At 40.1% G+C, this 144,179-nt stretch overlaps 1 protein-coding gene across 2 annotated transcripts; it reads left to right on the top strand.

Annotated features, from left to right (window-relative positions):
- The first annotated feature begins 42,853 nt into the window (after positions 1–42,853).
- SNCAIP (synuclein alpha interacting protein) lies at positions 42,854–101,073 on the top strand. 2 transcript variants are annotated; one of them, XM_074166024.1, is made up of 11 exons: positions 42,860–42,956; positions 52,403–52,475; positions 70,205–71,067; positions 72,752–72,931; positions 76,029–76,142; positions 81,254–81,379; positions 85,336–85,505; positions 91,612–91,704; positions 94,189–95,251; positions 97,011–97,081; positions 100,507–101,065. In XM_074166024.1, exons 1-11 carry the CDS (start codon positions 42,900–42,902, stop codon positions 100,589–100,591), a joined length of 2,895 nt encoding a protein of 964 aa, XP_074022125.1. In that variant the 5' UTR covers positions 42,860–42,899; the 3' UTR covers positions 100,592–101,065. The 2 variants fall into 2 exon arrangements, with proteins under 2 accessions (XP_074022126.1, XP_074022125.1); XM_074166025.1 differs by lacking the exon at positions 97,011–97,081 and having other exon boundaries at positions 42,854–42,956; positions 100,507–101,073.
- The last annotated feature ends 43,106 nt before the right edge of the window (positions 101,074–144,179 follow it).

Raw genomic sequence — 144,179 nt, 5'->3', positions numbered from 1 at the left:
TAGTGTTGTTAGGAGTGATCAGGATAAGATCACTTTCTGAAAAATATTCTCTAGTTCAACCAGGAATTATGGGGCTTTATGCCAGAAATTAGAATAGCTGATTATGGTAATTGTCCCTGACCTTTTGATCCAGTAATGCCATCTACTAGCTTTCCAAACATACATATTATGTTCAGTTCTTCTGCATAGTTGTGCTGAATGTGTGAGCAGGAACTTGGATGCCACATTGTGAAATTCTGTGTGATTCACCCAACAGAATAGATCAAATCAATAAGCATTTAATAAAGTCCAGGCTTGAGACTCCTCTCCTGTCATGCCAGTTGCCAAGTAAATGGCAGAAAATACCTTCCTGCATAATCCCAGAGACAAAGCTGTGTGCACTGAAAGATGTTTTTGAACTAATCGTTCAAGTTTTTGCAATCCTCTCTTCTTATGGATGAGGATCCAATCTGCATTCTTTTCAAAGCAATCTCTTGCTTTCTCAAATTAATTGACAGCAGATTTCCCCATTGTGGGCTAATGGATCAGGTTCAGACATTATAAACACTGAAAACAGTACAAAAAACACAGCGGAAAAACACTTCATTTTTTATTGCAGTCCCAGGTACACAGTCTCACGGTTCTTTCAGATGTAGCAATTTTATGAATCTAAGATCTAGTTAGAATCTAATCTAACTTATTTGTCAGCACGTGTGTTGTACTGTTTGTTATAATCAAAGAGAAACAGTAAGCCACTACTTCTAAGAGCCTAAGCAATTTTGTTGTCACTCTCTCAGACTAACAGAATTATGCCTATACCTATATTTGCTATATTTTTACATGCTTTTCTGAATGAAAATGTTTTTCCAAATTGAGCAAAATATTTGACCTATTGTAGGGCAAACTGAAGGTGGGAAAAACTAAGAACAACGCTTTTTGAAAGTTAGATGCCAGGTTGACTTGATCGGTGTCCCATTTATCTCCACTCAGAACCTGAAGGTGAAGACAGGAGCAATGGAGCTGGTTTGGGTTAACTTTTGAAATAAGTACATAAATTCTGGTAGTTATTCTTACTGATCCTCAAAGTTGAATGGGATTATATTTTTTTAAAAGAGAACATGTAAGCACACCGATGACTGCTTTGAATGACTGTGAGTCATCATGGATCATCACATGACTGAGTTAAATCTTGCTCTTTGTTATTTCAGGAGATACACTTACTCTGTAATTGCTAGGTTTTGCTTAGTATGATACTATTGGTGGTGTTCCTTGGTGGATATACCACACATCAGCAGTCCTAGGTCACCATCTGGAAGTCCACAGGCTGCCTTCATATATAAAGTACTTTAAAAACCCTACACTATTATCAATTGTTTAAGTTACCTGTACAGCAGAACACTGATTCCCAACTTTGCTGCTCTGAAAAAATGGCAGCGTACTGGATTTATCATTTCCAGAGCCCTGCTGTTTCCTTTCTGTTCCTGCTCACCTTTTCCATTATTGGACTGCTGCGCATTTCCAGGAACAAGTATAGAGGCACCAGAGCTGGTCCTGCACAGGAATAGAAAAGCTCCTGCAGGACAATATGTCCATGGGCTTCGTGCCGTAACTAAAATGTGGTCATGTCTTCATGAGCAGTATTATCAAGCACCACACTTTTAAATTTGTCTCAAGGTCATTTCTTAGAGGAGTTTCAAAAGTAATGGAGGGTTTTCTCTTGGGTTCATCAACATTGATGGATGTGACCACTGATGGATGCTGTGATTGCTGCTGACGGCCATGGGCCCTTGAGTGGGCCACAGAATTCAGTTTTACGAGTGCTGCTAGCTCACAGAAGATGTGTCTTTTCTCAAGTGCATCCAAGCATACACTGTGCAGTTCTGATGCAAATACCAGCCTTGGCTTCACCAGTAGGAATACTGAGGTTCAACAAACCATTAAATGATCCTGGAGAAACATACTAGAAAAACAATGTGCAACACATTTTCAAACCACTTTGCTCCATTGGGAACAGGATTACCAATGAGAAGTTTTTTCTATTTCAGGAAGATTTTGTATCTGCACAGACAGCAAGAAAAGAGAGCTTGTGATCTGTGACTTTCTTTTACACAAAAAATAATGATGGTGCAGTGTAACTGGCAGTAAAAATTCATCCTGAAATTCTTACAAGAACTGAACTTGTATATCACAATGTAGTTTTTGTACAGTCATACAGCCTAATCAGCACTTATTATTCAAACAATATTTCCAGCAATGAGTTCAGAAGTAGATATATAAACAGGGTTATCAACTCTAATTGAGATACCATCATATATAACACATACAAAGACACTTGGCAAGCTTTTATCTTACAAGTTGCATTTGCACATGGATGGTATTTATAGCATCTAAATTAAAATAAGATTTTTTTTGGTTTTGGTTTTTCATCAACGTTGTTCATCAAGCAGACCATACTCCTATATGACATTGTGTTCTGGAGCTGACCTGCATTCCTTTCAAACCATTTAATCACACACAGCTGACCAACATTCCTGTATAAAACCACCTAATCAAATGCATTACAAATACCCCAAATGGTTACTTAATCTCCATATATGTACAAGTGTGAAACATGCAGTGTCCAAATATGCCCTTTCATAAAAGCGGATGACATAAAAGCAAAAGACATTTCCAAAGTAAACCTTCCCCCTCCCCCCCCCCCTCAGTCAGCACAGACATTTTTAAGGTGGTTAAGATATTATCGCTCCACGTACTTGACCTTGCACGGGAAGATTGGTATTCACTGTCATTCATATTCAAGCTTGTTTTCTACACATCTTTAAAATGCAATTTAAGAAGAAATATAACAGCTTTCCACTCCTGGGCAAGTATGTCAAATGAGCTGCAAAATATTTGAAAACACGTGATGCTGCAGCACCTAGATAGCTCAAGGAACATACCACAGAGAACTACATTTCCTTTCATCTCCGAGTCACTGCGTTCAGACGAAAAGCTTCTCAAGGGTATTACTATCTGATGACTATGTCTCAGGATTAAGCGGAATGAGTTATTTTTTTATGTCCAGTAGCCACGCTTTGATTAGTACTTTCACTAGAAACCCCTATAGGAAGGACAGAGACCCAGTGAGCTGGAGACTGAACTGGTTTCCCTGTTTCCAGAGATACTTATCCAGAGCTGTGCTACGTGCTGACTGATGTGGGCATACTTGCGGTACTGCTGAGTGTGCTCTATGTGTTCTGTGGGCAATAGTTTCCCAAAATGCCAAACTAGCATTTTATTCACTTTAATTTCCTACATGCATCTTTAGAGCTTTAGCCGTGTTTGCTCATCGGAGAAAATGAAATCTAAGAAGTTCTGTGTTTCAAACGTAAAAGCACACAAAAGCAGGGGATGATGGAAAGGTATATAAAGGGATACATTTAAGAGACACGATGGAGAATGTGCCAAAGCATAGTATGGGGGGAAAAAAAATAATAATCCCTGTTAATGCTGTGAAAGCCTGGCACAGAACAGTCTAACTCACAAAGAAGAAAACCAGCCAAAGGTTCACTTTTCTGCTCTTCTGCTGTTGCCATCAGATGCCCCGGTGGCAGGGTGTCACTCGGGCTCTCCCATTAGGCAGACTCCTTTCTCCGGCCAGCCCCTGAGGAGCAGCCGGCGGGTCTCTGGCTGGATTAGCAAATGCTCGGAGCGGCGGGGGGCAAGAGCGCTCTTTGCATCTCCGCTGACCCCTCCGCTCTGGAAGAGGCTATGGCAGGTGAGACCCGCTCAGTGGGGAGGTGTTCGAGGGTGCCACCGGCTCCATCCACGTGAACCGGAGGGAAGCAGTGACGCTTTCCATGTTTTATAGCAGACAAAAAAAAAAAAAAACCAAAAAAAAACAAACAAACAAACAAACAAACAAAAAAACCCCCCAAAAAAACCCAAACCCACCACCCACCCCCAAACCCACCAAGATTTTATTTTAAACAGATGTGAGCGGATTGAACTCGGTATTTTCAGGTATTTTTAGCGCAGCACCGTGCCACGCGCTTAGGGTTTGACGACGACGGGACATCGCTTTACACGTGCGTAAAACCCGCGGGGCGGGAGGAGGCACCCACCGCCGGCTGCCGCGGGGCGGGCGGTCCCCCCGGGGCTCCCGGCGTGGCAGGGCTACCCCCGCGGCCACCAGGGCCTCCGCGGGGTCCTCTCCCCCCGCCCCGGGGTGGGGGTCCGCCTCCGGTACCGCCCGCCCCCCCTCCGCCGCCGGTCACGTGGCAGCGCCCCCCGCGCCCCGAGACCGGCATTGTGACGCAGCAGGCCTCCGCCGCGGCGGCGGCGGGAGGAGGCGCGGGCGCGGCTGGGCGGGTGAGTGCCGCCCCCGGGAGCGCGCCCGCCGGGCCGGGCCGGGCCGGGAGCCGAGTGTCCGGCGGGACCGGACCCCTCCCCTCCGTCCCGGTCGCTGGCCGGTGGAAGGGCAGGGGCGGAGGGCGGGGCGGCGGGAGCCGGGCCGCTGCTTGCAGCGGCGGGGAGTGGCGGGGGGCGGCAGCCGAGAGGCGGCACCTGGGTCCTTCCCCCGTCTCCATCACCCCGCGGCTGCCGTGAAACGGCCGCGGCCGAGCGGAGCGGAGGGGTGAGGTGAGGCGAGGGGAGCGGAGGGGACCGGGCTGGGGAGGCTTTGTTGCTGCCGACAGTGCCGTCCCCCGGGGCTGCGGGAGGGGGGCGCGGAGCCGGGCCCGGGGTCCTCCGCGGGGGATGCGGGTAGCGCTGGAGGCGCCCGGTACGGCTGCGGGCCGTCCCCGGGGGGTGCGGGAACGGCGGTGCCCGGGCGGCGGGGAGAGGCGGCCGGGGGGCGGGAGCGGAGTAGCGCGGGGGGGGGGGGGGGACGAGCCCCGGCCCCCGCCATCCCGCCCCGGGGAAGTGCTTTCCGAATGAAATCAGGGCTGAACGCGGGGGCTTTTATTGGGGCTGAGCACATACGTGATGTCAGCTCCGCGAAGTGCCGCCGCAAAACCCCGCGTAGCGCAGTGAAACCCGCTGACACCCGAAGCCGGCGCAAATCTGCCTCTGCTCTGCCCCGGAGCCGGACGTCCCTGGTGGGGGCGCAGCCCTCAGCACCTTCCTGTCCCACCGGGGCAGGCCGTAATCTGGAAGAAAATTAAGTAGGAGTTGCATGTTTGTAACAGTGGGAAGGCAAATGCAAAGTTGTCTGGTAGGAAATACTGCACCTTGGTTACACTTTGGTCAGTCCAAGATTGTGTTTTTGCAGCACCGGGGATCAGACCTTTTTCATACCCATATCAGGGAGCGTTTTTATGTGAGCAAATGTAATTTATACGAAGAAGAACTCAGGGATCATGTCAGGATGGTACTGGATACAAACAAGCTCCTAAATAGTCTCAGTCTTCATTGTCATTGTTATCACCTCATGGCACTTTCAATGCTTGGCTTAAAGCCACAGCTCTTAGATACTAATCTGTCACAACTGCTGCTCAAAAAGCTCCCCTACCCCAAACCACCAAAAAACTGCTAGTACCTATGGTGCCATAGAAAATCTTGGAAGCCCGGCCCCTTCGTACACCTCAGCGATCCAAAAGCAAAAGGTAGCTAAAATAGTTTTAAAAAAATTATTCTAAAGCAAATCACTTGATTGTTGGACCCTTCTGTGATACTTAAATAACTGAAGAAAGGGATAAAATTGTAGCATAGGAAAACCAAAATTACTTCATATCTTGTGCAAACAACTCTGATCGTGCAGCCAGGAATTATGTTGAATGATGTGCATGTATTTAAGCTTTGTGCAGTGTGCTGCAGCAGGCTTTCGTACTGTCCTGCCCTTACTGAATTTAGTATGTGTATGTACTGTAGGTACTCCCGATGAGCCATAAATAATATGACCCATTGCCTTACTACCACCCATAAACGTGAGCTTCTTCACCCTGAAGTCCTCTGCAACTTGCTTGTGGGCTGACCAGTGAACATGGTAGACCACTTCTCTCTTTGTACCGCTAAACCTGCAAGCATGCCTGGTGCCATATTGGAGCTGTATTTTGAAGATTTTGTGCCTAAGGTGGAAACCTGGTCATGAGATCAGGCTTGAGGGGTCACTTAAGAGAGAGTTAAAACATAGTGAGAAGGGGTTTTCATGTGAATAAAACCATTATAATTTGATCTGTCCAATTTTCAAGATGAAACTTGCCTCACCACTATAGTTATAGTTCGAAAATCGAATAGTAACTTTTGCTTTAGGCATTCCTTCCGTTTTCACAGAGGCATAGTGCCGTTGCCTGGTGTGAAAAGGCTCCCTTTGTAAGGTGTGGTATGTTTCATTTTCGCATGTTTTCCTTTGTCAAAACTGACTTATGCAAACTGACTGTTCCACTTCACTCAGTCACTAATGATATCTTAAACCAGCAGTTCATTCATTTTTCAGATCTTTGTGGTTTCTGATCTGTGTCATTGACTCAATGTGCTGTAGAAAGCAAATGTGGCTTGTAGCTTGTTGAAAAAGTGCTTAAAATAGAATTATATCAGAGGAAGAGGCCAATGAAGAGATATCTTCAAATCTTAGCAGCCTGTAAGAGGCAAACCTGTTAAAACAACTTCCTTGTTTGAGTGAGTAGTCCAGTGTGGGCTACTCAAAATACTTGAAGTGACATTTTGGCATAAGGAGGTGGACAGTCTTTCAGGTAAGGAAGTCTTATAGAAGATACTAAATTAGATAGAATTTGCTCCTCCTTTTAATGTTTTGCTTCTAAGAACAGCAACATGGTAAGTAAGTATGATGTGATGTCTTTGGGGCAGCTTCTGAGTTTACAAAGAACTGTATGTAAAAGGTAGACTGGTTGGACAAGGTGACTAAGCGGTACCTTTGGAGATGCAGTCCCTCCCCTGAATATTGTGAGTAAATGATAGGTCACTTCGCTTTAGTTTTTTCATGACTGGAAAACCATAATCCCAAACATCTACAAATTTTGTAACCTCTTTTTGACGAGGCATCAGCAGAGCTTCAGGAAACTAGAAGGGCTTCTTATTGCTGCTTTGCTTCCGAGTTGTCCGGTCTTGCTGGGAGCCCATGTGAACTCCATCAGTGCAAGAAGTCTTCTTCCCATACATCCCTGAGGTGGGATACCATCTGCGCTGGTACAGCTCTCCTCCTCGCACAGCCCTCTTCCAGGATGTCCCAGGCCCCTGTTCTCTCTACACCTGCAGCAGCTCTGTCCTGCTTGGACACTTGCCTGATTAGAACCAGGAAGGGGAAAGCATGACAGCCCTGCTGCAGCCGCTCTAGTTTCTGTCCTCTGAAATGGAGACATGCAGGTAGCACTGCCTCCACGCTATGATGAAACTCCAGCAAGAAAGAGAAGCTCACAGCCAGAGGCAGCCCAGTGGTGGGACTTGACTGTCATGGACAGCAGCACAGAAGTCGCGTTGGCAATAGTGCAGGGACGCTGCTACTTGTGGCTGTGGCATCGTTTGGTGTCATGTGTGCAGGGAGTGGTGATGCTGCACCTCGCAAACACAAAAACCAGTACTTCAGGCAGCCTTTGTAGGATGCAGCATGTTATCTCTCCTCACCCAGTTTTTAAATGTTTCAGCTGACTAGATGGGATCTGCAGCAGAGCCTTATTTCCACTTTGTCTGTCTCTGATTACCTGCATGGAGCTCCAAAAGCAACCCATGAATCAGGAGCGTGGTTACAGGATCAAGGAGGGAAAGAGAAGGGAAAAATTACCATTTTTATTTCATTTTTATTAGAATGAACCTACATCTATTTCAGGTTACAGTTGAAGGTAAAATGCCAGAAGAAGAATATTCTCATTGTTCCTTGTGCAGCCATGTTAATTAATGCTAAGTAAAATAAAGTTCACATTTTTCAAATGAAAGCCTTTGTAAGGAACCCATTTGCTAATGCTTTATTGTATATTGCTTAGAAAACAGTGATTTTTGTCCAGTTGAAATATGTATGTTCAATGTCAAGATGAAAAATATGTTAAAAAAAGTTGAGAAGTATTAGAGTTTGGAAGGGAAAGTAGTTCAACTGTTGTCAGAATAGGTCCATAACTAAACTGAAGGAATTAATGCTTAGATAATTGGCAAGAGGACTTGGAGGAGTGTTGTGTCTGTGCTCTCTCTTTCTCTGGCAGATCGGTTTCTCGAAGGAGGCAGAGAAGATAGGCTTACATGGAGCAGGTGCATAGTAAACACAAGGGAATTTCTCTTTAAATGCAAATGTGGTTGTAGGATAGATTTATATGCACAGCAGAACCATTGGAAACAAGAAAATAGAACATATGCATCAGATACCTTATTGATTTAAGGTCTAAAGAGAGTTTGCAACTGAGGGGAAAACAGTGATTAATTAATTAATTAATTAATATGGTAAAAATATAGCCTGCTTATTACCTGTCTAAGGCAGAACTGCAGTTCCATCTTTCAAGATAAATCTCCAAGTGATTCAGAGATCTGCGGACATTAGAGGTATCAAAAGAGAAGTACAATTCCTCTGTCATAGTTTGACAGTTGGGGCAACCCTTCACTAGGTATATTCTATGTTAGGGAGCCATTTACAAAAGCTTATTTTGAATATAAATGTGGTTGATTTGCACTTTATAAAGAATTATTGAGTAATGCTGGAAAATTATTTTTTTCTGGTTATAATTGTAGCATTAAGTTTGGAAGGTTTGCTGTAAGCATTTCCTTTTCAGTTCCGTTTCCTCCCCAGTTCTTGTTTGCAGTTGAACTGCTGGCATTATTTTTCTTTGTTTATACTGGAGAAAAAGGCATTGTCTCACTTATCTTTTAAGCTCAATGCAGTGTGTTACATGACCTCTCCTTGTGTATAAATCCTCCCCCTTCTCCCCCCCATCTGTTTTATTGTTGCTGTATCAATCTGGAACTTACCATTTAAAATTAAATGCTAATCAGGAACTTAACACTTCCCTTCAACCCCCCCATTTTAGCAAACTTGTTTACATCTGAGTGAAAATCAGGCTGTGCTGCATAGCTTTCTCACATGTGCACGACAGGGGTATGCACATGATTATGATTTGAAGCCATACTGCTCTGCTGGTTGTTCATCCGTGTAGTTTTTCTGCAGGATCTGGCCATACTGGCTGGCATTTTTCTTAAGAATCAGGAAATACATTTAACTGTCCAGACTAAGAACATATAACTGCTGGCGTGTTTATACATGCATGTACATATAATGTTCTCTTTTATTAAAATACAACTGTAAATGTTCTGCCTTTTGTATGCTGTGCTGTCAGTTCCAGTTGAGTCACAGTAGTAAATTTATGAAGAGCCTAAGAATTGCTTTTGAATTGGCTCAAGATTTTAAATATTGAAGTTGTCAGCATGAGGAGAGATTTATTTGAATATTTGTAAATGCTGTGTCCAAGACGTTTTTACAACCAAAAAAACAACCAACCAACCAAAATAAATCAGGGAGATACAGTTCACACAGAAACAGAAGGGTACTAGCATGGTAAATAAGCTGCATGTCACATTCACTGACCCACACTTCTATTGTGCTCAGTCTAAATACACTCATTTCTCCTCTTGTATATTCAGAGAATCTTAAGGTATGTGTCCTAATTATGTTAAATACTGGGATATTATAATTTTGCAAACTTATATGTTGAGCACTGGATAAAGCACAATATTTGTGCTTGTTGCTAGGACATGGGCGAAAACTTACGTTGAGTTACAGAATGGAATCACCAGGAAATTGAGTTGTACTTACATCATTAATTATTTGCTTTTCATTAACCTAAACCAGATTTTAAATTAGAGGTAAAGGAATTTATGGTGGCTAAATGTAAGCAACTTCGAAGAAATACTGTAATCTTGAACTCTGCCAATGCTTTTCACTTCATATCTTCAGAATTGTAGTTACCTGGGCCCCTTGACTAACATTGTTCCTGTTTAAGTTAATGGGCATCCTTGTGGTAGACGTGGATGAAGTGAGGGGGTTTACCCATGGAACAAGCAACAGGTTAGAAAAAGGAGGATTCAGCTTTTCACTGTCCTTTTGAATACGGTACATTCTACAACATCTTGATGTGAAACTTGCTTAAAGCAATTTTCTGGCATAAATTTTAGGAGTTTGTAATCCTCCATGTACATCTTTGTATTAGTTTTTTGCATATGGCATTTTAAGTTTTCCATAGGAAAAGGAGAACTACGTTTTAAAGTCTGATGATGCTAACAGTAGTTGCTGTTATGATTGAACGGGCCAGATCTTGGGAAAAGTGCTGTCAAAGCAATTAGTTGCAAGTTAAAAGAGAACTACATTTGTGATACAGTGTTACAGAGCACAGGGTGCAGTTCCAAACATTAATGGTTGGAGGTTTTGCATTTAGTTCCACAGGTTTCTGTTAATGTTCATTTGTGTTAGTGTACCGTGTTGTATTTTTGATAAATAGTAAAGATACTGCTTTTAGTGATATGTTGACTCTTAATTATAGATTCAGGAAGCCTCAATACAACATTTATTGGAACAGAGTTTTGGGAGAACCAATATCTGAGGGATTAGTGTAAAAGCATTACTTATTTTTCAGTCTTACGGATCTGCTACTGGTATATATGACACAAATTTAGCAATTATCTCAGCTGCTCAGTAGTGCTTTCAAAAATATTGATAATGTCAATCTAATGGGTAGGTTTTTCACACCATACTTGGCAACTTCAGCCTGTCGTTCTCCGAGACTGAACAGAGAGCAATTAAACTTTCACCCACTTCTTTAGAGTTGTTCTTGAGGGTCACAGATGAAGCACATTGGCAAACAGCGTAATGGAAATTGTGTTTCTGCTCTTTAATGTGATGCTCCCTGTGTGGAGGAGTTAACTGTTGCCTCTCTGCAGTTCCTAGTGAAGTGTTTCATGGATCAGATCTGAGATGAAATAGCTGGGACAGCACTGCCCGATGACTGGAGGTGTTTAGCTGTGATTGAGTGCTGAGATGCCCAGGGCCAGACAGCTAAGTGGAGTATGACTGTGCACGTGCTCAGGGTTTCCACAAGGAGACAGGCAGCAACACAGGATTTTTATCCCTGCGCCCAGAATTTTCTGTACTTCACTAGCTTGCTTCTTCCCATGGTAAATTAGCCCGTATGTAATCCCTGCTGCTGTGAACTGATTCCTACCAGAACTTTAATTGTCTGAGTCAACACTAGCTGGTGTGTCTTTATGCTCTTCTCATAAGGCAGCTAAGCGTGCTGAAGAGCTGCATTCCTTCTTAACTTGTCTTCTGGTTGTGATTTAGCAAAATGCACACAGAATCTCCCTGGAGTGAATCATTCGTTACGCAGTCAGTTTAAGAACATGCGTAAATCCCTTTGGTCACTTGCTGGACAAATGGTAGTAAGCCATCCCTGAGAGGATGTAGTGTCTGTAGTAGTCTGTAGCTAGTAGAGGATGTCACGTTGCAGCTGTACAGCACACCACTGTTTGAGGGAAGGAGGTCCTGAATTTGAAGGACTTTATCAGCTCCTGGGTTTCTGCATCACAGTAAGTTCTGCCCCTGGTATCAGCAGCAGTGGACAAAGGTATTATTAGTGTCTTGATGTTCTTCTGAAATAACTGCCCTTGAAACAGATAACTAATGTGCATTAGGTTAGGGCTTCGGCATCCAACATTAGTACTTTATGAGGAGGAATGACTGCTGTTTACGCTAACACAGTTGCCTCCAGCTGCCTGTAGAGTGTAACAGTCTCTTCATTAGACAGTGAAGCTGTGTCAGTCGCTGTACCTGAAGGATCAGGTTGATCTGGCCTGACTGTGAATCCCCACAGAAAAGGCCAACCAGCACGTTACTGTGTCCTCCAGGAGTACAAGGGAAGCAGGTTGTGTAGGGGGAGGAAGTAGGTCTGCTAATACAATTTAGCAAAATGGACACTCTCCCCAGCATGTGTTCCTCATCAGGTCCCATATGCTTTATGGTATGTTCCCAGGCTTTGTTTTTTGCAAATGCAGTTTTTAGATGAAAGAATACAGTAGCACTATTTCTGGATGTGTCTACACTGCAATCGAATAGTGTGATTGCAGGACATGCAGACAGATCTGTACTAGCTTTGATCTGTATGTGATGTGAAGACATGCCAGACTAGACTTAAGAGAGGGCTGTCCAGGCCTTCTGGACAGATTGTTAAGCCATGCTGAAGTCTGCTTTCATCTGTCTTCACTGCTATTTTTAGCTGTGCTATCTAGATTAACACTACTGTGGATACTCCTACACATGCTGACATAAATTCACAAGTGCGTGCCCACTGATTCCCTACAATGTTGTCGGTGGATGCTCTGCATCTAGGTGTGTGTCCGTTATTCTTTGTACTGAAGCAGTCTAGTTTTCTTTTCCACTGAGTTTAGTTGTTTGTTTCATAATTTAATTCTCCTCTGTAAGGAATTATAGAAAGAGCAACAGAGTGTAGGAGAGACTTCTGGCAATCTTCCACTCCAAAAATTCATTTTATAGTCTCTACTCCAAGTTTGTTTGTTAAGCTCAGCTTTACAGAACCTCCAGATTCAGGCCACACGTTTTTGCAAGTGTTAAAATCCAGATGAGAGACCAGATTGACAGAGCAATGTTAGAAAGTTCTAACTTTCACATGTTCTTTATGAAAACATTAATCCTAGATCACAATTATGTGAAAAAAAAATCTGTGAACTTATGTGAAAAATGTTAGCAATGACTGTAAGGTCATTATCTGTATACAACACAGTCTGACTTTATTAAAAGGATTTTGATGTATTTTTAAGAGAATTAATGTGTATGGGTTTTGAACATTTCAAGGATGAGACCTGCACTGCTAGGAGTTACTTGTTGTTTTGTTTTGGTTTTTTGTTTTGGTTTGTTTTTTAATGGACATAAAGAGGGTTATTTTTGTTTTGTCAGTCAGATTAATCATTAAGTTACTCCACAGTCTTGACAAGTAAGTGCACTTCTAATTACGGTACCATGTTTTAAGAGTAAAGTTTGACAACAGCAAGTATACTTGCATATCAGATTTTAGTATTTTTTATTCAGAAATAGACTTTTACTTCCTCATTAGAAACCAACTAACCAACCAACCAAGTCTGCTTAAAACAGCAAAACTGATATATGTCTAAGGATATAGTCTAAAAAGATCTGTCAAGTGCCCAATTCTTTTACTGTGCAATTTTCATGCTATTTAACAAAGAAGAGGGAGAAAACATGGCTTGAAAACTGAAGTTAGGACATAAAAAGATGAATTCACACAATTTTTTTTTGTGCCACAAAAGTATTTCACATAAAAGTGAGTATTGTCAAACTTAGAGGAATACAAAGTAGACTCTAACAAGGCATATGTTTCTGAGACGTGAGACACACTGTAGAGGAGTAAGGTGAGGCTGAGCTTTTCAGCCTGGTGGAATGTTGCAGCTTACTTATCTGCCAAGAAAATATTTTGTTTCTAGATATATGGTTGAAATGAAATAAATAAAATATTCTCTCTTCTTTCCTTAAACAGTTGTTTTAAAAAGTTATTTCTTTTGCCTGTCCTCGACACCTTTCTGAGGAAGAAGAACAGCCTTGGCTCACCAGGTGGAGCATAAGTATGCAAGCACATACCAGCTAAGCCTGGTTCTAGCACAGTGTGGTCTTCAATAAATTTTCTAACTCTTTTCACTTATCCACCTATAAAATGAGCAGAAAATATATTAGGGAACTGCAGTAACAGAATTGTCAATAGCAACATCTTTTTGTAATATGGAGATCTAACAATGCCTAATTTTTTTCATTATGAAAAAGATTCATCTTTTTCCTAAACAACTCCATCACCTTCACAGTTTGAAGGTGCTAGAGGCTGAGTGCATCTCCCATGGTGTACTTAGTCTTTCTCAGTCCCCTCAGTGGTCCTGCATAGTGCTAGGAGAGTCCTCTCACAGGACTGTGCTCTACACAGATAGCTCATCATGTGCTGGAAGTGGAGGTCTCAGTGTCTTCTTTGGATTGAAGCTCCTTGAAAGAAAAAAGCCATCATTGGAAATTACATGAACAGTTAAAAGATTTGTGATGGTTACGAAGTCAGGTACTTTTAAATTAAAAAATGGGAGAGCCACTTCATGCTGTCCTCACTTTTTGCCCTTTTGGCAGGTTGCATTGTGGTCAGGGATGTTTAGCCAATATCCTTGGCTCATTTGCTAATGGAGGTGGAAGGAACATAGACAATGGGGTAAAGGAACGGTACAGGGAACGTGGTTACATAGGACCTGGAAAAGGTGGAAGTACTGAATGCCTTCTCTGCCTCAGTCTTTACTAGCAAGACTGGCCTTCAGTGGGGAAAGGTTGGAGCAAGGAAAATGTACCCTTGGTGGAAGAGGATCAGAACAAGGAATACTTTGGCAAACTGGACATACGTAAATCTGTGGACCCTGATCGGATGCCCCCACGAGTGCTGAGAGACCTGGCAGTTGTCATTGTGAGGCCACTCTCAATAGTCTTTGATCAGTCATGGTGACTGGGTACCTGAAGATTGGAGGAAAGCAAATATCACCCCCATCTTCAAGAAGTGCATGAAGGAGGACCCAAGGAACTATAAGCCAGTCAGCCTTAGTTCAATCCCTTGAAGATACTTGAGCAGCTAATCCTGAAATCCATTTCTGAGCACATGAAGGACAAGAAAATTGTCAGTAGTAGTCAGGACAGGGGGGAAGTCATACTTGACCAACTCGGTAGACTTCTATGATGAAATGTCTAGCCTGGTAGATGAGGGGAGAGCGGTGAATAGTGTCTATGTAGGCTTCAGTGAGACCTTTGACACTGCCTCCCATAAGATCCTGACAGGGAAGCTGTTGATGTATGGGTTGTATGAGCAGGCAGTGAGGTGGATCAAAAACTGGCTGTATGGCCAGGTCTAGAGGCTCATGACCAGTGGAACAAAGTCTAGTTGGAGAACAGTGACTAGCAGTGTACCCCAGGCGTCAACTATGAGTCTACTCCTGTTTAACATCATCATTAATGATCTGAATGATGGGGCAGAGTGCACCCTCAGCAAGTTTGCAGGTGACACAAAACCGTGTGGAGTGGCTGATATGCCAGAGGGTTATGCTGCAACCAAAGGAACCTCAACAGGCTGGAGAAGTGGGCTGACGGTAACCTCAAGTTACTGCACTGAAGTTCAAAGCCCTCTACCTGGGAAGGAACAACCCCATGCACCAATATATGCTGGGGGCTACCCAGCTGGAAAGAAGCTTGGCAGAAAAGGACCTGGAGGTCTTGGTGGACACCAGTTTGAACGTGAGACAGAAGTGTGCTCTTCTGGCAAAGGCAATGAGTGGTACTCTGGGCTGCATGTATGTCCAGCAGGTTGAGGGAGGTGAGCCTTCCCCGCTACTCCACACTGGGCTGCTCACTATGAGAGAGATGTGGACATGCTGGAGAGAATCCACCAAAGGGCCACAAAAATGAGTATGAGATTGGAGCATTCAATATGAGAAAAGTCTGAGAGATCTGGGACTGTTCACCCTGGAGAAGGAAGGCTCAGGGGGAGACCTCATCAAGATATATAAATACTATCAGGGGCAGTGCAAGGAGGATGGAGCCAGGCTCTTTTCAGTGGTGCGCAGGGGTAGGAAAAAGGAGAACAGGCACACACTGAAACACAGGAGGTTCCTTCTGAACATTGAGAAGCACTTTTTTGCTGTGAGGGTGACCAAGCACTGGCACAGGTTGCCCAGAAAGGTGGTGGAATCTCAATCCTTGGAGATACTCAAAAGCTGCTTGGACGTAGCCCTGGGCATCTGGCTCAGCAGCTGGGCAAGCTGATGCTGCTTCAGCATGGGACTTGGACCAGGTGACCTCCAGAGGTCCTTTCCAACCCTAACTATTCTGTGATTCTGTGAAACACTGAAAAAAAAAAAAAAAAAAAAGACATTATAATTTATACAGACAAGGCCACACTGACCAGCCTGTGTGTCTGCCTCTGTGGTGGTGGCCTTGTATGGTGCTAGCTATGAAACCCAAGTCATTACATAGCAGGTAGCCATGAAAACTGTATGTTTTCGCATTTAGGTTGTCTACATCGAGCCTTTTGGCATCTGGTGTGTAGAAGAAATGAACTGCAGTGGGAGCTGTCTTCCACTTCTGGCAGCAATCAATACAGTCTGGAAATATGGACCGATACGCAGGTACTCCCATGTGCTGTTTCTGATCCTGGCCCTTCTGGTGTGTTATTCTGTGGCTTCCCGTAAGTCCCTTTGTCTCTGTTTCCCGTTTCTGGATGGGGATAATAATGCTTTCTCATCTTGTAATCGAGGTTGTGAATGAATTAATGGATGTTCGTGAAACATTTAGACAATACTGATGAGCATCCTTGAAAAGGCAGTAGAGGTATAAATGATCTTCCATTCACTACAGGGCTTAGACTAAAATAAATAGGACTAGCTAAATGCTGGATGGGCGAAAATATGAAATGGAAATAGCCACCTGATATTTCTAAATAGTTCTGGTTGTGCCCTGCATGAGGTAGATACCCTGTTGTGAAACAATAAAATGTGTATCATATCATTACAAACAAATAAATGTCCCATGCATCAGTTTTGTAACATTGTAGTTTTTGATGTAGTGAGGTTTATTCCTTTAACAGAGTTTCAAAAATGTAATTAAATTTTTGTAGAGGGTTTTAGGAATTTCTGAAAGAAGACACTACAAAATTACAGCTTAAAATAATATTTCTACTTCCCTAGTTGGCATTTCTGCATTATCTCATCCCATGCTTTTGTTAGAGCACTAATATCTGTACAACTGAGTGCTAATATTGGGCCGTATCTTCAGCCCATGTCATTTAAAACAAGTAGTATTGGACAGCAGTACTGTACATAGGATAGCATTGTATAGCTGTGGAAGTGCAGTTGCAGTCTATTTCTGATTTCTCAAATGGAAAAATAATGACAGTTTCAGAACACTCCATTCTGATCTCAGGGGCATGGATGTCTCTCAAGAATAATGTAGCTGTTCTTCATTGAATTTTCCAGTTTCCACTAAATTTTAACTGAAATGAAAAGTTGTTGTTTAGCAATGCTTAAATTTACAGTACATTACACTGTTTAACTTCGAAGAATTTTTGCAAACAATGTCATAGGCTATGTCTAGTGAATAAGGTATTGTCAGGTCTTTGTCCTTTCTTCATTTTAGTTTTATGAAAATAAAGATAATTTCATATATGTTAATGATCAAGTGCTATTGCTAATTATGAGAAAAGTTAACTATTGCAGTAAAATTGTTAAGTGCTTTTTAATAGTATTTGTTTGCTTTAAAAGTAAATACCTGGATACATTTGACTGTATGCATGGATATATGTATATGGTAAAATTTGCGTGATTCATCAAGTAGTCTCAAATGAAACTGGTCTCGTCTGAGTGACAAGGAGAGTGAGTGCTTGTGAGTGAGTTTTTTAGTTCAAGGTTTGGGGTTTTGGCCCATGGCCACCATATGTGCAGATAAAAGCTCTGTGTGATGTGCCCTGCCTAAGGCTGACTTGTGTACCAAGTGGAACTGTAATGCTCGTCACCCACTGCTGCCCAGATCCTGACCGTGAGTAAAACCCGCTTTGTATCAATGGGAAGTTTCTCTTTGAAATTTGGAGTATTACAGTTAGTTAGAGTTTAGCCATTGAATGGCCTAGTGAATTTCAGTGTGCAAATGATGGGACAGTACAGTTAATTGTGCAAAAGATAAAAAAGGGCAAAAAAAAGAAATTGCAGGTGAAGGACAGAATAGGGAAGTGGTTTGGCCCTTCTTGCAGAGAAAACGGGACTTCCACACGTGAGCAGGGCAGTGCATAGACTTCACACAAATGGTGGATACGCTTGACATACCGTGACCCTCGCAGGGAATGTTTCTTACATAGGAGTTTTCCCTTGAATTTATAATTAAAGCTCACATGAAGCAAAAAATCATCATGGGACTACATGCAGGATATATATTTTGGCAGGCAGATGTAAATGAGGCAAGTTCTAAATTTCTAACTTCAAATGCAGCATTTGAATGTTACAAACTTAAGAGAGTACTGTTTGGCATTAGTTCTTTCCCAGGATATTTCTAAAAGCAATTGAACAGACCAGTATGGGACCACAAGGTGTTGAAATTCTAATGGATGATTATTGAATCTGGGTTGAGGAATTTAAATGAGAAAATGAAAGATGCAGGGAAGTGTTTGAAAAATGCCTTTTTCTCAGCCTTAAAATAATAATTAAAAAACCCAAAACCCAACATGACCTAACAGTTGCTTTCAGAATTTAGAATATATTGAGCAAAGATATCTCAGATTACTTGGTTTATTGAAACAACAGTTTTAAATGAAATGTGTTCTTCAATGAAAAAAACAGTTTAGGAGGATTTATGGGCATGGTATACTGATTAAATTAATTCCACATTTTTCTATGATCAGTGCCACTGCAGAAGATGAGGTGAATAAGGGTGTGGCATGGCATTAAGAAGACAAACCAAAGCCAGGATTTGAGCACTACATCACAAAACTGCAGTGTCAGATAGTGTGATTTAATTGAACTGATTATGCTGAGAGCACAAACTTACAAAGGATCACTGCCCCAGTGCTACTGCCCCCAGTGCTGCTGCCATTGATGCAGTGGAAAAAGGAGAGACCTCAGTTTCTGATTTTAAATGAGAGTGCAATGAGTCACATCTGCTTTATTAAAGATGTTGACACAGAATTCCCCACCTCCCCCCAAACCAATGCATGGTTTGGAAGGACTGAGCTCTGCTATGCTTGATTTCATCCTAACATAAGTGCTGGAGCCTGCATTAGCGGTAGTAGTTGCCATAAGCCCTTTGCTGCTCTGTCTTACTTCAGGGCCAAGTATCTGGTTCTTTGTGGATGCTGTTACTAGGGTGTATTATTTTTGGATTTTTACAGAAGAACTAGGCTACCAAAAGAAGGCATCTTTTTTTATTTCTGTAGTTCATGAACTTGCAACAGCCCCTGCAGATGTTGAATATTCATTACCTTTGCCAAAAGACTTCAGAAGTTGTGAATGCTTTTACGGCACAGTACTTTTCAAATTGTACCTGGAGTAAACTGTTGTTAAAGCAAAATATCATGCATATTTGTATGTATTACTTCGTTCTCAAGTTGATTTTGAATCATAAGTAAGTATTAATTTCCTGAATGTTATGTTTAATTCTCCTGAAAATGCATGTCTCTGAAGTCTTGCTCAAGTAAAGACAAGGACAGTGTGTAGACTCACACATGCTTTCCCATGTGGTGTTTCTTTAGTTTGGTAAAGTTTTACATTACTGTGGAGAGATTTTAGGTGTCACATGGGCTTACACTTTCAGCCACCGTTTAGGATATAATGGTTAAATAATTCGTTTTTCAATGGTTGAATATTCATTTTTCTGTGTATTTTCCATACAGGGCAAGTCATGGTTGTTATCTTGCCTAATGGCTTATGGTACGTTACAAGGCTTGATAAGGGATTTAGTAATGCAAAGCAAGCCATCGTTAGTATTCAAATAGTTAATTCCTTCTTATTTGACAATGTTACTGAATAGCTGCACAAGGCTCTGCTCTTTCTTTGCTTACATTAGCAGTGTACTGATTGTGTCAAATAATTTAGGAGTCCCATCAGCTGATCTCCCAATTGTCATTTAGTAGTTGCCTCCTGAATTAAAGAGAAGGAATAAGCACTGGCTTTACTGTTGAGTGCACTGTACTTCAGTCGCTTGTATTCTTTGAAATAATGAAGTGAACTGCAGATAATCTTGACATGAAATAGCGCAGCGTTTTATGTCTCTCTTTCAGTGTTCCAAGCAACCACGACTTGATCCATATAAGTCTTTGGTTCAGTCTCAAATCTAAGTTTAATGGAGGATTTACAGAAATGTTGAACAGCACTAGTACTCGTACATGATTGATGCAGTGTTCTATATATATTTTACAGTTCTGCATTATAAATTATTTGGTGTTTCAGTATTAAAAACAGATGACAACCTATAGGTTTAGTATTAGGTATGCATAGAAGATGGATATATACCCATACATACTCTCTGTATTTGTGATTTTTGAATCGCTATACTATATTAAAATGTATTATTCATTTCTGCCAACAATCATGAGTCAGTGGAAAATAATGGGCGCGATCATTTGAAAAATGCGCATTCACAATTTACTTGTATTCATCTCAAAGTTCAGACTGCAGATGTGTAACCATTCATTTTACTGTTCTCAGCGATGCATGTAAGCCTCCTGAGGATTCACATTTATGAACTTCCTGCATTGCCGTTGGTATTTAAAGTAGAGCAAATAGGTAACATGAAATAAAATTTATTTCTGCCACAGAATTTACTGATATAAGAGGTAGTTTTTAAAAAAATCAACACAACCTGATTTTGTTAGTTCAGCTGCTGTATTTTCACTTGTAAAGTCATAAATTCAATTTGCAGTGGGCTTTTCCTAGTAATTGCAAATACTGTATCTGCGTTTTCTCCAAGGAGTCACACTTTGGAGTAGAAGCAGCTTTTTTTCCTAAAATTTGCAGGAAGTTGAGAAAAAAGATTAGTATCTTTTAAGTGTACTTTGTTAAGCAAGCTTTTCTGGTCAGATTTCACGTTTCTAAAATGACTGAAGAACAGAATTGTTAATTCCTGATGTTTCTGCTCAATCATAATTTTCCGTGGAAAGTTATGTCATACATAATCTCCTGATCTGTATGGGAATGTATTATTTTAACCTGGGTTTAGTGTTAGCGCTAAATTACCAACATTCAAAACAAATATATTTGAAGACTTCTTTTGGTAGCTCTACTAAAGAAAATATTTTTAAAGCACAGAGGAGGTACAATGAACTAGTTACTAGCTGCGCAATTTAAACTTGAGCCTTTGTGTATTTGGGGCTCCAAAATGTATCAGTGGCAGATTTCCCACTGTTGTGCATGTTCTGTTTTATTACTGATTGTTCCAGATTGTGCTTCTGGTCTAATTTAATCTTATTCATAGCTTGATAGGGTATGTATTTCTTTTCCTTTGGTTAAGTTTTTTGTTTTGTTTTAGTCCCTTTATTGATATTATATCCTTTATATTTTTCACGATTTCAAAAAACAAAGGAAAAAGCCCTTTCACAGACCTTCTTAACAGAGCTGCTTTTTACATATTGCTGAGATCTTGCATTTTCAGAGTTTTTTTTTTTTATTTATGGGGATAGTGCAGTGTGATTAATCATAAATTCAATCTTATTAGAACCTCCATAAGAAAATATTGCAGTATCAATCCATTGCTGTAATTTTGGCTCTTGGAACAGTTTGGAATCCAGATTAAGACAAACATTTTAAAAACATGTTAGGATTGATTGCTGTGATGGGGGAGACAGTGAAAATGATGTTTTAACTACAGGTATAGTGTAATATAATGTTCCCTAAGTGTATTTTAGATCTCCAACTGCAACATGAAAAATGCAAGTTTCAGTAGGATCAACAGACACAAAAATTCTTTTCCCGTAAATGGAGTGGTTTAAACCAAACAGGTTGATTGAAAAATTACAGCACTTACAAAATAATTTTAAAATATTTGCAGATTGCAGTTTTTTTAGACATGGGCCTCCAGGATGGCAATATAATAAATAACCTGCTTTGAGGGAGATTGCTTCCATAAAATTGAAAAAGTGAAAAAATCACCAAAGCTGTATTTACATCCCCATAATTCTACAGGGTGAAGGAAGTAATTCTCTTTCATGCTTTGAAAACTAAATTTAGCATATATTAAGAAAGAGATAGTATTTTTTTTTTAATATTTTTTTTTTTGCATCCCTCACTCACACCCTATGGAGTACTCTAAGTCGTCCTGTCCTGGCTGAGAGAGGTGGTGATTTGGAGCCAGCGCAGCAGATGCCAGAACTGTTAGTTACATCATTCATTGGTGAAAGCAGGAGAATAATCATTGGTTGCTCTTTTCTAGACTCAAAAGAAGCTTTTTAGATTTCTGAACTGGAAAGTGCACATTTGTCATGACTTCTGGGGGCTAAAGTGCCTTCCCCCGAGTTCAGTTTTGGAGACTGGCTGATTCAGCAACTCCAGTTTTCAGGTGGGTGTGTGAGTCACAGTTATGTTACCAGCAAATTCTGTCTGGTTGTTCAGTGTAAATCTGAATTTTAGGTTCTGTAGTATATTAGATAGAGTGTGATACATTGTAGAGTCATTTGTTATGTGCGCTCTTTTTTTCCATATATACACAAGTACCCAACAGTATATTTTCTGTCCTAGTGAGACTGCCAGCTGATTCTGAAAGATCTTACTTAGATCTGACTTAGATCCACTTTCCTTAGCATGGGAACAACTGCTTAAAAGGTCCTGTTACATTTTTAGGTAACTTGTACAAGCCTTAACTGACTGGCAGGCAGATGGAAAGTTGAGTTATCTTGCAGGGAAGAGTGTGGCTTCGTAAGTATTTTGGTGAGGCACTCTTTAAGTCTATCAGTTACAGGAGAGGTTATTGTCATTGCCACTTGCAGTTCTACAGATGTGCCTAATATCTTGTCGAAACTCTCCCATAAGCTGCTTAGTAGTTTCTTTGCGTGACTCTCCAGCACTTCTTATGGCTCTGCGTGCATTTCTGCAAATCCACAAAGAATGGTACTTCTACAAAACTCAGTTGCTCATCTGCACTTGTGACTGTGTTGGACCTTTGAGTGTTTGAACAGCCGAAGTGGGTGAAATTCTTCATAAATAGTCAGAACTTTGAGAACTCGGCTATGAGGCCTGCAGACTCCGTCAGATCCAGGATTTCAGGCAGATTCAGAATTCACTTGCCCCTATTATTCTGCCTTCTCTAAACTCAATACTGTTTTTAAGGCAGTAAAGTTGTAAAATTTATATGTCTGAATAACTGCCTGTTAAGTGCAGTATCTGTACTGTAGTTCACATAAGGTTTTACTATGATAGTGCAACTATTCACAGAAAAGAACTGATGATGATGACATAAAGGACATTCATATTTTACGTGAGCCTGAATCACCAGTTCACAGAGGACTCTTGACAGCTGCAGACAGTGCACTCTTTTCTTTGCCCAGCCAGGGTTCTTCTGGAATTGTAAGACATCATCTCTCATCTCCTAAGAGTATTTGTGAGAGTTACAATTGACTTTTGAATAGGAGGAATATACTATCTTGGAAGATAGATTTGCTAGATAACAAGCAACCTAAGATCATATTCGTCAGTAGCAGCTAAGTGCTGAACTGACATTGCAATCCAGAGTTCCTGCTCAGACTATACGGCTATGATAAAGATCAGTGAATCATCTGTATAATTGAAACACCATATGAACATCCTGGACCACATAAGGTTCCCAACTTTGACAGTATTCCACAATGCAAATTCTGGGATTGGCAACGCTTTCTTCTGTGTAGTAGGATATATGAACCAGGAAATCCTTGTTCCTCCCTGCTCACCAGATGTCGTGCCCCTTTACCTTGCACCAAGTGAATGGAAAAGATTGAAGCTGGTTTAAAAGGAATAATCTCTTAAACAGTTGCAACTGGCACTGATTTGTTCTGAACAGTATTAAAGCTGTTTTCTCTTCCTGAAGCTGGGACAAATCCTACCTGGAGTGTTGTTGCTTGTTTCAGTGTATGCGTGTGTGGGAAAAACAGGCAGTAAAAGCAATATTCCTTTGTTGGAAAAATGGAATAAGAGTCTTACAACACTGCCTAGCCAACTGCATTTATTCCCAGTAAAGTGACTACACTTGTACCTTGGTCTCATGCCAAGACTGATGATGTGCTTTATAGATGCAGAAAATTATGTTAATAAAACTACAAATTATAGTGCTACTATCCACAAGCACCAGTTTTCCTATGACAATATTGTTTACTTCAAAACTAAACATTATAACATTGATGCTAAATTACTTGCACAGATATTAAACCAAATCTAGCCAATCAGTGTTTCTGCTTACTTGTCAGTTGCGGATAACTAAATATTTGCTTGTGAAGCTAAGCTGCTGTCTGCCAAATGTTCTCAGGGATTTTTTTCCTCAGTAAATAGATGTATTCCCAGTTTCTAATTTTATTCTTTTACACCCTCCTAGAATTAGGAGTAGAAATGTTGGTTGTTACGATTTTTAGTCAAAAAGCAGAGATTGTGGTATTTAGCCATACATTCTTTCAATAATCCCTGTCAACAGATTGTTCTAAATGTAACAGCTGTTCCTGGAGGGCCCAATAGTCATTACTAGAGAAGAGTTCAAGAGTGCAGTACAGGCTATCTCATTGGAGGTGGAGGAGTTGTGGGGACTGGAAGTAAAGATGGTAGCTCAATGGTGAGAGATCAGTTCTTCTCTTTGTATGATAGATGTCTCAGGCATACAGTTTCTTTATCTTAAATTACAGTCCCTTTCAGAGGTCATCCTAAGAGATATGGTTGCATAATTTCACTTGTGAAGGCTAGCGGCTAGGAATCAGAATTGTACATTAGTTAATAGTTACCAGAGACTAGAACCATCTGGTTTTGGCATGCTTTCTTGTCACCTTCAACAGAAATGTAGTTGGTGCAGAGCAAAAATGAAGCTACTGCTGAGTAAAAAGCTTGGTTACAAATCAATCAATATATAAGTGTGTCCCTGTTGTCCAATTCTGGTTTATCACCAGGCTCTATCTGATCATTTTTAGCTATTAAACTTCTTAGTTCTCACTGTCTAGCTCATGACACAGTTTGATAGCTTTATGAAAGACTTCTTGTTCAGTAAAGTTTGAGTAGAATATATAAAAATAAAATAAAATGTGTTGTTAACAGTTTCGATGGGCTCATCCTTGTTAATATTTTTGTTTTTCCATTACCTTCTAAACTTAGTCATCATTGCCCCAATTTTTCACTCATTTGATGCTGATTTTTGAGTCTTTCCCTTTCTTCATATGCTTGAACACGAGACACTAGGCTGTTTCCTTCAGCTGCAAACGTTTCCTGTTATCCAGCTCTGATTTTTCCTACTGTTGTCACCCATGTCCGTGTATTCTGGTGTTTTTCCAGACAACAAGGCTGCTTTTTGGCTCCTTCATTTCCTTTCCATGTGTCCTTAATTAACAGTGACACCCACAGAAGTAGCTAGAGTCCTTTAGGCAGAGCACTTAAAATCTTGGGCTTTGAGAGAGTCACATGTAATGGAGCAGGGGAGTCTGAATAGTTGTCTGGAGAGTAGAGTCCTGGATGGAAAGTAACAGAAGTGCAAATGAAAAGTTTTCTGTTTGTTTTAGTAATTTATAGTGTGGAGGCAAACCCAAGAGATAGATTTAAACTTTAGCGGTAGGACATCTGTGGTCTGGTTTCCAACTGTAGTAGCAAGTCATTGTGGCCAACTTACATCCAGAAAGTTAAAAATACTATTGCAATATTTTTGCATGTGGTAAAGGAAAGCACAGTGTTTTAAAAACTAATCTTACCATCTGTGATACTTCAACATGGAGGGCATCGGTTACAAATTTCTGTATATTCATTATAGGTCTGATTTTTTTCTTTCTCTCTCCTGCATTTTCTGCAGCTATTTCTACCACTACAGAGTAATTGCAAGTGAGAGTAAAATACTGGTACATCAGAATGGAGGAGTTCTAAATCCACTTTTTACAAATGTAGTAAATTATACAGGGCAGAAGTGCACCCACCCCCTTTTCTTATCTGTGCTATCTTTCAAACACATAATTTTAGCTCGCATAAATTGTAAAGGTCAGTATTGCTCCAGTGAGTGGAAGACAATGAGGCATGCATGTTCATCTGTCTGGTAAACAATTCTGGAAAAAAATAGCAGTTGAGAGAGAAGATAATGCATGCTTTCAGAGACAACATACACAGTAGTCCTGGCAGTGTTCTGACTGCTACTGGTTCTGGTTTTACTAAAAATAGATAATTACAATAGGTGATACTGGATTACAGAACTCTTCAGGAAGAGTAATTGCTAGGTGTCTGATTTGGAATATAAAAGAACTATATTTAGAATAAAAATTTCAAGATATTTCTTTCATTTTTCTCTGGTTGTATTCAGAGTGTTTCCATGTCTAGTGTGATCTCGTTTTCATTAACTGAATCGCCTTGTTTGATTCAAGAGGGTGAAAACTCAGAAAAGAAGTGAAGAAAAAAAAGCTGAAGGAAACATGCTGTCTGTTTTGGATTGTAAAGAGTGATCTACATTTTTCAAGGGGTGAGGTTTTTTAAAATTTTCATCACTGATAGTGTTCCCAGTCCAGGAATCTGTGACTTTTGTATGTCCCTAATGGCTTATAGATATTTAGCTGAATGACAATTAGTAAGTGGGCTCTGTTGATCTGTTTGTGTTCTTTTTGACATATCAGTCAGTAGTAATAAAAAAACTCTAAGGTCAATTTCAAAACCTCTTAGCAGCCACATAAAAAATAACAACTGTATTGATTTCTCTGATAATTGTCCTGGAAGAATGGTAGGAGCTTAATAGTACGAATGTAATGAAATGCATTTATCAATAGACTGTGTGGTGGATATACTGCATTAGAAGTCTACATTAAATGCTGTCAGTGGGGGGTCTAGATGTAAACTTTCATGGCCTCTTTGATGGACTGATGAAAGTGTAAAAATCATGAAAATAGGAGGTAAAACAAATTTTGCAGAATACCTGTATCAAAAGGCAGACATTTGAAAGGAAATGCAAGAGTAATGTCCTCTTCATTACGCTAGCAAGTTCCTTAAAAGGACGTGAAACATGGTCTGTCATACATATGTTCTAGATTTTATAGAAGAGACTTTGTGAGAAATATTTTCAGACCCTGCTGGGATATAGTCAAGATTATGGCAATTTCCCATAAGAACATGTGTTTACCAGCTCCAGCTTCCTTTTGAAACACTCTAAAGAATTGCTTTCATCAATAGGTTGGGGTTTTTTTCTGTTTGAACAGTCAGAGCAAACAGGATATCTTGGTCATAATGAGCAACATAATGAAATGATAAGTACATCCTAATTGCCGTTTGTTTATATCATGATTATGCAAACAATTATTTTGATAGGTGTTTCTGCTTCTGCACATCCTAAAAAGTCCTTAAACAGTTTTGTCTCTTTTTTGTTCTTTTCTCTGATAAATATTTCAATATCAAAGAAGGACATTAAAGTGGGAACCATACCAACCATACCAACCTGTAAAAATGTATATAAAATGCAAAAGTAGTCTTCATGTCTGCCTTGCATTTAGTTCTCAATGTTGGATATCCTACATTATTAGCATTATGATAGCCAGTGTTTGAAATGTAAACTTCCTTTTATTAGTTTCAAACAAATTTGTAAGCTAGCAAAAGAATGACGGGTGCAGTTCCTCAGGGGTCAGTACTGGGACCAGTGCTGTTCAACATATTTGTTGGAGACATGGACAGTGGGATAGAGTGCACCCTCAATAAGTTTGCTGACAACACTAAGATTGGTGGCATGGTCGACACGCTGGAGGGAAGGGATGCCATCCAGATGGACCTGGACAGGCTTGAGAGGTGGGCTTGTGCAAACCACAAGAAGTTCAACCAGGCCAAGTGCAGGGTCCTGCACCTGAGACGTGGCAATCCCAGGCACAAATACAGGTTGGGCGGAGAATGGCTAGAGAGCAGCCCTGAGGAGAAGGACTTGGGAGTGTTGGTTGATGAGAAGCTCAACATGAGCTGGCAGTGCGCGCTGGCAGCCCAGAAAGCCAACCGCATCCTGGGTCGCATCAAAAGAAGTGTGGCCAGCAGGTTGAGGGAGGTGATTCTGCCCCTCTACTCTGCGCTCGTGAGACCCCACCTGGAGTACTATGTCCAGCTCTGGAGTCCTCAACACAGGAAGGACATGGACCTATTGGAACGGGTCCAGCGGAGGGTCACGAAGATGGTCAGAGGGATGGAGCACCTCCCCTATGAAGACAGGCTGAGAGAGCTCGGGTTGGTCAGCTTGGAGAAGAGAAGGCTCCGGGGAGACCTCATAGCAGCCTTCCAATATCTGAAGGGAGCCTACAGGAGAGCCGGAGAGGGACTCTTTGTCAGGAAGTGTAGTGACAGGACAAGGGGTAATCGTTTTAAATTGGAAGAGGGGAGATTTAGATTAGATATTAGGAGGAAATTCTTTACTGCGAGGGTGGTGAGGCACTGGAACGGGTTGCCCAGGGAGGTTGTGGCTGCCCCATCCCTGGAAGTGTTTAAGGCCAGGCTGGATGGGGTTTTGAGCAACCTGCTCTAGTGGAGGTGTCCCTGCCCATGGCAGGGGAGTTGGAACTCGATGATCTTTAAGGTCCTTTCCAACTCTAAACATTCTATGATACTAAATGCTTAGAGAAAGAAGTCATTGGTAACATAACAGCCATCAATACTAGTCCATAATCTCTTCAGAGATCTGCTTGGAAGAATCCCATGGGTTACAGCCCTGGAAAGAAGAGAAGTCTGAAAGCACTTTTTGATATACAAAGATAACCTCTCAGCTCAAGAAAAGTCCATCCTAACACGCAGGAAATCAAGAAAAGGTGGCAGGAGCCAGTCCTGCTTGCTGTGTGGATGAGCCAGGAGCTCCTGACTGAACTCAGACATTAAATGCACAAGAAGTGGAAATGAGGGCAGGTGATCCAGGAGCAGTGTAGAGTTGTTGTCTGGTTTTGTGTTGTTAGGGTAAGGAAAGCCAAGACTGAGCTGGAGTTGAATCTGGCAAAGGATGTTAAGGGTAACAGGAAAGGCTTCTACAAGTACATAAATAGCAAAAGGAAGACTAGGGAAAACATGAACCTGCTGCTGAATGGGGCAGGGGAACTAGTGACAAAGGACACAGGAAAAGCCAAAGTACTCAAAGTCTTGTGTCAGTCTTTTTTGGTATGACAGGCTACAGGAATCCCAAGCACCTGAGATCAGATGGAAGGTCTGGAGCAAGGGAGGAGGAGGAGGAGAAGGTGAAGGAGAAGGTTAGGGAGCACTTAAACTGGACACACATAAGTCTATGGGGCCTGACAGGCTGCACCCATGAGTGCTGAGTAAGGTGGCTGATGTCATTGTGTGACCACTCTCAGTTATCTTTGAAAGGTCATGGTGGTTAAGACTGGATAAGACCAAATGTCACTCCTGTCTTCAGGAAGGGCAAGAAGCAAAACCTGGGGAAAAACACTGATCAGCCTCACTTCAGTCTCCAGTAAGGTGATGGAGAGACTGTTCCTGCAAAGCACTTCCAAACACATGAAAGGCAAGAAAGTAATCTAGTGAGCATTGTCTCATGAATGGGGAAACACTGCATAACCAACCCAGCAGTGTTCTGCAATTAGGTGACTAGCCTAGTGGATGACAGGAGAGCGGTGGTTGTTGTTTACTAAGACTTTGGCACTGTCTCCAGTAATGTCCTTGTAGACAAGATGACAAGGGTTGGGTGAAATAAGTGGACAGGAAGATGGATTCAAAACTATCTGAGTGGCTGGGCGCAGAGGGTTGTGAGCAGCAACACAAAGTCTAGTTGGTGGCAAGTAACTGGTGGTCTGCCCCACCAGTCAGTACTGGTGCCAGCACTGCTTAAAATCTTCATATTAGCAGTTAAACAGACCTGAACAATGGGACAGAATGCAGTCTCATTAAGTTTGGAGATGATACAAAACTGGGAGGAGTTCTGCTGCCATTCAAGGGACCTGAACGGGCTGATGGACTGGACAGAGAGGAATCACACAAAGATCAACAAAGGGAAATGCAAAGTCTTGCATCTGGGTATGAATAACCCCATGCACCAGTACATGCTGGGGCCAACCAGCTGGAAACAAGCTCTGCAGAGAAGGACCTGGGGGTCCTTCTGGACACCAAGCTGACCATGAGCCAGAAATATGGCCCTGTGTCAAAGGCAGCCAACAGCATTCTGGGCTGCTTTAGGTAGAGTGTTGCCAGCAAGTCAAGGTGGGGATCCTTCCTCTCTCTTCAGCCCTGATGTGGCCATGCAGACAAGTACTGGGTCCAGTTCTGGGCTCCACAATACAAGACTTACTGGAACAAGTCCAGAGAAGATACAGAAATATGATTAAGGGATATGAGCCTCTTTCATATGAACAAAGGCTGAGAGAGCTGGGACCGTTGAGCCTGGAGAAGAGAAGGGTCAGGAGAATCTTACTCGTGTATAAATACCTAATGGGAAGCAATGAAGAAGAGGGAGCAAAGATCTTCTCCATGATGCCCACTGACAGGACAAGAGGCAATGGGCACAAAGTGAAACACATGAAATTCCACTGGAACACAAGAAAACACTTTTTTATTGTGAGGCTGGTCAAAAACTGTCACAGGTTGACCAGGGACATTGTGGCATCTCCATCTGCAGAGATACTCAGAATCCAACCGGGCACAGTCCTGGGCTTAACCTGCTGTAGCTGACCCTGCATGAACAGAGGGATTGGACTAAATGATCTCAGACAGACCCTTCTAGCCTAAGACATTCTGTGCTTTAACCTCAACAACTCTGTACTATTTTGGGGGATAATGTTGATATAAGTTATTTCTGTGGATATATAAAGCTGTTAAAAATGTCTTCATTTTTTCAATTTTTCCTTTGAGAAAATGAATTTTTGTTTTCTGAAAATCGACTTTTGTTGGTGGGAAAATATTTTTAAAATTTAGTTTTCGCTGTTAAAATTTCTTCTTGTAAGTGCACTGTTTGCCTCAAGTGGCCATTTTTTGGAAACCATTGGAAGATTTCATATGAGAAAATGAAGTATGTTTCATGTGGAAGATGCTGATCTTTTCCGTGAGTGGAAAAAGTGGCCCTTTCATATCTGAATAATAAGAACATTACACTCTAAGTAGCTTGCTTTTTTTTTGGTGACTGTTCCCATTTATCTCAAGATCATTGGTTTTTAAATTTACAAGTAGATAATTTTAAATGGACATTAGAATTTCTCCTGTAACAGAGATTGACGAACTATTACTCTCTACATTAAGCAGAAACACTTTGTCATTTTAGAGTCCCACTGTCACAAAATGTTTAGTGGGAAGACTGTACAAATTAATTTTGAGAATGAGCCATAACTGTAGATATTATGAGGTTAAATACATATTCATAGAACAGTTTAAAAGAAGAAGCAGAAGCTCATTACCATTTAAAGACCCTTTTTAAACAAGTGAAGGGAGTAGCCATTGTGCCCAAATAGGGTCAGCGGCTGCCAGGGAGTAGTACACCACAGCTTAGGTAAGTAAGTGGGATGAAAGTAGCAGTGGAAATAAGTAGAACTACAGGATATTTTCCACACTTGACTAGTTTAATGTCCTTTAACAAAAAATGGCTGAGAAGAATGAACAGTGCATTGTTTCATTTTATCTTCCCTAGAGGTAAAATCTCTCTTTTATATGGAAAATTACTAAATAAGGAATGAGCTTATAGAAATTAATGGTTAGAGTTACTTTGTGGTCCCTGTGTGCAAGAAGTATAACAAGACAGTGGAGAGGGAAGGATGCTGCTGCAGTGCACTTGGTCACTAGAAACTGTACTTCTGTGTGTGTTACCTCGGCTAAAGCACTGCTTTTCTTACTAGCACAAGTTGGCAAGTGAATAAGTGGCAGAGCCAGACCAGGTTTCACTTCTAACGCAAAAGTTAAGATGTTAGAAGTTGGAGTAAATCCCACCACCTGCTTTTCTTACACTTTGGCTGCAGATTGCATCCAAGGCAGCAACTGCCTGTTCCACTCCAAATGCACACACTACTACAGCTACTATGCTACTCTGGCCTCTGTTGTCACTAGATCACTACAAACAGTGGCATTACAGAAGCAGGTTATGGTAATGGAACAGCATGTATTCTTGCTCTTTGTTCTAGTGAGGTTTCTGTCTGGTCTTTCCCTCCGTTTATGCATATGAGTACACGTGTCATTTTCAGAGGAGTTGTTTGATCTGGTTTTGATCTGCATGTTGGTGAGTCTTAAAGCCCGTAGAAAGAGTTAGCTGGTGTGAAATAACTGAAACAGTTGCCATATAAGCTGGAGTACAATGAAGTAAGCATATTAATTTTGCATGACTGTAGGGTATTTCATGTAAAGAGCAAATAGCCTTGTAGTATTTCAAAGGGAATAAAACCATGAATTAATCAAATACAGCCAATGAAATACCTCTTTTCCAACAGATCAATTGAACTCTTACTTGTTTTGATCCTGTCATTAAAGTTAAGCAGACAGTGCATTAGCTTTTGTACAGTGCTTGAGTCACGTATGCTGTTTCACTTTTAAAATAGCAGCTCTTAATTCAAACTCCAAAGGTTTCTCCTTCAAGGCTGATTCAAACAAACAAGTTTATTTTTCTAGGCCTCATTCCAGAATGCTCAAGTGCATATATTCTGGCTAAATGCTTGGAGTCCAGTTTTCTTTATGCTTGAATCTTGAAGGAAATATAAAACTGTGGGGTGGAGAGGATGGTTTTATTATGAGAAATCTGGGGTGGTTTGCAGTAAGCAGATGTCTTGCAACTTGTGTTTCAGGAAAAACAGTTAATCAGATCACTCAGTAGCCTGAATATTGATTTCTTTTTGTTAGGTTGCTGTTTTCCTTTGGGAATTAAGAAGTAGAATCACTCTCTTTTATTATTAAATGTAATGGTTATTCATGGCAGCACTAAATGGAGCAGTATTTAGAAAAGCCAGAAAGAAGTACTTCTTAACAGCCAAATAGATACTCCTTCCCTCAAAGTGGGTGACATTTATTAATGGCAAAGCTTGCTTGTACCTTACTGGAGCTCAGATGTCATCCCTGGGCTAACACTTCCCATGTGCAGTAAGAGAAGTGATACTATGTAGTGATTCTATGATTCTGAGTTTTGTGGAGTACTATTCAGTGTACTAGAAAGAACCAAAACCCAACAAAGATGAGGAACTGTGTCTTAATAAACATACTTTACTCATTCTCTGCATCCTGACATACGTAATAGAATCATAGAATCGTTTAGGTTGGAAAAGACCCTTAAGACCATTGAGTCCAACGGTTAACCCAGCACTGCCAAGTCCACCACTAAACCGTGTCCCTAAGGACCACGTCTTTTAAATACCTCCAGAGATGGTGACACAACCAGTTCCCTGGGCAGCCTGTTCTCAATGCTCAAGAACCATTTTGGTTAAGAACTTTTTCCTGACAGCTGATCTAAACCTCCCCTGGCCTAAACTAAGGCTGTTTCCTCTTGTCCTGTACAGCGTTGTACTTGAGAGAAGAGACCGACCCCCACCTCACTACAACCTCCTTTCAGGTAGTTGTAGAGAGCAGTAAGGTCTCCCCTCAGCCTCCTTTTCTCCAGGCTAAACAACCCCAGTTCCCTCAGCTGCTCCCTGTAGGACTTCTGCTCTAGACCAGCACCAGCTTCATTGATTTTTTGGACATGCTCCAGCACTTCAATATCTTTCTTGTAGTGAGGGGCTCAAAACTGAACATAATATTCCAGGTGTGGCCTCACCGGTGCTACTTACAGACTATGCAGTGTCAGTCATTGTAATCGTTAAAAATAACTGATGTTAAAATGCCTCCAGTTGTGATGAATTTTCCATGCATGGGGGCAGAAGATAGAGTACACCATACAGTATTGCCTACCTCCAGATAACTTCTTTGAAATCCTAGAATCATAGAATAGTTTGGGTTGAAAGGGACTCTTAAAGGTCATCTAGTCCAATCCCTTGCAATAAGCATGGCCATCTTCAACTCAGTCAGGTTGCTCAGAGCCCCGCCGAGCCTAACCTTGAATGTTTCCAGGGATGGCACATCTACCACCCCTCTGAACAACCTGTTCCAGTGTTTCACCACCCTCATCGTAAAAACTTTCTTCCTTTTATCTAGTCTAAATCTACCCTCCTTTAGTTTAAAGCCCTCGCCACTTGTCCTGTCACAACATGTCCTACTAAAAAGTCTGTCCCGATATTTCTTGTAACCCCCTTTTAAGTATTGAAAGGCCACAATAAGGTGTCCCCAGAGCCTTCTCTTCTCCAGGCTGAACAACCCCAACTGTCTCAGCCTTTCTTCATAGGAGAGGTGCTCCATCCCTCTGATCATTTTCGTGGCCCTCCTCTGGACCCACTCCAACAGGTCCATGTCTTTCCTGCGCTGAGGACTCCAGAGCTGGACCCAGTGCTCCAGGTGGGGTCTCAGCAGAGTGCAGTAGAGGGGCAGAATCACCTCCCGCAACCTGCTGGCCACGCTTCTTTTGATGCAACCCAGGATATGCTTGGCTTTCTGGGCTGTGAGCACATGTTGCCAGCTCATCTCCCTTAAGACTCCATAGGATTGCTTTCTGTTCAAGCAATACGGATAAATATGTGATCTTAAGGTCTAGATACATGACTAGAAGAAGTTTGATTATGTTTGACCAGAAACAAATATATTTGTTCTTATCTAAAAACAGTGCTGAATGTGCATTGACTTAATTAGGAACAGAAATGGGCTCGGTATTTGTGCCTCTTCATGGCTGTGGGTGGATTGTTTCTGCATGTCTGGAATGCAGAGTTTTTCTGAAGTTAAATTTTAAAAATAGCATTTTTTGGTCTTGGAAAATTGTTGTGTTTGCTGCATTCCTTCTTCCTGTCCTATCAATGTAGTTTGTGCACGGATGGTACTTGTATGGTGATTAAAAGTAGTGCCTTTATTTTGTCTTGCTTTAGAAGTATCATACTATTATGAACTGCTGCTGTGAACTTTTAAACCCAGGAAAACTTCTGAATAAATACGATAAGGGATAAGGTAATCCTGGTCTCAGAATTCATTCCTTCATTGAAATAAATCACATTGTTTTTCAAACTCATTGTTAACTTTTCTTTTAAAATAAATTGTTATTTGAAATTCATCTTTACTCTTTAAAATCTCCCCTGCTCCTATTGAGCCTTCCCTTTATATTTCTATATTTTAAATTTGCTGGACAGATAATTTCCTTTGCATGATATATTTTTCTTGGCTTACATAGAAAGAGAAAAAGTAAATAAAACAAACTAGTACAAGATAGGTGACACTGAACATGACAAGTAATAGAAAAAATTTCAAGTAATTAGAAAAAAATGTTTTGGGAGCCCTAGAAGGTAACAAAAATTGGTTGTACAGTGCACTTCAGACTGCACTATAATATCACAAACCCTTATATGACTGAAAAGTGTCGACTTAGTCCAACCATATATCAGGTTGTCATTTCATTTGAATGCATGAAGCTGAAGTTATATGCTTGAAAGCAAATGAACCTCCATTTGAACTGCACGGTCACTCTTTACATTCTCTCAGTCATGTGCTTGCATATTTATTGATTATATCCAAGTAATTTCCCCTTTAGAGATAATCAAGAGAGCTTAAACATGAATTAGAAGCTGGGGTCTTCTAAGAGTGCATGCATGTATAATACCGAATTTAACGTATTGCTAATGACTAGACAATCATTGTAGGTCCTCTCCAACTGAAATTGTCCCTTCCCTTCCCTTCCCTTCCCTTCCCTTCCCTTCCCTTCCCTTCCCTTCCCTTCCCTTCCCTTCCCTTCCCTTCCCTTCCCTTCCCTTCCCTTCCCTTCCCTTCCCTTCCCTTCCCTTCCCTTCCCTTCCCTTCCCTTCCCTTCCCTTCCCTTCCCTTCCCTTCCCTTCCCTTCCCTTCCCTTCCCTTCCCTTCCCTTCCCTTCCCTTCCCTTCCCTTCCCTTCCCTTCCCTTCCCTTCCCTTCCCTTCCCTTCCCTTCCCTTCCCTTCCCTTCCCTTCCCTTCCCTTCCCTTCCCTTCCCTTCCCTTCCCTTCCCTTCCCTTCCCTTCCCTTCCCTTCCCTTCCCTTCCCTTCCCTTCCCTTCCCTTCCCTTCCCTTCCCTTCCCTTCCCTTCCCTTCCCTTCCCTTCCCTTCCCTTCCCTTCCCTTCCCTTCCCTTCCCTTCCCTTCCCTTCCCTTCCCTTCCCTTCCCTTCCCTTCCCTTCCCTTCCCTTCCCTTCCCTTCCCTTCCCTTCCCTTCCCTTCCCTTCCCTTCCCTTCCCTTCCCTTCCCTTCCCTTCCCTTCCCTTCCCTTCCCTTCCCTTCCCTTCCCTTCCCTTCCCTTCCCTTCCCTTCCCTTCCCTTCCCTTCCCTTCCCTTCCCTTCCCTTCCCTTCCCTTCCCTTCCCTTCCCTTCCCTTCCCTTCCCTTCCCTTCCCTTCCCTTCCCTTCCCTTCCCTTCCCTTCCCTTCCCTTCCCTTCCCTTCCCTTCCCTCCCCTTCCCCTCCCCTCCCCTCCCCTCCCCTCCCCTCCCCTCCCCTCCCCTCCCCTCCCCTCCCCTCCCCTTCAGATGAAACTGCAAGCTTTAGATGTCTTTGATGCTTTGATGCTTTCTCCTTCTGTTCTTCATTTATCACCTGTAGAAGCGCCATCTGTATTTGGTGAATAAAGATTTTCAGTTGTCCTGGGGATCTCCTACAAAGCTTCAAATATGACCTCTTCCAGAGTCCATTGCCATGTATTCACATCACGTTTATTATTTAATTGGATTACTCTTGTACCACGGATCTCTGTTAATAGGCAAGAACACAGGCTATGCAAAAAGCCAGACAAATGTAGAGTGACTACACAATACCTGTCTCGAAAAGCATGTAGTCTTTAATTTAAGACAACACACAGCTAGGCACCAGGGAGCAAAAGAAGCAATAAGAGGTGTGATAGCTGGAGAGGCGATGGTGTTACCCTAGATTAGCTTTAGTGGGACCCAGTGGCTAAGGTTTCTTCATTCTATAGTCCAGCTCTCATATGAATACTATACTGCTTTCCTTATACTCTGTAGTAAATAGAGTTACAAGGCCAAATTAATTTTTGGTAGACCTTCACTGTTACAGTGGAATATGAGAATGGAGGAACTGAATTCTAGATATTTCCTGACAGATGATGTACCTTCCTGAACTGTGGATTTTAATCAGGTGCTGGGCTTTTCACTGTATGCTAAATAAATTAAACATAATGTAACATTGCACTGTTCTATTTGTTTGAAAGTCAAGAAACTTGTGTTTATGCTCATGGTGTTTCTTAAACATTAATGTTAGGGAATAAAATTTAGACGCTTACCAGATTTCAAGCATTACTTGAAATGCATAATGTGTACTTCTTTCCTTTCTGCCCATGAATCTTGTTCATCTTGAGCTACTATAGCCTCTAATGCTTAGGAAAGGGCAATATGTTTATTTTGTTATCTTAGACCTATAATTGTAAAATGTAACTTTATCCCCTAATTAAAAAGCAACCGTCATGACATTCTAACATTTAAAGCTTAAATCTTTAATATTAACTGTGCTTAAGGAAACAGCCTTTTGCAAACCACTATAGAAGTATTTACGTCTGATTTACTTTATATTTGATTGAAAGTTTAAGTAAATCCCCAAATATTTTGCTATAGTAGTTCTGAGATGTGGAAAACAAAATCCCATGTGGCATTTAGCAGGATTTCTTAGAGTTACAACTAAAGTAGACATTTAATTGACAGCAGATCTTTTTATTGTTATTTATTCTTGTTATTTATGTATCCATATATAATTAAAATGATGCATTCTCAATTAGTTGTTTTGTTTTGGCTCAATAAAGGACATTTCCCCTGTGCTCCCCCTTGGATTTAGTCTTTCACATGCAGCACCGAGACTGTTTTTTTCTGAGGTACTGGATCAGATTCCTTTCAAAGCTACCAAATTCACTATAACCTTGTTGCAGAGGCGCCACTACAAATCAGTTATGCTTTTTTCTCCACAGTTTTGTGTTAAACAAAGAGAATGAGAAACTGAACCTGTTGCTTGCTTTCTGCCTGGCATACCAGTCCCTTCATACATTCAGTTCATTGGCAGACCGCAGATGCTCACCTTCTTGCCTGGCCTGCATTAGTATTAATAAGACAATGGCCATTGGCTTCATAATACAAAGTCAGCAGCAGGACTGGCTTTTAAAGCATTCCCGCCATTCCCACACTGAGTCTTCTTCATCTTCAAAAGGCACACCAGCCCCTAGGGATTTGTGTTGTTGTGACTGCTTTTGAGACTGTGGTGAGACAACTCCAAGGCTTGATTTACCTTAAAAAAAATATCTGTGAACTATGTAAGCATTTCATCTGTAGGTAATGCATGTCATCAGTCTATAGTGGAGTTTTAGTGTTTGCAGAAATTGATAGATTCGTTCCCTGTATCTAATACGTCATTGTTTTTTTCATTGTTATTTTACTGGGAATTGCTTTTTTTGCCCCTTTTTTCCTCATTCACCTAATTGTATTGAATGTTTCTCCGTAACACGATTTGAGTTCAGACAACTAGTTTTAACTGAGGACAACAGCAAAAGAAATATTTGTTTTGGAAAAACAGTAAGGATTGGTGGTGTTGTTTGAAAAGGAGAACGGTGATTTTTTTTTCTTTATTTTACAACCTAATCACTGTTCAGTATCTGTTGCAGTGCAGCATGGGCAATATGTTATTTTATCAATATTACTACTACAGCATTTCTTTGTGGTATTTTTTAGCTGGATGATTCCTCCTGGTGGAACTGTTTCATGAAACTATAAAAAACAAATTTTTTTGAGTACATATGGGTGATTTTTATGTGGTTTTCTTCTTTTAACCATGAATTCATAGAGTAGACAGGATTTGTTTTACCTGTATAAAATGTATGTGTGTGTGTGTGTGTGTCTCTCTCTCTCTCTCCAAATTGCCAGACAAGAAATGTCCTATTCTGGGTTAAAATTTTGCGGAATATTTAATGCCTAGCTTCCAAAATACAGTTAGAAAAATCGATCAGTTGAATGTCAGACATTTCTGCTGGCAGGCTGGAGACAGTCATATGTATTGCTTTGGTGTTGATGCTAGAAATACATTATTCATCTCATGTCATCCATTGCTGGCAGTTGCAATTTTGGTTGCAATTATTCTTACCTTGAATTTGACCAGTTGTGCTTATGATCTGCTTGTGAATGCTATTCAGATTGTTTATACGTCTGGTGTTACGCTGGATTCAGCCCTTGCAAAGGTCTCAAAATAGTCTGAGTGCTATCCTTACCATATGGTTTGCATTATACATAGTGTAGTTCTACTATGTTATATTGTGTCAAAAAAGTGCATCTCTTGAATAAGACTCCAAGTACAGCCATGGGAAATGTTAGTTGGTCATAGTGTTTTACCTCATCAAGAAAAAAATTAAAATCTTACAGTGAACAGGATGCCTGAGCCGTTTGCCCTTTTTTTACATGTAACTGAACCCTATCTTCAGAAAGATAAGTTTTCCATAGAGAAAATGTGTTTGTTTTGGTTACCAACTTTCTCTTCAGCCTTTGTGTGTTTCCTAGTCTTTATGTTTTGAATGACAGAAGATAACATTTTGGGGAAGTAATGTTGCAAGACTGTGGAGTGGCATAATGAGTTTTGTACATCTCAAGGTGAAATGCAGTCATTTTGTCAGCCATGGATGGATGCAGCATTTTTTGCCCTCAATGGCTTTTTGCAATTCAGAACTAAAAAATAAGTTTGAAAGATTAAGATCTTTTTGTTCTAAAATCTTTAGATATGTGGTAACCAAGAATAGTTGTTCTTTTATTAAAGCTATGGAGTTGTGTTTATTTTTACCTGAATAAATCAGTTCTAATTGCAAAATAAAATCTTTAATACACTTCTTGATTCTGGCTAATTATGTGGCATGTTTAGAGTAGCTTTATTTGTCTGTTCCATTGTTTTTTAAACATACTGGGTGCATTTTTTTAAAATCCATTTAATTCCAATGCAGAACTGAAACAGTGACTTTGCTTTGTTTTTAGGCTATCTGTATGTGATAGTCTCTATATAAGGTCTTTAACCTTTAAACTTTTCTGGTTTAATTCTCATTCTTACTTCATACATGTATTGCCTTGTGGAATGATACTGGTTAGATTCTACAGTCCTATAATTTGTGTAGGACAGTACATATACAGCTGACATTTATCTTGCCTCTGAAACTGACGTAATAATTTGGTTTGAGCTGGTATCAATAGTTACAATGATAAAATGACAGCTAGTCTTTACCTTTATTGAGGCACACTGTGATGGGTTGACCTTGGCTGGCTGTCAGATGCCCAGCAGCTGCTCTCTTATTCCCTCTCCTGAACAGGACAATGGGAGAAAATAAGATTAAAAAGTTCATGGGTTGAGATCAAGACAGGGAGGTTGCTCATTAGTTACCATCACAGGCAAACCAGACTCAGCTTGGGGAAAATTAATTTAATTTATTGCCAATTAAAAATAGAGTAGGATAGTGAGAAACAAACACAAAGACTAAACCACTTTGCCCCGTCCCCTCCCTTTCCAGGTTCAGCTTCACTTCTTAGTTTCCGACTCCTCTACATCCTCCTCCCCCAGCGTCGTGGGGGGCTGGGGAAGGGGGGTTATGTTCAGCTCATCACATGTTGTCTCTGCCACTCCTTCCTCCTCATGCTCTTCCCCTGCTCCAGCATGGTTCCCTTTCATGGGGTGCAGTCCTTCAGGAACAGACTGCTCCAGCATGGATCCCCCATGGGGTAACAAGTCCTGCCGGCAAACCTGCTGCAGTATGGGCTCCTCTCTCTAAGGGTCCACAAGTCCTGCCAGGAGCCTGCTCCAGCATAGGCTTCCCAGGGGGTCACAGCCTCCCTTGGGCATTAGCCTGCTCCGGCGTGGGGTCCTCCATGGGCTGCAGGTGGTATCTGCTCTACTGTGGACCCCTGTGGGCTGCAGGGGGACAGCCTGCCTCACCATGGTCTTCACCAAGGGCTGCAGGGGAATCTCTGCTCTGGTGCCTGGAGCACCTCCTCCCCTCCTTCTTCACCAACCTTAATGTCTGCAGAGTTGTTTCTCTCATGTATTCTCCCTCCTCTCTCTCTGCTGCTGTTGCACAGTAGTTTTTTCCCCTTCTTAAATATGTTATCCCAGAGGCATTGCCACCATCGCTAATGGGCTTGGCCTTGGCCAGAGGCACGTCTGTCTTGGAACTGGCTGGCACTGGCAGCACTGGCTCTGTCAGGCATGGGGGCAGCTTTTGGCATCTTCTCACAGAAGTTACCGCTGTAATTCCTCCCTGTTACCAAAACCTGGCCAGGCAAACCCAATACAGTGGCAGTACTTTGCCACAAGTAAGCTGTAATGTCACCCAAATGCAATGTTAAAGTATAAACCTTAAAAAACATACTGAAATTCTATGTTTCTGTTAAGAGAGCAAAGTCTCTAATGTTGAAAAGAATCTGTAGACTTAAATGTGTCACACCTTTTCGTAACAGCTGATTACTTTCACTGAAAGGATTTTGTCTGATTTTAGTGGTTTGCTTTAAGAATAAACTTAACATTTGGGAATTGTGCAAAATGAACAGCTTCCAATTAGTTTTACTCTACAGCCAGTTCTGTTTCCTCATATCAAGTTGGACTCATGGCTTTATACTTTTTTACCTTTTTGTAGCCATCTCCTTTCCTGCTGCTTCACTCAAGTCTAACAGGCACAGTAAGAGTAAATAATATGTAGCTGAGGTTTTTCTTACATGCTGCCTTCCTCCCCAATTTCTTCTCCCCAGGAGTTCCTTCTCATATTGCAAGGAGCAGACATATCTTAATACATTAAAGGAAATCCATGCTTTTTGTGTTCTTTTTTTTTTTCCTTTTTAATTTAAGAAGAAAATGATGCTGAATAGTCCTTTACCTTCAGTATCTTAGTGATAAATAAAAATTTGCTTTCCCAGCTCTTTCAGCTTAATACTGTAGATTTGCCTATTGGTTCTTCTTCTAATAACTTTCCAAGAACAGGTGTCTTAAGATCAACTTTGTGCTTAGGTGGGGTGTTATGAAGTAGATTAATGACTGAGGTTTTGTTTGCCAATAAGTGTAACACCTGCAGGAAAGCATTTTCTTCAAAACTCCTTATCCTAGGAGATTCTTAACTGCATATGAATGTTTCACACAATGATTTTATTTAGACCTACACAGCTGACATCATTATTCATAAACATATTTCTTGGCAGTTATCATGTGAATAAACTGGGCTTGTATTATTTTTTTTTCTTCAGGCATTTCCTTTTGTTATGTACAAGTACTAGAAGGATTTAATTTCCTTCCATAATAATCCTTAACGTTATGTAGTGCCTTGCACTATTTAAAAATGCATTACTGTTTTCCTTTTAAGGTTCCTTTAAAATAGCTTCCTTTTCCACTTTTACTTTTGTTGTACTTGTCTGTAGTGATAATGCACACCTTCATTCTCATTAGGAGTAAGAAAGTAAGAGGCTTTTATTGTCTTTGATCATTTGGTTGTTTAAGCTCCAGTTTATTCAGAAGTACCTATTGACTTTTCCAGCCAAATTTCTTGCTTTGCAAGAGAGTTTTCTCTTCTTTTTACCTTGTTGTGAGGAAATGGTTAGGGCCTCTGATAATCAGTGCACATTGTTGTAATTCTGGATTTGCTTTGGTTACTGTTTTGGGGGAAGTGCACTTGCAGGCTGAGAGATAAATCATCCACCTGTAAAGCACTGACTGCGTTGTGTGTTAGTCTACTTGTAACTGGAGATAAGGTGTGATTGGATTTTGTTTTCTGCACACAGCATGATTCTCAGTTCTTTTCTGTCTTCTTGAACAGAGGAAAACTATAGTAACAGAAGTTGCTCTGTTTAGGCCAGTAAAGTAGTAGCATCCTTAAGAGAAGATACAACATTAACACAGCTATGGGTGCTGAGTCATGAGGGTGCTGAACAGCTTAGGTCTTTACACCTCTTTTGAACTTCTGGAAGGACTGAGTGATGCTGAATCAAGTAATTTTGACTTCCAGTTCAAGTACCACTTAGCTATTCGCCCTAAAAATAGAAATGACTTCTTCATGATATGGCAAATAGATGTAGAGATGGCAAATCATATTTAGCTTTTAGGATTAAGTTATGAAAGACTTCACTACACAAGGCAAATGTTTTCAATAACATAGCAACTGTATTAAACCATTTCTGTGTGGTTTTGACTCTGTAGTAGACAATCCATTTCTCTTTTCTTAATTAGGTCTTTACTGATGCGCTGACTCACCCAAAATGTCCATAGAAGAATAATGGAAGCCCCCGAATACCTTGATTTGGATGAAATAGATTTTAGTGATGATATATCGGTAAGTACAAGTCTTATTTTATTTGTTCAGATTGAGACAATCTTAGGTATTTCAATCTTGATAAAACAAACAACATTATTGTTAGAAGCCATGCTCCTATTTTCCTTGTATGTAGAAATGTTTAAATAGGTTGAATCTAGAATAAAATAAGGTGTTTTATAGGGGAAGTCTGTAATAAGCTTGGAAGGAAAACTTGATTCTTCTCCTTCAGGTAGTAAAAAGGATTTGCAAATTGAATTAATAAATTAGTTTTATTTCTCGGTTGCTTATCTAGTTTATCATCTTGAATGAGTTATATGCGCTCCTATGCTAGCATTAAACACCAAAATGATAAGTTTACCTTTTTTTAAATTGAATCCATTTCAGTTGTAAAAAAATTCCTGCCTCTCTCACCTCTGAATTGCTCCTTTTTCATGTAAGTAGTTACTCCGACCTTTCAACCAGTAGCCATCTCCAGATACAGAAAGATTCTATCAATAGGTGTGATGTAGCTACCTGTGACATGGTGGGGTACACAAAGAGACAGAAAGAATTCCAGGGATTCATAGACAACACTAATCCTTAGTGTCACAACTAAAACAACTGCAGCTGTAATTACAAGTGGAAATACTGTTCATCTACATTGTTAGTGGTTCTTATAGGAAGCAGTGATACATTATATTCTGTTACTCATAATAATACTACTGCCAGTGTTTCTGCTTTTTGTGTAACAGAGTTGCTAATATGCTGAATGTCTGATTAACAATGGACTTGAATACATAAATTAAATCCACTATAAGAAGAATTTTTAATTCAATTTTCAGATCAAAGAAAGTGTGCCACCATCTCCTCCATGCTTTTCACAATTTTATACTTTTATTTCTTTTTTTTCTTTTCTTTTCTTTTCTTTTTTTTTTTTTTTTAAAAAAAGGGCCTGGTTTTCTTTTTAGCATTTGGGACTCTTGATTCATTTTAAAACTTTCCAGATGCTTTATTCGCAGACAGATTCTTTCAGAGAGGATTTTTTTTTTACCTATTGTAATGTTGAATTTTTATTAAAGAGGAATATGGCAAATGCCCAAAATATTACAAGACAATGAGCCAATCTTGAACAAATGCCTTATTCTGGGCAACTTTCTTTTTATTACTGTTATATGCTAGATCATGTCCTGGTATCTGTTTCTGTACTCAGTTTTGTAAAACTGTAAAACATAATAGATGTAACCGCTCCGTGTCTCTCCCATTGTGGCTGTTGCTGCATACTAGTGGGTTAGGTTACTCACTTTTCCGCTCAACAGCTCAGGCTGCCTGTTTTAATAGGCTGTTCTTTCATTGGATGCTGAACCTTGAATAAAAAATCAGCACAAATTATAGAAATAGCAGTTTTACTCTCTGCTTTAGCAGGTAAGAGAACAAAAGATTTGTTGCCAGAATCCAGATTAACAGGAGAATTCATGGTTATTCTAGTGCTCTACTCATATCTCACCATACACAATTTAGAGATACCTGACCTTCACATTTTATCATTAGCCTGCTGTGGAAGGAGCAGCTGCACAGCATCAGTGTTAGCAATTTATATTGTTCCTGTTAGCCCTCTGGTTCTATTCCAGTGCAGAAAAGTACTGACTAAAAATAATGGCAGCAGGAAGGCTGTTAAAATTTTGCACTTATGAATGTATCTGAGTTAGAAAGCCACTGTTTTTAGTCCAGACCCTTGAGACCATTTCAGCCAGAATGACCAAAATGTAGTAGACATAAAAAGTAGACAAGAATTTATTTTAAAAAGCAAATAGGTATGTAAGTTTTGTTTTCATTTTTTCAGTTTATGTTGCATTTGTACATAAGAAAATGAAACTGTAAATGTCTCCGATATCATAGATTCATAGAATGGTTTTGGTTGGAAGGCACCTTTAAAAATAATCTAGTTCCAACCCCCCTGCCATAGGCAGGGACACCTTTCACTAGATCAGTTTGCTCAGTCACATTGTGATGGGTTGACCTTGGCTGGCCACCAGGTGTCCACCAAGCTGCTCTATCGCTTCCCATCAATCAATAAGATGGGGAGAAAAATATGACAAAAAACTCATGGGTCAAGGTAAGGACAGGGACATCACTCACCAATTAACATCACAAGCAAAAGAAGACTCAACTTAGGGATATTAATTTAATTTATTTTCAATGAAACAGCACAGGATATTGAGAACAAATCTAAAAACACTTTCCCTGCACCCCTCCCCGGCCCTTCCCAGGCTCAACTTCATTCCTGACTTCTCTACCTCCCTGCCCCAATAAGCACAGGGGAATGGGGGGAATAGGAATTGCATTCAGTTAATCATGTGTTGTCTCTGCCAGTCCTTCCTCCTCACGCTCTTCTCCTGCTCCTGCATGGGGTCCCTCCCATGGGAGACAGTCTTTCACGAACTTGTCTAATTTGGATCCTTCCCCTGGGCTGCAGTTCTTCATGAACTGCTCCAGCGTGGGTCCTTTCCATGGGGTGCAGTTCTTCAGGAACAGACTGCTCCAGTGTGGGTCCCCTGCTGCATCACAGGTCCTGCCAGAAAACTTGTTCCTGCATGGGCTCCTCACCACAGGCCACAGTTCCTGCCAGGAGACTGCTCCATCATGGACTCTTCACAGGCTGAAGGTTCCTCCAGGACACATCCACCTGCTCTAGTGTGATGTCCCCTATGGGCCTGCAGGGTGGATATCTGCTCCACCATGATCTTCTCCATGGGCTGCAGGGGAATCTCTTTTCCAGTGCCTGAAGCATCTCCTGTCCCTCCTTCTTCACTGACCTTGGTGTCTGCAGAGTTGTTTCTCTCACATTTTCTCACTTCTCTCCCCCAGCTGCTCTTGTGCAGTGTTTTCTACCCTTAGTTAAATATGTTGTCTCAGAGGTGCTACCAACATCACTGATGGGCTCATCTTTGGCCAACAGTGGGTCCAGCTTGGAGTCAGCTGGAACTGGCTCTGTCCCACACGGGGGCAGCCCCTTGTGTCTTCTCACAGATGCCACCTGCAGCCCCCCCTGCTAGTTGGCCATGTAAACCAAATATAGTAATCTATGATGGGCATCCATCACTTCTCTGGGCAACCTGGTCCTGTGTCTCACCACCCTCATTGTAAAACGTTTCTTCCTTATATTCAATCTAAATTGGCCTTCTTTCAGTTGCTCCTTGTCCTGTCACTAGAAACGCTGGTAACCAGTCTTTCTCTATTTTTCTTATGAGCCCCCTTTATATACTGAAAGGCCATAAGAAGGTCTGCCTGCAGCTTTCTCTTCTCCAGGATGAACAACCCCAACTCTCTCAGCTTTTCTTCATAGGAGAGGCGTACCAGCCCTCTGTTTTTGTGACCCTTCTCTGGAGCCACTTAACAGGTCCATGTCTTTCATGTACTGGGGCCCCCACAGCTCGATGCAGTACTCCAGGTAGGGTCTCCCAAGAGCAGAGTTGAGGGGGAGAATCACCTCCCTTACCCTGCTGGCCACGCTTCTTTTTGTGCAGACCAGGATACAATTGGCTTTCTGCTCTGCAAGTGCACATTGTCAGCTAATGTCCAGTTTTTCATCCACCAGTATCCCCAAGTGCTCCTCTGCAGGGATGCTATGAATCTCCCAGTCTGTATTGATATTTGTTGTTGCCTGACCCAAGTGCAAGACCTTGGCCTTGTTGAACTTCATGAGGTTTTCATGGGCCCACTCCTCAAGTCTCAAGGTCCCTCCAGATGGCTTTCCTTCCCTCAAGCGAATCAACTGCACCACTCAGCTTGGTGTCATGTGAAAACTTTCTGAGGATGCATTCAATCTCACTGTCTATGTCATTGATGTAGATATTAAATAGTATTGGTTCCAATATGCATCCTTGAGGGCCACTGGTCATTACCGGTTTCCACTTGGAGATTGAACCATTGACTCTTAATTCACTGGACATTGCCACTGCCTTTTCCATTTAACCATCCATCCATAAACCCATATCTCTCCCAATTAGGGGCAAGGATGTTGTGTAGGACTGTGCCAAAGGCCTTACAGAAGTTGAGGTAGATGACATCTGTAGCTCTTGTCACTCATCACAGAAGGCCACTGGATTATTCAGGCACAGTTTGCCCTTTCTGAAGCTATGTTGGTTGCCTCTAATTATCTCTCTGTTATCTGTATAATTCAACGTAGCTTCCAGGAGGATCTGTTCAATCATCTTACTGGGCATTGAGATGAGGCTGAGTGGTTGGTACTTCCCAGGGTCCTCCTTTTTACCCTTGTTAAAAATGGATGTGATACTCACTTTTCTTCAGTCACTGGAGACTTGACCTGACTGCCATGACTTTTCAAATATGATTGAGAGTGGCTTAGCAACTACATCTACCAATTCCCTGAGGGCCCTGGAATGATAATACGATGCTTATTTTGCAAACTAAGATGGTGCTATTCCAGGTCCCTCTGGCATAGTATATTTGAGTGTAGCTTAGGCAGCAGAATAGATTTCTTTTTTACATTAAAAAAAAAAATATTCTGTCTGCATGATATTATGCAACCAAGCTGTATATTCCATTTATTTCTTCGTGAATAACTACTCACACAAAGGAAGAAAAAAAAATTATGACATTTAAGTTGCATTAAATGATAGATACACTATTAAAGTACGTTTTAAACTTTCCCCTTTTTCCCATTAGTACTCTTCATTTTTGCCCATAAATTTATTCCTGCTTGTAAGTTGTATGCTGTTGCTGTTGTTGCCTGAAGGTTTCCTAATCCTTTAATTAATATGCAGGATTTGTATTGCACTAGCAAATCATGCAAATTGAAATTATTTTATTTCTTGGTTTACCGAAATAATACCAAAATTACCTAGTCATAACTAGCGCTTCTGATGCTAGATATTGGTAAACTATTTGGCATTGAGTGTATAGATTATTGCGCTGATCATTCAAAAGGCCCTGTATGAATAAAAGCCTGGCTTACTGGTGCCAGTGCAGGACTGGGCCTAATTTGAAAATTTGTGAAATGTGAATGCAGTAAGTGAGTTAAATCATAATTAAGCAGCGGTTGAATTGTCAGGTGTTTTGAAACAGCTTGAAAAACCTACCAACTCACCTGGTAGGGCAGATGTAAACTGTGTATGGTTAGGAGTGTGGCCAGTCTCCTGGCCTCCCATTTACTTGGCATGGGGCACCTCCTGAGCCTGCTCTCACCCTTCCTTGGCCATGGAAAATGCTGGGTCACCCCTCAGGCTCACGCAGGTGTACAGGCGACACAAAGCCAGACTTTGCCTACTGAGTGACCTACTTCAGGGCTCAGTGTGGAGGGTCCTACATAGCCATGCAGACACAGTCACTAATTGCAGTAGGTTGATTTATTTCCCGTCAGCTGATGAACTCATCGATAATTCTCTTTTCTTTTTCTTTTCCCCTCTCCCTTTTCAGAATGAAACAAAATGCAGAAGGCCACTAAAATGTTCACAGAAAGTGTTAGATTCAGACACACATTTTGTACCTTTAACAGTGTCAGTGTGTATATAGGTCTTTTTTAAAGTTAAAGGGAAGAATAACATAAAGTGTCTATATAAGATGCTGTAAACAATACATAGCACAAATAATCTAACCAGTACTCCAAAGGTGCTGATCACAGCCATTAAGTAAAAAGTTTATTTTTGGGAGCTGTTATTTGTCACATGCACTGTGCGAGCCTAATCTCTTTCCTCCACTCCACAACTGCTTAAGTTGCCATTACTATTGAGAAAAATCTTCCTACAGCCTCAGGCAAAATATTGTTGCTTTACTTGTTCTCAATACTAGCTTGCTACTCCCAAATAAATGTCTAAGAAAAATGGTGGTGTTGCACAGTTATAAATGATTAAGCAAATGTAATATAAAGATATTAATTTAATGGGATTTGAATATTCCATTATAGCAAATAAACTGAAATTAGACTGTTAAATGGCTTATAGTAATAACACTGGAAATAAATTAGCTATAATGAAGGAGGGTGTCTGTTTTCTCTATCTAAATGAAAACAAGGAGCTGTGCATTTAAGAGCAGGACACAGTCACTGGTGTCTTGATCCAGCGGAGGTGAATTTGTTGAGTTTTGATACTGACTGCAGCAGGAGCAGGACATGATCCTTAGTGTTTTGAGGGTGTCATGGTTCTGGTGGCATGGTGTCAGAGTCATGTTTTGTGTCCAGCTTCACCCTTTGACTCCATTTCAGGAGACATTAAAGGTATTCTCCACGACAGAATGTTAAAAAATAACTTTTGGTTTTGAATTTACATTTTTTTTACTATTTTGTGTATACATTTCCATGCTACTACTCATGATCCAGTATTTCTTCGTTCTGATACTTCTCCGACACATGTGGGTCTGCAAGTAGCACAGCACAGAACAGCCTTACTAGAGACTGAAGTTTTTTTTCTCATGTGTTGGGTTTTAAATTTATTGCATTAAAATTTGAGAATCATGTGAAATTTAAAAGGTTAACATTTGCATTAATTCAAATTCTGTAGTGCGATTTTACATAATGAACAAATGTTTTGTATGATAAGGGAGGTTCTGTTTTCCCCTGAATTAATAGTGTCTGTTGAAGAAAACGGAATATCTTGCATTTGCATGGAATACTTGTTACTGCTTCTTTTCTTTAGCTTGCTGTTGATACTGTCCTTACATCTTAAAAAGTTCTAAGAAGTTTAGTTCTTAACTAAAAAGTTACTTAACATCTTAAGTTCTTAAGTACTTTTAAGTTCTTACTTAAAAGTAAGGGGTTTACTGAAATTCACTATTTCAGGTTGGACATAGGCATGCCTTAAATGCAGAAAAAGAACCCAAACCTCAAACAGCAATCAAAAATGCCATTACGTGCATTATCTTGGGAAGAAGCCCTTAGTTTTTTTACTAAATTTCACTGTAAACTACAACATCCTTTGATTAATTACCAAAGATCACAAAGAGCATTGACTAACAAAGCGAGCTGATGTGCTTAGCTCTGCTTAGCAGTCACTTATGTCTTTGGGCATGGGCCTCAACTCTGCTTGACTTTGATTACTCTAATGGGGAAATGGGAGAAATGGTGTTTAATTTCTTACACAGAACAATTTAAAATTATTGAATGAGGAGTGGAAAAGAATTAATTTTAAATGCCATTGAATAAACATTAAGTCTAAAATTCTGTTCCAGGGAGGGGTTGCAATCTCAACATCTTTTGCTGTCCCTCTGTGATACCACTTGTCACCTTGAAATTTTTGGTTGATGATCAGAGCTGGAGCTAGAGTGTGAGATAAAGTAAGTCTAGAGGGAAGACCTGGCAATGGATTGTGTTTATGGCTGGGAAAGTTCCACTTTAAAGAGTAATTTTAGTTTCTTCCTGGAGCAAAAGCCAGTTCTCCACATCTTGACCACAAAATACAGATGGCAGAAATGTAAATGTGCAGAAGTCTTTTTGAGGACAGAGGTGAGTGGGAGGAAATCCATTAATGAAATCAAACCAATATGATTTAAATGCGTAACCAAATTTATAACATTTAATAGATTTTTGGTCGCAGGAGGTGGTAACCAAATACATTTTAGTGCAATGTTGAAATAGAAAGAAAATCTGTTCTTCCAGGAAAGAACAGGAAAAAAGACAAAAAGAAAAACGGCTTTCTGTTTTTGAGGTTTCCTGACAAAACACATAGCAATGGAATACAAAAGGCCTCATTCTAATTGAATTACAAACTGTATAATAGTTTAAACTGCACCAGCTGGTCTTATGAAGCTACCATATTCCTTGGAGACATGTTCCTTGGATTCTCCTAAGAATCTTACTAGACCAGTTCAACATTGCCTCCTGAGTCTTTGTGCTGAAATAGCAAGATGTATAGCTTAACAGCTTGATCTTTATTAAACAATAACTAGAGTGAAGCACAGCACATGATGTTTGTGCATGTGTGTGTTTAACTTGTATTAATTTGTATTTAGTAGCGTCTTTCTCCCTGTCTCTGTTCTTCTGCTCTTTATTGCTTTGGGCTGTCGCATCCTGGAGCAGTTACAGCCTTATAGACACAGCCTTGTTTAGTGGGGATTGGAGTCACTGGGTAGTTCTGTGGAGCGCTGCTACACGTTTTAATTTATAAGTTCAGTGTTGACCCTGGAAATACTTATTGTAGTTGGGGTTTCTCAATACATCCCTGAATCAGGTCAGCAAGGGAAAAAGTAAGGCATGGGAAGTTTTTGAGGCTTACTAAAGCAACTACAATCAATTGAGCAACAGTCTTAAACTTCCTCCAGAGAAGTAAATTACTTTTGCAGTTGGTCACATGAGGTCGACTTTAGATTAGTTTGAAGTAGATTGGCAGCTGTGCACTAGAAGAACATCAAACTTTGAATGATGAGCTATCAGCAAAAAACAGGACAATGTATGACCATTTCTTTTTCTGAATGCAAAGCTCATGTGGTTTTCTATGTAGTTGTTTTGTTTCATTGGTCAATAGCACACCAGCTAAAAATATGTTTCTTTGAAAACATGTGGTGTTTATATATTCTTTAAAAATTTTCAGTTGTGCTAATCCTAAATGCTTTTTTCTGGTTTAGTTTCCAATATACTGTTTTTAATTTTTTTTTTTTTTTTGAGCAAAGGCATTGATCTTTCACAGACATAATGATTTTCATTTGTTTAAGTGAGGATTCCTGTAACGTTTAAGCATTTGGTTAAGGAAAGCTTACTATTAAGTAACTTAATTGCTGTATGTCAGAATATGTAGTTTTATGACACTGGATCATCTGTCTTACCAAGGGTATTCCACAAGCTTATAAGAAAAAGATTTCTGTTTAGTAAGATACGTCATCCCTGTTTTTTTCCTTTTTAATGCTGAATTCAGAGAATAACATACTGATTAACATCACATCAATCACATCAAAGTAATAATACAAGTTTGCTTTAATAAAGCCTAGGTTAGCAAAATGAGCCCATTGTCTGATACGTGTCTGTACATGCAACCCTCTATGAAATCACATCTCTATAGTGCAAATATTCTGCATTACTCTTACATATTGGTTTGTGAAACCTTGAATTCTAATTTTTAAGCATGAAGTATCTTGCAGTATAATCACCATAACAGATGCCTAGTGGACAAACTGAGACCCTTGATGTTTACTGTGAAGCCTAGATCTATTGTCACCTCTGATGTATCTTGCATCCCATGGAAAGGATGGATATATAAAATGTATTTGTGGCTTGAATAATGGTGATATGCAGGAGGAGAAATCTGAGATGGGGAGGTGCTTTGTTGTAGCTTTGATAGTCTGTTTGATATCCCTCATAGTGGGACACAAAAGCAGATGCCACCTACTTTTCTCATGCAACCTGAGAAGACCATCAGACTACTAGAAGTACCCTTCAGTTGGTGGATTTGGGCTGTGCCTGTGACATCATGACCTCTTGAAAGTCTTACTTTTTATCTGTTTTAATTAATTATGTCATATACATTTTTCCTTTTTTACAGTATTCTGTAACTTCCCTCAAGACCATCCCAGAATTATGTAGAAGGTGTGATTCACAAAATGAAGACAGATCAGGTATGATGCCCACTTCTGTCCACCCATCATTTTCTAGGCTGCTTTTTATCATGTACAACTTGGCAACAATAGCTTCTTGGCAGTGTTCTGTTGTTGTGTTTTCTCTCATTTTTGTACAGCTTTCTGGAAACATGACTTTTTTTTTTTTTCAACAGATGTTAGTTCATTAGAAGGAAAAAAGTTCCAAAAAAGGATTTGGCTGTATACAGATAAATGTAGGGCTTCATCTCAGCAGCTCCAAACCACAGTATATGCAACAATTTACTTGAAAACCCGAGAAACCATTGGTGACAAGACGTAATAATGTAGGCGCCAATGAAAAAATGTTGGATACATTTACTACCCATATGGCCACGACCAGTTTGAGGGATGATGTTTTGCCAGAGTCTGAAACTGTATCAAGGATGCTACATGATAGAATCTACTCTAAGCCATACTGTAATAGTTAAGATTAAAGCTGAGTTTTTTAGTTTAATAGTGTAAACTAAATGAAGAATCATGGCATATAGATGAGAACCAGCTGGAGACTTTCCCCCTGCCCCACTGACAAAAAGTGCATACAGTGTTGTTTTTCACTCCGTAAATCAGATTAATCCTTTTTGTTTTTCTCTTCCTGATGGAGGAGAAATGAATTGGTGAGAGGAGCATTTTTGTTGAGCTATGAAAAGTTTATTTTGCTTTCTAATGTTTTAATTGAACTTTCGTTAATGTTATTTCATCAAATACTTTTGTAACAGAAATGGGACACCTGGAATTTGTAGGATGATAGAAGGCTTTAAGAACTGTGTTGTAGTTTGGCAGATTTTATTTCTATATTTCCTTTCAGAGAGTTTTAAATTTCTGAGGTGTGTAACTAAGTCAAAACTTTCTGAGAGTTACTTCTTCTACCAGAGTCATTAAAGGCCAGGTCATCACAGCCATATGCCACTGCCCTTGGCAATAAAGGGAAACAAAGCTCTCCTTATCATACCTGCTTGCCATGGTACTGCCCACAGTAGTGATTGCGCACATGCTGTTACCTGCTGCAAGCAGAGACAGGGAAAAAGTGGAAAGGGAGAGGACCCCTAATTCACCCCCCTCAATTTGCCCTATCTCATTCTACCCCAGTCTTCCCCCTGTTCTCCCCCATCCTCCCCTCCAAATTCCCCCCATCTTCCCCCATTATACCCGTCCATCGTTGCTCTGCCCTTGCCCCTTTTCTTCTCTCTTCTTTTTACCTTCTTGCTCTGTCTTCCACCTTTCCTCATCCCTTTCTTCCTCCCTTCTTCCCTTTTTATTGCCTTTCCTTCCCCCTTCTTCCTCTCTCCTTCCCTCTTTCTTACCCACTCTTACCCCCATTCTCCCCACTCTTTCCCCTTTCTCCCATTGTCACCCCATTTCTCCCCCTCCGTTCTTTCCCCCATTCTTCCCTTATTCCTCCTCCTTCCTTCCCTCCCCTTCCCTTTTTCTTCCCCACCTCTTCCCCTCTTCTACTCCTTTTTCTTTCCCACTTCTTCCCCTCTTCTACTGCTTATTCTTCCTTGCCACCCCCCTTACCATTCATCCCCTCATTCCTCCCCACATTCCTCCCGCTATTCTTCCTCCCATTCCTCTTCCCATTCTTCTTTCCCCATTCTCCCCACCATTCTCTCTGCCATTCTCCCCACTATTTTCTCACCTTTTCTCCCTACCATTCCTCCCCACCATTCTTCATACCCATGTTCCTCAGTGTTCACCCCACTATTCTTTCTCCCCATTTGCCCAGAGCTTGCGTTTTCTTCCTCCACGTTCTTCCCTCCCCAGTCTTTCCCACCATTCTTCCCCACGAGTCTTTCCCCTGATTTTCCCCCCAATTTTCCCCTCAGTCTTGCCCCCAAGCCTTTCCCAGTGTTCTTCCCACCATTCTTCTAGACCCTTCTTCCTCCCATTCTTCTCACTATTCTCGTCCCCACCATTTATTGCCCCTCATTTTCTCCCTCTTGATGCCCACCCAGTACCCCCCTCATCTCTTTCATCCTCATCTCTTTTCCCTCATGTTCTCTGTACTGCCATTTACCCCACAGTTGCTGCCTGTCAGTATCAGCAGGTGATCATGTGGCAGCAGGGCATTATCTTGTCTTACCATAAAAAAGAGCTAAACCCATTCTTTCACTCAGCTGCACCAAGAGCAAGGTGAACCAGAGAAAAAGAGCAAGAATAGCCCCTAAGATATACTGTACTGCATGTTCCCTGCTCAGCCACAGTGGCAACATCTATGTCTGTATTCAGGAAGGAGAATATATTCTTTTTAAATAGTAGTCTTAAAGTAAAATGCAGACCAGTAGCAAGGATGAAGCTCTGGTTATGAGCTCTTCCTTGAGTCCGTGGGCTATTGACAACTTACTGTGTAGCTCTGTTGTTTCATAGTTGTCTCTGCAGTCGGACATTTTTCAATGATGATTTTAATTACAACTGCACTCATCTATTGCCTTGAAAAGGGGTTGACAGAAGCAAGTACAGGCATTGCTGGAAGACAGTAGTAGCACTGGGGAGTCTGCCAGTGGAAGTTAATTCACAGCTTTGTTTAAGTTTCAAGTCAAAAAAGAGGTCTTTAGCACTGATAATAGTATTGGCAAACTGGAAACAGTACTAAAATCTATTTTTTCTCTCTACTTATCACTTACAAGTTTCGCTGGATTGGAAATAGTACTAAAATCTATTTTATTTTTATTCTGCCTAATCACTGAATAAACATATAGTGCTGAAAAGGAAGGTATCACTTTGTGTGTGTACAGACCTCAATGTCTGCAGTATCTTGAAATATCAACAGAGCTGCATGAGTCAACATTGAGTAAGGCTCCATCCATGATTTTTCATAGTTGCTCTTGATGCAGTCTCTTGTCTCCCTCATATTGTAGACCATTAAAAAATGTTTCCCAAATTATTGTTGCTATGTGCTATTTTTTACAAAGATAGATTATATCATATATCTTTTGTGTGTGTAAGAGTCACACTATTTTACATTGGTACTCCATTGGCAGTTTAAGTAGTTGCACAGAGAAAAATGCAGAGGTTTTATGGAGCTGATCCAGCTTTCTACCTCATACTGACTCCTGCTTAGTTAGAGGTTGCATTTCTCCTTTAAAACAGAGAAGAATGTGGAAGTAGAACTATTCAATAACTACTTTTTTAAAAAGAACTAGAAGTTAAGCACAGGTTAGCCGTAGGATTAGATAAATCAGTAGCCTAATAATCTAAAAAAATAATTGTCAGCTTTGTCTCAGAAAAATATTTTGTTCACTAAGACAGTTAAAATTATTGAGAAAATAACATTCAACTTTAAAAAATACATATAAATATGTGGACAACCATTTTCACCAACAAGATTGTTAGAACAGATTTAAACCAGATAGTTCCTCTTTGTGGAATTACATTTTTTAATTATATGGCTGATATTGTGGAAGTCTTGCTGTTCATTTTTCACAGGTAAGTTTAATAAATAGCCCTGTAAATCCCATTTTCTTTCCCCATTTCTTGTAAACATTCAATAAAATGTTAGTAACATACCAAAGTGTTTGGTTACATTATTTTCAAATTACTCTAAGCACTTTTAATCCTAGGTAAACATACCAGTGTTTACCAGTCCGCATGCTTTCTCAAGCATTTGACATAGACCTTTCAACATATTTTTGGGTTTGTTTAACTCTTTCTGCCTGCCTGTAGCTTCTGCTGAAATTACTTTTTCTTTTGGAAAAGATTAGAAAGGAGAGATTAGAAAGTCTGAGAGAGGATTTCCCTATGTGTGGTTTTTCCTCCCTGAATTTCCATTATCACCTACCTTAATTGGACATCACTGGCCAGTGATCTGTACTGGTGGCAAGGTCTGTGGTTCCTTCCTCACCCTTTTGCAAGATGTGTGTAAAAGTCATGCATTCAGTACATTCTTACTCCTGACTCTTCTGTGTCCTTCCTTGGATTTAGGGAGTTCAGACTCAGGAAAATTTCAAGGGATCCTTGGAGAAAAAGTATGTGTGTCAATACCCCCAGATTACATATATATGAGATTGGAGAAAAGGTGTAGGGGAAATCCTGGTTTATCCATAATAAAGCATAATTAAGGGTATTTGTTTTCTCTTCAAGAGAATGATCTTTGTAGCTAGCATAATAACACTAAGATGGTCATTGTTCTTCTTCAAAGATAGAAAATTAAAGAGTATAGTTTAAAAATGGGTCCAGATAACTCATTTTTCTGAAATGAAGTGTTAGCCCATTGATTTCTGGCATTGTCTAATGTAGAATGATGAACTGAAAGAGAAATCAATTCTTTATTCTTTTGTTATTAAGCATGAAATTGGTTGCTTTCTTTCTGGGCAGATTTTCTAAGGCCGCTTGAGCAAATGGTTCAAGACATCTGTGTTCAACAAGCTTCACTGAGCCATATCATTGTTGAAGTACGTTCTGTCAGCTATGATGACTTTTGGTTGTCATTAAATGTATGTCTCAAATGAGGACAATATCATACTCTAGACCTTTATTCACAGGTTGATAAAAGCAAGTTCATCTTTAATCTCCAGCAGTTATCTTTCTGCACTGCTTTATTAATTCCCAAAATAAATGTCATTCACAAAATTATTCATAAGATTAGTTTCCTATTTCAGTAAAAGAAATAAATCAGTGAATATAAAATTGCACACAATTTCCATCTCAAGCTCTTGGTAGTTTTTTAGCTATAAGAGAAATTAAAGTAAAATTTGATTTGGAGGCAGTGTTACATGGGATTAATTTCACAGAGCCTGTTGTGCTCCAATTACCACCCAGATAAATATGTCTGGAACAATACAAAATTGATTGGATAATTCCTTGGTAGAATACTGAAGAATTTTCTCAGAAAAAAACAATGACTAGTATACTGTGACACTCATGATAGCTATATATAAGCTCTTTTCCTACCTCATTTTCACATCATCCCTCTTCCTGTTTCACACATTTTGTGCCAGAATGATGACTTCTGACTTTTCAGTAGAACTTTACTTGCTACCTCACTTTTACATCCTTAGATCAGTTGGGACAAGGGTAAACCCAATTTGTTAATTTTGAAATTTTCTTCACCTCTTCTGTATTCTACTTTAAAAATGACAATTTTGTGGTATTCTTCCTCAAGCCAAGATAAGAAAAATTGTTCATTCACTGAGGCTTGTATTAATGTTTGAATTACCTGGAAAAGACGCATTGTTATTTACAAGGACGAATTATTATTTACCCTGTTTACACTTTCTTTCTTCTTTAGAGTGGCTTCAAATTCCACTTAAATGGGAACAAACCCTAAAATGTATCCTGCAAGTTATTAATATATTAAAACTGTAAAACAGTGCCACCTTCAGTTAAAATTGTTAAATATTATTTCAGTGATATTGATAAAACAGTACATAGATATTCAGAACTGGTTTTGATTATCCATCAATATGGAAGGGACATCCCTTTCTCCGTCTCTTGGACCCCCATATTGCTGCCAATGTTGGAGATAAATTGATGTTAACAAGTATGAGGAATTTTCTAGAAGTTTCCGTAGGGTAGACAACACCTCAGTGTCTATATGCAAAGTCAAAATCACAGTGCTTTAAATGGGCCTGGAATGAGTACAAGTCTTAATTGATTCAAGGGTATCTGCTAAAATCATATCACAAGGAAGAAGATCAGGCATTTCTTTCAGAGGACAGTAAAACTCCAAAAGTGAAACTTTGTATATACTTACTGCAGGCCCCCAAAAGATGATATAGTACATAAGCAATATAGTGAAATACTGCATTTAAAAAAAATATTTAATAGATATGGGCAGTTGTCAAATGCTAATCCCAGGCTTCTTAAGCATTGATGATGGAAAGTGAAGTAAACTCCAAAGTAAGTGAATTCTTAAAGCAAGGAAGAAGTGTTTCAGGTAAAAGGAAGTCATTTCAATGTATTCATCCTTTGGCAGCAATGGAGTCAACCTAACAGAGTTTGTTCTTTCTTATTTATAGAATCGTAGAATCCTAAAATTGTTTGCGTTGGAAGGGATCTTCATAGATCATCTAATCCAACCCCCGTTTCATGGGACATCTTTCACTAGATTGCGTTGCTCAAAGCCACATCCAGCTTGACCTTTGAACAGTTCCAGGGATGGCGCATTCACAAATTCTCTGCGACTTGTTCCAGTATCTCACCACCCTCATCATAAGATTGCAAGACCTTGCACTTGACCTTGTTGAACTTCATGAGGTTCACATAAGCCCAGTCCTCAGGCCTGGTTAAGGTGCCTTTAGATGGCATCCCTTCCCTCAAGCAAACCAACTGCACCACTCAACTTGATGCCATCTGAAAATTTGCTGAGGGTGCACTCAATCCCAATGACTATGTCATTAATAAAAATATTGAAAAATCCCAATAAAAATTCCCGAGGAACACCACTTGTTACTAACCTCCATTTGAATATTTGCAATTTCTTTTGCACCAAGTAGTCCATCCATCAACCTATCTCTCTAAATTAGAGGCAAGAATGTTGGGAGGGAGACTGTGTCAAAGGCCTTACAGAAGTCAAGATAGATGACATCAGTACCTTGTCCACTGATGCAGTCACTCCGTTGTAGAAGGCCACTAAGATGAAAGAGTCAGCTATGATTTTCCCTTGGTAAAGCATAGTTGGCTGTCTCTACTCACCTCTCTGACATCCATATGCCTTCACGTAGCTTCAGGAGGATCTGTTCCACAACCTTCCCAGGCAAAAAGGTGAGGCTGACTGGTCAGTAGTTCACAAGGTCGACCTCTTTAGCCTTTTTAGAGGGTGAACAATTGGAGCTTAAATGATAAGGAAGCTTCGTGTTGTATTGTCAGCCAGGGTAGAGAGGACCTCCCAGTATTGTGTACTAGGAGTTTCCAAGTACATGTTGACAAGATCTTGAGGTAAAAGCCCCCAAACAGTGTCTTCTCTTGTCTCTTTGTCAGTTTTGCACTTTGTTTTGCAACAACCTGCAGGCAGGTGACATTCTTTCAGGGTGGTTACATCTTCATCATAGCATAACTTAAGTCAGAAGGCACCTCTGAAGACCATCTTATCCACCTCCCTGTGCTTAGAGCAGTTCCAGTTACACCAGATTGCTCAAGAACCTATATTCCAAATGAATGCTGCAACAAAGAATTTTGCAACCAAGTTACTTTGGGGAAATGTTATTAGGGAAGCAACCATAATACTTCCACTTCCTTGTCAACAAGAAATAACTGATTCAACCTTAGAGGTTCATAGACCACTGAAAGATCTATTAGGCATGATAAAATCAGTAGCTGGTCTTACAATAGTCCAGAATTCTCAGGTCCAGGGCCCAAGAAGCATGTTGTTCTCCTTTATTCTCAGTTTTACTGTGGTTTGTGACTGCACAGGCATGGAGTTCATAGAAAACTAGGGTTGAAATATGAAGAATTTAGAGTTAGCACAGTCTGGATGCAGATCAGGTCATTAGGTGGAAGCATTAATGGCACGGTTGATTGATAACTATTCGGATAAAGGGAAGTCATCCAGTTTTTCTCCTGGACAGTGGTTCAACACAGTTAACTATAAGATATTGCTCTCCATCCTGAGAAGGAACAGAGATAGCAAGCTAAAAAGGCTCAAGGATTTCACTGAAGAGTGTAGCATAGTAATGGGGAAGAACACCTATGGAAGAACAGGATTGAATTGATACCCTTTTTCATTTCTGTTGAACTGGTGTGTAGGTATCAAGTGACCTAGGAGAGCAATATGGACTCAGTTGCCAGCTGATCTGCAAATGACTCAGACCTTTTAATCCATTTTCATGCTTGCCTGCACCACCGCCTATTGTATGTCCCAGCTGTTCAACAGCAGCATTCACGACTACAGAACATTGGTCAAAGCATAAACCTAAATGAGACCATGGTGATGGTGACAGAAACACATTGTTTGACCATTTCCTCAGTCAGTCAGTGCTCTTTGAATGTGAGTCATCCTCGGTGCATAAAGATTTGGCCATAGCAACATCTACAAGTACCACTTTGCAGTGTGTTCAGTTCACTTTGTAATGGTATGATGAGTGATACCACCTATTGCCACCTCCTATTTGTGTCACCAGTGCTGTAGACTTCATGAAGCCATCATCATCGTTTAAAGAATGTCACTGTACCCATATAGAATCATAGAATCATGGAATCATAGAATGGTTAGAGTTGGAAGGGACCTTAAAGATCATCGAGTTCCAAGTCCCCTACAATGGGCAGGAACACCTCCACTAGAGCAGGTTGCTCAAAACCCCATCCAGCCTGGCTTAAACACTTCGAGGGATGGGGCATCCACAACCTCCCTGGGCAACCCGTTCCAGTGCCTCACCACCCTCGCAGTAAAGAATTTCCTCCTAATATCTAATCTAAATCTCCCCTCTTCCAATTTAAAACGATTACCCCTTGTCCTGTCACTACGCTTCCTGACAGAGTCCCTCTCCGGCTCTCCTGTAGGCTCCCTTCAGATATTGGAAGGCTGCTATGAGGTCTCCCCGGAGCCTTCTCTTCTCCAGGATGAACAACCCCAGCTCTCTCAGCCTGTCTTCACAGGAGAGGTGCTCCATCCCTCTGATCATCTTCGTGGCCCTCCGCTGGACCCGTTCCAACAGGTCCATGTCCTTCCTGTGTTGAGTACTCCAAAGCTAGACACAGTATTCCAGGTGAGGTCTCACAAGAGCAGAGGGGCAGAATCACCTCCCTCAACCTGCTGGCCACACTTCTTTTGATGCGACCCAGGATGCGGTTGGCTTTCTGGGCTGCCAGCGTGCAATGCTGGCTCATGTCGAGCTTCTCATCCGCGAGTACTCCCAAGTCCTTCTCCTCAGGGCTGCTCTCTAGCCGTTCTCCGCCCAACCTGTATTTGTGCCTGGGATTGCCACGTCTCAGGTGCAGGACCCTGTACTTGGCCTGGTTGAACTTCTTGTGGTTTGCACAAGCCCACCTCTCAAGCCTGTCCAGGTCCCTCTGGATGGCATCCCTTCCCTCCAGCGTGTCAACTGCGCCACTGAGCTTGGTGTTGTTGGCAGACTTGCGGAGGGTGCACGCTATCCCACTGTCCATGTCTCCGACAAAGATGTTGAACAGCACTGGTCCCAGTACTGACCCCTGAGGAACACCACTCGTCACTGGCCGCCAATTGGACATTGAACCATTGACCACAACCCTTTGAGTGCAGCGATTCAGCCAGTTCCTTATCCACCGAGTGGTCCATCCATCGAACCCATGACTTTCCAATTTTGAGACCAGGATGTCGTGCGGGACAGTGTCAAACGCTTTGCATAAGTCCAGGTACATGACGTCTGTTGCTCTGCCCTTGTCCACCAAGCCTGTGGCACTATTGTAAAAGGCCACCAAATTTGTCAGGCACAATTTGCCCTTGGTGAAGCCGTGTTGGCTGTCCCCAATCACCTCATTATTTTCCACGTGCCTCAGCAGAGATTCCAGGAGGATCTGCTCCATGATCTTGCCAGGCACAGAGGTGAGGCTGACTGGCCTATAGTTCCCTGGGTCTTCCTTTTTTCCTTTTTTGAATATTGGGGTTTTGTTCCCCTTTTTCCAGTAAGCGGGAACTTTGCCAGGTTGCCACGATTTCTCAAATATGATGGAAAGCGGCTTGGCAACTTTGTCCGCCAGCTCCCTCAGGACCCGTGGATGGATTTTGTCAGGTCCCATGGACTTATGCACCTTCAGGCTCCTTAGGTGGTCTTGAACCTGATCTTCTCCTACTGTGGGCAGTTCTTCATTTGCAGAGCCCCTGGTTTTGCCTTCCGTGACTTGGGCAGTGTGCTTAGAGCCCTTGCCGGTGAAGACTGAGGCAAAAAAATTGTTCAGTAGCTCAGCCTTGTCCATATCCTGGGAGGCCAGGTCTCCCGTTTCCTTCCAGAGGGGGCCCACAGCTTCCCTAGTCTTGCCTTTGTCCCTGACATGTCTGTAGAAGTTTTTCTAATTGTTTTTGATGTCCCTGGCTAGATTTCTGTTCTGCCTGGGCTTTCGCTTGCCTGATCTGGTTCCTGGCCACTCGGACAGTTTCTTTATATTCTGCCCATTTTACCCGTCCCTGCTTCCACCCTCTATAGGCCTCCTCTTTGGTCCTGAGCTTGTCCAGCAGTTCCTTGTTCATCCACACAGGCCTGCTGGCTATTTTGCCTGACTTCTTCTTTTTTGGGATGCACCTCTTCTGAGCTTGGAGGAGGCGATCCTTGAATAGCAACCAGCTTTCTTGGGCCCCTCTCCCCTCCAGGTCTTTCTCCCACACTACCCTGCCAATCAGATCTCTCAGGAGACCAAAGTCTGCTCTTCTGAAGTTCAGGGTAGCGACCTTGCTGCACACCCTCCTCACTGCCCTATGAATCTTGAATTCTACCATTATGTGGTCACTGCAGCCGAGGCTACCCTTGAACTTGATATCCCCCACCAGTCCCTCCTTGTTGGTAAGGACAAGGTCCAGCACGGCTCCTCTCCTCGTTGGCTCCTCTATCATTTGAAGAAAAAAATTATCATTAACGCATTCCAAGAACTTCCTGGATTTCACGTGCCCTGCTGTGTTGTCCTTCCAACAGATATTGGGGTGGTTGAAGTCCCCCACGAGGACCAGAGTGTGCGAGCGCAATGCTGCTTCTATCTGCCTATAGAGGGCCCCATCCTCCCTGTCACTCTGATCTGGTGGTCTGTAGCAGACCCCTACTGTAAATCACTTGCCCCTGTTCTCCCTTTAATCCTGACCCATAAACTCTCTGTCGGGTCTTCATCCATCCCCAGGTGGAGCTCCACACACTCCAGCTGGTCACTGACATAGAGTGCAACACCCCAACTCCATCTGCCCAGCCTGTCCTTCCTGAAGAGTCTGTAACCCTCCATTCCAACACTCCAGTCATAAGAGCCATCCCACCACGTCTCTGTGATGCCAATAAGATCCTAGCCCCGGAGGCGTGCGCACATCTCTTAACTCCTCTTGCTTGTTCCCCATGCTGCGTGCATTTGTTTAAAGGCATTTCAGCTGGACACCCAATAGGGCCAATTTATTATCTGGAATGGCTCCATTTCCTTTGTGTTACTCTTCAGGTGGCCTTCCTTTGTGGTCCTTTATCTGTGTTTCCCGGATTCCTTTTGCCTCAGGAGCCTCAAGGACAGGCCTGATGTTATCACCCCCCTCCCCCTTCACATCTAGTTATAGATATGAAGGGGGAGATATATATATATACACCAAGGATACAGGCTCTTGCACACACATCAGCAGTGAATTTCAGTAGCAGTTTCCTTATAGAGCTGAAGTAAAAGCTAAGTTCTTTGTTATTTTCATTATACTCAGGACAATTTAAAGGTGTTCTGATGTTTCGCATTAGATTGTAAGTACCACAGAAACTGCCTTTCACAAGGGTAAAGTTTCATCTGTGTATGAGGTAGTCTTGATGGTTGAACAAAACTCATTTAGTTGCCTTATAATTCTACAAATGCTTGTATGCCAGATAAAACTCCCCCTTTCACCTCCCCATGCCCTAAATACAGAGATGATGTTGAAAAATGCTCTAGAGTCAACAGATGCTTCCAATTGGAAACATGTTACACGGGTCTTTTTTCAGAAAGTTCAAGGTAAATTTTGATTACTAAAATAAAATCTGATGAAGTGACTAAATTGCAAGAGCATTTGTTTCCTAATTGTCCCCTTTTCTGATTATTGGCCCCCAATAGATCTAGGACATCTATAAATAAACAAACAAACAGATAAATAAATAACCCTACAGGCCTTTTTATTTATATTTTTCATTTTCTCTTCCTCAAGAAGAGCATAGAGTACAGTATATGGTGAAGAACTACTTTTGCAAATTTGACCCTTGCAGGTTTTCATCAGATACTGTTTTCTTTACTGCCAAGGAAATGCTTTCTCATCTCAGGTCTATCAGGCAGCACAACATTTCTTTACTGATGTGAATGAAATCTCCCCAGTTTTTGTGTTTCTCTCTTTTTACTTCACCAACACAACGGCATCATCCAAATCTCTCATATTAGTGAATAAAAGTTAAAAAAATAATTGTGAAAACATAGATGGAAAAAAATTTGTCATCACCTTTTCACATTTGAGATACTAATGCACAGAAGAGATAGGCTTGTCCAAGAGTATACTAGAATTGTTTGTTAGATTCTGGAATCAAGCTAGCTGTTCTACATTCTAGTCCCCTGCCTTAAATTCGGACCATCCTTTACTGTTGTTTATAAAAGAATCAAACAGTATTTATTTGACCCAGACTTTTAATGGCCCCTGCCTGAGTTCATAAGTATGGAGAGATGAGCAAGAGGCTTTTCCCCTGGAGCAGCTGTTGAAGACTATGTGCGTAACTCCTGCTGTGCTGGTCTTTGGAGGACATAGGCAGCACTTGCTTTTGCTTCTTCAGGGAACAGGCATCTGAAAACAGAACGGAAGAGATTCAAGCCATGCCTTGGTCCACTTTGGCCTATGGTTTCAGCGTTGTGTAAGAGAAAACCATGCCTAAGCACTGATGCAGCCTGTACAGCACCCAAGCAGAAAATAGCACAAAGAAGGATTGTGTCTACCAGTCTGACTTGCTTTCCTTCCCTGCTGCTATGTGGTTAAATGCTGTATTCTAATGACACTATTAATTGCAGTGCAAATTCATCATCCCAGATAAGTGAGGAATACATTTGTAAGTCTAAAAATATTGCTAACTGTTCTTGTTTTTCCATATTTTTTTTTTTTTTTCTGGAAAAACAGTGTTTGTAAAGAGATGTTGGGAAGAAAAGCAATGAAAAAATGGAAGTACCTTGCTCTGCTCTCTATGAAATGTAATGTAAGAAAAGAGAAATACATGACTTTACAAAGATCGGAGACAGATTTGTAACAAAGGTCATTGCTTCTTTGCAGTGTCCGATTTTAAAATTTTGTCATCAGTGGATTATGTAAATGTGTGTTATTAAGGTTAGAAAGTGGAGAAAGCCAAGCAGCAAAATAAATGCAAGCTTAAATAAAGTGACGACAAACAAAATGTTGATGCCTTTTCCTCTGTCTAGACCCCTGTGTTGAAAGCAGTGTTTTCATAAAACTCAGACAGAATTCATTTCCATACTGAGTGCTTAATAGTTCCTGTCAGGACAAAACAGCTGGGAAACATATGGTATCCATTTCCCTGTATCACTTGGAAAAAATTTCACATGTAAATAAAACCAACATAAAAGTGTAGGCCTTTGAACCTAGAATCTTATACAATACATAAATAAGTCAGTACAGTGCGTTCTTTGTATTGGCCCACTAAGTTACATGCCTTTTGATTATTATTATTTTTATTTCTTCTTCGGAAATGTATTCTTAAGCGCTTCCAAAAGTATTAAGGTAATTTTCAGACATCCGTAACTACTAAGCCATACTAATCTTTCACTTCAGACATTAATGTTGCACTGAAAGTGTATATATCTGTTTCCTTAGGAAGGTGTTCATGGCAAATTGTGTGTTTTGACCACAAATTAGATCCCACTGATACGCAGTTAGCCCATGTAATAAATCTGCCTTGTTTAAACAGTATTCTTGACTTTCAGAATGCATTAACTCTTAGTGTACATTGAAAGGGCATAGAAACTGCCTAAAGGCTTTAGTGGTTTTAGCGCTGGCCCTCAACTGAAAATAACAAAATAAGGAAGACTCTTTGCCACAGTTCCACTGACTGTGGTGTCCTGGTTCTGTCAGAGATAAGGTTAATTTTCATGAGGAACTGGGACAGGACACAGACGGGTCGGCTGATGCAAACTAGACAAATGAGTGTTCGCTACCCTGTGACACCGTGCTCAGTGTATAGCTGGGGGAGCTGTCTGGGGGCAGGGTGGAGGGGCAGGAATCACCACTTGAGAGTGGTCTGGGCTTCGGGTTCCAGTCAGCGAGTGACTGTACATTAATCGTGTTTTGTATATTCCTCTATCAGTATTATTGTTGTTTTCCTCTTTCATTTGCTGTTCTGTCAAACTACCTTGATCTCAACCCACAAGTTTTTCTTTTTTCTTCCAATTCTTCCTCCATCCCGCTGCTGGAGGAGAGGAGTGAACGAAAGACCTTGTTGTTCTTTGTTACCGGCTGATGCTAAGCCATGACAGTCCTTTTTGGTGCCCAACATGGGGCACGAAGAGTTGAGATAACTACAGATCTGACCAGAGCGTGTTAAATAAAATTTGTTATACTAATTTGTTATATTAGTTAAATAGTTGCTGGTCCCAGTGTTGCTTTGGTGGTTCTCATGGCTGTTACGTAAATTCTTATGCTCCATGAACTCCCTGCAATGCTGTTTATCACCTCTGGAAGAGGGATCAGGATTATCATTTTGCTGTCCTGTCTAATATCAACTTATGATGTGATAGCGTCACTGTTCAGAAAGTTATGTCAGTGTGCTTATGTGGCATTTTGCTGTCCTGCCCATACCTCAGATGCCATTTCTCAGAATTTATTAATAATCACACCCAATCTATGGGGGAAACAGGGGTGGATAATTCCCCCAGGTCTTTTGCCTCCCTTTTCTCCTTCAGGCCACATACCACAGCTTTTGAGAATTTTGAATATTTTGGGGATGTTCAAACCAGCATGCCTCTATTGCTATATCTCCTGAATGTGTTTCAGGTCTTGCTAAGGGTTACACAACTATTTAAGACTACCAGCCAGAGATCTGCCCCAAGGCTGGGCAGTCATGAGTGGCATGGCATGTGGGAGAATATGGGCAGGTATCTAGAGAAACTCTCACCTCCAGTGGATTTGAACTTCACTCTCGAACAACTACAGGACCCTGATAAAGTGATAGAATATTTGAAAGTAAAATGCTGTGGCTATTCCAGAGAGGCACAACTCACAGCACTGTGCTGGGCCCTGGCCCGTATCTAACAAACACTGTTCAATATGCAGCTACTCCAGCCCCTTTAGCAGGTACTGTGGCTACTGCAACCCCCATGACAGGCACTACGGCTACTCCAACCCCTGCAACGGGCACTGTGGTTACTTAAACCCCAGTAGAAAACCCAACCCATGGCAGTATCAGTTGCCCCTATACAGAATAAAAAATACACAAAGAAATCAGATTGCTTAGTAAGAGCCCCCAACCAGGTGGGGGAAAGGGACAACCGGGTTTATTGGACTGTGTGGATTCAATGGCCTGCCACATCAGATCCACAGGAGTATAAGGCCCTGGTGGAAACCAGTGTGCAGTGTACCCTAATACCGTCAAACTATAAAGGGGGAGAACCCATCTGTATTTCTAGAGTGACAGAGGGGTCCCAACAACTCACAGTATCGGAAGCTGAAGTGAGCCTAACTGGGGATTGGTGGCAAAAACAACCCATTGTGACTGGCCCAGAGGCTCTGTGCATCCTTGGCACAGATTACTTCAGGAGAGAGTATTTCAAGGACCTAAAAGGGTACCAGTGGGCTTTTGGCATAGCTGTCTCAGAGATGGAGGAAATTAAACAGCTGTGTGCCCTGTCCAGTCTCTTGGAAGACTGTTCTGTTGTGAGGTGACTGAGAGTCAGAGAATAACAGGAGCTGATTGCCATTACAACAGTGCATTGGCAGTAATATCTCACTAACCAAGACTCCCTGATTCCCGTCCATAAGCTGATTTGTCAGCTGGAGATCCAAGGAGGGATCAGCAAGGCTCGCTTACCCTTTAATAGTCCCATATGGCTGGGGTAAAAGTCTAAGTAACAGTAGGCTATCATGGCCGAATGAAGTCATGCCACCACTGAGTGCTGCCATGCCAGACATGTTAGAACTTCAACACAAACTGGAGTCAAAGGCAGCCAAGTGGTTTGCCACAATTGATATTGCTAATGTGTTTTTCCCACTCCCTTTGACAGCAGAGTGCAGGCCACAGTTTGCTTCTACCTGGAGGAGTGTCCAGTTCACCTGGAATTGACTGCCCCAGGGGTGGAAAATAGTCCTACTATTTGTCATGGACTGATCCAGACTGCACTGGAATTGGGTGAAGCTCCAGAACACCTGCAATACATTGATGACATGATCTTATGGGGCAACACAGCCAAAGAAGTTTCTGAGAAAGGGAATATAATAGTTCAAATCTTGCTGAAAGCTGGTTTTGTCATAAAACAAAGTGATGTCAAGGACAACCACTTCTTAGGAATAAAATGACAAAATGGGTGCCATCAAATTCCAATGGATGTGATCAACAAAATAGCAGCTATGTCTCCACTGACTAGTGAAAAGAAAACACAAGCTTTCTTAGGCATTGTGGGGTTTTGGAGGTTGCATATCCCAGACTACAGTCTGATTGTAAGCCCTCTATACCAAGTGACCCAGAAGAAAAACAATTTTAAATGTGGCCCTGAGCAACAACAAGCCTTTGAACAAATTAAGCAGGAAATAGTCCATGTAGTAGCCCTGGAGCCAGTCCAGGCAGGGCAACATGTTAAAAATGTGCTCTACACCACAGCAAGGGAGAATGGCCCTACCTGGAGCCTGGGGCAGGAAGGACCAAGGGAGACTCGTGGTCGACCCCTGGGGTTTTGGAGTTGGAGATACAGACGATCTGAGACCTCCTATACTCCAGCTGAGATTGGCAGAATATGAAGGGGTTTGAGCTGCTTCAGAAGTGGTTGGTACCGAAGCACAGCTCCTCTTAAGCATGCTGACTGCCAGTGCTGGGCTGGATGTTCAAAGAGAGGGTCCCCTGTACACATCATGCAACTGATGCTGTGTGGAGTAAGTGGGTCACACTGATCACACAGTGGGCTTGAACGGGAAATCCAAGTCACCCAGTAATTCTGGAAGTGATCATGGACTGGCCAGAAGGCAAAAATTTCGGAATATCACCAGATGGAGGGTGATGTATGTGGAAGAGGCTCCGCTGTATAATTAACTACCAGAAAATGAGAAGAAATATGCCCTGTTCACTGATGGGTCCTGTGGTATTGTAGGAAAACACTGAGGGTGGAAGGTGCTGTGTGTAGTCCTATACAACAAGTTCCAGAAGCTGCTGAAGGACAAAGTGAATCAAGCCAGTTTGCAGAGGTGAAAGCCATCCAGCTGGCTTTAGATATTGCTGAATGAGAAAAATGGCCAGTACTTTATACCAGGTCATGGATGGTGGCAAATGGTCTGTGGGGGTGGTTACAGCAGTGAAAGCAGAGCAACCTGCAGCACAGAAGCAAACCCATCTGTGCTGCCCCATTGTGGCAAGATACTGCTGCCCAGATAGAGAATCTGGTTGTAAGAGTACATCACATAGATGCCTATGTACCCAAGAGTCGAGCCACTGAGGAGCATCAAAACAACTGGCAGCATGGCATTGAGTGGGTATATCACGTGCCCTATCATTAAACATTAAAATGTTTTGACTAACCCTTTTTTTTGATCTTCCATAAAATCATCCTACTCTTATGATGCATCTCCATACAATAGAAAAAAAAAACCATACTGAGAACTAGCATAGTTAGACAGGATCACTGTAAACTACACTAGGCTCTTATTGATGTCTATTACTGGATTAAAGCTACTTTATTTATAATTGATTACAGTATATGTCCTGTTTGAAGAAAGTTTCTTTTCTGGAGTGTCAAATTCTTCAGCTGTTTTGATAGTGATGTCATTAAATCTGCTTAGATATGAATGTGGCATGTTACATTGTAATTCTTGTTTCCAGTGTTTGGCCAGGTATATCTTTAAAGCATGCTTTATCTTGTCACATGTCTGGTATTAACCAATTCTAAATCACATTCTTCTATTTCTCTAGTTTCCAGCAGCAGCTGGAACTGCGGAGTCTCAACTCTTATTGGAAATGCACAGAAACCAACAGGAATCACCGATGTGTGCAATAAATTCAGACCAGTGAAGAGGGTTTCCCCATTAAAGCACCAGCCAGAAAGCTCTGAGAACAACGAAAGTGATGACCAAAAGAACCAGAAGGGAGAATACCAGAAAGGCAGCGATTCTCAGTCCACACCTCCAAATGATGACCAGAGTCCAGGAGAAGGAGAGAGCCTTAAAAGCAAAAACATAGAGCCGGCTGTTCTGCTTGGGGAGCTGGAGCACTATGACCTGGATATGGATGAAATTTTGGATGTGCCTTATATTAAATCAAGCCAGCAACTTGTTCCTTTTACAAAAGTAGCTCCTGAGAAAAAACTTTTGGGTGTATGTTCAACAGTGAATGGTCTTAGTGGCAAGACCTGCTCTGCGGGGAACACAGAGAGCTCGCCTGCCAGCGGGACACAGTTCTGTGTGCTGTCTCCTGTGAAAGGCTCTCAGCTGAGAAAAACACAGCCCATTGTCCTTGATCAGCACAAGCATTTAACAGAAGAATTAGAGCTTTCCCAGCCTTTAGTTAAGTGTAGCTCAGTCCATGAATCTGAAGCCCAGGGCAAGGGCTTCCTCAGCAGGACTTTTGTTGCTTCTCATGCTCACAAAACTGAGAAGACTATGCCAAACTGCCACCTGAGGACTTTCCACCTGCAGACAGCAGTGGCAGAAAGCAAGCAGCTAGAGGAACTGAGTATGAACTGGAGCAGTGCAGGGGGTACAGAAGAGAAGAGCGAAGAGGTGAAAAAAATTAAGAGCATCTTAAACATTGTAAAGGAAGGCCAAATATCTTTACTGGTAAGTATCACCTTTTTCATAAACACAAAGAATAAGGTCTATCTGTGATGTGGTGTAATAAGCCAGCAAAGCTGATTAAGTCTGTATTTGGAACCGCTGCCCTTTTTACTTTGTGCGCTCCTTAGAAATTGAGCATATGGGCTTCCAAAGGGAGTTTTAATCTTTAAATCAAATACATAGAAAAACCAAGACACTAGTTTTATGTGAATGTGGCCAAGATTGCTGGTTTATTCAGTACACTGAAATCATGTAGAAGGCAGGCATTTTAACTGCTGAGATCACTTAAATATCAGATTTAAATCTTAATTGAGTTTTTCCTTTCACAACATTTGTGAGTTGCTTTGTTCAATTATTGCTGGTTTACCTCAGTTGCTATTTAGAGGCTGATGATGGGAACAGAGGGGCTTCTGTTGTATTCTGATTATTATTCAGGAGTGTTTATGCTGTCTCGTTGCAGCAGCATTCTCAGGCAGGAGCTTTCTCTAAAGCCTCGTTGGCCTCTGACCCATATGAAGTTTTTTAGTAAATTCAAGGACTCTGATCATGTACTGTCAACGATGGTTTCCAAAGTAACTAGATGCAAGTTAACACAATGATGCAAAGCATGTGATCTCCGCTCAGAATGGCTGGTGGAGGCACAGTGTATGTATAAGAATGGTTTTTGTTAGATTTTTGTTTAGCTTCTCTGTTTACCAGTCTAGCTCGAGCAGAAAGGCACATTATTAACATAGCAGCAAGAACAAAGCCAAATATTCAAAAACTAGATAGAGGCAGAAGAGAATATTAGGTTGGTCAGTAAGAAATAAAAGCGAATTAAATTCACCCTGAAATAGGAATTTGGGGGCGGGCAAGGAAGAGGTTGTCATAGATGGGTAGATGGAAAGAAAATGCATACTTTTCCCAAACAGATCAAAAGCTCTGAATGGAGTTGACTCATCGAAGAGTACTCTGGCAAGTCTGCACTAGTCCAGGAACTTATCATTGCTACTGCTTGACTTTGTCTTCCTTCTTCCATTTTCCTTCTGGAGTTTCTCAATCCGACTGTTCTGTCTCAAAATTAGATTTGGGAAGAAATTGTGTATTAGGTCATAGTTGTGTAGTACTTCAGCTAAATATTCCAACAAATTTCTTCATGGAAACAAGCTATCAGATAAAAGTCTTCTGTCATGTGTTTTAACTACATTTTAGATTGTGCTTAACACAAGCTGCCACTTTTGTAATGAGCAAAATTAATCAGAAAATTTTTTTAGGAGTCATGGATGTTTTCTGTTCAATTTCTCATCAATATGATGCAAAAAAAAAAAAAAAAAAAAAAAAAACGGAGAGAAACCAAACACAAAATAGACAGAAATTATGAAAATGTGAGTATTTTTGCAACTATTTCATCAATCGACCTAGTACAAAGACTTAATGATACTTAATATCTTGCACTGTTGTATGACAATTGCATGAGAAGGAGAGAAACATTACTCTGAATCAAGCCGGTGAGAATCCAACCTCTATACTTCTGCTAATAGTAACCATGTTCTATATAGTGAAGCGAAAAGCTCCTGGGTTTGAGTTATTAAAAACCTGCCTACGGGGAATCATCTTTGTATTTGGCTTGTGTCTTGGACTCTGAGGCTTAATGTTCTGTGTATCTTTTTATCCTTAGTTATAAGTAACATAATGCTTTTTTTAACAGCCACATTTAGCAGCAGATAATCTGGATAAGATCCATGATGAATGTGACAACAATCTGTTGCATGTAGCAGCATCAAAGGGACATGCAGAATGCCTGCAGCATCTCACTTCTTTGATGGGTGAAGACTGTTTGAATGAACGAAACATTGAGCAGCTAACTCCAGCTGGATTAGCAATAAAGGTAACTTGGTCTCTGTCTCTACTGTAATGTGACATAAAGGTCATTTAGTTTCTGTAATGGCAGTAGTAATTTAAGCAGGATGTTATTTTTCAAGCATTTTGTTAAGTGAGAGCAAAAAGAAGTGTTGGCTGGTACCGCATAAGCAAATAAAAATGAATTACTGTGCAGGATACAATATTAGCTGTATAAGACTGACGTTTTATACATTGTTGTCATTGCATATACATTCATTGTTAAATCATTTAACTGACTAAAAAATTTGTTATATTTTAAGGAACTTTCACTTAACTCAGACTCAGTTGTTTCTTTAGAGAGCATAACATTTTCTTGTTTTTTTTTACAAATACAGGTATAATATTGTAAGACAAGTGTAAGAACATGTTTACAAAGCATAAAAAACCTCTGATCCACATCTGGAGGTGGAACTTCTTGGTTGTCTAGAACAATCACATCAAAGTTAAAATGTACATGTTACAGAACAACCTGTCAGAAACTGCAAAAATGAATGTCAAAGCTTACAGGAAAACCTATTATGTGGGAAAATGTGAAAATTATTGCTATTGCTGCACTAAAATAAAACATACTGGTATACAGGAAGGCTGATAATTTAACCATACTCATTCTGGTTCTTTAGTAAGTAGGATTGAATCGTTGAATGCCATTCCTTTTAGCCACTAAGTACCTTAAGAAAAAACAAAGGGGTGAAACTTAATACAAGAGTTTGTGTTTCTTCTGGGGTTTTATTGTTATTTGCTTCTTGGGAAACCTTAAGAAACTGACAGAGGACTGTTGGATTCCAACCTGCAGATTTGCAGATTTGAGACATCATTTCAATGACTTAGGGCCCTGGTGCAGGTTTTGGGGTTGTTTATTTGTTTTTTTTTTCTGGGACAAGCCATATGAATATAAAATTAAACTGATATCTAGTTGTACTAATGAAATGCTACTTTCATTAGGTAAAAGGTAGGTATTTAGCTTCAATACCTTGGCCCATGTCCAAACTGACTAGTTACAGTCTGCCAATTTAAAGTCTTACAATTTTAGTTGGAAATAATTTTCTTTTTCGTGGTTTGTTTTGGTCTTTTTTTAACCTATATATATAATGTGTTTATAAGCCAATACAACCTTTTGTCTTTTTCTTCAGAAAGATTGGCTTTTTTAATAATTGGTTCCTTTATTTTCTATACACTTGAGCATGCTTTGACGTTCACAGAAAAGTGTGTAAATGTAATGGACCTCTTCATATAAGTGAGGGTGCTCAGGCCCAAGTGTTTCTAATGATGACCAGCATGGCTGGACTTGTCCTGGACCATTGCAATGTTCTGTGAGAACCATAAAGTAATTTGGGATAACTAAACTTATGTAGTTCTTGATCCTTACTCCCAAAGTGGTTTTACACACTGGTAGAACGGACTTTATTCTTCTTTCTCTTACTTTATACCATTGCAACTCCCATAATGTTATACCATGTGGGGCATGCAACTATGTTCCACAAGAATGGTGACTGTCAGAATGGAAGAAAACTTGTATGCAGGAACACAGAATTCCATGGGAGAGAATTTCAACAGTTTATTGATGATATGTAACATTTCCCAGTAAAGAATCAATTAATTAAATCTGATTCTTTTGATTCAAGACCTCTTTCTGACCTTAAGCTATGAGCTAGAGAGTGAAAATGGAGCAGTATGTTATGGCTAGTCACACTATCATATCAATAATTTATTTAAATAACTGTGGAGAAATCCTTTTTACATTAGCAAAATTACCTTATTTAGCAGGTACTTAATTTTATTAATTCTTTAATTTTAAAAAAACAAAAATATTTTACTCAGTTGTGATACAAAGGAAAACAAAAAATAAATTATTTGTTAGTCATGCTTACTAATATTTGAAACTAAATATGATGAGGAGGATTTTTCTAGCATAATAAAAAGAATACTAGTAGTTTTACATTGGTTTACATCATTACTGAAATTGAGAGAAATAGAGGAGAGTAAGTAAAGTAAAATTATGTGCATTTTTGTGTTCATATGCATATATTACTTATGGAAGGAAAAAGACAAATATCAAATTAATTTTATTCCAATTTTTCTTTCTCCCATATAATTTTAAATGGTTTAATATTTATTACATTGTTCTCTTTGTTTTTATAAAAATAAAACTGAAACTTGAAATAGATATTTTTTTTTTTCATGATAACTTTTTCCATTTTATGCACACAAACAACTTCTTATGCTATGTATGTTGACCTTTATGAGGTTTTGACTGAGCAATTGAAGTACTTGTTTCAGCTTAAAGAATATAATAGCCTTTATGAATATGAGAGTTGAAAAATGAAGTAAGAGCAGACTGGAATGTAGGTCATGCCAAACTGCATTTTCCAAGGTACCGTTGCTGAAAAGGGGCTGCAGCAAGAAAAACTGCTAAAAACTCTTGCCTTAACACTGGGCCACAAGCATGCTCTGAAGAAAATGTTCATCTCTTTCCCCAGCATCTACGTTCCACTTCATAGTAAATTGCAAACTACTAGGACCGCCACAGAAGCTTGGGAATCTTGAGACTAGGCTGTAAGAGGTGTTCAGAGCAAGAACTATCTCCTTGTTTGTGTTTGTATGGTATCTATTACAGATAGGTCCTAATCCGTGAACATTAGGTGTTCAGATACTACATACCTAAGAAAAACTTACGAAGCATGCACTTAATTACTGATCAATGAAGACTTGAGTTTGTAGGGAGGCTGTTCACTCTGCTCCAGCAAATGATCTCATTTAGTCATTGAGCCTTGCTGTACAAGTGATGGAAACAGAACTATGTTTTTGCTCTGAACAATCTGAGAGTAGGGACCAGATTGTGTATGTAGTACTATTTGACTGCTACTCTTGCCTTGCCACTTTCGGTATAATCAATAGCCAAACTATAATTGATCCATGACAGCAAGATAAACAATTGCATTACATGAGAGTAGATAAAAGAACACATTCTTCAAACAAACTGGGAATTCATAATATTTTAATAATTCTGATAAGCTTTTCCATGTTTAGTACATATGTTTAGAACTGAGACAGCTGGAATTGAAATTTTTTTTTAATTTGTTTAGAATGGTCAGCTGGAGTGCGTTCGATGGATGGTGAGCGAAACAGAAGCTATTGCAGAATTAAGTTGCTCAAAAGATCACCCAAGCCTTATTCATTATGCAGGTTGCTATGGCCAGGTATGACTTTCATTTACTTTTTCAAATACATTATTTAGATGCTTATACAAGAATTTCAATTTAAAATGTTTATCATTTTGTGTCGGTTTAATTACCCATGATCTTAATTAGTTCAAATATAGCAAAATCTTTTCCCACTTAATCTGTGTACTTTTTTCCAGTATTTTCCATGACTTTTTTTTTTTTTTAAGCTTTAAGTAATAGCTAGGAGAAGACTAGCTAGCATATTAGGCCAACCTGTCAATCCCAAGAACATCTAGTGAGATTAGCTGTCATGATCGCTTGAGGGCTCTTACGACACATCAGAAAATCATCAAACGTTTTTGGGATAGTTCATATTCTCTTTCCAGGAGAGACTAATCTCAAAAAATTTTGGCAAATTGTGACAATTTAGGAATTCAGTATATTGGCAGTGAAGTGAAGTGTGGTGAAACTTGAACATAATCTGTCTAGCTTTAGCCAGTTTTATTGAGAAATAGATGTAAAAATACATTGTAAACCAATCCTATTTCACACCTAACTTATCTATAAATCTAATGATGAGAAACCACAGAAGTATAGCATTTCAGTGCTTTCCTAATATCTGGGGAAACATATACCACTTAATTGCACCACATTCTCTTCCCATAAAGTCCGTTTTTCCTAAGGAGACCTTGCAATAACCCCTCTTCAAAGAACCTTCTCCAGGATTTGCACACAAGGAATAGTGATCAGTTATTCTTGTCTAATCTCTTTGGCAGGTGGGCCACTTTATCACCCAGTTTCTTCATCAGGCATTAAGGATAAATGCAGAAAATCCACTACTTTTTTGCTAATGTTTGTTTTTTTTTTTTCTCTTACTTATTAAGAGAGAACAAGCAAAATGTAACCACTAAGAAAGTTATCTTTTTCTTTCTTATACAAGCGTGGTTGTCTTACTGAATGCCATACAATTATTGTGGCATGTTTCTGCAGTTAACTGATCCTGCCCAATCATTAATTTACTGGAGGGGGAGGGAAAGAGAGGAGCAGATTTGGGAGGCTATGGAGCCTGCTGTTTCCTGCTCTTTCCATAGGCACACAGGCGCTCTTGTTTTCATGCTGTGCAAAGACTTCCATCGCCTTTTCTTCACTCCCCTACTGTGCAGATGTTACTGGTGTTAGGACCCTGCTGGATATACTGACTGATTGCGTCCTGCTTTCTGTAGCAAGTTTGGCCTCTAAACCTAGCACTGAATATAGGGAGGCTGGGTGCCAGGTGAGAACTGGATTCGAGAAAGGCGTGTTTGCTACTGGGAAGAAAAAGTTTGGATGAAAAAGTTTCATGTGAACTTACATTCATATCTTCAGTTGATTAGCCTAATTTTATCCTCATCTCTAAAGACAGCTATAGAAACTAAATCCAGTGAAGCTTGGGGTTTTTTAGTGAGCTGTGCTGTCTACTGCCAGGAACAGATCTGGCACACTTTATCTAGGTTCTTTTCAGAGCAGGACAGAAGCTCTACCAGTTAAGAAATACCAGCTACAATCAGCCACCCGTGAAATTTAAAAAGGTGACACATAAATTTTCTTAGCTGAATGCCAAAGAAAGTTCACATGTAATCTCAATTATCTTTTTTTTTTTTTTTACAATCCATAAACATCTTGCAAACATGAGAGAATGTTGAGGCTAAAGGAATGCCAGACTATCTTACCGAACTGTGTTTAGAGGAAAAAATCTTTGAGAAATTAAAATGTGTAGTTGGCGCTATCATTGAAGCGTTAATTTATTTTACCATTACTTACATGAGAGATAATCCATGTAAACACTGGTCTTGGCAGAATTACAAGAGTAATATTTTTACAAGGAAGACCTGTTATTGAATCATTATTATTTCCCAAAGAGTCAGTCCATCCATTGTTTCCTCAGGCATTAGGCATGCGCACCATATTTGTCTTCAATAAATATCATTTAGAATGGGCAGCAAAAGGGAATTCATAGCAAAGCTCTTATGTTAAAGGTCATCAAGTCACAGTCATGTCCTGACTCCAAAGACATCTCAACAATATTATATTTGTCTAATGAGAGAGGGATGACAACAGCTCATCTGATGGAAGAGGACAAGAGCTGAAAGTAAACCTGTAGCCTGGTCAGCGTGCCTCCTAGCAAGGGCTTCTTTAAGCATGGGATTATGCAAGAAGCAACCATGGTTGTTGGCAGGCCTCTCTATGCCAGGCATAAATTATGGGTATCTGGCGGATGGTATAGCAGCTGTGTCTGGCATGCTCACCATGTGACAGGAAGGAGATGGTGGTTCAGTCCTAGGTGCACATAGTAGGTCCTGACTAAGAACTTCACAGGGCTGTAATTTCTTTTCAACATGAACTGCACAGCTAAGAGGCAGAGGATGCGGAATGCCAAGAGTTTGTTGCCTCTGAAGCTCCAGACAGTGTAGGGAGACTTTGGGGAACCAGAGCTACAGCATGACTGAGGACCTAGAAGAGGTTCTGTGCACCACTAGGCAGTGGTGTAGTGCTGGAGAGCACAGTGGGGAGGAGTGTGTGACATTCAGATATGCAAATGCCTAACGACAGACCTTTTTTGCACCTCAGGATGTTTCCCTTCCTGTCTAATGTAAATTTTGCTAGAGTAATATGTTTTCACTCACTCCTACTTTTCTGCTGTGAAGGAATACTGAGAAAGGCAGTTTATTTAATTAATATCGAGTGATGGGGCTAGGATTAGCTGTAGAGTCAATACGCTTCATCTTGCTTATCCTTCCATTTGTAGTTCATTTAAATTATCTTTGTTAGTTGTTTCTGCTCCAAAATCCAGCTGATGGAGCCAAAGTCTGCAGACTGTCCCAAAACAGAAATTACGTATTGTGACATTTTCCCAGAATCTTTTTTTAGAGAGGTTTGAATTATTGTATTATTGCCAGAGGGATGTTAACCACTGCTACAACACAAAAGCGTTGTAGATCTAAAATTATCAGATATACTGAATAATTCATCAGTATTTATCAGTTCCTGTTACATAACAAATATGTGATTATTTTCCATTATCTTAATCTCAGGAATTTTATTATCCTTCATTTTGTCTGAATAAATTGAATTGATAACATTTGTTAAAAAACAAAGTAATTTGAGAGAAACACAAACGGCTTGAGTAGGCCTCTGACTTTGTGCCTGTGAACAGTTCACACACAAGACAGTCCTAAGAACAATTGATTGCACTTAGCCATCCGGGCACTTGATTTCCGTGTTGATAAGATAAGGGACTAGAAAGCATCATCTGCTCCATGCTGATTGCAATCATAAAACTACAGAACATGCTTAACATTCTGGTCGCTATTATGTTCCAAAGAAATATATAATTTCAAAGCTATAGTTGTCTTCCAGTTCTGCAAAGGAGTTTTACTAAAATATTTTTCTTTTAATTATTAAAACATAAGGGCAATTCATAGGAGTAGTGTAATCCTTCTTCGCTGCTGGCCAACACCACAGGCATCCCAAGAAATTGCTGAAAATTATTTTAAAAGGGATATGTGATCTGAAGTCATCTCTCCATGCTGGCTGTCAGCTGTATTGGGCATTCAGCCAAGGAGAAGTAAAAATACCTATCCCTTCACCCTGTAATAAAAGCAGAACTGCTGTTAAAGTGGAAATACAAAGAAGGTAAGTTCCACGCAGACTAGCCCTCTGAAGTGGTAAGCAGAGATCCAGGTGCTTGAATGGGCAGAATTGTTTGGAAGAGATGTAGAAGTCTTGAGGATCCCTCTCCTTCTCCTTGACATTAAAATTTCTATGGTACTTATATACAAAAAAAAAAAAAAAGATTTATACCCAAGTTTCTTACCTAGAATTTCCTTTCCTCATTTTTAATCTTTTTCCTAACTGATTACTGTTCAGAGGCCTAGACGTGCTATGAGCACTGTTTTATTTTGGTAAATTTCACTCGTACAGACCCACCCATCTAACTGTGAGCGATTATGTACTTAAGTATCACTGAAGCTACTGAAGGGCTGCAGTTTTAAGTATGTGCATTGGTGTTTGCTTCACCAACACTAGAATCTAAAAAGGCCCTTTGAACTAGAGGTCCTAGCCAGTATAGCACATGATAAATATCAACGGAAGATAATAAAATAAAACATGTTTAAATAAAAAAACTATTATGCTAGAAAATAATTTATTCTTTTCAGGTATTCAGATGCAAAAACTGGGAGTACAGCTGTAGTCATCTTTCCTTTAATGGACCTCACTTTTTTATGTAATCGATAGATTTATTCTAGATTTTCAATATGTATTACATTCAGCAGGGCATAATGAAATTTAGTCTGGGAAGACATGGAAGTTCCAAATAAACCTGCTGGGGAAAAGAAGAAATAAAACAAGTTTAGTGCAGAAAAGTAAACTCTTCATTGTTAGGAAATAGCCATATAAGTGTGTATTACACCTGCATACACACACACAAAAAGTGCAAAAAGTGATGTTAAAAAGAATTAAGTTGGCACCTCAGTTTTGGCTTCCAGACTTTCACCAGCAAGTTTTGCAGTCCAAGTTTCCCCATCCTTCCCAACACGCAGGCACATACAGATGGTCCACTAGTCAATACAGTGAGAGGTCAGGATAGAGAGATCTCCTTGTTTCAGTTGTGTTGCTTCTCATCTTGCACAACAGCCCAGAACTAGGGCATAATGATAGATTGGAAAAATCTAATTTCTCAGGTCCGTGCTTAACACATACTCCTGTTTTAATTTTCCAAAGAGACTTGAGAAGTTTCACCAAATATCAAAACCTGATTTTCAGATTGACACACAGGCTGTTCTGCCTCTAGTCTCCTCTCCAACATACAGGTATGCATGATTTTTAATGTACAATTTCTCAGAAAGTGTTACAGTAGTCATATTTTCCCTATTATATCTTTTTATAAAGCAAATAAAGCATTTTGTCATATCTCCTTGGAAAAAAAAAGAACCAACAAAACAGAGGTAGAAGCATGATACACTAAGTCCTACAAAGTTAAGCAAGACTGGAAACATGGAATTATTAGACAATATTAGCAACCAGATGACAGTATCGGTATTCCTCTAATACATTTAGCTTTTCATTATTTCTTATCTTTTGTAACATGTCTTTCCCCCTCCCCCTAGGAGAAAATCCTTCTGTGGCTTCTTCAGTTTATGCAAGAGCAAGGGATTTCACTGGATGAAGTTGACCAAGATGGAAATACTGCTGTTCACATAGCAGCTCAACATGGCTATCTAGGATGCATACAGGTAGAGTGACAGCTTTATCAGAAACCTCTTTACATCAAACTTGAATGACAACAACCGTTAAAATGATTGTAGGAATTCTTACAAGTGAGAGTATTTCTTGATACATTAAAAAATACTACGAGGAAGAACTTTAGACCAATAGGATTCAGATTGAAATACTGAAATGCTCTGGGTTTTGAATTCTTTTCTCAATTATACTATTATTAGCCTAAAGTAACTGTTGTATTGCAAGATGAAAGTGTGATTATATTGTTTATACATAAGCAGCTAGTTTGTATGTTTTTATGTTACAGAAGGGCAGCCAGTGTAGATATGCGTACTCTTCTTACTCTTCTGGTACTTTCCTTCTGTTTCTTTTTCCAAGGAATAGTTGTAGCCCTCTGGTTTAGGGGAAGTCTAGCAGATAAGTTTCTTCTATGTTGAAGAATTTCCACCTTGAGTAAACCGTCCTTTCTAGACTTGTAATCTTCAAATGTATCTGTGCTAAACAATGCAGCGTGATGATAATTTCTAACTAATTCTCAATGAATCAGCTTGACCAGTGAAAGCAATATAGTTCTGTTTTACAGAGCTGCTGAAAATTTGTTCTGCTGAGAAGGCTTACACAGCTACAGTACTTTTGGGAGCCAGATCTGAATAAATGGGTTTGGATACTTCTGTGTTCAGTGTAGACATACCAAAGAATCCGTAGGGTTGAACAGGATGGCTAGGTGAAGCTTCTCAATTTTGTGTTGAATTGCAGATGTGCCCTCTGTCCCTCAAAGTTACTAGAACCATTAGTCCCAGGAGTACATTTCAGGGTTTGGTGTTGTTGGCAATTTGAGTGATAGCTGTTCAGAGAAGAAATAATAATAAAATTATTCCAGAAGATTGCAGAAAGGTATTTGAGAAACAAATTAGTCATAGGAGAAGAATAGATGGAAGAATATATAACCATATGGCAGAAAGGAAGATTTAGAAATCAAAGTGATCAAGTCAAGTAGGGGACAAAAACATGTCTAAGAAGGAGTGGTAACTCTCAGAGCCTAAGGAATCAGATACATATCAGTAAACATGAACTGATCCACAGCACCTCCTGGGCCACTGCAAATACAGAAGGTTTGTGTTAGTTCGACCCTAAAAGAAATACAGCTAGTCAGTTCTCATTAGCTAACCTCTTCAGAGAGCTAAATATATTTGTGCACATTGTTATGTTGAATCTACAGATGCATAGCTGCTTATTATGTTTATAGCAGTTCTATTTATATATCTGGACACAGAGAAGACATAACTCCATAAAAGCCAGTTTGAGACTCTCACAGAATAAAAAAAGAAAAACAGGCATCAACTGAGTTGAATGAATAGACTTGAAAAGAACACAGTCAAATAGATTTGCAGGGCATGACCATCTCTGCATTTTCTCATTGATCAGCAGTGTCTTTCTTTTAAAGATGTCAGGAATGGACCCTGTACAAACTCTTACGAGAATAAAATAAACAAATCAGCACATCTGTGCAAAATCTAGTGTTTTTATTATTGTATTGTAGACAATTGCTATGATCAGTTGGAAAAAAGTGGATAGAAAAAACGTTTATGATTTACTAGTGGGTAGCACTGTTATGGTAGAGTGGGTGTCTTGGGCTGCTAACTCAGCAGTGCCTCATCAAGATGTTCAATTCATTTGAAGGAGAAATGAGAATAGATGATTTTGAACAGAGTGGTGACATCTGCAGGCTGTTTTCATGGATAAAACTAAACCAGAAAGAGAATAGCCCTGCTTTCCCCACAAACAATGAACTTAATAAAAGACTTAGAATTCTCAAGATTATTTTATTGTAGATAAATACACAAATCAGAAAGTGTTTTGTGTGCAAGTCAAGCCATGAGAAACAAGTCATGAAAATACCTAATGACAACAAAAATATGCAAAGTTAGTAATGTCACTTCATTAACACCCAACAGTCGTAAGTGTAGTTGATGTTTTGTTGTGCTGTGAAACAAAATAAGCCCTCTGCCCATTGATCTTATAGTCTAATTTAAAACAATGTACAGCAAGTGATCTGGTAAAAATAAAGAAGCTAAACAGGAGGCAAGAAGATTATAAGCAGCAGTACAAAAGGTGGAGAGTCACAGACTTTCAGTGATTCATTGGCCCTCTCATTCACTGTGTTTATGAGCAGGTGTCACTCCTATCACGTTCCAAACTATAAAATTGCTTTCTGCACGGTCATAACTCTCTCTTTTTCATTTTCTTTATTGGCAAATTAAACCAAATTTATTGACATGAGATGCAGTGAAAGACTGTTCATAAGTTTCCTTTCCGTATAGAATTAGCAGACCAGACAGCCCACCATTCGTTTTTTCTGTCAGAGGACATAGAGGCCTCTGTGCCTGCTGTTCTGAGTCAACAAGGCCACTCCAATCCTTGGTGGTTTACCAGCTCTGCTTGCATAAGTCAACCAAGAACTCAGCCATACAATTCCTATTCTGCATATGTATGTGTAATGTTGGTGGTACTGTAGTTTTGGGATGCATTATGATTTTGTTCAGAAGTTTTTCCACAGTTCTATGATCAACGTGTGTCTGAACATTGCTGAGAACATTTAGTCCTGTTCTACGCTTTCCAGTAAAGTGAATAGTGCATAACAGTGATTATCACAAACAGATCAGAAAGACGGAAGGTTTGGTCTTAATTCTTGCTTCAGTTATTGGGTGTCTTGAATCAGCCTCACAGAACTTCTTTTGCCCTTACAATGCTCTGGATCCAAGTCCCAGAGGTAACTCAAATGTCATGCTCACAGCCTGGACAATTCTCCAGCAACAAGCTAGGGTTCTCCACTAGTACTGTAAGTAATGCAGGGGTGTACGTCAGAGTATAAGCCATTATTTTTCTTAAAGACTAAAAGCTAACACATATTTGAGTATCTCTTATAAGAAAATAGGGAGTAACCAAGCAAGTGCAAAGCAATGAAACTTTTTTCAGTGTTAAAAGAAAAAAAAAAAAAACACAACAACAAAAAAAAACACAACCAAGACCCAGCCAGACTGAAAAAGTCATTGTACGGATTTCTTTTTGCAAAAAAGAGATTTGTGCCTGTCTGACTTAAAAGAGTTGTTGTATCTGCTGTACCTTTCATATCCAGACATCACTTGGCTAAGGAATCAGGATATTGAGGCTGCTGCACTGAGTGTTTTAAATTCAGGGATTCTGCTGTGGTAGAAAACTGAGAGCTAAACCACAAAAGGAGTCAGCACATATTGTAGCAAAGATATTCCTAAAATGAGATTCTAAGGGTGTGTTGCAATGCCTTGCAGCATGGAGATCTCAAGAACAGAGGTACCAGACCTGGTAAGCCATTACAGCTCATCACCATCTTCTGTAAAACTGGCTAGCAACGTCTTCACACTGCCCTGGGCCCTGATGTTGTCTAGCACAGACATCCTTTGAATTGCACTTGCCTGTGTCTTCTTTTCTAGATCTCCCATGTGCAAAGTTAGCACAGTGTTCAGTAATACATAGACAGATGCATCTGAAAAAGTTTATTACTGTGTCTCGGGAGAGAATCTATAGGTGCCTAAATGTAAGTCTTCCATTTTCATTTGGTGGTCCCACTCACTGTGTGAATGCTGTAAGTCATGCTATATCGTGCAAACAAATGAACAGAAAACAAATTAATTGAGTAGAACTGCAGGAAGGAAGAGGAGGGAAGAATATAGTCTTTTTATAGTTCTTCTGAACCACAGCTCACTCTTCTGTGGTATCCTTGCACCTGAGTGATAGATTTTCATATGTGGTTTGAGTTCAGGCTGCGTACAAACTTGTCAGTGATTGATTTTTAAAAATTATTGGCTTAGACAAACATTTTAAAGCATTTTATTCGGGAGTGCTTTGCATCCAGCTGTTCTTGTGGTTGACCAGAAGTCACAACAGAGACTTACACTTACAGGTGTCAATGTGTCCTTTTGTGTTTTCACAGACGTTGGTTGAATATGGAGCAAATGTCACCATGCAAAACCACGTGGGAGAGAAACCCTCACAAAGTGCTGAGCGACACGGGCACACCATGTGTTCCCGCTACTTAATAGTTGTGGAGACTTGTATGTCATTGGCCTCTCAGGTTGTCAAGCTAACTAAGCAGCTGAAGGAGTAAGTGTTTCATTGTTGGCAGAGGGATCATTCCTAAAGCAATGCCCTACTTTGTCTTCAGCTTATTAGCAGTGTCTGGTTTTTTGCTGCTTACATATGATATTTTCAAGTCCTATTTCTACCATATTTCTCTACTCTTTCCCACCCCCAAGCATTTGCCCCTTCACCTTTAGCAGCTCAGCTTTTCAGCTGTTCTCTTTGTGGCAGTTTGCTTTGAACATAGATGAAGGGAGTGCGAGTGGAAAATGGTATGTATGAAACAATCCAGTCCTTTTTCCCTTTGCATACCTTAGGATCCCATCATTGCCCATCATAATTTCTTTTCACATAGCAGACTTTAATATACAGTGAGTGCCTCTTCCCAGTTACAGTCCTGGGTGTTGATGTTGGGAAGAATAATGGAAATAGTAGTTGGAGGGGGTTTTTAGGACTTGGAAGGTCACCAAAGCCCACAATGGCTACTCCGGAAATATGTTCTGTTTTTTCTTTATAGGAGCTGTTTTTAATATTTTAGTATGGTTTTTAATAAACATTCTGTAAAGAGCCTGTTATTTTGAAACATGAATTTGCTCACTTTTTATCATAGGTGCAGTTACTGTGACTTAGCATGTCAATTGGCTCATAAGACTCTTAGAAACCATCAGCACTAACCTAACCTTCCAACTTAGATACATGATCAAGAGCTTCTCAGCTACTACAAGCCATGAAGATGGCTTCTGACAATCCCATGTTTAGAAGAGACCGTATTATTTTATGCAAACAGCATGACGGTAATTGTACTGGGTATAAATTACAGGACTTCATTATCAGGGGAGCTGCAGGGGTGGCGTCTGAGAGCAGGTGAGGGGCTGCCCTTTGCCAGACACAGCTGGTTCTGGTTGTCTCCGCAACAAACCCACTCCTCTCTGTGTGTTACTAACAGTAGCAGAATGTCATTACAGAATACCTTCTTGCATTTGAAGTGTGCTTATTTTTGTGTTTGTAACTCTAAGTTTTATATTATAAAGTCATTTTCTCTTTGTGATATCTTCAGTCTTCTGTTACATTTCTACTCCCATAAATGCGAACAGTGAACTAAGGATTATTATAATTTTTACAGTTTTGATAATTTTACAGTCTGACACTGTTCACTGGATATTTCAATGTACCAGGTGTTTCGTAGTTGGTTCATTTGCTGAGACATACTAGAAATATACAAATCAGCTGATATAGAGGGAAAAAACCCAGAACACAGGGTATTTTTTGAGTAGCCTGCATTAGCACCTGACTCATCTCAATATATAATGAAATTTATTTTCCCCATAACTCAGCAGAAAAAAAAAAAAACACACACCAGGAAGTAGAAATTGCAACCACAGATTCTCCATGTTTCAGTTCTCTTCAGTGCTCATCCAGTACTTGATATAAGTATTACCTCTCATATGGAAAAGAAAGGCATATTATGTCAGTCAGCAGGCTGTTTACCCCCATGGAAATAGTCTAATTCTGACTCTCCTGACAAAAGCATTAACACTTTTCCAAGTCTCCCCCCTGTCATCACACAGACTGCATGCATAGGAAGTCATTTAAATGATTCTTATCTGGCTCCTGATGGGTTCCTTTGCTTGTCTCAGCTGGGGCTAAATCTGCTTCCCTTCAGCAACCTATTTTTTCAGGCTAGAGATTTAGCTCTAGTAAGTGCAGCAGCAGTCTTTTCTTCCTCTTCTGCAAAGAGATGTAAGTCTCTTGTGGAAGTCTTGTTGCAGTTTACTGAGGCAGTGAAATATTCTATTTTCTGCTTGAAAAAACAGCTTCTGCATCGCTATTTGGGCTGCTAGCCTCAGGCCATGAGTGGCTCAGGTAGAAGCAATGTTCAGAGGCCCATGCTCAGGAGCCAGAGGGGATGATGGAAGAAGACTCTTGCCCTGTTTTTCAGGCCCATCTTGCATAAAAATTCAAGGATGGTACAAAGTACATGGTTGGGGCAGCTTCTCAAGGGGCCTTACCTCTAGCATAGCAGGAGAATTAATTGGCCACAGCACCTCTGAAGATCCTAAGAACATCAGATGGCAACAGATGGAAATCCATTTACAGTCTAAGTCACTTCAAACTGCTGTTACATAGGAATAGCTCCAACTTGAGTGGCTGAGCTGGCTTTCTTCTATTTTCTCCACCTACTTCAGCTGGTGGTAAAGGACATTGTTCTAGAGACAGAGGAATTATGATTGTATCATGACGGATTACTTGAATGGTCAATATCAACATAGAAGGCCTTTATGTGCTTCCCGCCCTTCCCTCAGCTGCTGTAAACATGATCCGATCATGCAGTCTTCTTTGATGAGTGCCTTATTTGCCAGGGATGGGAGCCTCTCTCTGATAACACTGTTTGTGCCCAACCTCAGGAAGACTGAAAGGGTTGATATTGTGCAAGAAGAACACCAGTGCAGAAACAGTTTTAGACCAACACCTAGCAAGACCTGTTTTTGAAGGTTCTAAATCAAAGAAGGAAGTACTGTCTTTCATTTTCTTTTTGTGAGCTCTATCAGTCATCAAGACAACACAGAGCAGTTCTAGAGAGAAGTTACCCCAATCCATCACACTCTTTGAAGCCATTCCTGAAAAGAAGGCACAAAACCAAAACAGTAAAATCACATTTTGCCAGAGTCTTCACATCTTTCAGCTCTTTGATCCAAAGCAGCTCAGATGACAAATACAGAGGAGGTACAGAGAAAATCCTTCTGAGTTAGATCTAAATATCCATTCAGAAAAAAAAAAAAAAGCCTTTATATTAGAAAGAAGGAAGTAAGTGCTAACTACAAATGTTCCATTGAATCCTCACAAGAGGATTAACTGAGATTTTCCCCGAAAGAGGGAAGGAACCAAGAATTCTTTCCATAGGTAAAAAGGAAAGTGTCTCACAAAGACTACTGTTACTGGCTTCAAAACAAAAGCTTTGATTTGCATCTCTTGCTTATTATAGAAGTTTGGTGAATCCAGTAGGACTTTCTTAACTATACAAAATGCTTAGGACAGTCACAAAAGTTTCTCACAGAGTCTATACAAAATATTGGCTTTCATTTTACTTCCTCAGATCTCCATAGGTCTTATAATCTTAGTTATTCCTTCACTGATTTCATCTGTCTAAAAAAACCTTAGTTGCTGGTGTAGAAAATTCCTACCTGCGCAAATACATGCACTAATGACATTAGCATTAATGACTTGTATTGTTTGGGCTTTCCTGGCGTCAAGAAACCAAGTCAGAACTAATGACATAAAATTAATGCTTCCCTAGACTTCTTTTGCAACACTGCTTGATGACAGACTGTTCTATATGCATTCCCAAAGGGTTGCACTGTCCTGTGTTTATGGACCTGGATGTACAAAGCAATTAATGAATAAGACACTAGTTGATCTTTTTGGTACGCTATCAGCCAAAATCGCTGTCAAGGCAAAGATCAAAGCAAACCATGAGTAAAAAGATGAAGATGAGAAAGTGGTTGAATATCCTCTGCTGCTGCCACTTTTCTGTGTTCTGTAAAGACAATCCATTATTTTCATGAAACGTCATAGAAATAGCTGTAAAAATAGCTGAATAAAAAATTTTTGTGGTGGTGTGGTATGGTAAGGTGCTTGCAAGTTAATGGTTTGTTTGTGGTTTTTTGGGGGAGGCAGTAAGTGTTACATAGACATATAGTAAGAAACCCAGTATAAACTTTACAATGTTCATCTCTTTTTTACTTAGTTAAGCTGTTTTATTTTCTGCTTTGCAGAGTGGTCGTTCTTGTTTTATTTGAAACAAAATGGAGAAGTAAGGCATCATACTATGAAAGATATTTGAGTAGAGCCCAGTGCCTCAGCCTGTTCCCTGTTCAGTTACTGAGCTCCCTGATTCCATTAGGAGGTAGCTGGAGTCCACAATAAAGTAGACACCAAAGGTTCCTTACATATTTCTTACTGGGAATGTTGTCTAAGCTAAGACCTTCAGAAATTGTGCGTTAAATGTCATAAAGGAAGTAAACCCTCTTGCCTATGAAGCTACAGTAATCTTGTCTCCTAAACCAGTCAGGTTTTAATACTTCACAGTATTGCTATTCCAAGAAGTTGTGATCCCTTATTTTCAATGTTATCTTAGATATATATGTGTGTGATATATCTTAAGGGATAGTGCTGGCAAGATGTGTGAGTTTCGGTGAGCTATTTACTAACTAGTTAAGCTGTGAAAATGGAGGAAACTTTAATTCTTTTAGCACAATAAAATGTTTAAGTGGAATGAGAACATTAACTGAACAGAAGAGGTGTCAGAGATTTCTATTAAAGCTAAAAGCATAAGCTGTTAGCTAAATTATTTAGAAGTCGAAGGAAACATAAAAGGCAAATAAAACAGAAAAATTGCATCACAATGTAATCTCAACTGAAAATTTCCCTGGCTCTTAAAAGAGAGTGTTGTGGGAGTTGCAATATAAGCCAATGTTGACAGATGGTAGGAGTAATTTTAAAATAGTCTAAGGAAGTGTGTAGGCAAGAGGAAGGAAGATGGAAAATTAAAGGAAGAAAGGATCTACATAAAGCATGGCTGTATTGTAAAATGTGATGGCAAGGCAGTATGTCAAGATCCCACCTTTATTTCTGTAGCACTTTTCAGATCCACGCTGATATGTTGAAAGTAAAATGTTTGTTTTCTGCCAACCCTGCAAGTACAACCCCTAGTCTAAAAAGTCATCTGGATTCTTTCTGGCTCTGACATTGCCAGTTATAAAGACTACATTTGGAACTCAGCTAACTCTTCTGCTGATGGCATGCGAGCTAGGAAAGAGTCCAGCACACTGGCGGAGAACTCTATTAGTTCTGCAGATCCAATAAGAATAAAAGTACTAAAAACATATTGCTTCTTCAGCAACAGAAGAGAGTCTGGGAGAAGCAGATAAAAAGTCATTTTCACATGGTCATTTGACCAGGACAATGGAATAAAACCAATTGTATTCCAGGTGGAATGCTGCATATGTACAGTAATAAAAGCTGTAAGTCTCTTGTTTCTGTCTGTGCAGTGTTTAGAGGCACTGGAACTTACAGGTCACTAAACAAGATTGAATGTTATTTGTGGTGGTTGACAAGCAAGGGGGTGTCTTGAAAGTCTAAATTGGATGGGAGCAAGTAGGGCTTTTTGCGGAAAATTAATCCATTCCTCCATTTTCATAGAACTACATGAAGGTTTGCAGGTTATCTTGTTCAGCTGAGTCTTTCTTATGAAAATAAGTATGTGGAAAGACAACAGAGATTGTGATTACAGTTATATGGTAAATGGAGTTTCTAATATGGCTGTCACTTTCATATTACTAACTTTTTATATCTACTATTAAAAATTTTAAACATTGGTCTCTAAAGTTATTTACAAAACAGTGTAGATCACAACACCACATTGAAAGCGATAAACTGCAGTAGGTACAACACTCCTGAGTACAAGGTGGGTGCAGAGCACAGGTAGGACCTTTGGTAAGGTTGGGCAGCAAGATGTTTTTTTTTCCTACTCCTCTGAATATGCAGAGGTCATACTTAGCTCCATCCTGCAGCTGAAGAAGATTGGGACCAGTCCTTCCCAGTAGGCAAAGGGTCCTCTCTTAGTTCATTTGCAGATAGAAAAGGAGAGAGCAGTTGTCTGAGCTATTGTTTAGCTGGGTAAAAGCCATCTACCAAATGTAGGAAGTGCCTTCTTCATCTGTCCCTTTCCTCTTCCTTTACACAAACCAGTAAGAACCAAGTGGCCCTAAATTTGCCATATCTTTGTTTCTGGAGTATTATTTTATGTGAGTCACTCAGTTCCACTGAACTGCTGCTTGTGATCCCACATTTGTCCTTACATGAAATATAACAAATAATCTCTGACAAGTAAACATCTCTCAGCTGGTCTTGTTCAGTGATCACAAAATGCACACAAGGATTCAGAGACAAGTACAAACTCTCTGTTTATGCTATTATTTATAATTTGTCTTTTTATTTACTATGTAAAATATAGATGAGGACTTCTGAATACAAATACAAATTTTCTGAATACAAAATATCAGTTATGTTGTATCTTACTAATTCTGACAGTTTTACAAAGCAAGGTAAACAGTCTTACATCTTCTTGCAGGCAAACAGTGGAACGTGTGACATTACAGAACCAGCTCCAGCAGCTTTTAGAAGCCCAGCGGTCAGAGGGCAAGTCACTACCCACATCCCCAAGGTAAGGTGACTGGAATTGCGCTGCAGCCTGGATTTGCAGTTCCAGGGTACATTGGTTATCAGGAGCAGCTGTGACCTGTCTAAATAGCAGATGTATTATGTAAAGTTTTTTACCTTGTGGGCTTGAAGCTGAGCTTCTAGAATTTGACAGTGTGTAATGTTGTATAAATATTGGAAATTTTGAGTGTGAAATGAATAGTCCCTGTTTCCCAACAATGAAAATGAGATTTACAATGGAATGGAATGTATTTTGCATTAGAGGAATAGCAGAGGATCCTAGAAACCCCTAGAAAAGTTGTGAAGTTTGACCTGCTGTTGGTCAACCATACATTACTGCCAGTAGTAATTCATAAAGACAGTTACCAACAAAACCTACTTTCAGATTCATAAGACTCCTTACGCTCATTAAATCTTTTGCCTGCAGTAGCTTGTATAAAAAGTCAAAACTCCAGAAATTTTATGCGTTGTTTACATATCCTGTCAGAAGTCCCAGAAATAGACACAAACTGAGTAACATTAAAGAGAAGGAAAGTAAAAGCAGAGGACTGGATCTGGAGTCTGCTAACATACCTCTCTGACTTTTGCAACAGACTTCCAGGGTGATGCTTGGAAGTCAAGCAAGCTCATGACCTCTCTCTAATAGCAATCTGAAGAAGACTTTGAAAGGAATTAAGTAACTCACATGCAAATAGGACTCAGTTTATCATTAGCTTCTAATTCAGTTTCTTCTCTGGAAGACATATACAGCGCTTCTCCTTGTTTCAGAGTTGTTGGGGAGCTACACATGTTAAAGTATAAAGTCAGCCTAGAAGCTCCTGCAGACATTGAGATGTTCAGAGCTTTGGGCCATCAAGTATGAACTCGTAGGATCAGTGACTGCTTTTTTTCCATTCTTACAGAGTCTCAAGCACTTTTCCAAACAAGTGCTCCATGTCCCTGGATTTCATGTGTCAGTGTTTCAGACAAGTGCAAATAGTTACAGAAGTAGATAACAAAGACATTGGGATTGAAGATGCATTTGTGTAAAGGAACTTCATCTCGGAAAGGACTGTAAACTCTAAACTCCTGCTGAAGTAGAAAATCACCACTGGAAAGACTTGTTTTGTCCTATTTTTTAGGATCATGGTCTTTGTCCTCCCTGTCTGCCTGCTTAACAGGGACAATGGGACCAAATGCTGTCTTCCAGTTCATTTGGTTTCCGTCACTTTTGCTGACTGGTCTTTCCAAGTGGTCTCACATCTGGTGAGAACCAGGACCGTTTTACTTTCAGCTTCAGATAAGATCAGCTGAGAGCAGATCTCCCATCATTCATTATTCATGTAAAAGGATAGGTTTCAACATCTTTTTAGTTAAGTGAGCAAGTCTGAAAATTATATTCTTATTTAAAGTTTTATTTCATACTTGGCTACTACATTTTCTTCCAGCTAGAACTCATTTGTGGATATTATCATCAACCAAAGAGCCAGTAACAGATTTAAGAGAACCTATCATTTTTACTAGGAATGTCACTGTAGATACATGAATATTCTTCAGTGTCTGTTTCAGTTTGACACCAGAGAAAAAGCGCAAAATGAATTGAAGATGAGGTGGCTAGTATAGGCACATGAATTTTGTACACTGTGAGAACTATGGACTCATCAAAGTAGAAGTTGTTTGTGAAAAAATAAATTGAACGTATTAGTTCACTGCCTCACATTAACCTTAATTTTGTCACCTTACATTTGCTCAGAGGAAAAGTGGTTTAAAATAAGAATGTGGAGCTCTGGCATATGTCACGGAGAAAGAAATGGTCTCTGTAATTTACATTCTTTGAAAATCAGACTTACTTGAGATTGCTGTTTCCTCGCTGTATAACATTTGAAGTTATAAAATTAATTTATTATTCAAATAGTACTGAAATAAATTCATGTCACCTTTCTCATGCTTTTCAGTATTTCATATTGGAAAAGGGCTTGAGTGCAAATGGCCCTGACTTTTTATGAGGTCTTATATGGCTATTATTAATAGCAGATGAAGTCTAGATTTATTAAATCATTTCTATGCAGAGAGCTGGTACTTTTGCAGTATTTGGAATAAGCTACTTTTGTGTATGATGTGACTTAGGTAGTAGACATTTGGCTTTGCAGGTTTTTTTCACCTTTTAAAACATGTCAACTCCCACAAATAGGAAACAGCAGTTTCTCTGAAGTTTTCCTCAGAAAGTCATCTTTGGTATTGAAATAACCATTCAAAGTTTTGATTTTATGGAGTTTTCTTTGTAAGAGAAAGGGAAGAGACTCAAATCCTAATTAGGAGTGGAAGCAGGGTTACATCCTTCTCTGTGTAATCTTCACTGTGGCATCGTAGTAATGAAATCCATGTGAGTAGCGATGAAGAGGATAAGTAACAATAAGTGGAGACAGACACGTACACTGGAAATTGCAGTTTCATATTTTATATGTGCATTAATTTGGCTGTGGTATTTCCTCCTCTTTTTTTCTTTAAGCTCACCATCATCTCCTGCTTCTGGCAAACCCCAGTGGAAACCATCTGAAGCAGATGAATTGTCTCCACCAAAAAATAAATTGAACGCCCAAGATGGGATTCAGATTCTTGGCAGCTTGGGAACTTCTAGTCGCACTCGAGCCAAGACAAAAGACGAGGACTCAGATAAAATCTTGCGCCAGTTGTTGGGGAAGGAAATCTCTGAAAACGTCTGTATGCAGGAAAAGCTGACTTTGGAATTTCAGGATGCTCATGCAACCTCCAAGAACGTGAAGAAGATTTTGCCAGAGAAAAGGGAGCTGAAGTTAGCCAGACTGCGGCAACTGATGCAACGATCACTGAGTGAGTCTGACACAGACTCAGCTAATTGTGAGGACCACAAGAACACTCCTGTGAAAAGAACTGACAAACCAAGGCCTCAGCCCATAGTGGAGAGTGTTGAGAGCACAGAGAGTTTGCACTTGATGATTAAGAAACACACTTCCACAGCAGGGCGCCGCTTCCCTTTTGGTATGAGGGTCTCTAAGTCTGTGGATGGCCACAGCCCCTCCCCTACTTCAGAGAGCAGCGATCCGGATAATGAAGCCCCATATCAGTCTGGTAGTGTACCTCAGAGCCAGTTTTGTGGAGACAACTCTCCATCCAGCATGGACAGTGCCACTGCTCAGAAGGTTGCCACCAGCCCTAAGAGTGCTCTCAAGTCTCCCTCTTCAAAGCGCAGAACCTCCCAAAATTTGAAACTCCGAGTGACTTTTGAGGAGCCTGTGGTGCAGGTGGATCTGGCAGAGTCAGAACTAAACGAGGAAAAGGATAAAGACCGGGGCAAAGGACTCGTGCGGGCTCCACCCGGCTCTGGGGAGCCAGTGGGGGACCAGCTGAAAAGGCCTTTTGGAACCTTTCGGTCCATAATGGAGACTCTGAGTGGCAACCAAAATAACAACAACAACTGTCAAACAGCAAACCAGATCAAAACCTCATCGACGCTGCCTTTTACCTCATTGGGAAGGAAGACAGCAGACAGCAAGGGAAATCCAGCAGCTCTCACAAAAGGAAGAAACAAGCCAGTGAGTGCAGTGAAAGGAGGAAGGGCCTTTTTTTTCTCTTATCTCTATAAGTAATGAATAAGTTTGACAGCTTCTTCTTTCTGCCCTTCTATAGCAAAAGAATGCAAACAAATACTTCAATGTATTTGACCTGTAGAAAGCCCACCCACTGTTTTAATTTTGGAAGGCTTTTCCAAGGAGTGGACGGTATTGCTTGTGTACAGAGTCTGTGCTCTTAGTGCACAAGGTTCACATATTCTGTGTTGAAAGTTTTCCACAGAGGCATGATTCACCTGGAGATGATTTTTGATGTTGCTCTGAGTGGCAGCTCGTACAATGAGAATGTCATACTTGAACCCATAAGATTTCTGAGGAGTAAATAACTGAAGGACAAACCCTGTCTGATCTTATAGCCAAGACTGATGAGGCCAACAGGATAAAAATAAGTGGTAGAGTATGAAGAGGAAAAAATAACAGAAATGGTCCTTCCTGCTTCTGCAGGAGCTACAGCCATCCCCTAGGTATTGAAGCTGTCAATACCCAGCCTTCTTTGCCCACCCTCTCCTGAAAGCACACAGTCCTCTTGTGTCAGAGTATATGGTTGGTCTGTAGCAAAATGTACTGGATCCAGACCATCCCCTTTCTGCAGCCAACAGAGTGCCCTTTCTGGGATCCCAACAGAAAGAGGAGTGTCTTCAGTTAGGAGGCTGGCTCTCTTGTTAGAAAGAAAGGAGAAAATACGTTGAACAAATGTACCTTCCAAGGGAAAGGAAAAGGTATTGAATGAAAGAGACAGAGGTAGGAAATACTGTAAGCACAAAGTGTTCGTGGAGCAGAGAGAAGTGCAAGCATCTGGAGACGCAAAAAAGATTTGAGTGAGAGGGAATGGTAGATGATTTAATCCTCTATGAAAAACAGGGTGGGAGGGAAGGAGTGGATGGAAAGACATGAGGCAAAAGAATAATTTCAAGATGAAAAAAAGGACATAAAGTAGGCCAAGAGGAGGAGTAGGAGTAGTGAATTATATACTGTAAAAACTATGACAAGGTAATGGAAGAAAAACACAGGAAAATCTTAGGCATAGAGGAGGCAAAATGAGTATGGAAAAGAAACAGTGGAAATAAAGAACTGGGAAACGGCGAGCAGTCCATATTAGTGGGTACTGCTAGAACAGTAGTGCTATAGCAGAATGTGGAATAAAATGAAAAGTTCAAAGGAGACCTAGTAGGCTAAATTGAAGTGGGACTGCATTTATTAAGGTTTACTCAGAATCACGGTATGAAATACTGATTTGAGCCTTTAAAGACATGTGCCATCTTGTCGAACAGATGATTTAACATAGAACTATTTTCCTAACACAATGGCAAGTTTTTTCAAAAGAGTGATTCAGATTTTTTAATGACAGAGGAAAACACAATCTATCTTCAAAGATGTTGTCATAGATTGCAAGGTCATGAGCAGTTTTCATAGTTCCCTAAGAAAGTTGAAGAGTTGGATAAGGGAATTGTAACAGTATTGGCGCTTGCACTGTAAAATGCATGTTGTCTGTTTTTGCATGTCATTGTTGCCAACATCAAAATTGTGGAAAGAGTACATTTTTGTACAAGCCCAAAGAACCACAGCACGCATCTCAAAGAGGTAACAGATTCAGCCTCATTTTCTGACTCAAAAAGGAATCCATTAAGATGATATTGTGGCTATTTGACTGCATGTTTTGATAGACTTGCATGTTTTAAGCTCAGTGCATGTTTTTAACTGATATGATGTTGTACTTCTGTAGGGTCCTTACTTCGGCTACACCAGTCTTTCCTCTAGCACGTTGAATGAAGAACTTCTGTGTAACTATGCTTGGTATGTGGTTATGCATGGTGATGTTTAGCATCTCTGTTGCTTTGTTTTCTCAAATTGCATGTGTTTGCTAACATTATTCATAACTGAAATACTGGAATAGTTTGATGCACAAGAAGGGAAATAGATGAACAGATGAACATATAAATTCCTAGAAAAGCAGAAATTTATGATGGATTTCTACTGATGTCACCATTGAACTGGCTACAGTATTTCAGTTCCAAGCAAGTACAGAAAGTATTTATACTGGTAAATCCATGAGGGACTATAGGGCACTTTGGCTGAGTATTCAGCCTCTGTTGAATGAAAGTCAAGTACCAGATGAGAATGGAAATTTAATTTCCTCTCATGAGGAGAGCAAAAAGACCACAGTTCATCTCTAAATGGAGAATACAGAGAACATGAGGCAGAAGGCTGTACTTTAAGTCTAGTGCTCTTCTATTGTCACACATTTTTCGTACTCTCCCTTAGACTTTAAAGTTAAGTTTGTTTTTTAAAAGTCTGAAAATTTGGCTGTGTTCAAACTCCTTAATTTAGAAGTGTTCCATCAAGACTATTCAGGCAGATAGAGACCAGTCCTTCAAGGTCCATGAAGACATGTTGGAAAAACCAACATTTGACAAAATGTGTGTTTGTTTTATAACCGAAGCTTTGTAAAAATTAGCTGTCATTCTTATTCAACTCTTAACACTCACAAATTCTTGTGAAGATAATTTTTTTCTGTTAAACTGAGATAGAAATCCTTTCATTAGGCCTGGAAGTGATTGCTGTTCACACTAAAATTATACATTCGAAGATATTTCTGGGAAAATTATAAATTAGTCATTTTTCAGTTCGGGATCCTAAATTACTGTCAAGTTACTCTTTTCTAAATGTCTAATCAATTAGACCTTCCCATCCTTAAAAACTCAATTTCTGTAATGGAAATGGGAGTCTTGTTCTCAAGTCATTGGCACAGTGTATGTGAAACCAGAAACAGAGCTGTAAGGTTTCCAAGAGGTTTCATTCTCTCCTGAAAACAGAGGGAAATTCCAGTGCAGAAAACTGACTGCACAGCAGCAGTTTGAGGGAACATCAGTGGGCAGCCTCCAGTCAAAACACCCAGCTGCCTGTCCAGACCCTAGAGTAATACAAAACCATTAATCTCATCCTTATGTTAGAGCCGTCTTCCAGATGTAGCCAGTTGTTGTAATTTGGTATTGCCTTGTGAAAATGTTCTTGTGTGAGAAATCCCTGGCAGCACGGCATTTCCCCAGAAGCAGTGAGGGACAGAGAAGGTCTGGCTGCCACTGCAGAGCAGCAGAGTCACCTGCTGGGAAGGTGAGGGCTGGACCTGAAGTCCTGGCTGTCCCTCCAGGCGCTGCTGATCCAGGCTCCATGTCCTGAAGCTGCCCCCAGGGCAGTGGGCACGTGGAAGACCGGAGAGTAGGAAACAAGGAGCAGAATGCCCTAGAGAAACAGCTTGAGGGGGCTGCTGTTGTACCCACAGATTAAGACAGAATTGGGCAAATTGTGTGCCAGAGTCTGTGGCATGAGATTTCCAAAAATCATGTAAGAATGGAAGACATATTGTGCTTTTCAGAAATCAGAATGCAGATCTGAAGGCTCTCAGAGCTTCTAAGCCAGTATTCATGATGCCTTTTAGTGTATGTTGTGATTTTGAGTGGCAAAATGGGTGCCTGTCATTAGTCCATTGGGTGCTGCACTGTAGCCTGTGAAATTTAAATAATAGAAAAACATCACCATCACAGGCACTACAAGCCCCTGGACATTGTCTGATTTTTCCCTGGATGGTCTGAGAAGACACTGTAATTGCCATTTCAGAACTATTTTGAAAATAACCCTTCTGGAAAACAGTGCAGTCTTTGGTGTTTTACACCTTTGTAGATTGTTATACTGGAGTGGGGTGCGAGGGTGGCGTGTGTGTGTATATTTCTGGACACAGTCCCAAACCCATTTTACCTCTAGACCCTTATATAGGGGATTTTATTATTATCTTCTGAAATCTGAAGTCATTATAGAAAATCTGCCATCAGTCAGATGACATTCCTGTCCACCAGTTCCCAGCATCTCTCTCTTCAGCTTCTGTTTATTTCATTTGTTTCGTTTTTTCATTCAAAATACCCATTTTTGGTGTTTTGAATGGTATACCATCAAGGCTTTTCAGTTTACTTTTTCACGTTGGTCACAGCTTAATAGTAGAGAATTGTATTAAATTTTATAGTGTCCTTTTAAAATTTAATACATGCTATTTTTATTAAGACCCTAGAGTATATTTCGGATGTGCAAGATGGGTTAGGATATTTTTTCCCCTTTTGGAAGGACTGCCTAGTTTCTTGCATATTACAACTCCAAGCAAATGCTTGTAGTTTTTTCCATCTTACATGTATGCCAATGAATGGTTCTTTCTCACACTTTAAATCATCTGAGATCTGCAGTACATTAAAGTAAGCACTAACTCACCATATCAATACAAAACCCTGTATTAGCTGCAGCTATCAACAGCAAAAATTGCTCCATACGTCAGGGGCAATCAGCAGAATCTGCCATCAGATTTCTGTCAGATAGTAAACTGGGTACACTTCTAAAATAGTAAGTGGATCTAGTGTAACAGATACCACACTGCCAGAAGTGGTGCTGGATAAATTACAGTTTCAAATACATACACTAGAAAAAGGATGCTTATCTGTATGTCTAATAAAATAGTTACGATTCAAACTAGTACAGTATAAAATTAATATGAAAGTAATTTAGGCCTTGTCCCAGACAATTTACAGTTGTTCTGTTGTGAACTGTTATGATTGTGCATTACGGCCTGCTGCATGAGGGCGCGTTTAGTATTTCTGTGGTGACAGAGACACCAGAAGATATTAGAAATTTGGTTAGTAATTAGTGATACTGGTAATACATTTCCTTCAGGTTAGCAGGCACAGTTGTAAAAGGCATGTCTGTTCAGCGCTGTCACCTAGAGACATCTGCATTTGCTAAAAACCATCCTCTTCAAGGTCACAGTGCAACTGTATTGCTGCAAAACGGGGTCTTTGGAGTGAGCCTCTACATGGGGGACTCACCCTCAGGGTCCTTCAGAACTGCAAGTCTAGGCTAATGCAGTAGTTAATTGATGCAAATTATCTGACCATTATTACCAGAACATTATGAGAGTGTACTAATTAATGCCTTGACTTAAAAAGCATCATCCCACGATTTCCAGTTTTGAATTCAGAATAGGAGCTACAAGAAAGTCAGTAAGAACACGCAGTATCAAAAAGCATTTTGTGTAGTACATGTCTAGAGAAGTATGCCCAGAGAGAAAGATTAATTCAGAGTTCAATACTTGCAAATGGAATAAAATAGGGTAAACAAATTCAACACAAATCGTTCTATATTGTTAGTGTTACCATGAGTAATTTTCTTCTTTTTTTCTCCAGGCATGATGACATCAATAGTAAAAGCCAGAAATCGGACAGTGAAAAGAGTACTGAAGAGCCAGAGCTGCAGGAATTCTTCCTCTAAACCACATCTCATGATGTCTCACTTTAAAGTACCTGAAATATATCCTTTTGAAACACTCATATGAGACATATCCCTCACCAGCAAAACAGCAGCTGTTAGGATGCCTTAATTTGTAGCAGTTAGACCATATACAAAACTTTTTTATGATATATGTGTATACGTAACTTGTTTGTAAGCTGTGCTGTGTAAAGGCATGGGTGAGCAAAAGTAACAATTTGAAAATTGTTATGACACAGGCAACCTCCAAAATGTTTGTTGGGCCACAGAACACATTTTGTACTTTGTGTCTTGCATGGATATATTGTCATATATCTTTATTTCCCTTTGTCAATGGCATATACTGTCAAAGTTTCAGCCAGGACTCTGCCTGCTCAGCTCCTCAGTGAGACCAAGGCAAAAGCATTGATTTTTTTTTGAGTATGTTTTGTCTGTTGTTATTTCTATTTTTTGTAAAAAGGAAATAAAGACGGTGTTAATAGGACACACTGAGTGCAGATCCTTCTCATACTTCACTGTTTCATCTTTTGAGCTTTAAGTGTTTTATTTGTCTTTTTGGTGTTCATAATGAGACAATATCCAGTACCAGGATTTCAGTTCAGTCCATCAGTTGAGTCAGTAATTCTTTTAACGTTTAATCATCACTTTTCAGTTTAAAATGTGTAGAAATAAAAAAAAAAAGAAGCGCATAAGTGCAATTTTAAATTACGATTTATTGTCACTTGCCAAACACCAACAATGTGCTCAGCTATGTTCAAATTACCAAGTAATCTGCTAAGACGTAGTTCATATTCTTTCAAAGCTGTCATGATCCTTTTATTGAAAGTTCTTTGAACTTTTCAGAGAAAATGCAATCTCTTACTGAATTCACTTTGTTCTGGTAAACTATTCTGCAAGTATGTCATATAATATAACATTCAAAAGCAGCCTACTAGGCAATCATTACTTGATACATTCATTTATATCAAATATGTGTGTTTATATTGTTCTCTTTCTATTTGAAGACTTCTGCAGTTTGATGAGAAAGATCTGAACACATGAGGATTTATTTTACTGACTGTTCTAGTAGAACACAGGGAAATCATAGGAAGTTTGTCAAAGAAATTTTTTATCACAAAGACAATCATAGAATCACAGAGTGGTTTGGGTTGGAAGGAACCTTTAAAGATCATTTAGTCCCAACCTTCTGCAGTGGGCAGGGACATAAAAAAATATGACATTATGCAACCTGAATTCTTGCAATTGCAGAACTAGTGAGTAAATAATGTGGACACTCAAGAGGATTTTGACTAAGTACAATAGAGTTGCTTTCTGTGCAGTTTCACTTGCCTGTTTTTTTGCTGCATTCATCTTGACCATTGGGCTTCCTTTCTGGTCAGTGAGAAGAGAGAAGGACTCCCTGTATCTCATTGACAGGAGCATCAGTCCCTTCCTACTTACCACAGAGAAAGCTGAGGTAGCAGAGCTCTTGGAAGAGTTACTTAGTATTTAGATGCCTTTAATTAAGTGAGATAGATGTATTTCGTTGAGTCACTCTTCAGAGTGATGTCATGTTTGGCCATACAGCCGCCATGGACCAAGATGACTGAATGCCCCAGGCACCCTGCTCATAGGCTTTGGATAAAAGCACAGAGTACTACTGGATAAAATGGAGCCAATTGAGAGATCAGCAAAAAAAAACCCGTGAATAGAAATAATAAAAGCATACACTTACAGAAATGAAATTCTGAGTTTCTTTCCACAGTTCTTATCTGTCACTTGGCAACACTTTGATTTTTGAGCTAAAGTAATAAACGTAGCACTCTAGCTGACCTGAGCTGTGTTGTTTAAAGAAACAACCAAACCTCCAAAAATATCTGTCAGCCAGGAACAGTGATACCTCTAACTGGGCCTCCTGTCGTCTGTGTGCATATGAAAAATCTGAATGCAAAGTGAGACGAGACACATGTGCTGCAATTGCCAGAGTGCTGAAAGAGAGCATAAGAAGGAGAGATCCTGTGTCTGGTAGATGGGCGTAAACAAATTAGCAATTTGCATTTTTGAGAGTGTGAAGAGTGTTGACTGTGGTGATGTGAATGACAGAAGCAGCAATCCTGCTGAGTGATCTTGTCTGACTGGAGATGTGTAAAGTCTGCCACAGCTATCTGTAGTATCTAGCTGAAGCAGGGGATAAAACTGAACTGTTAAAGGATTTGAAACAGACCAAGGTGTAAGTATTGTCAAATCCTGGAAGAAAGAAATTGCCTACTCTGGAGACTGAAGATTTAAGAGTCACCTGCTCTCTGCAAGGTAGCAATTTCTACAGAGTATGTTCTCATATAGCACATGGTAAATCAAATTATGCAACTATTGTAGGGCAACAGAGATTACTAAATGAGATAGGATTGGGAGGCCAGAAGATGTTCAGGGTCTGTGGTTAAAGATATCTGTTAGGTAATTGATGTTGTGTCAAAGACTCCCATCCCAGATAATTGGATAATTGAATACAGCTGGGGAGGGCTGGGTGTTTTGAGTGAGAGCTACATATGCTGTTCATATGGCTATACACCGTTCCTGAGCACATCAGGGCAGAAAGCAGTTTCAGGGCTAGTTAGACCAACAGAGAGGCCAACTTGAAGTAAGCATGAAAAGCAGTGTCGGGGAAGGGCGGGGAGAGGGCATATCTCTGGAGAAGGTAAACTCGTGTTGTATAAACTGCTGATTTTATTGTTCCTATTTTGTAGTCTCTTTCCTATCTAGGGCCCCAAAACCCACACGTGGTACACTCTGATGTCATGCCTATTAGAGAAATGCTGATTCTGTGATCTGCAGCTGGCTGAAGTGTGTGCTCTGCATATTTGTATCCTTAGTACCCACAGAATCCAGGTGCCATAACTCCTTCTGCTTGGTTTATAATCCTCCAGTCAGATCCCTCCTGGCACGAATCTAAGTCAGGCTTCTGTCAGCAAAGCATAAGCATTTCCCAGAGGCAGAACTGATCAGGGACTTTCCAGCAAACTTCTTTGGAAGATACCAGTTAACCAAAGCTTTTAACAGGATCACAAACCCCTTTTGATTGCAGCCCTTGGCAGAAAAGATCCTCCCCAGTCCACTCAGAAATTTCTGATCAAAAGAAGGTAGTGAAGTAATTTGCTGGTGAACCAGTGTGTGTCCTAGTAAAACTGTATCTGTGGACACCACAAAGAACAGCTTTCCATGTTCTGTAACCCCCAAAGATGTCAGAATAAGACCTCTCTGTGTTTGTCCTGTAGTTCTATACCAAAGGTGATCAATAGGGTGTTGGAGAGCAGGAGGGAAATCCCAATTTCATGTAATCTCTGGCTCTCCCTTTACCAGGAGCCTTGTTTTTCCATGGTTGGCTGATTCATCTGGTTTTTTCGGGTATTTGAGGTGGGCAAACTATGGATACATGCAGTATCCAAGACTGCAAGTATGGTACTTTATTTCAGCAGCAGGATGGTGGGCTGTGCTTTGTCCTGCATTAATAGAGCACCATTTTAGTAATATTTTATTTATTAGCCTTTCAGTCTCCATAGCAGAGGGCAAATACATTGGTTTACTAGGTTACTAATGAATAAAATAACAATAGCGTAGTTGGCTTATGAAGGAGATGGAGAAAAGTTAGACAAATAGTTTAGATTTAATATTCATTGCACTGTAACTGTCATTCAGAAACCTTTTTGTAACATCAAGCTGACATAAGATCAATGGCATAACAAAATAAAATTGACAGTATAACAGTAAAAACTACTTCAACATCCACTTACTTAAAACAAACTGGTAACTGTCTTAGAGACATGTTCTCTAAGACCTGATTTGTTGCATGTTTCATCACCTAGCATTACAGCAATGTCAGAATATGTCCATGCAACACAGTCAAAAGTAAAGTAAAAATGTCAGCACATCATATGCTAGGTATGCATTAATGGATTAGTGAATGGATCTCATGGTGATCTAACTTTTGTCTGCATGTAGACTAAGCTTCAGCTCCTGGTATCCTTGAAATATTTCTTAGCCTTTCAAAAACCCACTTGATGAAGATTTGACAGATCTGTGAAAAATGTAGTCCCTGCATTTGTAGTATCAAACTGCAAGACTTAATTGTCTGTCATGACGTGGTTTCTCAATGACATAATAGGAATAATTTCTCAAATTATATTGCATTTCCTGTTTAAGTTCAGAAACATCTTTCCAACTGTATATCGACTGCACCCAAGTATAGCCTCTTACATAATTAGCTTCTGTATAACCTTGTTTCTCTGTTTATAAATGCATTTTGAAGGTGCAAGTACACAGTTGTGCATGAGAAGTAAGTATAGCGCACGCCCTGTAACCAAAATGTCTGTCAAACCCAGAACTATGTTGAGTATAAATTAACTAAGTGAAAAAGCCCAGACACTGGGCTTGGAGTTCATCCTCTGCCTCTGCATGATATCAGTGCCATATCACCTTCTTGCATACACCAGATACACTGCCCACTATTTTTACCCATCTTTTCTCATTATAATGACCTGTGAATATGTGGCTTTGACCCAAGTATCAGAGACTGCAGACAGGATATATATCCGGTAGGTTCTTAATATGCCACGCAACATCTTCCAGATAAAGAGGAGGTGCTACATACAAAGCTTCCACCATCCATCTTCCTTGCACACATTTAATAATGCATCATCAGTTTTCTGTATACTCCAGATTTTGTAACATTGACTGCTTTTCTCCAACATATACAGACAGCTATAAATACTATCTCAAGCCACCTGTTTCCTGAAGAAAACATTACTCTTTGACGTCTGCACATCCACTTCCTTTCCCACTCTAACTGCTAGGTGTTTTGCCAGTGTGCTTACTGGCAAGCAGTGCATGGGAGGAAGGAAAATAATTATTCTAGTTATATTTGGGAAACTGATAAGAAATCCTAAGTCTGTTAGAACACAGAGCTAGCTTTTACGTATCTCTTTTGTCAGTCAGCAATACTGGTCCAAGAAAAGACAAAATAAAACCATGAGAGTCTGTAAGAGAAAAGGCCTGGAAGGAGTTTACCCTCCTTCCTGTATAGACATGAACATAAACTTACATGCAAGTGTTGTACAGATATCTGTAGAATGTTGGAAAACAGCAGAATAGGGACCAACTCAGGGGGTTTGCAATGCAAAAGTCTGTGGCCCAGTCATACCCATATGTGTCTGTGTACACATGCAGATAAGTATCTGTATGGACGTGCTGTAGAAGAGAACCTTTACATTTTGCTTCTCAGCTGTGGATATGTGGACAGCAAACCTAGAAATACAGTAAACAATGAAAGACGGAAGTGCACAAGTGCAGAGCCACAAGGAAACACTGAAAAAGAGTTACTTACAAAAAAATAAATAAAAAATGTAAGTGGCAAAGACGACTGTCTTACAGTACGCAGCTAAAAAGGAGGATGGGAATAAATGCCTCTCCTTGTAGCTCTGCATGTTGTCTGCTATGGGTAGAAGAAGAAGCTGTGAATATAGAACTGTAGCAAAGGGGATGGAGGTTATGTGTTAGCAAAACTTTCCACAAGTAATGATAGCACTGGAATCAATAGCCGGGAGAAAGATGTGAGAGTCATAATTGGAGGATTTTAAGAACAGGTGGGAGAAACAACTGTCAGAAATGACATGCCAGCAACAATCGTCAGAAATGCCATGGGGCAGGCAGTTGAACTTGGATGACCTCCTGAGATCCCTTTCAGGCTGCTCTCTTTTAATGGCTCTGTGATTCAATTGTGGCAGAGTCAGCTTAGAGAGAAAACTGTTGAGGTCTTTACAACACAGGGGTTTTATAGCACTGTCAAGAACAACCAACAGTTCTGCCAGAGGTCTATGATATGGCACTTATTACCCGAGAACATTGATCAAATAATATCCACATACAGGTTTGCTAAGGAATTGAATAGGTGATGTAACTTTAGGCTTCCTTGAAAGCATCTGTCCAAATTGTGGCAGCTTCTAAAATATCTTTCTGGTCCATTAAGAAACCAGATAAAATCCTTTTGCTCAGCGCAAGGCCAGTTTTCACTAGGCACCAGGTTTCCGAGCTATAAAAGGCTGTTTTACAGGATACTCAGATTTCACTGTACATGCAGTAGTGGCACAGGAGGAAAGAGGAGAGATCACTTACTGAGGGTAAGTGATCAGTCCAGGTTTAGTGAGAAGGAATAGCCTTTAGTAGCAGCTTAAGGTGACCATTTTGGCGAAAAGAAGCTGCCACTGCCCAAGCAAGACAGTAGAGAAAGTATGGGATGAGAGAGCAGCAATCCTGGGAGTGATCCTGGTCTCTACTTAGCCCTCAGTTCCCTTCCCTGTTGCTCAAACATGGATTCTGTCTTTTTGTTGCTGGAGATATGCATAAAAACATCCTAAAGATATCAACAAGATAAATGAGGCTTTTCCCAGCAGCACAGGAGAAAGTTACTTTTGCCATTCCAGTGATAACAGGCTGAGTTATTGGCATGAAAAGGGTGTACTAGCAAAGGGCTCTTGAGAGCCAGACTTACTGCTGCTGCCAGATTTTGGGAGGAAAAGAGGGCAAGAGTTGCATCTTCAACAACAGCTGCTGCTGAAAGTACTCCTGCCTTGCACTTAGCAATAGCCACTGCCATTTCCATCACCCTGACACCTGCAAAGCAGCAGCAGTGCTGGTGCCCTCACAACTGCCTGCTTTACCAGTAACGGCAGCAAGGAACTGCACTGCAAGAGCACATGTGTAAAACAGGCTGTTGGTGAGCCTTTTCCTGTTTTTCAAAGGGAAGTGTTTGTAATTGGCTAAATCTGCTACAGGTACTGCTAGCTCTTTTGGGCACCTTGTTCTGCAGAGCCCTCACTTGCTGCACTGCTCACTATTTACTGCTAATGTCAGAACTGATTCACTGATGTTCCTTGAGAACTTCTCATTTGGAAATACACAATAGGATGTTGGTTACATCTGTGTCACTCCAGATCCTTTATTTATCTAGGCAGGACCAGGTAAATAAATCAGCCAAGTTCTTTTGTTCCCTGGAGCATGATGCCTGATAGGTCTCCTAGAGGAGACAATAACTTTATTTTAGGGTGAAGATTTACACATCAAAACAGTGGCTAAGGCAGCTGCATCTGCATGAATTACTTTCTGGGACACTTGATAATGAGAATACCCTTTATAGATGATGTTACCGTTCACAATTAAATCTTAACAGGGGGAAGAAATATCTTCAAAATCTATAGCCTAAAATTTCAGGATCCCTTATTTTTCCTGGGAATCCATTTGCAAGAAAGGATTTTAAATGCATTGCTTTTAAGCAACATACAAGCAGTTCTGTGTGCGATGTGCTGACTGTTCTCACCTAAAAGTCACTTGGATGTCTCACTGGCTTGAAAGTGTTTGCCTGATATGTTCCCAGGCATGCTCTCCTAAGCTGTTTTTCTGAAGCTGTTTTCCCTGTATACTATGAAGTAGTTAGAAAATAATGAACCATATGCATGGACATCTCTAATTCTATAATGGAAAATTGCCATCCAGTAACATCCAGTGTCCAGTGACAGCATTGAAGATAAATTTTGCCAGTTTTCACTAAAATTGTGCTGTGTCTTCACAAACTTGATGGTGCTGAAGGGAAGTGCTCTAAAGAGTGCTTCAAAGCATTAAAAGACACCGTGTAAAAATAATACTCACAAAGACATTTCAGTGTAGGTACCCATACTGAAAGCTTTTGCTTTCTTCATATAAACAAGCTAAACAAATGCTGCAACAGAGTCTGCAGTAAAACAAACAGGGAGAAAATCCTTTTTATGCTGTAGAAAAAACCCAGGGATTCTCTTCCTTTGCTTTTTGTTATACTTTTACAACAAACATAAAATATGCACATATTTCATTAGGCAGTGTTAAACAGACAAAATATCCCTCTGGGGATCAAATGGTTATGCATGTTCAAATTTATTTTGAGGTTTTATTTATAAAAAAGTCCACTACTAGAAAAGTAGTGACGCTCGCTCTTCTTGAGTTTCTGGTTTCCTTGGGTGAAGATTTTTGCCACACGAAAAATCGAAAACATCTTTAAGAATCTGTTATTCATCCCTTTCCAGCTTTTTTCAATAGAAAGAGGAGAGATTTGTATTTCAACATAAAATTTTTAGGCCAGAATCTAGGTGTTTTTAACATGTCTGTTACCTGCTCTGAACAGTCCTTAAAACAAGGACTGGGCCATAACCAGCAGAGACTAAGGGGAAGAGAGTTTGGTGCTGATTAAAACCAAAGAAACTAAGCCACTTGGAGATCTCCTTTGCTGTCTCTTAGAGAAGTGCTTGGCAGTGAAGAGGCCACTTCATGCTTCTCCTGTAACTGCTCCTTTTGAAGCTGTTGGAAGTCACCATCTCTTGGACTGTTAAGTCAGATTGTGGAAGAGAGAGAATTTATTCTGAAAGTAAAGAGAGGACAGGGGTCCAGAAACAGGACAAATCCATTTCTAACAGAGAACAATTTTTCACTTCTTTAGACGGATGGATGGATGAGTAGGTAGATATTCTTTTGCATGTATGTGTAAATCTTTATAAATATCAGAAGAATTTGAGATGTCACTTATGTATAAGATAAAACTTGGCAACTACCTGTTAAGCTAATAGGTTTTCTCCGGCATTTTGTGCTTCTCATATATGTTTACGTAGCAGAACATACGTCAGTCAAACGCTGCTTTTTCAGAACAATGGCAAATTCAAAGCAGTAAAAGCAGGCTGTGCAAGGCACCAGGGAGCTGTTTAAGAAATATTTCAGATAAAAACCTTTTTAGGAGCCAGATTTTCCTAATGATATGTTTAGAACTTGATTCAACATAAGTTTGGAAAGATTTTACATGCAAACTTTTTAGAAGTTAAGTTCAAACTGTGTGCATTGAAGTTATATTTGAAACCCAGTAACTGCAAATTCATGTCAGTGGTGCAATTATCCAATTAGCAACTATCCTTAGAGTATTCATTTCTGTATTCCAGATGCTTTTTTTGTGCCACTTCAAGTGCAGCATGCTACAGGTTTTAGAGCGTAGCTCTTCAGCATGGTCTCCAGCTTCTGGCATGAAAGTATTACAGGAACATATTTCAGCAAACTGTTGACGAGATGATTATTTCATGGACCAAGCTGTTAAAAAATAAGGTTTGTGGGGAAGAATGCAGCCTTTGTTTGCATGCCATCATTTGGGGTGTAAGTGGGAAATGAACGGTATCTTGCGTGCGACAGACAAACCAAGGCAGCGCGGAGATGCTTGCTGCCGTGAGGCCTCGTTGGTCACCAGAGGGAGACAGAGCGTGTAACATTGCAGGGTAGCTCTGAAAGTGGCCAGCACTGTTCAGGGTAAAGGTAACACGAGATCATGCGAGTTTCCAGAACAGTGATAAATATGCATAATAATCAGAGTTCACTGTTTTGCTGTGTTTGCCCTAGGGTGGGTGTGCATGTGATGAGAGAGAGTAACTTCATATCAGCTGAGGACAAAATATTCTTGAATAACGGAAGACTCACTAGTAATCCTTTTTTATTATTATTATTATTTTAAGTTAATACAATACTTATGCAAACATGAATGGTTTGAATAATCAACACAGAAGCACGTGTGTGTTGTACTCTGTTGGAGTGCAGACTTGTTGAGAGATAACTAAAAGGGTGTTTGAGACCTTGGCTTCAAATCAGAGGAAACCTGTTATTAAAAAGGACATGTCTACACTGATATTTAATTGTTTCAAAACTTGTTAATAACAATGTAAATTTTCGTGGCCAGAATACGGGGCAGGGCAGGGGTGGGCAGAAAGTGCATTCTCTTTTATAACCACTATGCTTGTAATTAACCTGTGTTACAATATGGCTGGAAAGACAACAGAGACCATCTCTGCCTGGGCTCCAGGGCCTGACACCTGCAGAGCAGTGAGATCAGCCTGTGGATAATGAACTCAAGCCTTCCCTTTTTTCATCTGCCAAAATAATGATTTAGAAGTCTACAGTGGCTGCAGAAATGACTGCTGGAAAAAAAATCTGGCAGCCAAAACCCATGGTACTGCTCCAGGCAGTAGATCTGGAGATCTCAGAGGCATTAATGCTCCAGGGAATAGACCTGGAGATCTCAGAGGTACCATAATTACCTGGATTATATGGCTTCTCACAGCTACCACAGCTAATCAACATCCTCTGCTCTCAAGAAGTTGGATTTCCTAACTGCCTATCTGGCTAAACATCTCCATTCTGCTTTCTATCTTACCTTATTGATAGAAAAGAAAAAATTGGCAACTTAATGATTTGCAAGTAGTTGGGCTGTCAGACACTGTTTTTCACTGAAATCTCCATCAGTGTCATTTCCCTGACGTGTCTCAGAGCAGAACCATACTGTAATGATCAAGATAATGTGCACTCTCAAGTGTGGACTTTCGAGTACCCTGTGTATTCCAAAACACACGCAGAAAATCTATCCTTTCTTTTGTGTACCACCCATAATTGAAAGAATGGATTGCTTACACAACACTCATTTTAAATTACCAGGTATACTACAACTTTCATCTGTTCAAACACAGTGACATGAAGAGTTACTTAAAGTATAGGAGAGAAAAAAGAAGGACATGGAGGACCTGGTATCTTCCAGAGCATGGAAAGTCAAAGAAATTCTGATAGGTCAGAATTTAATCAGATAGCTCATTTTGTTCTGTTCAGAATAGTTCCTTCATGTATGGCTCTGGCCTTCGTTCATTTTGGCTATTGCAACTGTTTTAAATTTAGCTTGGAAAAAGTTTCCCGTATGCCAGTTTTAAGAACCATTTCTCTTCTAGTACTGAAATAATGCCATTTCTGGATCTTTCAGGCCAGTCAAACCAGGCCAGGATTACCGGGTTATTAATTACTTGGATTTGGCTTTATTGATAGTTTTTCATATGTAAGAATAAGCTTAAACAGATAAGCAGACACATACTGTTCTTCTCTTATTCTATTTCCTTTCAGATTTGTCAAGTTTCTGCTAGTTCTCACATGAATTGTACATGGTGGGTAAAGAAAAGAATCCATGTCTATTTTTACAGGTAGTACACGCATTCATTTCAATATTACCTGAACTGGAAGTTATCATGCTAGTGTAGCACGGTTTGCTTCAGGAAATCTCTCTGTTAGTTCAAACAGAAACTTAAACAGGACAAAAAAATTCCAAGAAGGCAAAAGCCTAACATATTTATTTTGAGATCACCTATTATAAGATCACCTTAAAAAATATATGCCACTCAGTTTTATTTCATCATTTCTTTTCCTTTTTTATTTAGTCAGTTATACTGTATTTGTCTTGATAAAATTTAGCCCTCTGTACTATGTCTTAGGAGCCAAACATTCCTTCTAATGAAATTCCTTGGGAATTTTGTCATTAATTTTCAGCTATACTGGGAATTTTCTCCAACGTTTACAATTAAGTTATGTCTTTCATCTCCAGAGATCCTCAGCGTTTCTCACATGCTGTGGACCTGCTGCCAGTCATTCTTAGTTCTTCAAAGAATTTGTCTCCAGTGATGGGATTTAGGTTTTAGTTCAGTAAATGCAGTGTCGAGTGTGTATATATGATGTTTTTATATCAAAAGCAAACATGTTTTTGTGCCAACGCTTGAGTCTGTACATGCACAAAGACACATTCTGTGTTTTAAAGAGCCATTGTTTCATTTACTGGCAGAGGATAACACCGGGGAAGGTGACAGGAGGCAACAGAGATATTACCCATTTTGGCCTGGGAGTCAGGAAGATAGCTGAGATCCAAAGCAGCAATTTGATGCTTTCTCACCATCTGCAAAAAGATTTTCTCAGCTGGTTGGTAGGGGCTGCTACGGACCATGAGTGAGCTCATGCCTGTGTCTGTCTCACAGAGCTTCCTGCTGCAGTGGCTGGAAAGCCCATTTTCTCTCTCTGCAGTTTCAGGCAACTTCGCTAAGGAAAGACTGTGACAGAGTGAAAGTGGAACACACGAGCCCTTCCTGTGAGAAACCAGCTTCCAAAAATTAGTTTTATTCTTTTCATTTGGTCTTTTGATTTAAAAAATAAGTTACAGTTAGATAGTAATAGGAAACTGCTAATAACCTTTCTTCAATTTCCATGGTTCTTGTTGGAATCCAAAGTGTATCAGCCACTAATTACTGCTCAAATTCTTCTTTACCTTCACTTGTGTTCTTTCTCCCTTCCTCCCCTTCTGGAGGGAAGCAAGAGTTAAGTCCGTGTCCTCAGAGAGGAGTAATAGTTCTTAGCAAGAGAAAAGTCACAAGTAAACTATTTAATTGTAAACATCTCACTGAAGAATTGGTACACGAGTGAGACATGACTTCATCCTTTAACCCGCATGCTTCTCCAGTCTAGGGAACCCTGGTGGGTTTGGCCCATTTTAGTCATAGTTGTCATGGGAGATCCTTAATGACTTAGTAAGGTAGCTAAAAAAATCTTCATACAGAATCCAGCATATGGAATATTTATTGGCAAATGCTAATCCCCATAGGAACAAGTTCTGTAGTAACAAATGATGAATTATGTGGCTTCATAAGCACTCATGTCATCAAATGCACCATTGACCTTTTTACATTTTCAGGGGGATTTTCTGCTGTGTGCAGTTTCTCTGGTTTGGAAGTGAAGCAGTTTAGCAACGTGTCCTGAAGGAAACAGGTAATCAATAATTTCAGTTTTGGTTACTGTAAAAGGTAAATGAGACCCATATATTTGTTGGGCAAGTAAGCAATCCAGGGTTTAGCGAAGCTTAAGCAGAGGCTAGCAAAGAACATGAATACTCATAGTACAGGAACACAAAGTAGAATTCCTTGACAGGAGGAAAGAGGTAAGAGTAGGTCAAATAAGCCTTACAGTACCAGAGGAAAAGACTACTCATTTAAAGCATGCTTTTTTGGGATAAGAACCAAAACTGGGAAAATACCTCACCAGTGAATGTCTGTTACGAATTTTAACTGAAGATGCTTAAAAGTTGTCAACCAAGAGGATGGATCCCCATTCATGTTAAACTGAGAGATGATCTGAATCTGTTGCCTGGATCTTGTGATTATAATTTTGGTTTGGGACTTGTTAGGACATGGAAACTCTAGGAACAGTATTGAGAACTGGAAAAGGGCTGCCTGAAATGACCAGATCAGGATATGGTCATGTCTGGCTGTCCTCACGGCTTGACACTAATCTGCCCACAAGAACAATGTATGAACAATCAATTCAGCAAAATAAGACTGCTGCTGGGACCAGGGTACCTCTTCCAGCAGAATGGTTTTCCTAAATTAACATTTTAAGATCAGATAGAAAGGATCAGCTGTTGCTGTGTGTACAGTATACAGTCTGTGCTGCACACAGACTACAGTACAGGCAGTGGTGGGACAAAGATTGCTTTCTTTTTCTCATTGACCAAAGTCCATGTCAAATTCCAAACTATACCCTGTGTTGAGCCAGCTGATGAATTTGAGCTCTTCTGTCCTTGCCTCAATCACTACCACAATCTGCTGTACTCAGAACTATTTCTGAAACCTGGGTGCCAGAGCTGGTATCAGGTCAGGCAGCCCATGCAGGAGAAATTGAACCTATCCTTCACAAAGTGCTTCTGCTGCCAAGAGAAACCAAGGAATCCATAGCTACAGTGGTAATGTAGTTATTTTTGGTCCCGGTCCCTCCCTGAGCTCTGTGTAACAGTGAGATCAACTAGCATAACACAGTGTTGCAATGCATGTACGTGCTGCCGCAGCTGTGGGTACGCAGATAGCTGTTCAAAACACCTTTTTTTCCTTGTGGCTGAATCTGTAGAAGGTGTGTAAGTAAGCAGTAGGTAACTTATCTTGGTTGTAATTAACTTGTGACGTAGATGTCAGCACAATTCTGAGGAACAGCTAATATTAATTTACCATAAGTTGCACTGGCACACTACATGCCCCTAAAATCAGCACGAGGAATTGTTCAGTGATTATTCAAAGGGAAAGGGTAAGCTGTTGGTTGGACCACCACCAGTGTCTCTTTGTTTTAATGTATTTCCTATGGGGCATTTCATCCATGGCTTGACTGGGCTGGACCATACTTCACTGTGGAAGCTGAGCAGGGTTGCAGATGAAGCTGAGCTAGAAGTGCCACCTTCATTACTTTTGTAAAGGCTGACCATAACCACAGTGTGGATGCAGGAAGCTGGGCACTTCTGCAGCTTTTCTCCTATCACATGCCTCAGGCTTACTGTCCACGTCCACAGGGACCGTTCACTAGAGACCTATCAAACACCTCCCCTCTCCCTGCTGCTCACCCTCAGGACCCAAGGTAAGTAGATGCCTTGTCAGCATTGCAGAAATGATTCTCGAGGTCCCACTCACCCCAGAAGTATGAGGCAAACCACACTAGACCAGTACAGGCACACTGGAAAACAGAGTTGTTTAAGCAGACTGAATCACTGGGGGCTTGGACTGCCAAGAGAATTTTTAGGCCCTGAGAACATTTATATGCCCTGAGCCTGGGCTGCCTTCTCCATCCCATCATGACTAATGGTCTTAATTGATTGGAACTGCCAAGCCCGGCTGCCAAGCAGAATATTTTTACAATCCTGGTTGTATTTATGCACTGACAAATACAAAACTTGGTGTCAGAGAAGAAAGTGCAAAGCAGAACTGCAGGAAAAGAAACAAATCAGCAGAGAGGCCTGTGAAATGATGAATGACAAGGCAGTGAGGGGGGGTACCACATGTGAATACCTGTGCCTGGTGCGAGTGAGTGCTGAGAGCGCTTCTAGAAACAAGTCTCTGAAAGAGCATTTGGCACATATTTTGAGAAGTTGCTTTACTTTGAAATATCCACTGGCCTCTGCTGGAGATGCACTTGCTTTTCTGCTTTCAGTCTTTTTCAGGGACAAATGTCATACAGATTTGTCACCTTTATCAGAGCACTCTGAAATACAGAACCAAACCTGTTAGAAAATGACAGTCACAAAGGATCTCAGTAGGAGCAGATTGTTTTTATTGTCTATGACAGAGAAAATCTACTTTTCAAAAAAGACCATTCCCTTCTCAGGCAGCACTGCAGCTTTTCAGATGGGCAGAGGAAAAGGAGGTGTCCTGGTTTGATTCCTTTTGCCAGCCAGAATAATTGGTGTATGTCCACTTGTTAGACAGAGGAATGAGTTTGGAGGAGCACGGTATTCTTAAGTCTGGCTTTTACATTAGCACATTGATAACCCAAGCATTTACAACAGTTTATCCAACTTAAAATATCTTTGCTACCTAAAAAAGACACAGGAATCATGACAATTTTTCTCCAACAGCTCCTCAGCTCTGCTACTGCTGTGTGCTGACTGCAAGCCTTCACAACCCTGTTTGACTCACCTTTTTTCAGATGAGGCTGTCCCTCCAGTTACACTTACTGTAGTTTTACACATGCAGCAAGCTTAACTGTAACACTTGCAAAAAGCCAGAGAACATTTTGAGTAGACTTTGGAAGATAGGCAGGTGAGTGTAATCTGTAAGGTGAGGATTTGAACTTTATCCAAGTTTGGATTCTCTCTGGTTTTGGTCTTTTGCTATTTGGTATTATCAACCACTGTTTCCTGTCAGTCTCTAAGCCAGCCTTTCCAACAGCAGAGGCTGTCTGCAGCTGCCCATCAGGCTGGTAAAGTCAGAGACTAAAAGTGAGAAGTGGATGTATTTCCAATACCTGGTAAGAGCTTATCTGAGCTCTTATGTCATTTTCTTTGGGTTTCTTGACTGGAGCAATGAGATGTCCAGGCAGAGACTGGGAGCAGATAAACTTGTCAAAGGACAACAGCAAAGCAAGGAGATTCAGTAAGAAGCTGTGTTACTCAGTAAGCAAATACAACAGCAGTCACAGCAAAGGAGGCAGACTTGCTTTACTGTAGTAAGACCAGGGACCCGTTTCATGCATGAAGGAGGTGACCTGATCTTCTACGTGATCCACCAGGAGTGTTTTATAAGCAAAACTGCCACACAGTCATTTGTCACTGGAGGGCTGGGAGGATGACTGCTGAGTTTTGCCCTTCTGTCTGCCTCCAGATATGAAAATTGATTGTGTATCGATTGTATGGTATATTGGCTCACTGCTAACATCATAAATAAGGGCTGTAAATCTGCTCACTTTTTCCCAGCACTGACTAAAATAAGGGACTGCCTACACAGGATTTTCCCATCCCTAACGTGTTTTCCCATCCAGGTATTGGTAGCAGCAGCAAGGGGGAGAAAAATAACCAGTTATCTCATGTGACATACATGAGATCGTGGCGTGGCCAGGGTACAGGTGGGGAAAAGCGCTTGTGAAGAATCATCTCTTTCCTCCCACGCAGCCTGGCTGGAAAGAAGAGATACCAAACCTTTCTTTCGGCATCCCTCCAGCAGCGGAGACGCTCGGCTCTGTTATTTACTCTAAAGCAACACCGACGAGCTCAAGAGAGCCGGGGCCGACCGAAGGCGGCTTTTTTCTCATTTCCTCGAGGAAGGCAGTAGAGGGGGCCCTTGCCCCGCAATGAGGGAGCAGACCACCGCCTCCTGCCTCGTCCCCTCCTCCGCCGAAGCGAGGTGGGCTACCAGCCCAGGCAGGCGGTTGGCGGAGATGTCTCCGTCGTCTGGGAAGCGACCCGAGCCTCCTGAGTCGCAGGAGGGATCAGGAGGCGGAGGAAACCCCGCTGTCTCCCGCTCCCAGCCCGCAGCGGCGGCGCGGAGCGGCGGGGAGCGATGCTCCGCTGCGGCCCCGGGCCGGTCCTGCGTCCTTCCCACCGACCGGCTTGCTTCGGCGGCTGCGGGTGGGGAGGGAGCCAAGCGGAGGAAGGAAATGCGGCTTGCCCAGTGCTGCCCCTGCGTTAAAGGATGCGCTGAAACGTTTCTGTGACGTGCGAGATCGTGCTCGCCGGACTCCTGTCTTCCGCCCTTTGCAAAACTAAAATCAAAGTTAGCAGCCCAAGGAGAAGCGTTACTGTGGGCAGCCGTGTCCTTTGCCCCTTCTCTGCACCAATCCTCCTTGCCTGCAACAGGCAATCTGAGAAAATGCTCTTCCCCTTCACAGTCCGGTGACTAGTACAGCCACGTCTGATGTTTTTGTTCCCAAGGCACAGTTCGGTCTTACCTGTTTTTGGAATGGGCAGGCCTCAAAAAGGAAAAAAGGGAAATACAGTGAGATTTAATTGCTTTATCTATATTCAGGAAAAACGGCCACAAAAGGTGTTAAGCTCTCAATCCTGTCTGATTTTCCAGGGAAGTAATTTAGAACAGCATGTTTGTATCCATCGTGACTCAAGAACGTGAGATGAGAACTTTCCAGAATATTTGCCCTTTGTATATCAAGTGTGTTGGATGAAACTGGTAAAAACTACAGGATGAGTTTTCACTAACAATGCAGTATTTTTTAAATCACACATAGAATTAAAGGATAGGTAGTGAAGAATTGATTTAGCACTCATCACCAGAATTCATCTTATCTCTGGGCCTGATTCAACAGCACAGCATTAATGCCACCAGGACAGTGTACAGAGGTATTCAAGAGGGAACTTCGTTGTAAGACCCTGTCATAAAGTACAATCATAATTACAGCTATCACTGCAGAAGAGCTTGTTTCAGTAATTATTATTTTCTGAGGTTTCATGTTCTCTACAAAAATAAAAGAGTGAAGAGTTGTCATGTGTAATTCCCACTTATTGCATTTAACTTTCGCTTAACATTGCTTGTTAAGTAAAAACTATATACCTTAGCATTAAAGGCAATCAATCCCTGATGCAACAGCCTACAATTCAGAGACAAGACAGGAACAGAAAGGACAAGAACAGTGAATGGCAACAAAAACTATTTTTATTTACTTGTGATGTTTGTCCTCTACCTGGGATTCTGTCTTGTACAACTATCTCACTCTTGGGGCCTTCTGTTTTCAGGTACAATGTAATATATTGTGTTTGATTCCTCAAATGAGTCAAATTTTCATGATGACCTGGAAAAGAATTTGTGCAGAAATTGTAAAGTACTTCCTTAAGACTTTTTTAAAGCAACAGATAGACTGTGAGAGGAAAGAAGGGATAAAAGCTCCAGGCTACATAATCCTATTTTAATATCAAGTTAGAAGTTTTATGCATAAAGGAGATCATAATTTTCTTTTTCATAGTTTTTAAGTAATCATCTGATTATTTAAAAGCTATGATTAGCATGAATTTCTGAGCATTTTTTTCTTTACAGGAAAATTCACAAGAAATGTCAAAGTTACTGCACAATTCATGAAGTATTACTTTTTAAGGATAAGGGAAATATCTGCACATTTCTTTAAATTTTTTTTTGTGATTTATTTTGTCATCTTACTCTTTTGGGGCAAGGTTTTGTCTCTCTTTGCCAAACACATGGAGGGGAGAGAATGATGTTGTGCATGTGATAATGATTCAGATGGAGTCCTCAAACTGTCAGCACTGTCCATTCTGTCAGGACAACATGCTTTGGACAAAAAGTGAGAAGCCAGCAGGAAGATACTGGCTTGTAATGACTGCTAGGGAGGATAAGTGAGGAAAAAGTGTGTGAAATGGAGGACAAATCAAGAATTTGAGAAGAAAGCTATCTATCTTCTCCAGAATTGTGAAGCAAGTCCATCTCTGGGAAGGCATCAACAAAGTGGCATCAAGCTGAACTTGCTTAGGATCAGCTGGAGCATCGGTCTGCTGTACCTCACAGCACAGCATGGATACACCCTGTGCGTAGCCCTCATGCGCTCCAAGGAACATAAACTCAACAGAGATTAAGAGCTGAAACTGTGTTTGCAACCCCTTGCAGCTCAGGAGCCTTTGCAGGTTCCTGAGTTTTGCATGTTTCTCATCTGCTCAAGCCGCTGTCAGCTCCCTTCTTCTGTAAGCATGTTTTTCTGCCATCTTCTCCCAAGGCAGAGAGCATCTGGGCAGTTGTAGCAGAAGTGTTTATCCCTGGAAGTGTTTAAGGCCAGGCTGGATGGGGCTTTGAGCAACCTGCTCTAGTGGAAGTGTCCCTGCCCATGGCAGGGGGGTTGGAACTCAATGATCTTTAAGGTCCCTTCCAACTCTAACCATTCTATGTTTCTATGATTCTAAGTGGAGTCACAGGGAGGAGGAGCAGCTCATGGAGAAGGAAAGGAATGTTTTTGGGTGGGCTATACAGCAGTCTATGAAAGCCGGGGGCAGTGAGAAGGGCTGGAGAGAGAGAACAGGTGGAAGCAAGGAAAAGCCAGAAATCTAGATCATTTGCCACTTCATGTCACCCTATTGTCAGCTTAGAGCCTTGGAGCCGTTCGACGTGCCCACATGTCAGCGGGTAGCCAAAAAGCACAAGAAGGCTTGGGGTCGGTCTGGCAACTATCACCAGTGATGCTGTAACACTGAACACATTTCTAGTGGCCTTAGTGCTCAAACTCTCACTGAAACCAAAGGTTCTATTGCTTGTCTGAGTTGGGTAAGCAAGAACTGCTGCTTGGAATTTCCCGATCAAAGAACAGTGACAGAGCAGGTATGTGATACTCATAGCCTTGGAACACCACATCAGTGTTGTCCCTGCTCCCAGCTCTGTGCTCAGTGTTGTACCAGGGTGTCCCTCCAGTCACTTTCCCTTGGGAAGGCACGCTAGAGATGTTACAGCTCTGTTACAGTGCTTATCCACATGGAAAGAGCTAAATCCCCTTTGATACTTACCACATCATCAATATCATCGTGCATTAGTGTTTTTGCTTTTCAATGGATCCTGGTTTTACAATAGATCCTGTAAAAAAAAAAAAAATTGGAATAATAAATAAGCATAAATTTTGTGCAGTAATGACATGGGAGTCTGGTCTTTCACAGCATCCAGGAAAACCATCCTTTAATGGTTTGCATTATGCTACTGTGATGCTACTGCTAACCTGATCTTAATTCTTGTCCATCTTAACTAAAAAGGTAGCATTTGATTTGGAAACAGTACATTTTTTATTTTAAATGGAATAGAAAAAAATTGATTTTAAGCCCTAATTGCATACATGTCAAATAACATGTCACGTTTAAAGACTGTCATGGGAGCCAACCGGTGCAATTGTATATGGACAGTGTTATCTAATTTACCCTGGTTTGTATGATTTACTGGTATGTTTTGCTGTGGGTTGCATTATTTAGTTGTTTGATAATCTCTTTTCTTTCTGTTGTGATTTGTGAGATTACATTTCTGCTTGTTTTATACCAGCATGTTATTTTGTCAATCAAAATCTCTTTGTGCAACAGCAATATACAAAAAAGATAGTAGAGAACAACCCATAGAGTGCATCTAATGTTTGCTTTAAACAGATTATTTATGGGGAAATATATCGGAGGAACCAATTTGCAAAGCAACGGTTAGTTATATGTAAAGAACAAATGCTGCAATCAGCACTCTGTGGGTTTGCTTGCATGTGTTTTGTGAATCTGTACAGTTGTCTAAAAGATTAATGAGGACAAAATGAAAATTCTTTTTTTACTTTTGAGCCTTTGTACTTTTCCCCTGTCTCTCCTGATGGTGGAGTCATATCCTCTGTCTTTGGTGCATCATATTTCCTCCTCATCTTTCCAGCCTTATCTGGGACCAAGCACAGAAAGGGTTCAGGGCCTGGCTATTGCCTTTCCCTGCTATACAGGCTACCGCTGCAGGCTGGGGAAGTTCAGGGGGTTTTGTTTGATTTGGTGGCTTTGTGCCCTGAGTCGCAGCTGATGAAAGAAATGGGGATGGAACACACCGTAACCATTCAAGGCTGTGTGTTCAAGGGACTATGTATGCATGTCAAAGGCAAGATATAAGTTACTTATAGTTCTTAATACCTCTTAGTGAGACAAGAATGCAGTTGTTTCATTTGATCTCTTTCTACGTAGGTATTGAATTTTGCGTTTCATAATACACAATGTTATGAGCTCTTTCACTGATCACTTACTGATTTTTTTATTCCCAAAAACCACCAAAGAGAAAGAATTTACTGAAATGAAATAAAATACCCTCTAGACCTGTGAAACACATGGTTTACTATGAACTCTCCACAAAATACATCAACACGGTGACAGCAATGCCAGTACTATTATACCAAGTAGAGAGAACGATCTTGTAAGGGTACCCAATGCTTAAAAGATAGTTTCGTATCATATGTTTTCCATTTTATTAGAACCAATTCTGCTACGACAGGCACCAATTCAGATAACCAACTTGAGTCCCAAGCAGTTGAATGATGATGTATAGTACATGCAGGCTGCCTTCTTCGATAACTACAGAGGGCATAAATACAGTGTTAAATTGGTGCTGCTTGGTTTTGTGCCTGTATGAATTCATGGTCCTGTTTCTGGCAATAGGAAAAGGCCCGTATTCTGTAAGAACTCAAATTCACCTGTGATATTAATTTATCAGCTACAGCATTAAATCTCTGATTATGACCTCACTTATTTACTCTACATATGACTCAGATGTCAGTATGATGTAATCAGGACTTTAGATGGTTATAAGGAAAAGAAAGAAAACAAAAATACATGTACCTGAAATAACTTTGGAAGCTGGAACCTTTCAAAGAACTTTGGATGGAATGTAAAATACTCAGTACAATACTGCATGAGGTGTGCTTATACCTTTAATACATCTTACATATTTGTCAGGGAGAAAAAGTGAATCTATTTTTAGAAACAAACTTTGCCAGGGAAAAGGGAGCATGAGAAAGTGCAGTTCCCACCCAAGCTGCGAATTGGTATTTCCGGGTTAAGTGACCAGGCGGCTTGATGGCCTTAGTCAGAATTACAGATTTACATGCTTTCTTTCTCTGTCTTTATCTCTGTGTTTACAAGTTCAATGGATGCTAGGTATTTAACCAAAAGACAACAACTTATTCCCTTGAAATGAGAAAACTTCACAGGTCCAGGTGACTTTAAAATTTACAGCACAAACAAAAGCAAGACAGAAAAGAAACTAACAAAATTATTTAGCATCAAAGCTGCTGCTAAGAGAAATTCAAGAGCATCCTTATTTTTATAAAAAATCTAGACAAAGATTGTTTTCTAAGAAAATGAGAAGACAAACAGGAAGGATGGAGGAAATAAACAGGTATGGTATTTTGTTATCTTTCTGACAAAATGTAAAAATTCAAAAAATTAACTGCGGAGGCAGTGTTCAGAGAGTATATAAACCAAAGGCTTTCCTTTAATCCTTTACTAATCCCTTACTTATCTCTCCTACTGTACATGCATTGTTAACAAAGATACAAACGGAGCAGAGACACGCAGGCACTCTAAAGGAGTTAAATTCCGATACTTGAAGTACAAAATGCAGAATACCCTCCACTGAAAAAGTCTTTGTACTGACCATAGCACATTTAATTTTTAACATTTCTAAAATATTTTCACAGTAGTTAGTAACTCACATTTCTCACATGCATATTTCTGGATTATTGAAACTTTTTTTTTTTTTTTTTTTGTAATGATAGCTATATGGAGATTTTTAAAGATAATGTAATGATCACCTTTGAATGATACCAATGTACTAAATTCTCATTATAATTTAGAAATAAATAACAAGAAGGTAATTAAACTTCTATATTCTTATGTATATTCTATGAGAGAAATTGGGTTAAAATATTTATCTTTTGCTAGAAAAATATTTCTAGTGGAAGAAGAAAAGAAGTTGGTCCCTAAGTGATATTCCAGTCCTTTTCTGAAATTTAGTTCAAGATGAAGGTTGGTGGAAATAATATAAATTATTGACAGTGAATGCACTGCTTATATCTGCAGAACAGAACATTCATGGTGATAATGAATTTGGCATTTGAGTGTTCCAGAGACCTGCAAGGTTTTTTTAAAGGATACAATGCAACTGGAATTTTCAATCTGCCTTATTTCAGACATTTTGAAAGAGACACATCTACAAAATTGAAGCACAACTTTGGTTAGCTTAATTTTGGGGTTTGTTTCATTTTATAAGTTACTTCTCTCATTTTGATTTTAAAATTGCAGTGAAGGGGAAAACCTTTGCAGATATGAGTTGTATAATCAAGTGTTGTTGATTCCACATCCCTTAGTCCATAGTTTAATGGCTAAATGTGAAGGATTATCAAGTCATCAAGTATGGAGGTGTCTGTGACTATATTTTTTAATGCTAGATATTTTTATGAAAAATCTGCACCAGTGTTCATTGTGTGTATGGTGTTGCTGGAGGACGTATGAAGCAAAGTTACAAACAAAATAAACTAAAAAAACACCCTAACTCTTTAGAGACAGGATAAATAGTAAGAAGCATGTTTAATACAACTAATTTATAGATGAATGTGGTGCCAAGCCAGAATACATTAACAAGGTAAGGCTGCAGGGTCTCTAGGTAAGATAATATATTGCTTTCATTAAAAAGCAATCTGCATGGACCATATCCACTAACACTGGAAACTCTGCAGCTGTCACCTTTATCAGGGGAACAAGAGCAAGCCACTACATTTTAATCACTGGAGTTTGTCAGGAACGAAAAACAGCCAGCTTCCCACAAATCAACAGACATGTATCCTGATAAGGAGAGTGAATTGGAAAAGGACAGCTACACCCCACACTACACCACCTATTCTGGAGTGATCAAAGCACTGTAATTGTAGCAGATAAATCTACTGAATTAGGCTCTGGGATGAAACACCCGTCTTTTCACAAAACAAACGCATGCTTACTTGAGTCATCCGTGACATATTTCACTTTTTAGTTTGGGTATTCCCAGTAGTTCACAAAGGCAGCAGGAGAGAAAAATAGGATGCTTGTATCCAAAATCCGATGGCATTTTTTCCAAAATCTCTTTCCTGATCATTACACAGTAATTAATATCTGCACTGCACTTACGGAGCTATTCTTTTGAGTAGCTTTGCCAATAAAAGTAAACACAATTATTTGTTAATACTCCTAGTCTTTGAATTTGTCATATCTGATATACATGAGAACAGATACTATTTTTCTATGGTAGATAATTATTCTTCAAAGAGATGGCACTAAGGAATTGAGAGGGGTAATGCTTGGGATAAAAAGAACTTGAAGATTCTTGCAGGATATATATTATGACAGTCAAATTTAACCTCTAGTGCAATCATAGTTATATCATAGCTATATAGTAGGGAATGATAGCAGATATGACCCCTATAATATAACAAAGAAATGCTGTAATGAAAGAAGTATTAACTATAAAACTGTCGTGGAAAATTATTTTGTCCAAGGGAAATACGGAAATATTTGCCTGCTTGTGGAGGGATGACGGTAACTTTTTTTTTTTTTTAAGGCCAGGAGGGACTGATAGACAAGATTTCTTTTTTTTATTAACTACCACACTAAAATAAAATCAGGTCGGGGGAGGGGTATTTTCATTTGCAAGAGCTTTGGAGTACTGATTAGAATCAGTGTAATGCAACATAGATGTCTTTTAAAAAGGCGTAATTCTAATACTCTGTATACGGAGCTTGGAGGGAATGAGATGTATCATCTTCATAGGATTTACAGTTCTGAACTCCCCACTAATATACTAAATTGGCAAGGATTAGCCCATTTCTGTGAGCTGGTACAATCCTTGCTGGCAGTCCAGGTGAGAGCACTTAGCTAAACAGCTTATTACCATTTGCACCAGCAGTTCAGGTTCTTAATCAGCAGTGAGAGGGGAATAAAACAGCTATTACCACACAAGGTAACAGTATTAATCTTGAGAAATACAATGAAGCAAGGATTATTAATGGGATCTGTTATTTGCTGCTCATCAGAAGATCAAAAGTAGATGGTACATGTCTTCTTATTTATGGTAATTCAAAACTTTCTAGCATTCAGAAAATATTCCAAATAAATCAATTAAATATATGTTACTGGAACCCTTCAAGGTAGTTTCATGCATGAGATTCATGCTCCCATTGCTTATTTACATACAGTTAGCAATCATCAAATGTCAAAGCCACAGATCTCAGAAATTAATTTGAGTTGATAACTAGAAAAGTTATTGTTAGGTTGTCCTGAGAGCTGAGCCTCAGAGAAATCATCCAGTGGTGTAGCCTCCATGAGGACAAGCATCCCATCTACAGCAATTAACAAGGCAGGCAGAGGCAGGCACCAACAGACACAGAAAGGTCACCTCAGAGACTCTGGAAAGTGCCTGAGCAGTTGTGCAGGACACTCATCCAAGCCTTGGACACTGGGAGTCTGATTTCCACAGGCGTTGTTACAAGCGTGTGGGATCTGCAGCTCTGTCACTTTCTTCTCCCCATGCCCCCTTTCCAGGCTTACACAGTTACGCCAGTGCAATAAGCCACAGTTCACAGGACTGTCCACCGTATGTTTTTGCTGCCTGTGGGCCTGGCCAGCTGTCCATGAGAAGGGTGCGTGGTGCTCACCGTGCTCACATGCTGAGCCAAGCAAACCAGCCTCTGTCACTTTCCCCGCTGTGTTTTCACTCTTGCTAAAAAGCTGTGATATCCAGGCATCACCCTGCAGCGCTCATATGGACAGAGGTCCTGTGTGCTCAACCACACTGTAGAACAAATCCACAAATACATTATTTTCCCTTGTTTTATTGAGATATTTTATTTATTTATTTATTTTAATGTTACAGTGGTTCTGTATGTCTTAACTGCTACAGATGTGGGGACATTAGGATTTATTCTAATGAGTATAGGAAGCTCTCTTAGACAGCAAAGAGCTACCTGCCTCTGTTTTCAGGTGCTGTTTAATTCTACAATTGATCTCAAAGTGAGATCATGTAAATAAGAGAATGATGCTGCTAAAATCCTCTGGAAAAAACAGGGAATTTTGTTTGCATTTTCTAAATTCTCTGAATATTTATCTATGAGAGAACTCCCAGCTGGATTTTATCATGTTTGAAACCTGTTGGTTAGCTGAAGACCAGAAAACCAAACATGAAATCACTTTATTCGTATGTTTCACCCTCCGAATCAATTATTTTTATCTCTTCTGCATTTCAACAGTCATTTTAAGGGTAAACTGATATCCAGAATGACATGAGAATCAAAGATTTGGTTTTGGCTATCATTTTCTTCTGGAATAAAAATTCGAGTAATCCATCATCTTGAGAGCTACTGAAATAAAATCACCAATACTCTGTCAACACTATGAAGAAAGTCCCATTGTCTTTCTGTTTTCTTGTACTTTACAAGAGAAGATCTGAGTATTTCATGTTGATTGCTTGATTGGCTGCACTGGGACTCTTTAAAAATACTAAAAATATCAACAGTCTGGTACAAATCAAACACAGGCTTCTATCAATCATGAGCCTGGGGTATTATCTGAGGTTTTTACCCAGAAAGATGTCATTAAAAGTTGCAGAAATTAATTGGTGCCATTGGCTGTAATGGCCTTTCCTGACACACTTTCTCAAATGTAAAGAAAAATTATGGATAAGGCAAATTCCTCATGGGATTTTTATAGATGTCTGCTTTGTTCTGTTATTGTTTATTGCAAATGTTATTACTGTGATCTATTGCCCCATCATGCTTTGTCTATACTGCTTATGCCATTTCACAGCCTGTAACAACTGAGAGTTTCTGTCACCGACCTCGATAATATTTATTTTTAAATTCTATGTTTTGTGTATTCCTATAGCGATCTCTGGGAGTTAATTTTGTGTGTTTAAAATTTCATACTCAAACAGATCTTGTTCTGATTGATTAAATGTTGCTAATGGTCTTCCTAGAACAATTGTGAATCTTCTCTCAGTATGTGTATCTTTTTCTACAGTTAGTTTAATCACTGTACAAAGCTGCAGGAGCAATTAGTTTATTTCAATTGTTCTGTTTTGCCTATCTTTGAAACAGATCTATCACAAGACAGTTTTCACTCCCTTCCTTCTTAAATTTATTACTTATAAGACTATCTTCTTAATTACAAGTTAGATTATCCTGAGAGCTAACATTCCAGAAAGGTAAATCTTTTAGGAACAGAAAACTAAGAAATGCAGCCTATGCCTTACAGCAGTGCAAATACAGTAGTAAATGAATCTCTAAAAATTGGATTTGAGATTCACAAAAGGTTTCATATTTAATACCAGCAGGTCTTCTTAATACCGTCACTGAAGTCAGATTATGCAATTATATTGCATTGCCCTTTCCATTCTGGGGCTTGAAATATCCACTTACAGGCCTTTGGGACCATAAGTCTTGCTTTAAAAAACTGCTGTGAATTAAACTTTAAAGCATACTTTTCTTCATTAAACCTTCTCAGAATATGCTCTGTATAATTTATTGATCCTTTAGGTTAAGCTGTTCGGTGTTTTCTTTAGAATGCAATAGATTGAGTGTGATATGCTCTGGCAATATAACCAAAATCCAACAAACATGGGCAAAGAAGAAAACTTATTTCTGTGTTATAATTTCAGCAATGTAGGAGTGCTTTTTTTTTCCCCTCTAAACTTAATACGCATGTGTGAAGTAGCATAAAAGGATCAGTGTCTTTAACCATCTGCCCAGCCTTCAGTCTATAAAAGAGTGATGGTTAGTCTGTCATCTTTCGATTTTAATCTGCTTCTGCTGTGTGCATTAGTAGTCTGTCTTTGGCCCATGCATTTTAACTCTATCTGGTGGTGCAATGCCACTACTCCATCTAGTTCTGGTAACTTCAGTGTACAGCTTTCAAACACATATTTTATCTCTTTGTGACTGTCAATTTGGTTTTGTTTGGATAGTTTCAGATTAGTGCTTCAGGGTTTAAATTGATTATGCTGCGCTCAGGTTGCAAATCCTTGCAGAGCCCCAGCAAGAGTTCACTGAAAACAGGAACAGTGGGCTGTGTGGGCTCAAGGAATCGGTAACAGAAACACAGATTTTCTTTCATACCTTTTTTTTTGTGGTGTGTCTCCTCTCACTATTGATAGTCTTATTCTAGGGTGAGTCTTTGGTGGCTTGTTTTATATGGCATTATAGTCACATCCTGGTTCTAATAGTCAAATATCCCCATAGCAAAAGTATGACTATTGTTATTCAGACTTTTGCTGTCACTCTCAGGAAAAAAGATCTGCGTTTTAATAACTCTAGAAGTTGAATATGGCCTTTCTCATAAAGGTAGTTCCTGCAGGGCAGCATTGTTAAACTGGAGATGTTGACAAGTCCCATCCTGTGAATCTTGAATCAATGGGAAAGGGCTTTCTTTACCGTTCCTTGGCGAGTTCCACGACTACTACTCTGACATTTTTCTTCACATTTATTGTTTCATCCTCGTCTCTCCATTATGGGTTAGACATTACATATCATTTAATGCCCCTCACTGGAGTTATTAGGGAACTGCTGAGAACAGCTGTATGTTTGGTGTTACATTGGGTCTGCAGGCGATCCCACCAAAGTGGCACAAATCTAAGCTGGAACTTCCAGTCACTGGCAGTTCCCATCTGGAATTGTTACTTTTAAGACCACAAACACCAGCATTCATATAGCTAGGTACTTGTGGAACATCATTGTTTAGTATTAAAGCAGCCAGGGTACATGTATTTCTGCAGTGCCTGGAACTTAAAGCAGTGATGAAGACTGGGATCTTGCCTCCCCGTGTCTGATGGTCTCCCAGCTCCAAATGGTTCTTCAGGTGTCCATTTTGAGTATGGTGCTGAAGCCACCCAGTGAAGGTGTGACCAAACATGTCAAGTGATATAGCATCTACAACAAAAGCTGTAAGTATGCAGACACATTTTTTTTTAAATCCATTAAATTAACTATTCATCATATGATTTAGATTATTAATTATTTTGCAAAGTTGTGATCTATTCTTAAACATCTCACAAAAAGGCTACTTCTGCCAGATTGTTTTCAACACCCAGTTCAACCCTCTGTAATTCACACTTAGAACGTTAAAGTGACATGCCTGAGGTCCCATAACCACCGTGTGACTTTGTTTGTACTGAAAATGGAGATTGGGCTGCATGACAAGTGCCTTGTTCATATTTGTTTAATTTCATGGGAAGAGGAACCCTTGATGATATTCTGTTTCTTCTTTCTAATTCAGATAAACTTGCACAAAAGTACTCAGAAATAATACATCAGAAAGTTCCTGGCTGCCCATGTGAACCACCTGTACCTAGTGCACTCTCTTGGCTGCCAGCTCCCAAGGTGAGACCCTGAGGAGATGCAAGGAGCATTTCTAGAGAGGATGGGCAGTTATCTGCTACAGTCATTCCTACAATGCAGTGTTATCTTCCTTGTGCCTTGCAGGGTAAGGAGCCAGGCTGCCCTCACTCCCTTTTAATTTCCCCCAAGGACTGGTCAAAGGATATATGAGATGGATGCAAGGACACCAGCTTGCTGGAGCTCAACCGCTTGCTCTACTTTTCAGCAGGTTGCAGTAGCAGAAACCAACAGGTCTCAGAGCAGTATTTCCTAATTTTTCTCTATGTATTGCTGTTCTGACAGCCATCCTTACAAAGAAGAGCTATAAAAATCAGCCTGTCAATGGGCTCTGGGAGTGGAGTTAGGTTTTCTTAAAGGATATTGTTCTGATTTATTGAACCTGCTGATCACTTGGTGAAGTTAACAGAGAGAAACCTTTATTTTTATCAGGTCATCCATGTAGTCAGGCTATGAGCCTCTGTGTAAAGACTCTGCAAGACACACAAGAAAAGGATCTGTTGTGCTTCCACTAGTGTTGAGGTGGTGCAAAGAGGGGCTGCTTCTGATTTCTCACTGGTGTAATTGTGTTGCTCCCAGAGGTGCAGAGTGAATACATAAGAGTGTAGTCAGGTCCTTTTAAAGCCCTGAAATAAGGGGATTCAGACCAGACCAACTCTTTTTCAGAAATGAGCGTGGGCTTGAGCCTCTGTGTAAACTGGCACAGCTGCAACCAGCTTTACTAGGGAACTGTGGCGATTTAAAACATTTGAGAGGCTGGCTCCCCAGGCAGAGCAATGAGAAATGTAGGACAGCCAAAAAGAGACATAGACCATTAAAAATATGTTGATAATAGAGATTTTTTTATATATACTGCAGACTTGTCTTTAATCTTTAAAGTTTTAATCTTTTGCTGTCTACGACACAGAACATGATGTATTTTTGATATATTTTCAAAGGTCAGGCCCAAAGTCATGCTCCTTTAGAGGTCTTATGGCTGTTTGTGCTTTTTTGATGTTTGTACCATCATGCAGACCTGATAAGTAGATGAATGACCATGATAAATGTGCATAATGAGAAAGTGATAAGAATTGCAGCATCTGACATGAGTTATGTCTGTGTTATCCAGAAATGGAGATGCTCTACTTTTATCTTTACTCTCTAATTTCTTAATTAGAAAGAAACCATATTTTCCACCCAGCGCATATGCATTTGGCAAGGATGTTGCCTAATAACAAGATATCTCAACCAATGACTTTATTATAGATACTGCTGTAATTTTTTGTTTAAAAATGTCTCTCCTCCCTGTAGAGCATGAGCCACAGGACCAAGCTTTATGCAGTGATATATAACAATAATTTCTAGACATAAAATCTGATGGGATCCTGATGATTTACAATAAAAAAAAAAAAAAAAAAAAAAGGGATTAGGGCCCAATCCGGCAAGCTTTTGGAAATACATGCTCATTTTCTCACATATATGGTCTGATTCAAGTTGCTGGGATTAGTTATATGAGTAATGACACACACATGTATTTTGAAAACCTAGCTATCAAGATCAGATTCTAATCTGAGATGCCCAGAAAGTCTGCATCCAGAAAGCCTTATAAGGGCAAAATTCCCTTTAATGAGATTTCTCCCATTGATAGGACTCTTGCTTTAGAAAGACAACAGAAGTGTAGCCATTGAAATAGTCCTCTAAAAATGAGCCACTGCATGCTGCTGGAGAATTAGAGCTGTGGGTTTTTTTAGAAAATGCAGTCTGCATTCAGGGATCTTAACTTTCCAGAAATCAACTGAATGGTCTGAGTTAATTTTACTAGGGATGTTTTCAATTCAGTGATTCTTCATTGTATTATGCCCCTACTCTGCAAAGATTCACACATTTGCATGCTTTCTTATGCCGAGCATTTCCACTGAAAACAGGTATATGATTGTGGAAGCAGACCTTAATGGATTCAACCTACTTCTCTCAAAGTGAGTGGCAAAACTGTTCACTTGAGTGAGAGAAAGATAAGATTAACAGCAATAAAGCTATACCAAGTTAAGAAATCCTGCATGCTGTGAGCAGCAAAACTGTATTGGCTTCAAAATCATAGACAGAGAAATTAATCTCTTTTGATTTCGTATCTCAAAACTGTCATAATACAATATTTTATTCTGCCATTTGATTATTTGCATTACTTTTCTATAATAATACCAAATTACTTGTGCTTAAACGCTACAGTGAATAGTTGAAAGCAACTACCCCAGGTAACTGCAAAAGCATATTGTGCATAAGTTTTTATTTTGCTTGCATCAAAAGGCTAAGTTTATAAAACATCAGCAATGCTATGTATAGCAAAGAGAAGAGAAACATTTTGTGGAGGGTGTTTATTTAGATTTTCTTGGTTTCCTTTCAAACTAAGATTTGTTTACTAGAGGCATTACAATTTAGTGAGACAAATTAGGCTAAACTTTTTATCTCTGGTGGTTTGCACATGCACTGATTGAACTAGTATTTCTCCTAAAGATTGCCTAGGAAGATAAATGAACAAGAGGAGCAATTAGAGTAGGGAAAAACTAAAGATTGGCTGACATGATTTAAGTTTACCTCTAAGGCAGTTTGTCATTTTGTCTCTATAATCTCTATCAGAATTGACTAAAACCGTAAACATAAATCATTATACTAATTTATTTCACCACACTGTGGTCTAGGAGAAGAAGATTTCATTTTTTTCAACAGACTTTGGGGGATTCAGCATTTGCAGAACTTTTTTAATATAGTAAAAAAACAAGCCAGCCTAAAGAATCATTGATTAGTATTTCAGCTTCTTTAAAATCTGATTTTTTTGGTGTTAAGCCAAGAAATGTTCCTGTTACTGTTGCTAAAATAACTATTAAGAATTCAGAATAAATGGGCATGGATTTGATTTTTAAGTGACTATATAAAGCTTAATGCATGACAAAACATAATGCAAGGCCATCAGTTAATACTTCACAGTAGACCAGTTAATAAGCAGCCTTCTCTCCTGAGATGCATCAGAATGAAGTCTGTAGGACCATGGAATACCTTTGTGGGAGGGAAACCAGTAGATATCTGAGGACATCCTGCAGTATAAATCTCTATGGGCTGTCACAAGGCCTGTTATAGACTCTCCAAAAATAGAGCTCTGTATATCTTCATTAGGAACTGTGCTAACAACACTAGCCGCCTGCAATTTTATTCAGATGCCACAGTAAAGCAAGGATTATATTATGTTGCTCTTGTCAAGTGAAATATTCCTTATCAGTGACTTTTAGGGACAGATTTTCCAATGTCATTTAGACATCTACGTCCTGCTGACTTGCCTATTTGTGAATGGTCTCATTTAGTTCAGTGGAGCTCCTTGCATACGCCAATGGCAGCAGGTTTGATGCCTAAATTATTCCTCCAAAGGAACACCATCAGAGATTTTGCCTCCCTCATGCCCAGACTCCAACAGACCCCTTAAGGCACAGACTGCGCATTACCTAATTTCACCGCCAGCCAATCCTACTGAAACCGAAACGTGTGAAGGTTAGTTCTGATATCTACATTCAGTGAAAGGGAGGAGAGGGAATGTACCTGCAGGCCTGGGAGGGCAGCCTGCAGCTAAATCTGGCTAAGCATACTGTGAATATTCTGAGTGTATTCCTAAACCTGGGCTACAGGTGGCACTTTCCTACAAAACCTTTACATAAAAACAGGTAATTTGAGGATGACACTTCAGAAGTCTGATTTCCTATGGATTTGTGCCTCTTAGTTGATTTACTTACGAGTCCGAGAAGGAGAGTGTCTGGCACAGTTATTTCCTCTGTCAGATTATTTGTCGGTCTCTGTGCCCTACCTGTTTTCAGAGTTTAACTCTCTTTCAGTCCACTCTCCCTGTGTCTCCCATAACTATGTAACCAAGCGTTTAAATGCTGTTATAAGGGAATACACATATAAACATTACACATACATACAGAGCATGATCCCATACGCCATACGAAAATCTGTTAAATCAGGATCCATTAGTAAGTATTGTTTAGCAGGAAGCTTTAGGGTTTTCAGAAACCTAGCTTGCCTTGATAAATGTTTCTGTTATCAGTCTTCTCTGTCTGTACTCTACTTAATTTACGCTAAATTGCACACAATGAAAATATGGCAGGAAAATAACGTCATTTCATTACTTCACTGCTGCTTAACATAATGCACACAGCACAGACATGCCTATCTCACTGAGAAATGCGCACAGGACTTGGTGTTCCATCGATTTCACTGGTCCATCCGCTGTGAGTAGCAGTTCATCCTCTGCCACATAGTGATCCCTTGTGGTTGCTCAAACCACAGAAGCAGCCTACAGGGTTGAACGTAAGCACTGGAATAAACTTTGCTACCTGTGTTTTCCTTTCCTTCCACTTTATGCTTTTTTCTCCCTCTTTCACTGGCAAGTATGAGTAAATAATATGCAACAATTTCTTGAATTTTTATTTCTAGACCAGAGCTTTTACGAATTAAGTTGTACAAGCAGCTTCGAATAGAAACAAAAATCTGTGGCTCTGGATGGTCAAATTCCCACAGAATAGGATAGAACCACCAGGTTGTTACTTTGTTTTTCAACTTGATTTCCTATACTTTTCCTTAAAAGGCATGCTGCAAAAGGTTAGGTGAGTTTCTTCTCCCATCCATCCCCACCATGATAGCTGGGTCTGGTTATTAGGGCTGGACCACAAATTTCCCTAAATAATGGCAATGTGTGGGAACAAGAAACCACTGATGCTCAAAAATACCAAAGAATTCTAACCTTCTTTGAAATAGTTTTAAAGTCAAGATAAGCATTAGTGATGTAATTAACCAAGACTAGCTCCACTGCTGCCTTGGCCCTAAAGCAAAAGATGCCGTTGCAAGGAGCAAATATCTCAGTGATCTCTACACAGGTAGGCCAGGCTGAGTGAAAGCCAGAAAAATTCCTGCTTACTTGTAAACTCACTGAATGGAGGGAAAAGTGGAAAATAGTGCCGAGTCTTCTGCCTGAGCAGGAAAGACGTTTTGTGTTGAGAAAACGCTGATCCTAGCTTTGAACTCCAGAGGGCAATAGCCCACAGCAGGACAGGTATATAGGCCTTTATTAAAAAAAAGTTCATTTCCAATAGCTTTCTTGATACTACCAGCAGGATGGGGACCATGGCAATAGACGCATAACAACGGTGGGCGCAGAACGCGCAGTCAAGGTTGCCAGAAGTACAGCTGGTAGCTCAGTATGGAGCTAATTGGAAAAAAAAATTGCACTCTTACCTCTGAGAACAGTCAAACGGTAGTTCAGTAGCATGCTGGAAGAAAAACAGGGTAGGACATAAGTGAGGAGAAGAAGTGTTGTGGAAGCTGGTCAGAAGAGTCATGTAATTTGTTTAAGTCCTTGTGTATGTTAACTAATAGCTTTATCTGAGGGTAACAGTTGTATAAAAACTTGATTATTTATTCTGATTTTACTTTAAAAGTCACAGTTTTCACGTTAGGAACACAGGAATTCTCGCAAGCATCATCCAAGCTGCAAACACTCTTGCACAGCTTTGTTAATGCAACACATCATTTGATTATGATTAATCAGGAACAAAAAGGTCTTAATGTCATTAAATTCTTTAATATAATTGTGTTTTGAAAGGTGCACAAGATAGGGCCTATGTTTTTCAAGCAAACCACTGTTGTGTCACTGGTAATACCAGTAAGCCCTTTCAAGCTTCTTGCAGAATGTCACCGCTATGGTGGCTTTTGCTACTACTTGGAGCCTATGAATTGTTTTAATCCCTCACCAAGATGTCTACTGCCTACCTTGTCACTGCTGTCACTGTGCCACTTCTCCAATCATGCAGAGGAGAATTCCTTGCCCTACTCCTGCTCTGAGCAGAGGTAACCTTGCCTGGGCACATTATAGGTTTAATCACAGGCTCAGCAAAGCAAAATGGGCTCTGAACAAGACTTGAATAGACAGTAGGCAGGTAAGAAAAAGAAGAAGAAACTGAAGTTGGTTTTTTGCATGTCGTTGTTTTGTGCTTCCATGAGTCATGTTTTTCAGATAAAGACTTTGCACTGCTTGCTATTACATGCTAGAGTCACTTCTCTCCCTGAAATCAAGGAACAGCTACACCTACCTGCCAAAGCTTTGCTGGGGAAGAAAAGTTTGTCAGGAAGCAATGGGAAGTTAGTCAGCCACCTCCTAGGATTAAGAGAGATGGGGGATGAAAAAGCACTTCACTGTACATAGGTACTTCACTGTACAGAGATACTTCTGAATTTATTTTTTTTTTTAATCCCAAATTTATATTGTAGCCAAATACTTCCCTTCCTGTAGCTATTTGTTTATTTTGTACTGGCTATTTGACTTCATTATTTTTGGTTTTTTTCCAGGGTTTGCCTTCCCACACTAGATTTCAGAGCGGATACTCCATGGCTGCATTTCATTTTAGTTTTAAAGTGGCAGCGTAAGTATTACCTACCTTTAATGTCAATAGCACCACCTCAGCTGCTCAATGAATAATTGGAAGCTGTGTCTGGTTCAGGCTGAGTACAAGTAAATTTGAGATAAATCTAGGTTTGGGTTGTTGTTTTTTTTTCCTTTATTTGGGTTATCTCTGCATTCTTTATAAAACATCTAAATTTTAGGTTTTTTTCTCTTGAACCATTAACTAGAGCAACAGCATGGGTTCTTTACAGTTCCACAAATACTTATAGAGGCAATACCTATGATGACAGAACATTTCTACCTATCCTGTTAATCCCAGAAATGGACACAGTAATCACAGATTTGTTATCCCTAGGTGTGACTCTTATTTTTAAAACTGCAGTCACCACATGGGGCTTAATATTGTCATGCTTGCCTGTAACTAAATCTAGAATCTGTTCTATCACTGCCTTCATACTGAAAGCACTACATTTGCGTGTTATAGATACCTGAGGGTCGTATTTCCTTCTGCAGAGATAACCTCTTGTGGCAGTTGCATTCCATTGTACCCAGAAAACTGCTATGCAGTGAAACTAAAGAGGATCTTGTTTTTCTTCTTATTCCTCCTTATTAATACGAACAAAATTGAAGAATAGAATGGAAGTACTGACACAATACAGAGGGACATTGAGTGAGAGGATCACATCCAAGGTAGTAGCAAAACTCAAGTTTACACTTAACTTTTTGAGCTTAATGTGAGTTTAAAATAGAGGGAGCAAATAATCTCTGTCTGGCAATTGTGAAAACTCTGGCAAGGAAATTCAGAAGTCAGCTAGTAAGAGTTTATAAGGAAACTGTGATACCACAACCAACTTTACAGGTTCATAATTAGCAGTTTATAGCCAAAAAAAAAAAAAAGGTGATCCAAGCAACTTACTATCCGAAATTTCGATACCAGTCTTCGGTAACTGATTTTGCGGAGAAGGTGAAAAAAAACTACCTGGACTTCAGTAAAGCATCTAATACCCTTAACATGGAAAATCATCAGTTAAGGTAGAGATTAACATAAGAACCTGTGAAGTCAGGGGTAACTGGCTGAAAATGAGGTGGCAGCATGTTCTTTTGAATAGGAGATTGAACACCTACTTTAAGGTTACAGGTGGAGTTTCTGAGAGGTTGCCATGGGGAGTGACATTAGATTACATATACTATATGGCAGAACAATTGGTTTTTAATGATAAATATTTTGCATGCTGTTTTTCTTGAGGCACAGGGTTTTTTCCCTATATATTTTACTAACTATCTCCTAAATTTATATCCTATCTTTCTGACTTTTTGGATCTGTGCCTGTCTGATAATTTTAGAGTGCTAATGGTGAACTACAATCCTACCCTGCACCTTACTTTGTTCCTTGTATCCTCTGCCAGAGCATCTCCTATGCTGGCCACAGATTCCCTGCTTCTCCAACACTTAACAAAGACACAGTAAGTTAGTTTCTACTGTTTCTATGCAGGGTCAAAGTAAAAGGATTGCAGGAAAAATAATAAGGGTCTGTGTTTTAAGGTGTAATCAAACCCTCCCATCCCAAAACCAGCACTGAGTTGTGTTTAATTCTTTTTATTTGTTTTTCTAGGAATGGTTTATTGAGGTATCATAGTACGCAAGTGCATACCACTCACGAATATTTTATTCAAATACATCTTTCAAAAGGGAAGAAAAGGTATGACAGACAAAGCATGTGATAGCTAACAAGAGCTCATACAACTTTCAAAATGCGACGTGGCAGGCATCTCTTCACACTCTGGGCAAATGGCACATGGTACCGGGAGACATTAGGTTTTTAAAAGTGAAGTTAAACTGATAAATTAGACCTCATTTATTGAACAGCAGTTACAGCCAATTGCCCAGGGAGTCATTTGACACCTTTGAAGACCCTGCTAACTTAATTGGTGATAGTTTGGGGGCTGAAGGAAACATTTAAGCCTGTAGCAGCAGGACACCGTGCAGCATGAAAATGGAGAAGACAGGCATTCTCACTGACAAGGGGAGTCATATATAGATTTTTGTGTCCATTGTTTTCGCTTATTTGTGTGTGTGCTTTACTCAGTCAATCAAATATAATTGACACCACTGGGTTCTGTTGTTTTGTGGATGACAGGAGCTAATGCAAGGGAAAAAAGCTGGAAGTAAACTTCCCCCTGAAAGGCTGTGTAAAGGTTTTTCCACTGGGCTTGTGACATTTTTTGCTCAATTGTATTAATTGATGTAGTGACAAGGCAGTTGGAAAGATGATGGATACTGATCACTACACTTTTCTTTTTTTTTTTTTTTTTTTTTGGAGGTATCTGGGTATTAACATAAACTCTGATTTTGTGTGAGTGGTAGGAATGCAGCCAGTAATAATGTGAGATGAAGGTTTAAGCCCCTGCAGACCAAGTTTACGGGACTCAACCATCAGGGCTGGAGATTACTACAGAATGAGCAGGGGATGTGTCCTTGGGACAGACTTTTACTCAGGACACTCATGTTCCCACCTTGACTTTTCTTTTCTCTTTTTCCCCTTGTGTTGGAGCCCTCCAAATGTACCAGCTCTTTGCATCAGCTCACAGGGCATATTTAATTAAAGCTAATCTGGCTCTTCCCTAGATTTAAAGTATCTTCAAACTCAGATTGGAAACTTAATTGCCTGAATGAGGTGACAGAGGTCAGCAGATTTGGGTTCCAGCCATTAGTTACCACTGTTAGGCGTCTGGCTTCCAGCTCTGCACAGTACAGGTGTGGCTGACCCCTGGATTCAAGGTACAATGTAGTAACTACCCTGTGCCTTTCTGTGATGAAGCTGACAAAATTACACACACATTTATTATTCTGCCTCACAGCTTTCCACACAGGACACTGTGGTCCCAGCACAAAGGAGATGCCCCCATGTGCACATGACCAAGTGCGGAGACAACAGGAATGTGGTAACACAAGCACAGCATTGCCTTTGAATACAGATGCTTGATCTGGGCTAACACAGACATCAATCAGCCAGTTTCCTAAAGGATGTCATCTCTGCAGTTGGCTCAGTATGTAAATTGCATAATAATAATCTTAGTTTTTCTGAAAAGACACCAATGTCAGTTCCTTGCTTCTGGACTTCATTCAAAGGAGGTGGCTAAGAAGGAAGTTTATAAGAGTCCAGACTTATAAAGGAGAAAGTTTGAGGCCTTGACACAACAATGTAAGTACACCTGTGAATCAACATTAGGGGGAGCATAGGTATAATCTATAAACACACAGGTTGAGTGAATATTGAATCAGTCATACTATTCCATTTACTCATTGTCTGTGGTTGTGGTTACTAGGCTGGGATGATGAATGCATTTCATGTGTTACCCTCCTAATTAGAAACTTGGCTTTAAATGTCCCACAATCTTTTTCTGGATTCTATTACCTATTACTGGCTTAAGACCTACAAGCAAGAGGGGACATTGCTCAGAGAAAGTTGTCCCCAAAGATCTCATCCAGATACAACGTTTCATGAAGAAAACTCAAGCAAATTCAGAAAAACAAGGCATTTTTTTCATAAATAAATATGCCCATGCGTGACTCTGTCCCATAAATATTTGCTTTAGCAACTTGCAATAAAAGAGTTGTGCCTATAGTTTAAGTGATCTGAACTCACTTCCTCTTCTACCACCAACATTGTGTAAGATGGTGGCAATTTAGGGTGAGAGACACAAAAGGACTTAATATTTTGGTCCTTCTGGAAATCCTCAGTACAAAGTAAAGCACTATCTCCCCCTCTAGAATGCAGAAAGCCACATAAGAACAGGATAGCCACAAAAAGGCAAATTGGCTAGGAGAAGCCCAAGTTAACCAAAACGAAATATGTGGAAGGGAGAGACTCAGCTCTGCTCCTCTCTGTGAGTCAGGGAAAGGAGGGTACCTCTTTTAGCCAGAACTGTCTCCAGCCAGAACCTCCTCTCTCTAGATTTCTAACCCGATTCTTCTCACTGTTAGGTCTTGGTCCGATTGTTGGTCCGGGAGGGGACCACTCACACAATGCACTTCAGTGGTACATTGGCTCAAAAGAAATGGTCATGGATTCGCTGCCCTCCTCTCTCTGATGTGCAGCAATGTTCTGTACTTGAATTTGCAGAAGCATCATGACCCCAAGTCTGGAGGACATGAGATGGAGGTTGTCCCATTGGCTCTCTCTGGAGCTGCTTCAGGAAGGGTGGATCCCTGGATCCGGCCAGCATGGAGCCTGGCTTTTGCTGGTGGTGCAAAATTATTTTACCTGTATTCCCACAAATGCCCAGAAAAAAAATGCAACAAAGAGAATCCATTTTTCCCCTCTGATTTCAGGTTTCACAGACTTTCCTCTTTGGATGCCTTGGTGTGTCTGATCATAGTGCCTACAGTGCAATACACAAAACAGTCAGGTCTCCTGCAAGGGCAGATCTCTCTAGAAAAAACGTGGAAACATTTGCAAATTAAGTGGTAGATAATCAAAAGCAGATAGTAAAACAAAGTAAACAATGTCAGTGTAGAATTATCTTTATAGTTCAGCCAAAGAGTAAGCAATTATTTCTTCTTATTTCTTTGATACCTGTCGATACAGTTTACCCATTCAGAAAGTGGAGATCCATCAACACAAACCTGTGGTCACTTCAAAATATTTGACTGTTATCATATTTAGTCTCAGTCAAAAGCCACTAATAAGCTGCATACAATTAAATTGTATAGATATTTGAAGTGTACATTTTAGAGTACAAGCTGACGAGACATGAAGAGCCAGTCAGAGATGCATTTCTGCTTGAGGAATGCCAAGTAGTTATCAAAGAGAGAGCCATGAGTTTCACACTTCATTGAAGGATAGAGTTGTTTACCAACCAGTGCAGACTCCTGGTATAAAAATTGATATGTTTGCATACCTATGGAACAGAAAACCTTTGTTTTTATTAGGAGGACTAAGGTCAAATAAGAGGTTTAAGGAGACCACACTTTAGCAAGGAATGAAGGGAGGAGGGAAGGAACAGTAAGTCATCTGAATGAGAGAAGGGGATGCTCTTTTGACATAACCTTAGTATAAGCAGATGAATTGCTGTTCTTGTTGATTCCTCAGCTTTGTCTTTTGTATATGTAAGTGTTCTACCTGGTTCTAGATTTTATGGACAATTGTTGTCCTTAGCCTGCTTTGATTAGTGGCTTAAGGGAACTGGAAGACAACATGATGTTCCTTGCCCAAGGATATGGTGAGTCTATAAAATGGGGACCAGGGATACTTGAAACATTTCAGTTCCTCAGAACACCCTCCATACTCTAGTCTCAAAGGATATCAGACATATTTTTGAGCTGCACGTGTCACAGGAGAGTGGGCATCACAGCAATCAAAGAAGGCAGAAGTTTCCCAGTGACTGTCAATGATGCTGAAGGCTCTCTACTTGCAATAAAATACTGGGATATAGTCTCAAGGTTGGATGCTCACAGAAGATGTGTCACATTTGTGAAGATGAGACTTTCTTGCTCATGTAGAAACTTTAGATTATAAGGAAGCCAAAACTCAGTATTTTGGAGGAAGACATAAAAGTTAAAATATTCACCTGATCCAATATAAAATGCCTGATGAGATTTTCAGTTTTGATGTCAAGTTCATCTAACATTTGAACTCAATTAATGTCAGTAAACTTTCAGATGCAACCATGTAATGTTTGAGAGTATTCAACATATCCTCCATGTTCAAATGGAGTATGATACAAAGAGGTGATTTCCCTGGGATAATATACACAGCAAACTGCTGAATCAAATCTGGAACTCATTTTTTTCTGGAACCAGTGTAAACCCTTGTCCTTTGAAATGTACTGTTACTTCAGGTGGCTGATCTTACCAGGGAATTAGTATATTACTGTACTTGAAATTCAGCAGATAGCTTCTAAAATGTGTAACCAGAACCAGCCATATTCTGCTGCCAGGAAAATCACCATGTGGCTGGAATTGTGGATTTCTTTCAAGGTGCCATGAAACTGGAAACATACGCTGTGAAGTCTCCTGGAGGTCCAGCAGTACAGGTCTGCCAAAGACAAGGACCTACACAAAAAGGATAATTTGATACACACAGATTAAATAGGGTTTAGAACAATTCTTATTATAATTATTTTTCCCCTTTAGATTCCTTTCAGATACTTCTTGAAGTATTAGTGTCACCCTGGAGTTGTTGGCCTCACTAATTAATCCTTCAGAAGTTTGATCGTATATGTATTGATGTATGTTTCTGTCACATGTGTCATTATACGAATTAGGGGCATGACCTGGCACCACTGAAAAAATCTGCCAGTGGATGTTTTGTTCCATTTCAGCGGGAGATTTTTGTTCTATACAGGCCTTGTATGAACAGAGACGGAGTTATTTTCAGACATTCCTGAAACTGAAATAACTCCACAGTGTTAGTACAAACAGTGTGAAACAAATGTACAGACGCTTCGCCCTGCAGATGTTTTTAATTTTCTGGTTAATTCTCCCAATGTAACTGTGGTAGTGTGGGAAACATTGGCAACAATGGGTGAGTCTGTAGTCAACACTCTTTCTGTATTTCATTATGAAGTTGGAAATACTCTTCTGTGCAAGGAAGATGAAACGCAGTACAGCTTTGGAACTGTGGCTCTAGAATCTACTGTCTCTTCATAGTGGAATTGGTTCTACTTTAAATCAAAACCCAAGAAAACAAAAAATCGAATAATGGTATTTCTTGTTGAGGTGGTGAACATCCTAACTTAACCTTCATTACAACATTTTTTCAGTTATTTTTTGCTTGTCTACATGGTAATTAGTTAAGTCCTTAAGATAACTAAAAAGTGGAAATCCTTATGCTAAAGATTGGAAGGAAGACTGGGTTCATTCAAAGCAAAATGTTTCCCAGGTATTCCATAGCTGTCTTTTGTGGGAATTGTGATGTCTTTAGGAAAGCTCACTAATGCACGGTACAGCCCAACATTAAATTCACTATCCACCTATTGAAAAAAATTCATGTATTGTTATTTCTTGTTCTTTTTGAAATATACATATTGCTTCACAGAAGACATAGAAAAACATGATGTTTATTTCAGTGTATGCTTCAGCTGTATCACAATAATTGTGACAAAAATAGAGGCAGCAATGGCTGCATCCCAGTATAAAAAAATACACGTGTGATTCTCCTCTGTAGTACTGAGGAATACAGTCTCCTACTGCTGTCAGTCCCCTCATGCTTAGTAATATATGCTATAGCTTTGGATCAAACAATATTTTTTATTTCCAAACCTCCATTTGCATACTCCTTGACAGTATCCTTTGGGTGCATATAACATGCATGTCACACTAACATGCAGGTGGATGATGGTGCATGTTAGCTAACCACAAATCTATCTACAGTTATATTTCAATGTTGCTTTATCTATGTGTAAATGCAAGTGTGTGTTTGGTGTTTGTGTAAAGCCAGATTTGTACATTTATCCTCTAGTCGAGTTTGCAGGAAGGAAAAAGGTGTAGTTCTCTTTTGGATGAATTTGATGAGGTTGTACTGTGTGTGGCATGTGCAGAGACCAACTCTTCCATGTGCAGAGATGCACCTAATCTATGCGCACACACCAAATGAACTCAGGGTATTTTGTGCTACTCCTTTTAGGTCTTCGATAGGTAAATTTTGTCTTAAGATACACAGGGATTCTAACTAACGTCCACTGAAACTGTGGATGTAAAAGAAGCAGAGGGTTTACATCAAGATAGAGAAGGCTGGAGCAGCTATACCTGAACTGTCCACCAGATCACTCATGTCTTGTGGCATATTTCCAAGTTAAGGGACTTCATCCCTTCTTCAGTTTCCCATCCACACCAATGCAGTTCTAAACTCAACTGTCTTGCAGTAAATGGTATGGGAGTTAGCTTTTAAAATATACCCACTATTGAGATCCCAGTGTAATAAGCTTTTCTAATAGTGTTTATCAGTAAGCAGTGCCCTTTCCTACTTCATAATTAACATCTAAATTATGCACATTAGCTCAAGAATTTAATAAGTCTTCAAAGGATCTAAGTCTGGAGAGTGCATCAAGGAAGCCATAAATATTGTAAGGACTAGCATGTATAAAAAATAATGTACACGCAGAGATTGTAATGGAA

The sequence above is a fragment of the Numenius arquata genome, chromosome Z (assembly GCF_964106895.1).
Source record: "Numenius arquata chromosome Z, bNumArq3.hap1.1, whole genome shotgun sequence".
NCBI lineage: Eukaryota > Metazoa > Chordata > Aves > Charadriiformes > Scolopacidae > Numenius > Numenius arquata.
This window is presented reverse-complemented; position numbering and strand designations above follow the sequence as displayed.

Excerpts from the sequence above, each read along its gene's own strand:
- SNCAIP (XM_074166024.1), top strand. The coding sequence starts at position 42,900 with ATGGAAGCCCCCGAATACCTTGATTTGGATGAAATAGATTTTAGTGAT. Across the intron at positions 85,506-91,611 it reads CTAACTAAGCAGCTGAAGGA|GCAAACAGTGGAACGTGTGA; the intron begins GTAAGTGTTTCA and ends ATCTTCTTGCAG. Across the intron at positions 95,252-97,010 it reads CAAAAGGAAGAAACAAGCCA|GGTCCTTACTTCGGCTACAC; the intron begins GTGAGTGCAGTG and ends GTACTTCTGTAG.